The sequence below is a fragment of the Molothrus aeneus genome, chromosome 23, assembly GCF_037042795.1.
Source record: "Molothrus aeneus isolate 106 chromosome 23, BPBGC_Maene_1.0, whole genome shotgun sequence".
NCBI lineage: Eukaryota > Metazoa > Chordata > Aves > Passeriformes > Icteridae > Molothrus > Molothrus aeneus.
In genome coordinates this window covers 821,961-941,841 of record NC_089668.1, presented here as the reverse complement: position 1 = coordinate 941,841, position 119,881 = coordinate 821,961, and the positions used below count along the sequence as shown (strand labels likewise).

At 55.0% G+C, this 119,881-nt stretch overlaps 7 protein-coding genes across 22 annotated transcripts; 4 read left to right on the top strand and 3 right to left on the bottom strand.

Annotated features, from left to right (window-relative positions):
- The first annotated feature begins 7,217 nt into the window (after window positions 1-7,217).
- LDLRAP1 (low density lipoprotein receptor adaptor protein 1) lies at window positions 7,218-18,620 on the top strand. Of its 3 annotated transcripts, none has more exons than XM_066564834.1 (9): window positions 7,218-7,315; window positions 8,868-9,010; window positions 10,379-10,491; window positions 11,052-11,166; window positions 13,367-13,439; window positions 14,039-14,122; window positions 15,784-15,911; window positions 16,330-16,364; window positions 16,870-18,620. In XM_066564834.1, the coding sequence occupies exons 1-9, from the start codon at window positions 7,231-7,233 to the stop codon at window positions 17,006-17,008; spliced, it is 915 nt and encodes a 304-aa protein (XP_066420931.1). In that variant the 5' UTR covers window positions 7,218-7,230; the 3' UTR covers window positions 17,009-18,620. The 3 variants fall into 3 exon arrangements, with proteins under 3 accessions (XP_066420931.1, XP_066420930.1, XP_066420932.1); XM_066564833.1 differs by having other exon boundaries at window positions 15,781-15,911; XM_066564835.1 differs by having other exon boundaries at window positions 15,781-15,907; window positions 16,330-16,984.
- An 11,113-nt stretch (window positions 18,621-29,733) lies between these two features.
- Window positions 29,734-86,044, top strand: MAN1C1 (mannosidase alpha class 1C member 1). Of its 10 annotated transcripts, none has more exons than XR_010784968.1 (15): window positions 29,734-30,026; window positions 30,751-31,673; window positions 50,374-50,470; window positions 68,063-68,178; window positions 69,719-69,799; window positions 71,978-72,072; window positions 76,745-76,868; window positions 78,741-78,834; window positions 81,645-81,760; window positions 81,936-82,155; window positions 82,612-82,784; window positions 83,779-83,894; window positions 84,283-85,357; window positions 85,574-85,616; window positions 85,723-86,044. XR_010784968.1 is itself a non-coding variant. In XM_066565000.1 (13 exons), exons 2-13 carry the CDS (start codon window positions 31,107-31,109, stop codon window positions 84,401-84,403), a joined length of 1,920 nt encoding a protein of 639 aa, XP_066421097.1. In that variant the 5' UTR covers window positions 29,734-30,026; window positions 30,751-31,106; the 3' UTR covers window positions 84,404-86,044. The 10 variants fall into 10 exon arrangements, 1 of the variants encoding a protein (XP_066421097.1); XR_010784967.1 differs by having other exon boundaries at window positions 84,283-85,487; XR_010784965.1 differs by having other exon boundaries at window positions 85,574-86,044.
- Window positions 86,045-88,706: 2,662 nt separating this feature from the next.
- Window positions 88,707-101,412, top strand: SELENON (selenoprotein N). Its single transcript, XM_066565002.1, has 12 exons — window positions 88,707-88,820; window positions 90,668-90,785; window positions 91,744-91,874; window positions 92,318-92,530; window positions 93,163-93,287; window positions 94,065-94,202; window positions 95,121-95,202; window positions 96,078-96,266; window positions 97,288-97,393; window positions 98,166-98,278; window positions 98,901-99,002; window positions 99,355-101,412. Exons 1-12 carry the CDS (start codon window positions 88,707-88,709, stop codon window positions 99,523-99,525), a joined length of 1,602 nt encoding a protein of 533 aa, XP_066421099.1. The 3' UTR covers window positions 99,526-101,412.
- A 632-nt stretch (window positions 101,413-102,044) lies between these two features.
- Window positions 102,045-106,965, top strand: MTFR1L (mitochondrial fission regulator 1 like). 2 transcript variants are annotated; one of them, XM_066564718.1, is made up of 7 exons: window positions 102,045-102,125; window positions 102,196-102,258; window positions 103,099-103,203; window positions 103,811-103,920; window positions 104,382-104,593; window positions 105,147-105,426; window positions 106,066-106,965. In XM_066564718.1, the coding sequence occupies exons 2-7, from the start codon at window positions 102,244-102,246 to the stop codon at window positions 106,169-106,171; spliced, it is 828 nt and encodes a 275-aa protein (XP_066420815.1). In that variant the 5' UTR covers window positions 102,045-102,125; window positions 102,196-102,243; the 3' UTR covers window positions 106,172-106,965. The 2 variants fall into 2 exon arrangements, with proteins under 2 accessions (XP_066420815.1, XP_066420814.1); XM_066564717.1 differs by having other exon boundaries at window positions 105,111-105,426.
- A 342-nt stretch (window positions 106,966-107,307) lies between these two features.
- On the bottom strand, window positions 107,308-109,353 carry LOC136566040 (aurora kinase A- and ninein-interacting protein-like). The gene is made up of 3 exons (XM_066564986.1): window positions 109,247-109,353; window positions 108,636-108,768; window positions 107,308-108,142 (listed from the first exon to the last, which is right to left on the bottom strand). The coding sequence occupies exons 1-3, from the start codon at window positions 109,334-109,336 to the stop codon at window positions 107,430-107,432; spliced, it is 936 nt and encodes a 311-aa protein (XP_066421083.1). The 5' UTR covers window positions 109,337-109,353; the 3' UTR covers window positions 107,308-107,429.
- An 873-nt stretch (window positions 109,354-110,226) lies between these two features.
- On the bottom strand, window positions 110,227-113,782 carry PAQR7 (progestin and adipoQ receptor family member 7). Of its 4 annotated transcripts, XM_066564824.1 has the most exons (3): window positions 113,682-113,782; window positions 113,501-113,604; window positions 110,227-111,475 (listed from the first exon to the last, which is right to left on the bottom strand). In XM_066564824.1, exon 3 carries the CDS (start codon window positions 111,444-111,446, stop codon window positions 110,415-110,417), a length of 1,032 nt encoding a protein of 343 aa, XP_066420921.1. In that variant the 5' UTR covers window positions 111,447-111,475; window positions 113,501-113,604; window positions 113,682-113,782; the 3' UTR covers window positions 110,227-110,414. The 4 variants fall into 4 exon arrangements, with proteins under 4 accessions (XP_066420921.1, XP_066420919.1, XP_066420918.1 ...); XM_066564822.1 differs by lacking the exon at window positions 113,501-113,604 and having other exon boundaries at window positions 113,682-113,754; XM_066564821.1 differs by lacking the exons at window positions 113,501-113,604; window positions 113,682-113,782 and adding an exon at window positions 112,998-113,426.
- A 1,691-nt stretch (window positions 113,783-115,473) lies between these two features.
- STMN1 (stathmin 1) lies at window positions 115,474-119,606 on the bottom strand. The gene is made up of 5 exons (XM_066564836.1): window positions 119,544-119,606; window positions 118,024-118,094; window positions 117,167-117,339; window positions 116,320-116,511; window positions 115,474-115,986 (listed from the first exon to the last, which is right to left on the bottom strand). The coding sequence occupies exons 2-5, from the start codon at window positions 118,034-118,036 to the stop codon at window positions 115,918-115,920; spliced, it is 447 nt and encodes a 148-aa protein (XP_066420933.1). The 5' UTR covers window positions 118,037-118,094; window positions 119,544-119,606; the 3' UTR covers window positions 115,474-115,917.
- Window positions 119,607-119,881: the final 275 nt, after the last annotated feature.

Sequence of the window (119,881 nt, the reverse complement as noted above, 5' to 3'; positions counted from 1 at the left end):
AATTTTTTCCCCTTTTTGAACTGCCCTGATGTGGAAGCACGAAGGATGAGTTTGGTTTGTTATTCCAGGTAAGGTTTTCCTTTTGCAGCAGTGAAGCAGAGGAAGAGCAGCTGGATTTGGGTTCCTGTGTTAAATCAGCAGCTTCCCCTGCCTGGGGGCTCTAAACCCAGGTAAATTTAAATTTACTGAGACTTGCAGGAGTCTGGAAATTTGGCCTTTGTCCTTTTTCAGCCACACAGGAGGAGCAGCTTCTCCCTGCTTTCTCTTTCTGCCCATTCTGTGTTGTAAAATCTTTTTTTTTTTTGAATCCTGCAGTTGGATTTGGGGTGAATGTCCTGGGTTTTCCCAGGATCCGGCTGGAGGCACTGCCAGGGCTTCCCTGAGCAATTATTTTATTTTATTTTATTTTATTTTATTTTATTTTATTTTATTTTATTTTATTTTATTTTTTTTTTTTTTTATTTTATTATTTATTTTATTTTATTTTATTATTTTTATTTTATTGTATTTTATTTTATTGTTTATTTTATTTTATTTTATTATTTTTATTTTATTGTATTTTATTTTATTGTATTTATTTATTTATTTAATTTTTAAAATTTTTTATCTTTTATTTTTTATTTTTATTTATTTTAGTTTAATTAGTTTTAATTTAATTAATTTTAATTTTATTTTTATTCAAATTTATTTTAATTTTTTTTTACTTTTTATTTATTTTATTTTTATTTTTATTTTATTATTTTTTATTATTCAATATCATTGTTCTTTATCATTATTTTATAATGTCCTGCCACTCCCGTGCCCAGGAGCCGCTCCAGACATTTTATTTTGAGGACATTTATGTGCAACAGATGCATTTTCTGCACTCCAAACCCAGAAATCTCCTTCCAGTAGCACGATCTGGGTGTTCGATAGGAAATTGCAGGAAATTCCTTCGTGTCCTGTCCCCGGCAGCCACGAGAGGGCCCAGGAGCCTCGGAGAACAAATCCTGAGCTTTCCCCAGCCTGGGAAAAATCCATTTTCCCCTAAATATGAGATCTGAACGTGACTCCGTCATCTTCGGATTCCTGGGGCTCTCAGCACCAGGCCCCCCTGATATTGGGGTTTTATTTATTTTGTGTTATTATTATTTTATTATTTTATTATTATATTCTTTTAATTATTTTCATTATTGTTGGATTCTCAGCACCAGCCCCCCCTGATATTGGGGATTTTATTTATTTTATGTTATTATTATGTTATTATTTTTTATTATTATATTATTTTAATTATTTTATTTTCATTATTTTTGGATTCTCAGCACCAGCCCCCCCCCCCCGATATTGAGGATTTTTAATTATTTTTGGGTTCCTGGGGCTCTCAGCAAATCCCCATTGAAACGCGAGGTTTGGGGATTTTTGTGGTTGGAAATATGAAGAGCACGAGTTCAAAAATGCACACGGCCAGCGGAGAAATGGGACTTTTTAAAATTGGGTTTTTTTGGTTTTTATAAATCTCTGGATCCGGGGGAGGAGCTGACTCTGGGGTTTGGAGCTTTTCATAGAAAAACTGGAATCTGCTCCCGAGGTGGAATCTGCTGCTGCTGGCCTGGGGACAGGGGGACAGGGGGACACGGGGACAGGGGGACACGGGGGGACACAGGGACAGAGGGACAGGGGGACACAGGGACAGGGGGACACGGGGACAGAGGGACGGGGGACAGGGGGACACAGGGACAGGGTGACAGGGGGACACAGGGAGAGAGGGACAGGGGGACACGGGGACAGGGGGACACAGGGACAGGGGGACACGGGGACAGAGGGACACAGGGACAGGGGGACACAGGGACAGGGGGACACAGGGACAGGGACAGGGGGACACAGGGACAGAGGGACAGGGGGACAGGAGGACACAGGGACAGAGGGACAGGGGGACACAGGGACAGGGGGACACAGGGACAGGGACAGGGGGACACAGGGACAGAGGGACAGGAGGACAGGAGGACACAGGGACAGGGACACGGGGACAGGGGGGACAGGGGGACACAGGGACAGGGGGACAGGAGGACACAGGGGGGACAGGGGGGAGAGGGGGACACAGGGACAGGGGGACAGGGGGACACAGGGACAGGGGGACGGGGGACACAGGGACAGGAGGACACAGAGGGGACAGGGGGACACAGGGACAGGGGGACACAGGGGGACACAGGGACAGGAGGACACAGGGGGGACAGGGGGACACAGGGACAGGGGGACACAGAGGGACAGGGGGACAGGGGGACACAGGGACAGAGGGACACGGGGGGACACAGGGACAGGGGGACAGGAGGACACAGGGGGGACAGGGGGACACAGGGACAGGGGGACACAGAGGGACAGGGGGACACAGGGGGGACAGGGGGACACAGGGACAGGGGGACACAGGGACACAGGGACAGGAGGACACAGGGACAGGGGGACACAGGGCCGGGCTCCTCAGCAGCTGCTGGGCAGGGGGGGTGCAGCTGGAAGGGGTCAAAACCAAACACAAAGACCCCCAGGTGGCCCTGCCTGTCCCAGAGACCCGACCTGGCCAGAAATTCCTTTTTTTTTTTCCCTTTTTTTTTTTTTTTTCTGTTCTTTGCTCTCTCCACGTGCCCCGAGGGAGCGGGGGCAGCAGCCGGGGCAGGGCCCACGTGCAGGGGAGGATTTTTATTAATTAGTTATTAATTGTGATGGAGCAGCGCCCAGAAACAAAGGCAGGTTGCCATGGCAGCGGTGGCAGTGTCACCCCGGTGGGAGAGGCTCCCAACAATTCCTGTTCCCTTTGGAATAAATGATGGAAAAACACCCCAGGGAGGGAGGGGGGACGGAACAGACCTGGGGGACCCCAAATCTGTGCCTGGAGGGGACAGGGGGGGTGCAGGTGATGCCAGCCCAGGACTGGGACTGGGGAGGGAATGGGAATGGGGGATTGGGAATGGGGATGGGATTGGGGATGGGATTGGGGATGGGGATAGGACGGGGATGGGATTACGGGTGGGGAGGGGATTGGGAATGGAATTAGGGATGGGATATGGGATTTGGGATTGGGAATGGGACTGGGGTTTGGAATTGGGGATGGGAATGGGCTGAGACTGGGGATAGGATTGGGATTTGAGATTGGGGGTAGGGATCGGGATGGGAATGAGGATGAGGATGGGATTGGAAATGGGGATGGGATTGGGATGGGAAGGGGAATGGAATTAGGGATGGGAATGGGAATTGGGATGGGATTGGGATTTGGGAATGGGGATGAGAATGGGATTGGGGATGGGGATGGGGATGGAATTAGGGATGGGCTTTGGGGATGTTCCTTCCCCCATGCCCAGGGCAGCCCCTCTGTGCCCTGGGGGTGCCAGCAGGAGAGTTCAACATCCAAGAGGAGCTCAGGAAGCTGCCTCAGAGGGTTTGTCTGGAATTAACAAATTTATTTGTCTGGAATAAATTGAGATCCTGGCCGGGACAGGGAACGGGAGAGCAGGAAGGCTGGGAATTGGAAATGCTGCTTTAATGAATGCAAAAATGTAAATCAGCAGAGAGCTGCGGTAATAAATTCCTGGAGCTGAGCTCTCCCTGCCCCTTCCAGCCCCCTGTGCCAGGCAGGAGCTGACATTTGAACCTTTTCATTTTAATGCATTTTGGGGCCTGCCTTGCCCTGGGAATTGTGGTTTTAGGGATGTGGCCACGCTGGTGAATCCAAAGGAAAAATCAGCTGTGGCCCCAAGCAAAAAGGGAGCTGTGGCACCCAAACCTGGAGAGGGCAACTCCAACATTCCTGATTGGCCTTAAAACCTCCCCTGGGCTTCCAAGGGGAGCTGCAGCCCTCGGTGTGCTTGGAAAATGGGCACTCAGATGGAGTTAGTGATGGAAAAAAGCATTTTAATCAGGAAAATGAAGGTGAAACTGAGCCTTGGTTCTGCTTCTGGGCAAGGTGGGAACTCTGGTGCTCCCCAGCAGAAAAAAACCTCACATTTCCCACCATGTTTCTGAGGGAACTTTAAACAATAATGAGCTGAGGTTTGGGTTTGATTTGGGGGTTTTTATTTTGCCATTAAAAAAATCTTTTATTTATATGAGTTCAAAAAGGATTTTTGTGGTTTTGACCCCTTCCAGCTGCACCCCCCCTGCCCAGCAGCTGCTGAGGAGCCCAGCCCTGTGTCCCCCTGTCCCCCTGTCCCTGTGTCCCCCTGTCCCTGTGTCCCCCTGTCCCCCTGTGTCCCCCTGTCCCTCTGTCCCCGTGTCCCCCTGTCCCTCTGTGTCCCCCTGTCCCTGTGTCCCCCTGTCCCTGTGTCCCCCTGTCCCTGTGTCCCCCCGTGTCCCCCTGTCCCCCTGTCCCTCTGTCCCCAGGCCAGCAGCAGCAGATTCCACCACGCGAGCAGATTCCAGTTTTTCTATGAAAAGCTCCAAACCCCAGAGTCAGCTCCTCCCCTGGATTCAGAGATTAAAAAAATAAATAAATTAATTAAAAAGTCACATTTCTCTGCTGGCTGTGTGCATTTTTGAACTCGTGCTCTTCATATTTCCAACCACAAAAATCCCCAAACCTCGCGTTTCAGTGGAGATTTGTGAGTTGAAAACATCACTGGGGGCTGTGTGAGACTCCAGGGCTGCTGAGCCCAGGCTGGAAGCACATCCAGGGCTGAAATGGGAGCTGGGCTCAGAGTGGCACCTTTATTTCCTTTATTTCCTTTATTTCCTTTATTTCCTTTATTTTCACTTGGCTGGCGCCCCTGGCACTGCAGGAATCCCAGCTGGGGCCGGGGACACTCAGGTGTCACAGACACATTTTAGGAAAAATCCTTTCCTGTGGATTGTTCCTCCTGAGAAGCTGAGAGGCCTCAGGAACAAAATGTACCCAATGGTTATCTGCTGCTGTGGGATGCAACAGGTGCATCTGGGATTGGGCTCATGTGGTTGTTTCTAATCAATGGCCAATCACAGCCCAGCTGGCTCGGACACTGTCTGGTCACTCACAAGATTTTATTCTCATTCTTTTCTATTCTGTGCAAGCCTTCTGATGAAATCCTTTCTTCTATTCTTCAGTATAGTTTTAATACAGCATTTTCTTTTGATACAATATAGGTCATAAAACAATGAATCAGCCTTCTGAGACACGGAGTCAACATTCTCATCTCTTCCCTCGTCCTGGGACCCTCAAACGCCACCACACTCAGGGATGTCCCAGCACACAAAACTCCCACAAATCCCAGGCTGGGCTCAGGGGATGATCAGGATTAACCAGGTTGCACTGAGATGTTTACAATTATTATTAGCTCCCAAATCTGCCCTGGCAGAGCAGCCCGGGCGCTGCCCATCTGCTGCTTTACAGCTGCTTTTGCTCCTGCCTGCACCTCAGACTCCGTGTTCTGGCACAGCCTGGCTGGGAGTGACACCAGCAGCAGCAAATCTGCCCCTGGGGATGCAGGGCTGGGGGAGAGAATGGGAAAAGGGACAAAAATTCGGCTTGAAGGGAGGGAAATGCCATCACAGCTGCGGGAGGGCAGCGCTGCTGGGTGCCCTCAGGGTTTTCTGGCTGGCGTTGAGGGCTGGTGGCAGCTCAGGGCACCTCAGGGCTCTCTCAGGGGCCAGGGGAGCTCCCCTGGCACCCCCAAAAATCCCCTGTGCCCCAGCCTGGCAGGGAAACCTGCCCAGGGCTGCCCCAGCAGCACAGGAGGGGTGGGGAAAGTGGAGAGTGAAACCTTTTCCTCAGGAAATCCACAAAAACCAAGAGATGGGGTTTGCAGGGTCTCCCCAGGAAAACTCAGCTCTTCATTTTTAATATTTTAGCATTTCCCTGCCTGCTGGTGCTCCCCAGGCTCCTGCCCTGGCTGTGAGCAGAGTGTGACAAGGCTGAAATAAATCAGGATTTGTGCAGAGCTTGGACAGGAGCTGTGACAGGAGATGTCCTGAGCCCTCCAGCACGGGGGTTTCTCCCCCCATTTTCCAGGATGCATTAAAAGTGGGGGTGCTCCAGTCATTTCCTCTCCCAGCTGATGTTTTACCCTGCTGTATTTTTATCTTTGCTGCGTTATATAACGAGATGTGCTGGTGTCAGTCTGGGAGCTCCAGCACTGTCGGTAAAACTAATCCAGTTTAACACAGGCCTGGATTCCTCGTGACAAAGAGCAGAATTAACCCGAATAAGTGACTGAACTCCTGGTCCCTCTCTTCTGACCCCGGGAGAGGAAATCCCAGCCAGCACAGAACCGTTCCAGCCAAGTTTCCCTCAGCAGTTTGAGCCCGTGCTGGGAGGAGCTGCAGGAGGAACGAGCCCCTCTCAGGGCTCAGCTCCCCTTTCCCAAACTGCTCCTGTTTCCTCTGGGGTTTCACCTCCTCTTTTTTATCCTTTAATTTCGGAAAGCCTGCGAGGGCTTTGATCTCCCATTCCATGGCGTGCACAGCAGTTGGTGACACGTTGGTGACACCAGGGTGGCTGCTCAGACAGGACATCCCGATATCCCACCCAGCCCGGGCCACCAAACCCCTCCTGGGGCCAACACAACTTTGTTGGGGTCATCTGGGCATGGAGTGAGCAGAGGGGGGTCCTGGCCCTGAATTTGAGTGGGGAAGGGGGGGATCCCTGCGGAGCTGCACCCACAGGTGTGTGGAGGAGGGATTTGGGGCGAGATCTGTGCAGAGAAGCAACTCCTGATTTCGGGGGGCACCCACAGGCCCTGGGTGTGGCCGGGTCACGGTGTCCCCACAGCGCTGTCAGACCTGGGGACCTCGAGGAGCTTTAGGGTCCCCGAGGAGCTTTGGGAACTCTGCGGAGTTTTGGGGACCCTGCTCAGCTTTTAGGTCCCCTGAGGAGCTTTGGGGACCTCGCACAGTTTTTGGGACCCCGCAGAACTTTTGGGTCTCTGTGGAGTTTTGGGGACCCCGCAGTGCTTTAGGGACCCTGCACGGCTTTAGGGACCCCGAGGAGCTTTGGTTCCCTTCGGAGTTTTTGGGACCCTGCACAACTTCAGGGACCTTGCACAACTTTAGGAACCCCGCACAGTTTTTGGGACCCTGCACAGTTTTTGGGACCTTGCACAACTTTAGGAACCCCGCACAGTTTTTAGGACCCCGCAGAGTTTTTGGGGTCCCGCAGCGCTCCGGGTCCCGGGGCGGGAATGGGCGTGGCACAGGGCGTGGTGCGCTGACGCCAGCGCTCATTTGCATAGCCCCGCCCCCGGACGCGGTCAGCGCTGGCGCCGCAGGAAAAGTTTGCGGCGGGGCCGGGCCGGGATGGACGCGCTCAAGTCCGCGGGCCGGGCCCTGCTGAGGAGCCCCAGCGTGCACAAACCGTCCTGGGCCGGCGGGCGGCACAAGAGTGAGAGCCGAGCCCCGCTCCCTGCCCCGGGCCCCGCTCCCTGCCCGGATCCCTGCCCCGGGCCCCGCTCCCCGCATCCCGCCCGGCTCCCGCTCCCTGCCCCGCACCCCGCATTCTGTCCCGGGCCCCGCATCCCGCTCCGGGTCCCGCTCCCTGCCCCGAGCCCTGCTCCGGGTCCCGCATCCCGCACCCCGCACCCTACCCCGGGCCCCGCTCCCTGCTCCGCATCTCGCCCGGGCCCCGCATCCCGCACCCCGCTCCGGGCCCCGCTCCCTGCCCCGGGTCCCGCCCGGGCCCCGCTCCGCTGCTCCGGTCCCTGCCCCTTCCCCTCTCTCCGCTCTGTCCCTGTCCCCTCTCTTCCCCCAGCCCCCTGCTCTCTCTCTGCCTCCTCTTTCGCTTTCTCGTCGCTCTTTTCTCACTTTCAGCCCCACTTTCCGCCGCGCTGTTCGCTCCGCCCCGCGCTCCTTGCGCCCCTTCCCCGGCGGCGGCGGCGCGGCTGGCTGGGGGTCCCTGTGTCCCCCTGTCCCTGTATCCCTGTGTCCCCCTGTCCCCGTGTCCCCCTGTCCCCGTGTCCCCCTGTCCCCGTGTCCCCATGTTCCCGTATCCCTGTGTCCCCGTGTCCCCCTGTCCCCGTGTCCCCCGTATTCCCCCTGTCCCCGTGTCCCCCTGTCCCCGTGTCCCCCTGTCCCCGTGTCCCCATGTTCCCGTATCCCTGTGTCCCCCTGTCCCCGTGTCCCCATGTTCCTGTAGTCCCCCTGTCCCCGTGTCCCCGTGTCCCCGTGTCTCCCAGCGCGGGCCAAGGGCCGGAGCCCGGCGGGCGCGCTGTGACCTCGTCCCGCTCACCGATCGATGGCCCCGTGGAGCGGCCACCGGGCCCTGCCGGGGGGGCCACCGGGCCCGGAGGGGCCACCCCGCACCCCCCCGGCGACACCGAACCCGCGGCTGTCGCTGATCCCGTGGGACCGACCCGGCCCGGGTTACAGCGGGACCGGGGATGGGGAGCGGGGGGACACGAACGGGCTGGCCTGGGGACACCGGGGGGGCAAAGCCCTCGAGCTGCCCGTCCCAGCTGGCTCCTGGCTGGAATTTCAGGTTCAGGAACCCCCACCTGATTTTCACCTTGGCCCCACACCTGTCCCTGTATTTCGAACCCTCCTTTCCCCCCCAGCACTTTGGGGAACCGTTCAGTGCTGGTTTCCAAGGGGAGAGCAGAGCCCTCTGCTCCTGGGGGGCTCCTCAGGGCTGGGGGGGATCATTCCCCTCACCTGGCTCCCAGCAGCTGCCCGGGATTAGCAGCAAATCCCATTTTAGCCTCCTTGTGCAGGTGAAGCTTTGCAGGGTCAGGGCACGAGGTGGCTCCCAGGTAAACTGGGGGCTCCTGAAGGGTCTGGTGTGGAAAACGTTTTGGGGTTTGTTGTGGCTCGTGGGGAAACGTTTTGGGGTTTGTTTTGGTGCCTTGGAGAGCTGCAGGGGAGGCTCCCAGGTGAGCACCTGGTGGCTGAAGTGCTGCTGCCGTGAGTTTGTGACTCCAGAGCCTCCCGTGTGTCCCCAGAGCTGCCTGAGAACTGGACAGACACGAGGGAGACGCTGCTGGAGGGGATGCTCTTCAGCCTCAAGTACCTGGGCATGACCCTGGTGGAGCAGCCCAAGGGAGAGGAGCTCTCTGCAGCCGCTGTCAAAAGGATCGTGGCCACCGTGAGTGTCCCCAGGTGTCCCCAAGGGTCACCCGGTGGCCCAGCTGGCCCTTGGGGGGCCCCACGGGGAGGAGTTTCAGAGCTGCAGCTGGGGGAAATTGGGATTTGCAGCTCCAGGAGTTTGGGATTTGCAGCTCCATGGGGCTGGGATTGCAACTCCTGAGGGGTCAGGATTTCAGCTCCAGGGAAATTGGGATTGCAGCTCATGGGAAGTTGGGGTTTGCAGCTCCAGGAGGATTGGGATTTGCTGCTCATGGGGTCAGAATTGCAGCTCCAGGGAAATTGGGATTTGCAGCTCCAGGAGTTTGGGATTTGCAGCTCGTGGGGTTGGGGTTGCAGCTGCAGCCCCTCCAGGGGTGTGGGGGGCACTGCAGACAGTTCCAGGCTCTGGGAGCCCCTGGGACCAGCCCAGGCTGTGGGATGGGGCTCTCTGGGCCAGGCTGGAGCGTGCTGAGCTCTGGCTGCTGTGATAAGCTGGGGTGTGTGAGGAGGCTCTGACCTGCTGCAGGCAGCCTGCCCTGGGGCTGGGGCAGGGTTTGGAGTGTGGCCAGGGCTGCTCTGGGCTTTCCTTCCAGGATTTGGAGGGCAGAGAGGGGAAGGGAGCAGGACAGGTCCCAGCCAACACGGCCTCTGTCCCACTGGGATCTCAGAGGGGTGGAATTCCTGAATCCCCCAATTCCCAGCCCTCTCCAGCTCGGAGCCTCCCAGCTCACCAGGCTCTGGGTGAAATTAAGGCTTCTTTAAACCCCTATAAAAGTGACTGAGGCAGAGCCCTGGCTGTGCCATAAAGCTCAGTGGGGTGGGCAGTGCTGGATCCTCTCCTGAGCTGGACCAGGGCAGGAGGGAATTGCAGAGCCCTTCACTGATGGATGGGGGGAGAGGAGCCCTTAAATAAAGGCCAGGGCTGGGGCAGGACTGCTCTGGGCAGGGCTTTGAGGTGCCCAAGGGACTCAGAATCCCCCAGGGAATGGGGCTGAGGATTCCAGCCTGGCTCCAGCTGGGTGTGAGCTGCAGGCTGAGAGCTCCAGGCCAGTAAAGGAGGGAAAGTGGCTGCTAAAGTCTGCTTTGAAGCTGATGTTGTGTCCATTTGCCACTGGAGCGGGGTTTGGCAGCACCTGGGAGCCCAGGCGTGCCAGGCCTGTCCTGCTGCCAGCTCCTGTGGCCGTGCTGGTGGCCCTGGGGACATGTAACATGTTAATAATGGCTGGCAGTGCCTGTGCTGCCTGGTGAGGTGTGTTCCTGCCCCCTGAGAGGGAAGGGAAGGGTTGAGCAGTGCTGTGAGAGCAGAGCGCATCCCCGGCTGCTCCCATGCCTTCGGAGGTGCCGGGGTTCAAGCTTGGGCCTTCCCCTCCCTCTGTCCCTCCCCAAGGCCAAGGCAAGTGGGAAGAAGCTGCAGAAGGTGACCCTGAAGGTGTCACCGCGGGGGATTGTGCTCAGGGACAGCAGGACCAGCGAGCTCATCGAGAACATCTCCATTTACAGGTGGGTGCTGGGGCTCTGCTGGGCCCCAGGGCTGCTGCTCAGCACCCCTGCCTGGGGCACAGCTGTGAGGAGGCTCAGGGAGGAGGCTGAGCCTTCCTCCCACATCCCCTGAGCTCGGGAAGCATCCTGAGCACCTGCAAGCCCCAGCCCTGGATCCCAGCCTGGGATGATCTGGGCACCCCTGCATCACCTCCTGCCCCTGCCTGAGGGTGAAACCCCAGGCTGAGCTCAGCTCCTTTCTCCTTCCTCACCCTCCAGGGAAAACCTTCTGAGGCAGAGCACTGTGAGGTGCTGCTCTGCTGGAAGCTTCCCCTTCTCTAGCCTGTCCTGTCCCACAGTGTGGAAAAGACATTTCCTCTTCTTTTCTTTTCTGTCTTTCCTCCCTTCTGTTCCCTTCTCTTTCCTCCCTTCTGTTCCCTTCTCTTCTCCCTTCTCCCCCCTCTCCCTGTGGAGCCCGTGGGTCTCCCCCTGCCCACCCCGTGCTGGGCAGCTCCTGTGGCAGCCCCAGGGGGCTCTGGAGGCTGCCCCAGCGCCCATCCCGGGCTGTTGGTGTGTTCCAGGATCTCCTACTGCACAGCAGACAAGGCCCACGACAAAGTGTTTGCCTACATCGCCCAGAGCCAGCAGAGCGAGAGCCTGGAGTGCCACGCCTTCCTGTGCCCCAAGAGGAAGATGGTCAGTGAGGGCAGGGACAGGAGGAGGAGGAGGAGGGCTGGGAGGAAGGCTCAGCACTGCCCAGAGCTCATCCCAGCTGGGACGGGCTGGGGCTGTGAGGAGCTGCCCCTGCCCCAGGGGCGCCTCCCTGTGCTGCTGCAGCCCCTGAGGCCCTGGGCAGGGGAACTGGGGCAGGGGGAGCCCGGGGGACCCTGCTGGGGCTCCCTGCACACATTCAGGGACATCTTTGCAGCTGGGGCCGTGTCCTGCCCTCAGGATGTGACCGTGTTCATGGGGCCTGAGGCTGAGGGAAGAGACGAGGATCTGACTCCATGTTTCACAAGGCTTGATTTATTATTTTATGATATATATTAAAACTATACTGAAAGAATAGAAGGAAGGATTTCATCAGAAGGCTTGCACAGAATAGAAAAAGAATGGAATGATAACAAAGGCTTGTGACTGACCAGACAGTCTGAGCCAGCTGGGCTGTGATTGGCCATTAATTAGAAACAACCACATGAGCCCAATCCCAGATGCACCTGTTGCATCCCACAGCAGCAGATAACCATTGGTTACATTTTGTTCCCGAGGCCTCTCAGCTTCTCAGGAGGAGCAATCCCAAGGAAAGGGTTTTCCATAAATGTGTCTGTGACATCAGGAGAGCCTGACCTGGGCTGGGGAGGGGCTCAGAGCCCAGGCCTGGCTCTGGGAAGGACTCAGGGGTGGGCTCAGAGCCCATCCCAGACTCTCCCAGAGCCAGGTCTGCTCTCGGAGCCCTCCTGGACCTTTCCCTGCTGTTCCAGTGCTCCAGGAGGGGAAGGGACCTGGTGACCCGAGAGGGGCAAGGGGAGCCCTGGGGTGTCTGGTGGAGCCCTGAGCCCCCTCCCCTAAACCCGAGGGCCTTTAGGGCAGGGCAAGGGCAGCTCAGAGCCCTCTGCCCCCAGCCATCCCTCCCTGGTGCCTCTGCACGGGGACAGGGTGTCCCAGGTCCCCTCTGGTGCCGTTCCCAGCCGTTCCTGGCCATCCTCAGCAGCCTCCCTGTGCCTGGAGCTCTGTTCACATTCCCTGCCTCTCCCAGCTCCTTTCTTTCCCCTGGGGGCACTAATGGCAGCTGCAAGTTGTCCCTCCTGTGCTCCCATCCTGGCACGGCCAAGATAAGCCTCGCTCTGCAAATTAAAATTTAAATCTTCCTGCTGCTAAAAGAATTATCTCAGTGCTGCATCAGCTCAGTGCATCCCCCCCCAAATAAAGTTCTCCAGAGCCTTTTGTGGCGAAAAAACCTGGGAATAATTTCCTTTTTCCTGCTCTGTAAGGTGCAGGAACATCCTGCTGCTGAGGTGATCCCTGCTCCCAGCCTGGAGCCAGGGCAGGGGCTCTGGCTGCACCACAGCCCCCAGGCACAGCCATGTAATTAGCCCATATTTTTAGTTCCTGGGTAATTCTCAACAGTAGCTGGGCCTATTAAACTTGATTCAGATGTGACAGCTTAAATTGTAAACAGCTGTGAGGAGTTTCATACTTAATTACCATATTTAAGGGGTTTTTTTTTTTGCCATAAAGCATTTGCACTCCCATCAAGGATGTAAATAACTCCAACGTCCCAATGGGCCCTCCTGGTGCCAGCCTTAACTGGCACTGCTGCCTTTGGGGGTCCCCTTGTCCCCCTGCCTGGTTTTGGGGGTGCTGTGCCCTGTTTGTGTCCCCCCCATGTCCCTGGGGGCTGCCAGTGGTTTCAATGATTTCAGAGATCTCAGGGATTGATCTCAGTGATGTCATTGATCTCAGTAATTTCAGTGATTTTAGAGGTTTCAGTGATTGATCTCAGTGATGTCATTGATCTCAGTAATTTCATTTATTTCAGGGGTTTCAGTGATTGATCTCAGTTATTTCAGTGATTTCTGGGATCTCATTGATCTCAGAGGTTTCAGTGATTGATCTCAGTGATTTCATTGATCTCATTGATTTCAGTAATTTCTGAGATCTCAGTGATTGATCTCAGTGATCTCATTGATCTCAATGATTTCAGTGGTTTCAGTGATTGATCTCAGTGCTTTCATTGATCTCAGTAATTTCCGAGATCTCAGTAATTTCAGTAATTGCAGTGATTGATCTCAGTGATGCCATTGATTGATCTCAGTGATGCCATTGATCTCAGTAATTGCAGTGATTGATCTCAGTGCTCTCAGAGGTCTCAGCCTGTCCTGCTGTCTGTCCCCAGGCCCAGGCTGTCACCCTGACCGTGGCCCAGGCTTTCAGGCTGGCCTTTGAGTTCTGGCAGGCAGCAAAGGAAGGTGAGTTGGAGTTTGTGTCCCTGCCCTGCGCACCCCAGGCTGTTCCCTCCCCTGCCTCCCACATTTCCAGCTTTCCTTGCTGTAAACCCAGGCAGGTCTGGGCTGTGCTCCTGGGTGGAACTTGCAGGCAACCCCAGCAAGGGAAGAGATGAGAATTTGACTCCATGTTTCAGAAGGCTGATTTATCATTTTGTGATATATATTATATTAAAAGAAAATGCTGTGTTAAAACTATACTAAAGAAAGAGAAAGGAGACATCAGAAGGCTGGAAAAGAATGATGATAAAATGCCATGACAGACACCCAGCTGTCTGGGGTTGGCCATTAATTAAGAACAATTCCCATGCTGGGTGAACAGTTCTCCAGATCACATTCCAGAGGAGCAAAACGTGGAGCAGCTGAGGCTTCCCAGGAGAAGAAATCCTGGCAGGAATGTGAAAATATCCCAGTGACACTCCTGCCCTGCAGGGCCTGGGTGCCTCAGAGCCCCTGGGGTTGGTGCTGTCCCCTTCCCTGGGCTGGCAGGAGCAGCAGGGTGGCCCTGGCCCCGCTGTCCCTGCTCCCTGCAGGCAGTGATGGCCTCTCCTCCTGTTGTGCAGAGAAGGAGAAGAGGGAAAGGTCCATCCTGGCAGCAGAAGGGACGAGCAGCCCTGGCTCAGGAGCTCCTGCCCACCCTGGCACAGGTGAGCGAGGCACAGAGCAGAGCCTGGGGTGGGGAGTGTCCCCAAGGGGTGGGGAATTGTACCTGAACAGGGAATGGGATTGTCCCCAAGGGATGAAGACTGTCCCTGAACAGAGCAGGGATGTCCCTGAGGGATGGGGGATTGTCACTGAACAGAGAATGGATTGTCCCTGAGGGATGGGGATTGTCCCTGAGGGATGGGGACTGTCCCTGAACAGAGCAGGGATGTCCCTGAGGGATGGGAACTGTCCCTGAACAGCACAGGGTGGTCCCCAAGAGGTGGGAAATTATCCCCAGGGGTGGGGAATTGTACCTGAGGGATGGGGACTGTCCCTGAACAGGGAATGGGACTGTCCCTGAGGGATGGGGACTGTCCCTGAACAGGGAATGGGATTGTCCCTGAGGGGTGGGAACTGTCCCTGAACAGAGCAGGGATGTCCCTGAGGGATGGGGGATTGTCACTGAACAGAGAATGGATTGTCCCTGAGGGATGGGAACTGTCCCTGAGCAGCACAGGGGTGTCCCTGAGGGATGGGGCATGGCCTGTGGGCCATGGGGATTGTCCCCAAGGGATGGGAATGTCCCCTCCCGGTCCAGTGCAGGGCAGGCAGAAGTGGGACAGGAGGCTCATCCCTCCCCATGCTGGCCATGAGATAAGAGGATTTGGCACAGAGAAAAAAACAGCCTTAAACTGGGCTGGGCTTAAACTCCCTGCCAGGCTGGCACCTCCTGCCCGTGCCTGGGAGGGCTGCAGGTTTCAGGGATTGATCTCAGTGATGTCATTGAGCTCAGTAATTTCATTTATTTTGGGGGTTTCAATGGTTGATCTCAGGGGTCTCAGTGGCTGCAGGGATTCCAGGGCTGCAGGAATCTCCTCTGCCAAGGGTGGCACCTGGGGCTGCCAGGGCTGTGGGGATGAGCTCAGCACCTCCCTGGGTGCTCCTGCCCAGGGCAGGCTCTGAGCTGCACCCAGGGCAGGGCTCAGCCCATAAAACCCTGGAGCAGCTCTGTGGGATGGCCTGGGCTGAGCTGAGGATGCTGCCCAGGGGCTGCTCTGGCCTGGGGCTCACCCTGAGCATCACTGGGCACCCAGGAGCCTTCCCAAAGCTCCTCAGGAGCTGAACCACAGCCCCCAGTGTGACAGTGTTCACAGGGTCTGAGGATGAGGGAAGAGAGGAGGATCTGACTCCATGTTTCAGAAGGCTGATTTATTATTTTATGATATATATTATATTAAAACTATACTAAAAGAATAGAAGAAAGGATTTCATCAGAAGGCTGGCTAAGAATAGAAAAAGAATGAAATGAATAACAAAGGTTTGTGCCTGACTGAGACAGTCTGAGCCAGCTGATTGTGATTGGCCATTGATTAGAAACAACCACATGAGCCCAATCCCAGATGCACCTGTTGCATTCCACAGCAGCAGATAACCATTGGGTACATTTGTTCCCGAGGCCTCTCAGGAGGAACAATCCTGAGGAAAGGATTTTCCATAAACGATGCCTGTGCCCCCCGGTGGGGTGGGTGCAGCCCCTCAGCGCTCAGACCTGGGTCCATCCTGCCGGGGTTTGACGCAGGGAGGTGACTCCTGCAGGGAGGTTCGGCTGTGCCTCTGTTGCTCTGCTCCTCTCCCCTCATTGCCCCTGCTCTGCCCTCAGCAGCAGCCCTGGGGAACCTGCTGGACCTGGAGGAGCCGGGCAGGTCCCCCCTGGGCGGCAGCACCGAGCCCCCAGCGCTGGACAACAGCAGCTTTGGGCCCAGCCCCTCGGTCAACAACAACCTGGAGTGGGTAAGGGACAGCCAGGGGGGCCCAGGGCCAAACTGGGCCAAACTGGGAGCTCTGGGGGGCCTGGGCTGCTCCGGGAGGGGCCACAGCTCAGAGTGTCAGGTCCCTCCTGGCAGCAGGACCTGCAGGGCTGGGAGGGCCAGGGGAGGGATTTGGGGGTGATTTGGGGGTGATTTCCATCCCTGCTGCTCTCCTGGGTGGAGCTGGGGCAGGCTCAGCCCCTTTGGGGTGCAGGAAGGGCCAAACCCCGGGGTTCCCCTTTGCCCTGCAGAGGAGGCAGATTGCAGAGGAGGTGGCTGAGGCACTCAGGATCCAACAGACAGAGATATTTCTTTGTCTGAGTGCAGAGCCAGGTCTCTAAATGCACTTCTGTGCAGTTCTCTTAGCAACTACTTGTCTCTCTTTTGATCCCTTCACAAAGGAGATGGATGATGGCCTGGACGAGGCGTTCTCAAGGTAATTCTCAAACTCTCATCCCTCCCTCGAGGTAAATCTCAAACTCTCAGCCCTCCCTGGAGTTCAGCAGGGGAGCAGCCCCAGGGCCATGGCTGTTTGTTAATAATGGCTGTTTGTTAATAATGGCTGTTTGTTAATAATGGCTGTTTGTTAATAATGTTAATGCTGCTCCTGAATCTCACCAGGCTCTGATCTGACCTGCCCCCGGTGCCTCAGCTGGTGATAGAAGGGGAGGCTTTAGGGCTGCATGAGAAGCCAAATATTTTGACAACCTTTTCAGGATGGAGGGAGTGAGGCTGTGTGTGATGGGGAATTTCATTCCCCAAGCAGTTCCTGGGTCTGCTCCCCCTTGCTGAGGCTTTTCCAGGCTGTATTTATTTTACTCTCTGCATTACTCTGTATTTATTTTCCTCTGCACATCACTCTGTGTTTATTTTGCTCTGTGCATCTCTCTGTGTGCACTTTTCTCAGTGTTTCTCTGTTTCCCTGTGTGTCTGTGCCCCAGGCTGGCGCAGTCCAGGACCAATCCCCAGGAGCTGGACACGGGGCTGTCGGCTCAGGAGGCTGCAGAGGCTCTGTCCCCCCTGCACTGGAGCCAGCTGGAGCCCAGCCCAGCTGAGCAGGACGATCTCTTCATGTTCTGAGGGCACAGAAACCCTCTCTGAGCCCCTCCTGGGTCCTGCTGTGGGCAGGGAACCCTCCCAGGGTGCCGCAGCCCAGCTCAGACCAAAGCTTCGGAAGCCTGACGTGGATTTTTGTACCTTGCTTTTTTACCCAAACCACAGGATGCTCTTGGACAGATTTGTTCACAGTTTACAAACGCTCCTGGGAGGTGTGGAGAGCATCTGCAGGGGCTGCTCCTCCTGCAGGCAGCACCACAGCCCCTCTGTGGGTGCAGACACAGCTCTGGGTGTCACCGATCCAGCCTGGGACAGCACAGCACTGCCTGGCCAGGGAGGATTTGCAGCAGCTGCTGACAGCGTGGAACCACAGAGGGAGCAGAGCTGCTGCTTTGTGCCAGTGTCTGGGGCGTCGCCCCAGCGGGTCCCAGCTCCTTTTTAACCCAAAGACTTTTTTAACTCAAAGAAGTTTTGCACTTTAACGCTTGGACTGAAAGCAGTGCTGCGGATTGCCAGGGTGAGCAGTGCCTGGAGCTCTCCTCAGAAGCTTTTCACCCAAAAAGAGCCACCCTGGCAGTGCTGCAGCTCTGCTCTAGGCTGACCCTCATCACCTCTGGTGGGACTCCAGGTCCCAAAGTTGGCTTTAAAAGCAAAACCAGCAGGGAGGAAAGGTTTGTTCTGCTGAATTCTGCTGGGAAGGGCAGCTTGGGAGGAGCAGCAGGAGCTCAGATCCACGTTCCTGCAGGTTTGCCTGGCCAGGACTGGCTCCTGCCCCACAGCCCAGTGGATGGGATGGGGCCAGGCAGCAGCAATACCTGGTGCCCAGTGGTGCTCCCACCCCTCTCCCTGACAGCTCCCAGGGGGCTCAGGAAGCTCCATCTACCCCTGGGACTGAAATCAGCCATGGAGGTACAACTTGTGCTCACTAAAGATTGGGTTTAACCATCCTCAGTAGCCTCACTGACACCTCACAGTGTTTGTGGCCTTATGTGAAGTGTACTAATCTGTTTTATAGATTTGTAACTTGGGTTTGAAGCACTAATTCATTCCCCCGATAGCTCCTTAGAACTCCCTCAGAACCGCTCACAGAAAGGAAGCAAAACCCTCTCAGTCAGCTGGAAGAGTTCATCAGGAAGCAGCTGAGTGACTCTGCCTTAGATTGGAGATGTTTTTCCCCCCAGGTGTGAGTGTGAGAAGGTGTTGGGGGTCTCTCTGGTGGAACCTGTGCTCTGTGGGCTCTGCAGGGTGCAGCTCAGAGCAGTTCCACGTCCTGGCAGGGCTGTGCCCATGAGTGCCTCAGTCCTGGGGGCAGCAGCAGCAGCTCCTGGGCTGGGGGAATCAGCAGAGCTGCTCCAGGCTCAGGGCTCAGCCAGGGAGAGCTGGCCAGGAGCCCAGCAGGGGCTGTGGCCAGCCCTGGCCCCAGGGAGAGCTGCTGTCCCCAGGAACCTGGGATGGAGGGTGAGGAGCACATCCTGCTCTCCTGGCATGTGTGAGGAGCACATCCTGCTCTCCTCTGGAGCCTGGGATGTGTGAGGAACTCATCCTGCTCTCCCAGGAACCCGGGATGGAGGGTGAGGATTGCCCTGTCCTTTCCCAGAGCAGCAGATCCTGACGTTCACAACACTATCTATGTGTGTCCAGAGTGTTTTGTTTGTTTTTGGTTGTTTTTTTTTTTTTCAAGAAAACCTGATGCTGTAAAGAATATTCTGCACTGAGGGGAATAAAAACTGCCATTTTTTGGAGGCTCTGTGCTGGGTCACTTTATTTATCTCCCCTGTGGTTCCTGTGGCAGCTTTTGTGTCTCTGGGTTCTGCCTGGCCCTGGTGCGTGGCAGGATGGGATCAGAAAGGTCCTGGGGGTGATTCCAGGGGGGCTCAGCTGGACTCTGCTCCCAGGGGCTGGAGGTGACACATGGGGACACAGAGCCTGTCCCTGTGTGGCTGCTTTGGCCTCCAGGTGAGGCTGTGAGGAAGGGGAAAAAGAGGGAGGTGGAAGCCTCAGGCTCACCTGCGCACGAGGAGCAACATCAAACCCCAAATCTCCTCCGTGGCAGTCCCTGAGTCACAAAGTGCTTTTCTCTTTTCCTTCAGCTGAGTTTGTGCAGTTGATTGTGGCTAAAGAGAGCCCAGCAGAGCCCTGTGTGCTCCACCCTGGGGGGAAGCACCTGGAGAGTGAAATAAATCCCATCAATCCCTCTGGGCTGCTGACACACTGACCTGCTCCCCCTGGGGTTCTGCAGAGCCACCTCAGGAAGCGAACAGAGTTTTAATTTCTGGTGCTAACAGAAATAAACAGAATGACCAGAAATAACCAGAAGTTGATTTTGCAGCTGGATCTGCCTGTTCCAGGCTGAGCTGTCCCAGTGCTGAGCCCTCATGCAGAACTGATGGCCCTGCTGAGGAACACACTGAGCCCTCAGCTCTGATGTCACCTTTTCACAGCCGCCACTTCGGGAGCTTCCAGCATCCATTCCCTGCTTTCAGCTGCCAGTTAAGGAACCTGCAGCATCCTTTCCCTTCTCCTGCAAGGGAGGGCAGGAGGAATTCACTGCTGAATTCACTGCTGAGAGGTGGCACATCCCGGGGTGACATCCCAGTGTGACAGCCCTGCTCCCAGGGTCACATCCCAGCGTCACATCTCCAATTCCAGTGTCAATCCCAGTTCCCAGTGTCAATCCCAGTGTCCCATCCCAGTTCCCAGTGTCCCATCCCAGTGTCCCACCCTCACTCCCAGTGTCCCATGCCCTGCCTCGATCACAGCCACCAAGCCCAGGTGTAATTAATGCAGTAAATGAGTAAAGACTGAAATCTGCTCCCAAGTGCCAATTTTCTCACTTCTCCAGGGCTGTCACAGCACCAGGAAAACTGACAGCAAGGAATAAAACAGTTGCGTCTCTGGCATTTTTTATTACTTTTAATGTGCTTTTTTTTTTTTTTGGTGAGTTACTGGAAATTTAAATTATAATGGTATGCTTCACTTAAAGAAAGTATCCATAGCAACAGGAACATCTAAATTATTGCAGGCTGATCACTTCCCTGCTGGAGTCACATCTCACTCCTTTCACAGGCGCTCCCAGAGGTGCAGCATTTTAATAGAGGTTTTTTTTAAACCTTTCCTTTTTTGCAAATAAACAAGAGAATACACAGCACCTTCTCCATCAGTGCAATACCTACAGAGAGATCCAAAGGGATCAGTGTCAGCTCACTTTGCTGCCCAGACAGCAGGGGCTCCAGGCTTGCTCTTGAGTCAGAAATTTCTCCTCGGAGTCAGGGAAAACTGGGGGATTTCTGTCCCCTTCAGCTGCTGGAAATTCTCCTGGAGCAGGAGAAAGCAGCAAGGGGAGATTGTCACACTCATATTTTCTGGAAAAATCCCTTTGCCCAGGATTTTTCTCCTGGGAAGCTGAGAAGCCTCAGAGAAAAAGGAAAACAATAATTATCTGATTTGCTTCTCCTCTGTCTTGCTCCTTTGGAATGTGTTTTAAAAGGGAAACAATAATTATCTGATTTGCTTCTCCTGTGTCTTGCTCCTTTGGAATGTGTTTAAAAAGGAAAACAATAATTATCTGATTTGCTTCTCCTGTGTTTTGCTCCTTTGGAATGTGTTTGGAGATTGTTTACGCACAGGTGATTGTTCCATTGGTTTCATGTGAGTTGTTTTCACTCTTTGGCCAATCGGGGCCAAGCTGTGTCAGGGCTCTGGAAAGAGTCACAAGTTTTCATTATTATCTTTTTAGCCTTCTGTAATTATCCTTTCTGTATTCTTTAGTATAGTTTAGTTTAGTGTTCTTTAATATAATATAGTATCTTAAAATAATAAATCAGCCTTCTGAGAGCCTGGAGTCAGATTCACCATTCCTGCCTTCATTGGGGCACCCTGCAAATACAATAAAGATCAGGAACATTCTTGTTTGATTCTCAGCTGGACAGGGGTTTATTTCTATTTTATTCTTTCCAAATTCCTGCCTGACAGGACAAAGGGGAATGAGTGAAAGCTCAAAGACAGTGGGATTAGATGAAATCTTAGGGAGAAATCCCTCTGCCCCTGGATCCCTGGCAGTGCCCCAGGCCAGGCTGGAGTACCCTGGGGCGGTGGGAGGTGTCCCTGCCCACCCAGGGCTGGGAATGGGATGGTTTTTAAGGTCCCTTCCCACCCAAACCATTCCATGACACCCAGAAAACAGCTCCAGCAGCTGCTTGACATTTGAAAGGTGATGGAGGAGAGAACACCCAGGTATTTTGCTCCCACCATCACTGAATTTTGGGCTGGAGCAGTCACAGATTTCCACTTTTAAAAGATTCCTTCACTTTAATCACAGCAAAACTCGAGTGCTGCACGCTCTGAGCTGTCACACGTGAGAAACAAACTCGCTGGGAGGAACAGAAATGTGTTTTTTTCCATTCCAATCTCAATTATAGGAATCAAATGCGTCATGTGGATCAATAGTAGGTTGAGATTGCTCAGCCAGAAAGAGTTCAGATATAAAAAGCTGCAGCTGAGAGGCTTCCTGTAAGCTCATGTATTATTGCAAGGGAGATGGTGACAGGGAGCAGTGCCTGCAGTGTCCCCTGGACAGCTCAGGGGAGAGCAGGGCTCTAATCAGGGTCCTGTGTGCAGGAGCAGGGTCCTGAGCCCAGGCAGATCCCATCCTGCCCAGGAGCTGCAGGGATTTGCCTTTGCTGTCCCCTGGTTCCCTGTGGAGCACTGCCAGCCCATCGTGTCCTGCATGTCTGCAATTCCTGCAGCTCTGTCTGCAGAGAACCTGCAAACTGCAGGGCAGTGAGGCAGCCTGGAGATCCATTAAATATTTTAAATCGTTTAACCTGTCTAGAACAAGAGCTGGTGTGCAGAGAAGTGGCTGTGGCTCAGCCAGCCCAAAGGAAAATGTTAAAAAAGCAGGAAAAGGTGTCAGAATTCTTTGGGTAATCGGGTTTGTTTGTAAGGGAGGCTGGAGGAGGCTCCACGTCCATGGAAAGGAGGGGCTGCAGCTTTTGGGGTGATCAGGGTGACAGCAGGGAGCAGTGGCAGGAGCCAGGTGCATCTCCTGTCAGCACCTCTCAGACCAACTTGGCTTCAGGTGTGAGTTAAAAACAGAGCACAGAAGGTGGGTGGTGGAAGAGGGATGAGAATGATGCAAAAAATCTGCTGGACCTGCAGATCCAGCTCAGCTTTGGGAGTCTCAGCTCCTGTGAAATCACCTGCTCATCCAGGGCCTGGAACAGGAACCTGTAATTTCGTGGTTGCTGCATGAGCCAGAGGATGATCCAGCTGACTCTGGCAGGGCTTTATTGGAGCTCAGGTCCAGCTGGAGTCAGGGATTTTTGCTGAGCAGGGATCACTCCCAGCCCTGCCCTACAGAGCTGGGGCTGGCACTGGCTCAGCTCCCTCCCAGCTGCTCCACATCAGCTCAGGTCTCCCTGCCCACAGCGTCCCCAAATCCACCCAAATCCCACCCCTCAGAGGCACCAAATAAACCCCAAAGCCGGGGCTGCAGGTTCTGGAGAGGATTTGTGTCCCATGGTGTGGCTGTGGGATGGGGCTGTGCTGCTCTGCTGGGGATTTGCTTCTTGAGTGGGGCCAGATTTGATCATTGATGTTTATGTTTGAGGTTCTGATGGGTCCTGAGATCCATCAAATGAGTTCTAATGAGAGTTTAGGGGTCAGTGGCTTGGCCAAATGTGATTTTGTGTGGCAAGAGCCAGTGCTGGGCGGGCAGGAGCTTTGCTTTCAGGGGATGTCAGAGGCTGGACTTGGTTTTTTCACGCTGCTTAAACACGGTGACCCAGCCGGCAGCTGGGGGTGTATATCAAGATTAAATTGGGGAAGGTCTGGCAGAATCTGGGTCACCTGCTCCTCTGTGGTCCCGGTGATATTTCGAGCTGGGCTGACTCACGGCTGCGGAATGTGATGGGAGAGGTGGGAGCGCTCCTGGTGCGGTAATTCACGGGCAGGAGCCCGGAGCCATTCCCAGCCCCGACAGGAGAGGCTCGGCTGTGCATCACCGCCGCTCCCCTGCCCTCGGAGCGCTGCTTTTCATCTGCCGGGAGCGGAGCGAGGCCTCTGAGCCCGAGCAGAGCCCGAGCAGGGCCGGAGCGGCTCCCTGGGGCTCCCTGCTCGGTACCCATCGCACAGGGGGCGCGGGAGTGCCCAAACCCAGCCCTTCCTCTGCCCCCTGGCACAGAACAGAGACACCACAGCAGCCTGGCTTCCTCAGAGGCAGCTTGGGCAGGGGAGCGCTCTGTGCCCCGGGCAGGGGAGAGCTCTGTGCCCCGGCTGAGAGCATCGGGCAGGGGAGCGCTCCGTGCCCCGGCTGAGCCGCTCGGAGCCGGGCGATGCCAGCCCGGGCGGCCCTGGGCACGCTCCGAGCGCTGATGGATGCTCTGGGCAGAGGCTGTGCCCTGTGCCAGGGTGGGGAGCGGCCTCACCATCGCCAGGGTGCCGTGTGTGTGTCCCCAGTCACCTCGGCCGTGCCACCACCCTTGCCGCGGTGCCCTCGCCGGGGCCCGCAGCGATGCAGGTGAGTCCCTGCCCTCGGACTGGCACCGCTGCTGCCGCGCTGGCAGTGCCAGCCGCAGTGCAATGGCACCGAATGTGTCTCTTCCGAGTGATTGACCCCGCTCGGAGCCCGGCGTGGAGCTGGGAAATGCCCGGGCTGAGCATCCCGACCTGCCCGTGCCTCCTGCCCGATAAATGCTCCTTTAAATGCTGGTTTAAAGCTGCCTGCCCCGATGAGCTCGAGCTTTATCAGGGAGGTGCAGGAGTGATAACACAGCGAAATATCTGGAGAGGAGCTCCTGGCTGTGGTGAGAATCAGAACCAGGGGGAGCCGCTCTCAGCATCTGCTCTGCCTGTCCCCGCACGGCTCGGGCGTCACCGCAGCCACCAGGGCCCTTCGAGGCCACTCTCAGCTCTCAAACGTGCTCAGGGCTCACTAACACGGGCTGGGCACAGGGCACTGCCCTGGGCAGGGTCTGCTCAGCCTGGCTGAGGCTCCAAGGAAGATATTTTTGGGTTTTTTTGTGTGGATTAGGCATAGCCCTGTGGAGAAGATATTTTTGGGGTTTTTTGTGTGGATTAGGCATAGCCCTATGTGCAGTTTTCAAGGAGGAAAAGGAAAGATGAAATCTGAGTGGGTCTGTGGGAGATTTGTCATTCCAAAGGATCTCAGGGAATGAGGAGACTGAGCTGGGGCCACACAGAGACACCAGGAAGGGAAAACATTTCATTGACACCAATGAAATGAAAATTATTTCATTTCCTCCTGACCCAGGAAAAATTGAAAGGACATTTCTGAAGGGACCTAGAGGATCAAAGCCCCCTCTCCCAGCAGCAGCAGGGGCTGTGCTGGCATAGTGCCACCAGTTCAGGGCCATCACCAGCTACTGGGAACACTGGAAATGTGCAGGGTGAGCTCTCAGAGCCGTGCTGAGGCCCCTCCAGGCTCTGGCTGTGTCACAGGACGTGTTTTGCCTGAGGATGCCACCAGGAGCACCAGACTGGCACAATGACAGCAGCTCGCTGGTGGCCTCCCCGGGCTGGGTTTAAATATAGAGCAGACAGTGATTCATCCCAGGCAGCTTGGGGTGACCTGTTCCTCAGGTTGGGACACACGGACTTCACCCTCAAGGTGACTGCAAAGTTCTTTTGGGCTGCAGAGAACCCTCTCCTTGTCTCAGGGCTGGCCAGGGAGCTGCTGCAGCTCAGCAGAAGCAGCTGAAGGGGGTTTGGGCACCCAGGGAAAAGCTGGGCCTGTTTTGCTTTCGCCAAGTTCCCCCCTGATTTATCTTCGGGTCTGGTTTGCCTGAGCTGCATTTTCTGCCAGGTGAAGTCTTTGGCTGAGAATTATTCTTAGACCTTTCCCACTTGGGATCTTCTTTCTGAAGCCGTCTAAAACGGGCTGGTGCTCCACATTCACAGCACTCCTCTGGCCCTCTCCTTATTCCAGCAGGGCAAAATGGAGCACAGGAGTTCTGATGATGCAGATTTTGATGGAAAAACAGGGGAAAAAAAGCTGCAGCCTGCTCCATCAGTCACCTGGTGTTACAGGGAAGTAATAAACCGGGAATGTTCCTGCTCTCTCCTCCATGCACCTTATGTTGTGTTTCTGCTTTTGTGCTGTTTTTCAGCGTCTTTGATATTTTCCCTGGCACACAGGAGGGAAGATTGCTGAGATGTAGACCTTTACCATAATTAAGCAAGATTCCTCCTCTTGTGAGAGCTTGTTCCTACACAATTCTGTGGCGAGGGACTCAGATTGGGTTCTTATCTCAGATATGAATGGGTTTTTTTCCCCTCCTCTGGGATGGAACACGAGTCTGGCTGAGGTGCTGGGGTTTACATCGTGCAAATGTCTCTCTCCTGCCTGCAGAGAGCTGTTGGAATTCTCAGCGAGGCTCCTGTGCATCCCTAAGTGTGACTCTTAATTCAGATAATTAATATCTTGTATCTAGGAATGTGGAGTGAAAAGCAAAGCAGGCAGATGATGACCCTGGCCCCCAGTGCCACATCCAGTCCTTTTATAAACCCAGCCAGGGATGGTGACTCCACCACCTCCTGGGCAGGCCATTCCAGTTCTTTACCACCCTTTCTATAAAAACCTTTTTCCCAATGCCCAGCCTGTATTTCCCTTGGTGCAGCTTGGCTCCCTTAGGGAGGGAGGGAGGGATGGGGCTGCTCCTCCTTGCCAGGTTGGCAGATGCTGCCCAGGCTCCTCTCAGCCCCTGGCAGCAGCTCCAAAGGAAGGTTTGGCCCTGCTCAGGACAGGGACAGCCCTGCGAGCCAGCTGCCGCTTCCATTCCTCTGAGCACAGATGGATTTTGGCATTTTGTACCTCAGGCAGCCCCCAGGGACCGGCACCAGCCAGAGAGCATCGCTCCATGGGCTCCGCACACCTCAGCTCAGAAATAATCCTTCACCTTCCCTAAATCTCCTCTCCCTGGGGAAGCCTCACCCAGCAGAGAGGCTGCATTTTGTCTCATCATTATTGAAAACAACAACCCCAAACCAACCCCTCAAACCAAAGCTCCTCTGTTCCCGTGGTGGTCCCTTGATCTTCTTAGGGAAGGCCCCAGGATGGGAAAGGTTGGGTGGCTCTGCTTCCTAAGAGGATTTGGGGGCATCAAGGAGGATAATAAATAAAAATCAACAGCAGAGAGCAAAGCAGAGGGAGGATAAAGCAGCCAGTTGTGAGCAAAGCAAAGGGCTACGCTCGCTCCTCATTCCAGGCAGCAGCTCTGGAAAAGTTGGAGGCTTATCTTTTAATTAGGTTAAATTAGGAAATCTTTTTGTTTTGCTTTTTTGTGTTTGGCATAACATTGTCTTCAAGGTAAAAGCTTGGAATTGGAAGGTTCTCCAGATTAGGTTAAATTAAGATATTATGCTTCTTAAAGAAGACAAAGCATTGTCTTCAAGGTAAATGTTTAATTACATTTTAAAAACAATTTTGTCTGTGCAATAATAAGACAGAGCCCAGCTCTGCCCGTGACTGCAATTCCAGACAGAAGCCAAATAAATTGAGAAATTGCTGCTGAAGGAGTTAGGAGGCAGAGTGTAATTACTGGGGAAATGGGGGTCCTGCTGCATTATGATTCTTGGTTTTTTAGCAGCTCTGGAAGAAATAATTTAAAGAAAATTACTTTCTTTTTTTTTTTTTATGGGCATAAGAAAAATAGAATTTAATATCCACCTTTCTGTGAGGAAGCAAACTACAGAGTGATAGATAACACCCAGGGCAAAGGAGTTTGGCCCAATTATTGCCCTCGAGCCTCCAGACTATGTTTTAGAGATCCTTGGTGTTTATTCCTCTCTCAGAGCAGAAAACATTTCTGGTTCTGGCTGTGGGGTGAATCCCAGGGCTGGAACGTGGATCCAGAAAGCCTCTCTGGCTCCCAGCTGGGGATCTTTGGGCATCACAGCCCTGAAAGGATGGAGCAGGCAGAGGGAGAGAGGCTCAGGGGCAGAGCCAGGAAGGGGGGAAAAAGGAAGGAAGGAGGGAGGGGAAAAGGAAAACAACCCAACAGCCAGGGATGGGGAGGGACAAATGTGGGGAGGGGAAAGGAGAAGGCAGAGGAAGGAAGGGAATGAAAGGAAGGAAACGGGGGGAAAAAGGAAACCAACCCAACAAGCCAGCCTTGCTCCCCTGTGGTGCAAAGGGATCTGAACACGTCCCCAGAACAGGGCAGCCCCAGCGTGTAGAGCAGACACAGAAACTCTGCTGATAGCTACTACAAAGTGCAGGCAGTGACAACAAACCCTGCTGGGGCTGCCAGCCGTGACAGGAAGGGATCCCCTCCCTCCCTCCCTCCCTCCCTGCCGGGGAACAAGCTCGGCTGACAGAACAAGGAGCCATCTCCCTGGAGCGGCTCTGACATCCACAGCCCCATTTGTGCCTCAGCTCTGCAGCTGCTGGGAACAGAGCTCCTGCTGCTGGGCTGGGGCCCGGACGCTCCCACCTGGCTCTGCCTCACCTGGGGGCCAGCAGGGAGGATGGCTGGCTCTGGGCCGTGGTGGCCGTGGTGCCCTGTGGGCTGTGGTGACCATGGGCTATGGTGGCCATGGTGCCCTGTGGGTTGTGGTGGCCGTGGTGCCCTGTGGGCCGTGGTGCCCTATGGGCCATGGTGACCATGGTGGCCGTGGTGCCCTGTGGGCCATGGTGCCCTGTGGGCTGTGGTGACCATGGTGGCCATGGTGCCCTGTGGGCCATGGTGGCCGTGGTGGCCATGGTGCCCTGTGGGCCGTGGTGCCCTATGGGCTGTGGTGACCATGGTTAGGGTTAGGGTTAGCCCTGTGGGCCATGGTGGCCATGGTGCCCTGTGGGCCGTGGTGCCCTATGGGCCATGGTGGCCATGGTGCCCTGTGGGCTGTGGTGACCATGGTGGCCGTGGGTCGTGGTGCCCTGTGGGCTGTGGTGATCATGGTGGCTGTGGTGGCCATGGGCTGTGGTGGCCATGGTGCCCTGTGGGCTGTGGTGACCATGGGCTGTGGTGGCCATGGTGGCCTGTGGTGACCATGGTGGCCATGGTGCCCTGTGGGCCGTGCTGCCCTGTGGGCTGTGGTGACCATGGTGGCCGTGGTGCCCTGTGGGCCGTGGTGCCCTATGGGCCATGGTGGCCATGGTGCCCTGTGGGCTGTGGTGACCATGGTGGCCATGGTGCCCTGTGGGCCGTGGTGCCCTGTGGGCTGTGGTGACCATGGTGGCCATGGTGCCCTGTGGGCCGTGCTGCCCTGTGGGCTGTGGTGACCATGGTGGCCGTGGTGGCCATGGTGCCCTGTGGGCCGTGGTGCCCTGTGGGCTGTGGTGACCATGGTGGCCGCGGGTCGTGGTGCCCACAGCTGCTTCATGCCTCAGCAGGCCCTGCCTCCAACCGAAGGGGGGAAAAACATCGATTTGAAACCCAAACCATCAAGATGCAAATCCTTTTCAGAGGGTGGCCACCTTCAAGGTGCGCCGGGCAGCCACCGGAGCTGAAAGCATCACGATTGTTTGGGTTTATTTGGACTGAATCTGCGGCAGCTGTGGAGCTGTCGGGAAGGTGAAGTGGGAGGATGGCTGGCCTGAGGTCAAGGGCAGCTCCACAATCCAGTTGTGCCGCCTGCTTTATGCCCCTTAAAGCGGTTTTCATGGGAAAATGACAATATTAGTGTGGCTCTGACTCTCAGAGATGTGGGCCCTGCAGCAATCAGCTCAGGTATCTGTCCCCCACGGTGCTGGTTATTGTGCAGGAGGCACACACTGCACACACAAACAGCAGATGATTTCTTTCCTTTCCTCACAGCTCCAGCTCCTTTCCAGCCTACAAAATGTTCCCTTTTAGCTCTTCCAAGTTTAGTCACAGCCGTTCTCTGGTGGCTGCATTTATCCTTTCCTGGGAGCCTCATCCTGCCCCCTTCCCCCATCCAGTTATTCCTGAGGGGTTCCAGATGCCTCTGGCTGCAGATGATGCCCTTTTCTCCCTTTCATTGCTAATTCTGCAGGTTTGAGGGTGGTTTTTGTAACATTTATGAGCTGAAACTCTGATTTACCATCTTCCCCTCTGGTACAGTATTTGCTCACAAGGTCACTCAATTTACCTGGTGAGAAATTGAAGGTTAAGGTGCAGATTTAACAATTTGGGATTAAGAAGTGTTTCATGGCACTTGAACATGGGCTCATATAAACCAGAAAAGGGGTTCCCAAGGCACCTCCAGCCCCTCTCCAAAACTCCTGCTCCTCTCCTCGTGCCAGGCAGCGAGGCAGTGCCCCCAGGGCCGTGGCATCCGCAGGGTAGGGAGCCCTTCGTGGGGGATCTGTGGGTAAATCGGTCTCTCAGAGCCCTTACGGTGCGTGAGGATCGGAATTGGTGACAGCAGCGTCACCCAAGGCAGCCGAACCCTCACAGCCTCTGGAGCTGCCGCGTGCCCGCAGCCCCTTTTTAAAGTAGCGGCGCCCCCCCTCCGCCAATCGCAGCGCGGACGGGGCGTTCCTCGCAGCCAATGGGAGGCGGCGGCTGGAGGAAAGGGGCGCGGCCAACCCTCGCCGAGCTCGAGCCGGGCGACTGTGGTAAACAAGGGGGCGGGGCCCACGGCTTCCCTGTCGCGGGCAGCAGCCAATGGGCGATGGCAGGAGTGGACAACCAGCCAATAGCGCGCGAGGGCGGGCAGACCCTTGCTCGCTGATTGGCTGGCGCGGCGGCGGAGTGACCGTTGGCGGGAGGGGGCGCGGCGGGGGCGGGGCCGGGCGCTGTCGCAGTGAGCGGCGGCGCGGGCGGGGCTCCGGGCGGGCACCGGGCAGCGCTGCCCCGCCGGTCCCCGCGCCCGGCACGGGAGCGGCCAAAACCCCAGCCTGGCCAGGGGCTCGGTGCAGTGAGGCGCTTCCCTCGTGCGCGCTCGCATGGGCAGGGAGAGGAGCTGTCCCCTGGAGAGCGCAGCATCTTCCCTCTCCTACTTGAGCGGACACCCGTGAGCGCTGGCAGCAGCGAGGGGCTGTCGCTTTTGGGATGAGCGGGCAGGACTGAGAAGATTTTGCTTGCTGTATGAGCCAGAGAGGCTTGGATTTGTCCGAGGGGTGAGTAAACAGCGCTGGGGATGCGAGAGCGTCCGCCCCAGCGGGTGTGACGGTGCTCGGGGGCAGCGCTGTCCCTGCCCGCAGGAGAAGGGGCGATTTGGGCATCGCACGTAGGGGTTTAAGCCGTGTCCTGCCGGCTTGCGGGGTCTGAAAGTTGAGCTCTGGCTCTTCGGCAAGGAAAGGATTTGTGGGGGGATATGGATAACTAGCAGGCAGAGATTTGGGAGAAATTTACCGGGATCTATTAGGCAAAACAAAACCCTTAGATTTAATTTTCTTTATTACTATTTTTTGCCTGGAGAAGCTCAGCCCGAGCCGAGCTTTCCGCATGGCTGATTTGCAGCCCCATCGTCCCCCCCAGCCCGGCGCGGGCGAAGGCAGCTCCTGGCAGAGGAGCGGAGCAGCCCCGTCCCTGTCTGTGTGCGCTGTCCCAGGGCACCCTGCCCCTCCTGGGGTGTCCCAGAGCACCTCGTTCCCCCCAGGGTTCTCACCCTTTTCCCCCGGGCTGCCCCGCCAGCACAGCCCGGCATCCCGGCGCTGGATGGGAGATGGTGCAGAGCTCAGAGCTGCTCGCAGACCGGAGAGTTGATGCCAAGTCCGGAGAGAGGGAACCGAACTAGTGCCGCTGGAGGGTGGGGGACCGGCCGGGGACAAAGGCTCGTCTCGCCGGCCGCATCCTCGGCGGTGCTGAGTGACTGCGCTCTTGTCTCCCCCCGCCCCGCAGAAATGCTGCAGCATGAACCCACCGCCGCCTAGAGAGACGGGCTCGCACCGCCCCGGCGCCGCTGCCTGAGCCAGCCCCGGAGCACCGTCCGGCCGGGAGCCCGCACCGGGAGCAGCGCAGCGCAGCCCAGCCCCGCACCGCCCGGCCCCGGCGGGATGCGCTCGCCGCCGCCTTCATGCCGGCAGGGGGGACGCTGAACCGCCGCTCCGCCCGGCCCGGAGCCACCCACGTGCGGTCCCCGGTGAAGGCGGCCGGTGGTGCCCAGGGCGGGCCCCGCTGAGCGTTTGGCCGCAGGAGCCAGCGGCAGCCCCCGGCGTGGCGGCGGGTCCCGCCCGGCGGCCGCGATCCGGTGCCCCATGGTGGTGCTGCGGAAGCTGCCGGGCATGCCGGGCTGGCCGGCGGCGCTGGGGCTGCGGCTGCCGCAGAAGTTCCTGTTCCTGCTCTTCCTCTCGGGCCTGCTCACGCTCTGCTTCGGGGCCCTGTTCCTCCTGCCCGATTCCTCCCGCTTCAAGCGTCTCTTCCTACCCCGCCGGGCCACCGCCTCCGCCTCCTCGTCATCCTCCGCCTCCTCGTCCTCAGCCTCCTCCTCCTCCACCCGCGACACCGACCTGCCCCGCAGCCCCCCCGCCGCCGCCGAGCCCCGCCACGCCAGCCCCGCGGCCCCGCGCCGCCTGCGGGAGAAGCTCCGCACGGCCGCCCGCATGGCCGGGCCGCCGGCCCGCACCGCGCCCGGCTCCCGGCAGCAGGTGCAGGGCGGCGAGAGCCGAGCCCAGCCCGCCAGCGCCTCGCCCCCGGCCCGGGAGACGCGGGCCCCGTTCCGCTTCGACTACGAGCGGTTCCGCCGGAGCCTCCGGCACCCGGTGCGGGGCGGGCGGAGCGGAGAGGACCCCGAGACCCGCGCCCGCAGGATGAAGATCAAAGAGGTGGGTGAGGAGCGCAGGCAGCGCTCCCGGCCGAGTCCCTGCTCGGGGCTGCCTCAGTCCCTCCATAGCCCCCTCAGGCAGCCTCACCTCAGTGCTCACAGCCCCCTCAGGCAGCCTTCACCTTGCTTCACCTCCTCACAGCATCGGCTGCCCCCAGGTGTGCGTCCCCTCAGAGCTCACCTCCCCTCAGGTGTGTGTCCCTCAGCCATGTCCCCTCAGATCCCAGCTCCCCTCAGGTGTGTCTGCTCAGCCATGTCCCCATCAGACATCCCCTCCCCTCAGGTGTGTGTGTCCCTCAGCCATGTCCCCTCAGATCCCAGCTCCCCTCAGGTGTGTGTCCCTCAGCCATGTCCCCATCAGACATCCCCTCCCCTCAGGTGTGTGTCCCCTCAGTCCTCACCTGCCATCAGCGGCCGCATCTCCCCCTCATTCAGTCCTTGCCCCCCTCACAGCCACGTTGCCCTCAGCAACCCTTGTCCCCTCTCACAGCCATGACCACCCTCAGTTTTCGGGGCCATGTCCACCTCAGCCCTCATGTTTGGGTCCCCCCTCAGTCAGCTGTCACCTCCCCTCACAGCCGTGTCCCCCCTCAATTGTCTGTCACCTCCCCTCACAGCCATGTCCCCCCTCAATTGTCTGTCACCTCCCCTCACAGCCATGTCTCCCCTCCTTGCTCCCACCCCTCACCTTCCCGGCCTCACCCCCATTTCACACACGAGGTCCTTTGCTCCCTCCTTTTCCCAAGCAGGGTGGCAGAAATTGGGGTGTCCCTTTCTGGGGGAGTGTCCCTGTCGCTGACTGTGTGTCCCACACACCCTCCATTCAGCCGGTGTCACTGAAATGAACGAAATGTACATTTCAGTTTGGTTATTCAGGGAAAGAAGGGTTATGGGGGGAAGACGCTTGGTGGGAGATGTCTTTGCTTGTGCAGGAGTCTCCATGCCTGGGGGTCAGATTTGCACAAAAACCAGGAGATGACAGAACTTGGCTGGTGCAGGGGGATGGAGGGACGGGATGCAGGACCCGGGGAGGAGCAGGAGGCTCTGTCCCTGCAGGTCCCTGTGGGGCTGGCGCTGGAATTGTCACCCCTGTGAGCTGGGGGGGCTGCCAGGGCGAGGGGAGGCTTTGGCCCCGTGCCTCCAGCCTGGCACACATACGTGGAGCAAGCTGTGACCCAGTTAAGCGGGTTTGTGTGGGATTCCATCGTGGCTGTCGGATCCCTGGCCCTGATGGATAACCGACTTGGAGGGAATTCTGCTCTGGGAAGAGGTGCCAATAACTAAAAAGCACAGGTTTAATTAAGCAGAGTGTAAATTTCCTGGGTCTCTGCTCTCGCAGAGGTGCAGGCGTCCAGCGACGATGCTGGATTGAAGAGAGAATCAAGTCAGGGAATAACAAACCGAGGGCTTTTATCCTCTCCAACCTGCATCTGGAAAACAGTTTTTAAAGCTGCCCTCCAACTGTCTTTGTCAGGCACTAAAACAAAGGCTGCACCGCTGGTGGAATTCCAATTCCTCTGCCAGGCACAGCACACCCAGGGGTGCTGGGTTCCTTGATGGTCCCAGGAGGGATGCAGCCATCCTTTCCTGCTGCAGGGTGTTTGGAATGTTCCAGTGCCTGGCTCTCTGCAGATTCCCACCTCCAAGGTGTGCCAGGGAGCGCAACACACCCGGGAACAACCCAGCTTCCACTCCCTGCAAACAAATCAAATTGAAAAATCAAATTTAGGGGAAGCGAGTGGCATTCAGCCCTTCATTTGGAGTTAATTATTTTTTAAATATAGCATTATTTCAAGCTGTATGGATTCAGCCCCATCTGTTTCTAACAGCCATAATCAGTGCTGGGTAGCAGAGTTAGAGTTTTCAAGGATGAGAATCCATAAATATTAGTTTTATGCTGACAGCTAATTACTCTTCAAACAGAGCCCTTATTTCTTAAAAGTGCCTACGCTTCTATTTATTCAGAGAGTGAGAAACAAATATGGTGCTGAGATATGAGGCTGAACATGCAAAACAAGGGAGGGTGGTGCAGCCTGGGGAAGAGATAAGGTGTGTCTCTTTTTGTTAATCAAAAAGACAAGAGGAGAACAAACCAGGAAGGTTAGAAGACAAATGCTGCATAAAAAGAAACAGATGGAGCAAAAAAAGAATTGCAAGGAAGAAGTGGTGATACAGCCTTTGGATTAGCAAATATTGCTCACATGATGTGAGATGCCAGCAGGGCAGGTGGTGGCTGTGCTGGCTGCTCTGAGTTGCTTTTCCCTCCTTCCTCCAGGACTTTCAGTCCTGTAACTTGCTAGAAAGAGTCCCCAGCTGTCCTTGCACTGGGAGTTCTGTTCTTTTCTCTGCCTTCCCTCAGGCCGTCCTCCCAGGTCAGCACCCCTGTAACAGGGAGGGTGGGTGTGGATGGGATTTGTGGATGTTTTTCCCCCTCCTGCCTGCCAGATGAAAGCCAGGAGGAAAAACTGGTGCATGACCACAGATGCCCAGAGGTGATGCCCAGCCTAGAGCCTGGAACTTTCTGTTTTCCCCAGGACCCTCCAGTGTGAGGAATTCCAGCCAGGAATCCTGAGCTGGTGTCCATTCCTTCCCACCACCTCTGAGCAGCTAAAGCAGAGGCAGTGCCACGGCTTTCCTGTAGCCCTGCAAGACCTTCCCTGCTTAAAAACCGGAGTTTAGAGTGCAAAGCCCCATGGCCTCTCCCATTTCATTGCTGTTTGGGAAAGCCTTTGGGGCGTGAGGAGCACTGGGGCTGTTTGCAGAGTGAGGAAAGAGTGTGAGGCTGGGCTGGATCTGCTGGGCTGACGTGTGTGTGCAGGTACCTTCACCTCTACAAACAAGCCCAGGGTCAGTTAACAGTTGTTTTCTTGGAAATGAAAAAAGAGAGCAGCTGTATTGCACAGCTTTTGCTGCTAAAGGTCGTTGGTCACCTGGAGAACAGTCTGGGACTCACTGCTGTGTGTTCCTGTGGGCAGCCCAGCGCTGGGGCACTCTGACCTTTCCAGGAAAGCTGCAGGAAGCCAAATAACAAATGTCCCCATGCTGCAGGTTGGGAAATTTTGGAAGGGATTATTCATCTCTTAAGATGACCTCTGGAAAAGGTATTAGTTGTGTAATTGATCAGTCAGGCATGGCTTTGGGGATTAGCTGATTTTTTACATGTGCCAAATACAAATCACTGATGCTCAGGGAAAAAAAAAAAAGAGAAGTGGTTGTAGCTGGAGAGTGACTGCAGAAATTCCACGGTGGGATTCCATATTTATTTGCTCTCAACAATTTCCAGATCAAATTGGCTCAGGGAAAAGTCAAAATTATTTCCCCTCTAACTGCTGCCTCTGCAAACTCAGCCTCAGATCTGAGGAAATCAGACCGTGTGGTTCCTGCCTTCTGCATCATAACCAGTAATAAAGATTTTGCTGGTGGAGCTGAGCTGACAGTTTTGCTGATGATGGATGGAGCCAAACAGGCTGCTCCTTGCTGCACTCCTGGGTCTCACAGGTGGGGGAGCAGGGGGGAGACAGGGAGGAGCATTCCTTTAAAGTATTTTTATACCAACCAGTGCTTAAAGACAACCGCTGGAGCCAGGCAGAGCAGAAAGTTCAGCATGAAATACTTCCAGCTCAGTCATGGGATGTGAGAAAAATGTGAACAGAGGGAGAGGTTTATTCATTTTTCTTCTCTTTTTTTTTTGGGTGCAAAAGGCACATTTCCATGCCTGAGGTGTGGGAATGCATCGTGCCTGAACCTGGCAGTGCCTTTTGTCCCTTTCAAATGAGGGAATGTGTCACATCCAGGCAGGGATTGTCCCCTTGGGTCTGACACCTGCGTTCATTTCCTCTGGATTAATGATACCAAAGCCTGTTTGTTTCACTGTGCAGTTCTCTTCATCCTGGCTTTTCCTTCCATCTCCACCTCTCCCTGCCTCACCTGGCTCTCCCCTGTCCTCTTCCAACACAGCTCTAAAGATGTATTTGCTCTCAAAAATCATCCCCTGGGGGAAGGAGGCACCAACTCACACAGTTATCCTGCATCGCTCTGCACATCAGCAGGTGGATCAGTCTTTGGAACACAGATATCTTGACAGTTTATCACTAAAAGGTAATTAGCAAGAGACAGGAATGTTATCAGGAGCTCAGCCTCTGCTGAAAGCCCCTTGGTGGTGGTTGCTGAGTTCCCTTTGTGTGGTTTTGACTCTTATGACTGCAGTGAGAAAACTGCCCATATTTGGGGCAGGGCTGGGGAAATGCTGCAGGTTCTCCTGAATTTTTTTTTTGCCACAGCCCTGACCCCTTCCAGAAGAGCTCTCAACCCTGGTGCTGGTTGCCTCTGGTACATCTGTGTGGGTGTGGGTGCTCTCCTGGAGCTCACAGGTGCCCTGGGTTGGGCTGTGATCACCAGTTTGCTAAAAGCAGAGCTCAGAGCAGCTCTCATGCTGAGCTGGGCTGTGAATCCCATCACTGGTCATTTCTGACCATCTCCTTTCCACAGCCAGCAGGAAAAAGATGTCAGCCCTGTCCCTTTGCCTGCACTGTGCAACTTTCTGTCTGTCCATTTGGAGCAAATGGCTTTCAGTGCTGTGATCGGGGCTGAGCAGGCTCCAGGCCAGCCGTGAGATCCGCCCGTGGTTCTGTACGTGAGGAGCACCACGCTCAGTCCAGCTGGAAATGCTCCTCCCGTGCCCGTCTCCTCTCTGGGGCACGTGGAGAGCGTCTGATCCTGTGTGCTGGGCAGATGGAAACCCAGGGACTTCCAACAGACTTGCTCTGGCTGCTGGGGGTAAGGAAACCAGTTCTCTGTAAAATATTTACTGTGGTGCAGTGGAATTATGATCTCAAACCAGTCAGTTGTGCTGTGATTGTAATTCTTTCTCTGGGGTAGAAATACCTCTGCAAGAGAGAATTTCTCTACAGCTTGAAGCACTGGCTGGCTCCAGCCTTGCTGGAATTTTCCTTTGCTCCACACTCCTCATGCATTTATTTACTGAACCTGTGAAAGGGGTACTGTAGTGTAAATCCCACAAATGGTGCATGCAGTGGGTTTTTTGCTTCAGTAGCCTCCGGTGGATTCACGCAAACAGAATTTAGACCTGACCTGGAGCCTGTTTTAGCTGTAGGGGATACAGTTAATTGACTAAAAATGTATTTGTTCTGCTGGTAGAGTGCAGAGCACAGGAGTCTGAGCTGTGATCAGTGCTGCAGAGCTGCTTGCCTCAGTGCTACCTCAGAGCTCGCTCTGACCCGGCTCTCCCGAGCTCAGGGCACGCCGGAATTCGGGAGTGCTCTGCAATTTGCAGTCATTTGCTCTTCTCTCCCCAAGTCTAGCAGCGAAAGCACTTGTTCCACAACAACTAAATTTGATGCTAGACTGGTTTCTGAACTGCCACTTACAGCCAGCACACGGCTCCAGCACTGCAGAGCTGCTGGCGGGCGGGTGATGAGTGACTGCGAGGGCTGGGCGGGGGAAATGGCTCTGGGGTGCCCACGGATCTGTGCTGCTGGAGGACCTGCACGCCCCTGAATCGCTTCAGGAAATGCACATCAGCTCCTGGAAATTGTTGGGATGGGAAGATGGGGTTAGGGCAGCGGGATGGAGCCTGGCTGGGAGCTGTCAGTAACATCCTGCTGTAACCTCCCTGCTCCTCCATCAGGCTGGGGCCTGAGCACATCCAGGCCTTCAAATAGTTACTGAAAAGCAGTCACCTGCATTAAGATTCCATCTTCCCAGCCAAAATTTTTATGGACTCATGATTAACTTTTAATCAATGATTAAATCTGCCCCTTAATGGGAGAAAGATTTTGGTGCTAAGTGTTCTTTCCTTTGCTTCTGTATGCAAGGCTTTGCCAGATGAGGCTAATCCATCATGTTTAGTTTACTCTGTGACTCTGTTATTGTACAGATTGTTTGTCATTTTGATGTTTTTGAATACGTTCTCCAGTATTGAAAACAATTCAGATTTTAGATGGGGCAGCTGAGAGGGAGGAAGGGAAATGTACCTTAGTACTAAATGAGAGACTGACCTGAATATAAAATTGACATGGAGCTGTCAGAAGGAGAAGGCAGGAACAAAAATTCACTCCAGTGGTGGCAAGAGGAGATCTTGGTGCTGGGAGCATTCTGATTTTTAAACTTAAGGGAGAGACTACATTTACATTCCCCAGAAAAATACTTTTCAGTGGATGCTGTGAGTGTATTTGGCATGAGGTGCACACGCTGCCATGATTGCTGTCTTTACTCTGGGTCCCCTGGCACTTGAGTTCATCATCTGACACCGCGTTTTGGAAGGGCTCCAGAGGAGCTGTCGTGGGCAGTGGTGTCTGTGAGCTGCACATAATGTGAGGGCTTTGTGCACGATGCACCCAGAGCATGGCAGGAGGCACAGCACGCTGGGAGCCGTGCTGCACGACTGGATAATGAACATCCCCTCTTTCTTCGTGGGCCAGGAGGGCACTCGTTTGTCCCCTGGCTAACGGGGCAGAGCACCCTCTGGGAATTAAACAGGACACGCTGTGCTCTGTTCCTGAGGGCAGATCCGTGGTGGCACCTCTGTGAAACGGGCACACGCTGCTCAGGCCCCGATCCAGCAGGAAAATGCGCAGCAGAGCTGCTCCTCCCGGGCACTCCAGCACTCCCCAGGAGGACACTGGAGCGTGAGTAAAGCACGAGGCTGCACTAAGCTGAAGTGACTGCTGTGCTTCCCTCCTGCATCTCCTGCTGCTGACAGCAGAGCTGCCCAGTGCCCTGTGGGAGTGAGCGTGGGGTCCAAGGAGGGATCTCCAGCGGGTTTGGAGAGGGGAATGGTGTTCCTGAGGCTTCTTCCCTGGCCTGGAAGGTAACAGGGTGCAGCTTTCTAGGAATGTGTGCTGGAACCTCCTTAGAGCCATCAGGCAGCTCGGGGCTCCCCATCCTCGTGTCCCTCTGTGTCTCCTGTGTGAGCCACAGGCCCCATCCTGATCCTGTGCCTGTTCCTCAGTGCAGCCACAGGAACCCTGAACTGACCCCCCCCTCTCTTGGGGCACCCTGGGGGTCTCCCCTGCTGGCAGCTTGCACTGAACTCTGGTTTCTCTGTGGCCTCTCCCCTCTGTCAAAGCCAATTGAAGTTTTCCAGCTCAGGAGGTACCGGGGAGGACGGGCGGGCGACAGCAGAGCAGAAAACGGTTCCTGGGTTTATTTGAGCTAATTGTTCTAAAGGCTGGGATTGAGTGGGAGCCAGGAGCTCATTAGTTCTAATCCAGCCTCCAATACTTGCCTTGTGTGGCCCTAGAGCTGTTGTTAGATTTCCTCTCTGAGATATTGCAAGAATAAGGCTGCAAGGAATACGAAATGCAAGAGATGGAGAAATCTCGCAGCATCTCGTGCCAGCAGCACTAGCACAGGAGGATGATCTACAGTGAGTGTTCCTCCTAGAGAGTGTCCCTTCCCTTCAGAGGCACTCGGTGACAGAGCTGCTGCTGATTTATGGAGCAGGATGGCCCTGCACACTGTCTGTGCTGAGAATTGGAGCCGTGTTAGCGGCGTCCGAGCAGCCGTGTTTAAAGCAGGGCTCTTGCTCTAATTGTGTTAACATGATTTCCCTGGGCAGGGAGGGAAGTGCAGAACCGTGTACTTTGAGAAGTAACAAAGGATAATTGTAAAATAATCGCGTTTCATCCATCCTGAAACCCTCCTGCTGCCTGGGTTAGCCAGCAGGATCAAATACAAATAAAATGCTTCCAGTGGAATAGGGATGTTTCTGGCTCTCCTTCCACATGAGCCTCGTTTTTCTCTGGAGTTTTCTAGGAAGGACACGTCTTTATGTTGGAATGCAGTACTGATGAACCCAAACAAACCCTTGGCTGATTTCTGGTGCTGTTTTGGCTTTCCTGAAGGCCTTTCTCCAGCACCAAGACCATGTCAGGATTGCTGAACCACCATGGCTGTGTTAGATGATCTTATCTCCCAGAGGTTTGTGCTGCTGAGCCCAAACAACCAGAACACCACTGCTGCTGGCTGTGGCTCTGCCCACCCTCACTGGTGGCTACACAGCAAAATCATTCAAAAGGTTGATTTCAGCCCTGGCTGGCATAGGACAAAGCCATAGGCAGCTCTCCTCTCTTGGTTCTTTCATTTCTGGCTTTCACAAGCTTAAATCAAGTTTTGAGCTGAGTGTTAGGGTGGGATTTGATGAGTGGAGGCTCATTCCTTAGGCCTGAGCGTTCTGTGGGTGCCACTTGTGCACTGACGTGGAGTCTGGGAGCAAGGAGCTGCCTCTACTTGTGATGAACCTTTATGGCTGTTTTCTGTAGTTTATTACCCAGATGCCCGGAGCTGCCGTTCCCTGCTTTATTCTGTCAGCAGCCCATTAGTCGGTGCAGTGGGATGGCAGGGCTGGAGCAGTGCCAGGGCCCAGCCTTGATCCCCCTGGGGGTGGGAGGTCAGGCCCAGGAGGGCCAGGCCCCTCCATCCTGCCAGCTGAATCCTAACATTGTTCTCACATCCACCCCACCGACCTCACTCTCATCAGGGATCCCGTGTTTGTAACCTGCTTTGTGATGATTTATTGGGGGCCCTGGGGCTCCTGGAAGGGTTTATCAGCCTCTGGCTAATAAATTTGCTGCTGTGGTCCAAGAATTTCTTGCACCACTTTTGTAAGGTGACAGCTCTGACACGTGGCTCTAGGAAGGCTCTGAGTGAGTTTCTCGTGTCTGTTATTAGCTATTACCTCTGATAAATTATTGGACTAATCTCAGCTGACTACTTAATACTTGAGAATTGCTCTGTTCCTCTCTTCAGAAGTTCCAATCACGAGGAACTCTGGAAAAGGGAGAGGACAGCAGTGCTCCAATCTGTCCCTCTGAGCAAGGACTACAAAGACAGATGGGGAGCAGGTGAACCAGCAAGAAATCATTAAACTAAACTCATCCTCCCAGATCTCTCCTGCTAAGCCATCCAAGTGTGAGATGAAGCACAAGGTGTGCTGGCAGTCCTCAGCCTCCCTCTTTCTCCTGTTCCAGCATTTGGACTGAGACAAAGGCAGTTTCCAAACAGATGTTCCTCCTGCTCCCTGAATCCGTTCTCACAGCGCAGAACAGGAGCGATGCAGGACGACTCTTGGCCTGTATTTACATTTTTTTCCTTCCCTTCTCCCTTCCCTTCAGCTCTCCCATCTGCTTCTGCTGTGTTCCGGGCCCCTGAGCCATCCATGTGTCAGCAGCAATTCACACCTTGTGGGTGCTGGGGGAGAGGCAGCTCAGCTGCTGGGGGATTGAGGCTGGGATGGGGAGAGGGAGAGAGCTGGGCCCTGGGGAGCCTGGCCCGGGGCTGTTCCTTTTGTCTCTCTCTGGCACCTGTGCTGGGTGTGGGGCTGATCCTCCCTTTCTGTCTCTGGGGTTGCTTTGGATCCCTTCCCTTGGCTGCTGGGCTGGGAGCCCCCCAGAAGCTCTGGTGCACCCACCCTGGTCCCCATCCCACCCAGCACAGGCAGGGAGCTCACAGATCCCCTGCTGCCCTGCCTGGTCCCCATCCCACCCAGCACAGGCAGGGAGCTCACAGATCCCCTGCTGCCCACCCTGGTCCCATCCCACCCAGCACAGGCAGGGAGCTCACAGATCCCCTGCTGCCCACCCTGGTCCCATCCCACCCAGCACAGGCAGGGAGCTCACAGATCCCCTGCTGCCCACCCTGGTCCCATCCCACCCAGCACAGGCAGGGAGCTCACAGATCCCCTGCTGCCCTGCCTGATCCCCATCCCACCCAGCACAGGCAGGGAGCTCACAGATCCCCTGCTGCCCTGCCTGGTCCCATCCCACCCAGCACAGGCAGGGAGCTCACAGATCCCCTGCTGCCCACCCTGGTCCCCATCCCACCCAGCACAGGCAGGGAGCTCACAGATCCCCTGCTGCCCTGCCTGATCCCCATCCCACCCAGCACAGGCTGGGAGCTCACAGATCCCCTGCTGCCCTGCCTGGTCCCCATCCCACCCTGCACAGGCAGGGAGCTCACAGATCCCCTGCTGCCCTGCCTGGGGTCCATCCCACCCAGCACAGGCAGGGAGCTCACAGATCCCCTGCTGCCCTGCCTGGGGTCCATCCCACCCAGCACAGGCAGGGAGCTCACAGATCCCCTGCTGCCCTGCCTGGTCCCCATCCCACCCTGCACAGGCAGGGAGCTCACAGATCCCCTGCTGCCCTGCCTGGGGATGGCTCCCTGGCACATCTGCACACAGAAGCTCCTGAGCCTGTTTACTCTTCCCAGCCCACTGAGGATTCCTGCCATCCTCCTCCCCCAGCCAAGGCTCAGGAGTACAAAGCCTCCTCTCCTCTCTGTTTTGTTTCTTTTCATTATTGATCTGTTTGACATTTGTCCTACAGGCTGTCAAACAGACAGGCCCAATATGTTCTAGAGACTTGGTTTTTCTTTTTTTTTATTTTCCTTGAAAAAGAAAAGCAAAATATTTCCACACCTTTTCCTCTCCTTCCTTCTCCTTGCTTGTGTTTTGAGTTACTTATGGCTACAGCTCCCTTTGAGCATCCCCTTGGGCTGTGGCTCTCCAGAAATGAGAATTCTGTGCAGATGGTATCTGTAGGGAAAAGGAAAAAAACCTTCCCTTGCCATAATGCAGGTCTGTAAAAACAACCCTGTGTTTGTGTTTCCATCCACCTTCCCATCCAGCGTGGGGGGATCCTGGGGAGGAGCTGATGGATTCTGCCTGCCTGCTCTGCTCTTGCTCATGCTCACCTGGAATGCTGGGCACTTGCAAGGAGAATTTGCAGTCTGTGTGTAATTAGGGATTTACAAAGCCCCGTGCTGTACATGCTTGAAGGGAAGTAGCTGAAATGGAAGAGCCCTCAAGGCAGCCTGCAGGGATGAGGCAGTGCCCAAAATCTTAAGAGCTCAGGGAATTTCCTGTGTGGTTTGTGCTGCAGGCTCAGCACCCAGGAGGGGACTCGGAGGTGACATTTGTGAAGGAGCATCATTACTAGGGAAGTAATTTTTCCCCACTTATTTTTCCTTAAAGTGTGCTGGAATGCCATAGTAGTCACTAAGAAAAGCCAGACTGTCCAGCCTGGAGTGAAATGGAGTTGAAAAAAATGCAAACAGCAGTGTCACACAATGGGTGCTGGTGGCTCTCTGGTCCTCCTGCTGTCCTGTGTGCCTGCAGCCCTGGCAGCAGCTCAGGAATTGCGTTTGCCCCTCAGGTTTAACAGGGTCAGCTCCCTGGGGCAGGTGCAGCCTGGAGCTCAGGGATTGCCTTTTGCTGCCATCTCCCTGCACCAGGGACAGCAGGGCCTGCGTGGTGACAAGCTTAGCACAGGAGGAGTATTTATTGTGCTTACTGCTGGTGAGGCTGTGCCGTGCCAGCCTGGCTGCGCTCTGCCACATCCCGAGTCTGATCAGCCCTAGGGGCTCGCAGGGAACATGAAACTGAGGTGTCAGGGTGGCCAGGAACACAAATTCCTTTTATTCCCATCAGAATTTTCCCCAGGCTTTGATTCTGGGAAGCAAAGGAAGAGGAGGCTGCAGTTTCCCTGATCTCTCCACTAAATCACCCCGTGCTTTGGTCTAGACTTGCAAATTTGTTCTCAGAACCATTGTCAGCCTCTTCCAGGCCAGCATCTCATTACAGAGCTAACTGCAAAATCAACTGCTCTTGCTGACATGTTTCCTGATTTAGATGCAGCTGGATCCAGCTGGGGTTTAGTGCCTCAGATAGCCCGAGAAGGGTTTTATTTTTTTCCCCCTCTTGACACGGTTAAATCTAGTTGCATTAGGAATTTAATTAGGTGTTAGTTTAATTGTGGTTTGAGCTGTTTTCTCCCATTCAGCTTTCCTAGCAGGGACTGACTCTTGAGTTCTATTTCTGTCCTTGCCACTAACACTGACAACCTTGGGCTGCTCTGTGCTGGGCATTTTTCTGTCCTCCCAGTGCTTTTTTCTGTCCTCCCAGTGCTTCTTGTCCTGCTTTTCCCTGATTGTGCTGGGCAGGGAATGCTTGGCTCTGCAGGTCTGTGTTGGAGAGCTCACCTTGACCTGGCTGCCTGGGAACAGCAAGGAGAGCTTAAAACTTATTTTTTTTTTATATTGTGACTCGCTGGAAGGTGATTTATTCAATTCCTAAAGAATTCCCCCGTTGTTCCAGTGATGGAGATCAGTTTTCTGAGCAATGTCTTTGGCTGTTGTGCAAGAGAGGGTGAGCTGTGGTAGCAGCTGATGGCAGAAAAATCCACCCATGCAGCTTTGAGAAGGAGTTTGCCAGAAAGAAATCAAAGCAAAGCCCCACTCACCTGTTGCTGGAATTGCTCTGTTACATTTTTTTCCAGATAAAGCTGCCTGTAGCAAGCAATTCCTCTATCTGCCATCTCCCCCTGAACTCTCAGCTGGTGTGTTTGCAGGCAGGAGCTGACAGGGATGGAAATTTTGGGTGAGAATCCTCCTGGAAGAGTGGAGCCCCAGGGAGGAGTTCTGTGCCCAGGCTGCTGCTTTGGGTGTGGAAAATGAACCTTGATCTTGTGTTTAAGGAGAACCTGATGGACCAAGGGAGCTCAGGCTCAGTGCCCAGTTCCCTCTGGGTGTTTCTGTGCCCAGTTCCCTCTGGGTGGACATTGCTGTGCCCAGTTCCCTCTGGGTGTTTCTGTGCCCAGTTCCCTCTGGGTGTTTCTGTGCCCAGTTCCCTCTGGGCGTTTCTGTGCCCAGCTCCCTCTGGGTGTTGCTGTGCCCAGTTCCCTCTGGACATTGCTGTCCCCAGCTCCCTCTGGGTGTTTCTGTGCCCAGTTCCCTCTGGGCATTTCTGTGCCCAGCTCCCTCTGGGCGTTTCTGTGCCCAGCTCCCTCTGGGCATTTCTGTGCCCAGCTCCCTCTGGGTGTTTCTGTGCCCAGTTCCCTCTGGGTGTTTCTGTGCCCAGTTCCCTCTGGGTGTTTCTGTGCCCAGTTCCCTCTGGGTGTTTCTGTGCCCAGTTCCCTCTGGGTGTTTCTGTGCCCAGTTCCCTCTGGGTGTTTCTGTGCCCAGTTCCCTCTGGGTGTTTCTGTGCCCAGTTCCCTCTGGACATTGCTGTGCCCAGTTCCCTCTGGGCGTTTCTGTGCCCAGTTCCCTCTGGGTGTTTCTGTGCCCAGCTCCCTCTGGGTGTTTCTGTGCCCAGCTCCCTCTGGGTGTTTCTGTGCCCAGTTCCCTCTGGGTGTTTCTGTGCCCAGTTCCCTCTGGGTGTTTCTGTGCCCAGTTCCCTCTGGGTGTTTCTGTGCCCAGTTCCCTCTGGGTGTTTCTGTGCCCAGCTCCCTCTGGGTGTTTCTGTGCCCAGCTCCCTCTGGGTGTTTCTGTGCCCAGTTCCCTCTGGGTGTTTCTGTGCCCAGCTCCCTCTGGGTGTTTCTGTGCCCAGCTCCCTCTGGGTGTTTCTGTGCCCAGCTCCCTCTGGGTGTTTCTGTGCCCAGTTCCCTCTGGGTGTTTCTGTGCCCAGTTCCCTCTGGGTGTTTCTGTGCCCAGTTCCCTCTGGACATTGCTGTGCCCAGTTCCCTCTGGGCGTTTCTGTGCCCAGTTCCCTCTGGGCGTTTCTGTGCCCAGTTCCCTCTGGGTGTTTCTGTGCCCAGCTCCCTCTGGGTGTTTCTGTGCCCAGCTCCCTCTGGGTGTTTTTGTGCCCAGCTCCCTCTGGGTGTTTTTGTGCCCAGTTCCCTCTGGGTGTTTCTGTGCCCAGCTCCCTCTGGGTGTTTCTGTGCCCAGCTCCCTCTGGGTGTTTTTGTGCCCAGTTCCCTCTGGGTGTTTCTGTGCCCAGCTCCCTCTGGGTGGACATTGCTGTGCCCAGTTCCCTCTGGGTGTTTCTGTGCCCAGCTCCCTCTGGGTGTTTCCACCCTGCCCAGTCTCTGGGAGGAAAGGGCTGAGTGTGTTTTAGCTGGAGGAGCTGAGGAGCAGTGGAAGGTGCCCAGAGGATGTGTCAGTCACCAGTGGAGAGGAAAGAGCTGGAGCTGGGCTTGTGCTCTCCTGGCTTTCCTTTGGAGTGACAGGCTCAGGTTTTAGCCCTTGGCCATCAGTCCAAGGGATGAGATTGATTTGAAGTGGGAGGAGAGAGGGGATGTTGGATTACCACATCCCAAGGTGCTGGCAGCATTTGAGGGCCCATTAAATGGAAATCTCTGCAGTTCCTGAGTGCTCCATCCCAGCAGGAGAGAACATGGCTGCTGGAAAACAGGCAGGTTAGCCAGGGTGCCTTTAAACTGCTGGAGTTCCTGTTGGGATCTATTGGCTTTCCTGTAATCTTTAATTATAAAGTGTAATTACTTTAGGATGGATTATCAATGTTGGTGTCCATCTGAGGGGGTTGCTTGGTAACGTCCCTGGAGCTGCAGCTCCTCCTGCTCTGCACTCCCAGGCTTTTAGAGGCAGCCAGAGGGAGGCTCTGGCTATCAGTGTCTGCCTAAATGGAGCATCTCCATGCTCTGGAGATGCACACAGCCTTTTTGTTATCATTTTGCTGTTACATAAAAGCATTACCAGGGACACGGGCCCAGAGAAGTAACCTGAGAAGTTGCTCAGCTTTCTATTAAAGGTTTTCAAATGAATTCCAGCCTTTTTATAGCATTCTGCCCTGCTGTTTGCCTGGGTATTTATATCTCCATGTGCAGCAACACAAAATAAACATGATGCTGTTTCATTACCTTTTCTGCAGATCCTGAATTATACAGGTTTATGCAAGTCTGATAAGGGAAAAATGCATCCATTATTCCAAACAGAAATGAGTTATTCCAATGTGTTCAGGCAGACTTCTTCCTACAAGACTGACAGTTCCTTTTTTTCTTTCTTTCTTTTCATCTGGCACATTATGTTTTATACAGGAGGGGAAAATAGATGGCATTATTGCAGCTTAAAGACCCAAAGTGGCACAGAGCTGCTGTGGGGCAAGGAGGTTAAAGGTGGGAAAGAACTGGTCCTGCTTTGGAAACTGTCAGCACAAATAATCTGCTTCCAGCTGCAGGAAAAGGAAGAGAGATGGGGAAAAAACAAGTTAGGAATACAATGGAGAAAGAAATATTGAAATTACACTCACCCCCCTGCCCTTTTTTTTTTTTTTAACCCAAACTGGAAATTTCTTTGATATTTTATAGGGGAATGTTTGAAGGGAAGTTGAAGGAAGGAGGCTGAAGAGCCAGGGAAGTGGTTATCTTGTGTAGATAATGGCTTTGTGTCATGTTCCTTGGAAGTGCTTGAAAGGGGCTGATTGGTTGGTATATTTAGGTTTCATCTTTTAAGCATTTACTAATTATCCCAGTCTAGATGGATAAAACTAATCAAATAGCTGTTTGGGAATGCTCTGCCTTTGGAAATCTTCCCTGTTTACAAAAGGAGGGCAAGTGATGGTGGGGGAAGCTTTTTCTTCTTTTCTTCCCCTCTCATCTCTCTGCTTTTTGCAAGTGCATAAACCCAGAGGTTTGGAGTGGTTTAGATATTAAATGTGCTAAAGATTTGCACATCTCTTCAAAGTGAAAACACTTTCTTGGTCAAGTTTTTATCCTGAGACCCATTTCCTCGTTACCTGGATCACAGCATCCTCTAAATGCTTTTTGTTCTGCTGCTGCCTCTGTGAAACACAGGTGGGCTTGAAAGCCAGGTCCCTTTTGGGTTTGGATGGAGCAAAGCACAGGAAAAGATAGGGATCTAAGTGGTGAAAATGATAGTGCAGGTTTTCAGAGGTCAGTTTTGTCATTTCTAATTGATTTTAACACAGGCTTGTTGCCTGGCTGGGCAGCTGAAACTCTCCAAAGTAACAAGTGACTTACAGGTGAAAGGAAAAAGAGCAATCTGACAAATTAACTTATAAATTTGGAAGTCTCTGCTATAAATCAGTTGAGACCCAGAGTGCTTAGAATACCAGGCCCAAATAGATAATTGTCTGTTAGGTGGCAGATGGCTCGCTGCTGAGAACAAAATCTGAAATTATGGATCTATTTCCATAATTTTTGTGGTTCCAGTGCCATTTTTCAAATGCAAAATGGCACAATGTTAACACTGATGTATTGTAACGTGTCAGGACCAGAATTCATAAAATATTCACTTCTCATCCTGGTGGCTCATCAGAAATGAGCCTGGAACACCTCACCACACACATTCCCCTCCCTCCTGCATCCATCCCTTCCCTTCCAGCCTGGAGTTTGGGTTCTCTGCTCAGAGGAAGCTGCTGTGAATGTGGAGCCCCCCTTTTCAGGACCTTGCTGCATCCCTCCAGTGCTTTGGAAGCTGAGGTGCTAAATTTGGGCTGGAGAGGCAGCTGCAGGCAGCCAGAACGGGCAGAGTGGTGCAGATGCTTTTTTGGCTCTTCACCTTTTCCAGTTGCTGCTTTTCGGAGCTGTCAGTGGAGAGAGGCAAGCTCGGGGATGCTGGGAGATGAAAAGCTGCCACGTTCTGCATCCTGCCTCCCAAATCTGCAGGGTGGGTTCCAAGGCAGCCAGCACCGTGTGTGCTCCACCTGAAGGGAGCCTGGCAGCTCCATGAGGCAGCACTGCCATCCCCAGAGCATCAGCTCAGGGCTGAGCAGAGCCAGAGCCTGGGACAGAAATTTGTGCTGGGGAGCTTCTCACAGCAGTGTGGCCAAGGCAGCTGAAATGGTTGGAGAGGCAGATGAGGGGTGCACGTGTTGGCTCCATCCTGGGGGACGTGGGGCACTTTGGGGAGCCTCAGGCTGTCCCTCCTTGGTGAGGAGACAGGAGAAGAGGGGATTTTCCCTGTAGATGTGGCTCTTGGAGGCTGAAGGGAAGCCTGGGTGGTTTCCATGCCTGTGGGCACCCTCAGGGAGCTGTGCCAGCACACCTGGGTGGGTTCACCCTGGACCTTCTGCACTGGAGAGGTTAAAGAAGTTGAGGGAAGGAAATAACTTCAAATTTCATACTCAGCTTAAAGCGAGGCTGACTCAGGATTAGGAGTTTTAGGGAACGTTTAGAATCGTTTCCACGTCCTGTGCATGCCCAGGCTCCCTGTGTGCCAGGAGGGTGGGTCCCCATGGCCAGCCCTGGCTGAGAGCAGTGCCTGGCTGGTTCCTTGTGCTGCCCTGACAAACACCATCCTTCCTGCTGCCAGCTCCAGCAGCAAGCTCTGACACTCAACATTGCTCTGCATTGCCCAGAGAGAGCCAGAGCTCCTCACAGATTCACCCTGGTGTGTGTTCATGGAGAATGAGAGCTTCCCATTTAGAACCTGCTGCCACTGGGGAAAAAAAAAACAAAAACAAAAAGAGATTTGGCAAAAATAAAGTGAGCACCCCGAGGCATATGCCTGGGACATGCTTGAGTGCATTTTGTGGAGGGGTTCTTCCCCCTCCCTGGGTCATTATTTAGTTCTCCACTCACTGATTCGTCCCACACTGAGTTTTTAACCCCCAAATTGGCTTTATTAGTTTGTCCAGCATTCCATCTCCTGGTGGTGTTGGAGCCTGAGTGTTAACAATCAGTTCAGCAAATGTTTATCCTGCTCCATCTGAACAGCTCCAGGAAACTTTGCTTTGGAAGCTTGATGTTTAAAAAGGAGGGGGGAAGCTGGGGATGTGGCTTTGTGCTAATTAAGGAGGATACTGCCAGGGGCTTGTGATGTTGGGTTTGTGAAACACACAGCTGGAGGGGAGAGTAAGAGCTGAGATGACAGGAGGAATTTCAGGAGGAATTTCAGACCAAGGGAGCCTGTGATTCTGATCCTGAAACAGAGCAGCCAGCACTGCTGCAGCCATGGGCCAGGAGCGCTCTGTGCAGGAAGGATTTTGTTAAACTGCCGTGTTCCCTCAAAAGCCTGGTCTGAGGGAAGCGTTTCAGACCTCTCTTATCTTGGTTGGAGAACATGGCTGGTTCTCTGAAGCCCCCTCTTGCCCTTTGTTATCTTTTTTTTTGCCAGGAATTGAATCAAAGGGTGTTCAGGTCAGTGCAGCGCTGGGGCTGGAGCTGCTCAGAGTCAGGCTGGGGGTCAGAGAAGGCAGCTTGATTTCAGGCACTCCTGGGAAGCTGACAAGCCCCAGTCTCTCCCAGGTGAAGAAAGGACACTTGCATGTTTAATTTGGCCTCCCAGAGGGACAGGAGGACAGAAGAGGCTGCTCTGGGATGTGTGTGTGTGTTGGAACTTGCACAAGCACTGCCCTGCAGCCCTCAGGGGAAGGTCAGGGTGCTGGGCCCGGGCAGGACAGCTCAAACATCCCAAAAGGAATTGTTTGAGTTGGAAGGGGTTGCTCAGAAGTCACCCAGCCCCTGTGCAGAGCTCTCTGAAGAGAGCACTGTGGAGTTCTGATAGAAGATAACAAAATGTCATGGCTTTGGTCTTTGTGAATGTATTCTGTCAATTAACAGAATGAAAACCTCTGTGCAGTCCCTAAGATCAGTTCCTCCCTGTACCTGGGCACAGATCAGCTTTGGCCTTGCATTCTTAGCCCATTTTAACAAAGTTTCTGAAATGCTGCTACTCTCTGAAAAAGGTTGGACATTCAGAGGTGGAGACAGCTTTTTACAAATCCCACGTGGTTTGCAGGGCCAAGGTGAATTGTGGGGTTTTGGTGAGAGGTGTGCCAGGTTCTTCCCCAGAAATGATGAGCTGGAGACTTCCCAACCCTAACCCTAACCCTAACCCACTCCTGGTGCTCAGTGGGAATTAAGATTTTATCATCAATGGGCCATGGCTTTAGCAGTGAGTGGGAACCTGCCATGGATTCCCAGAGCTCAGGTGTGGAAATTCTCCCTCGTGCTGACTGTTCTCACTGCCTTTTGCCCTCGCAGATGATGAAGTTTGCCTGGGATAACTACAAGCAGTATGCCCTGGGGAAGAACGAGCTGCGCCCGCTGACCAAGAACGGCCACATCGGGAACATGTTTGGTGAGTGCAATTCCACTTCTCCTGAGCTCTGGAAGCCACGTGCGCAGGGCAGGGAGGTGCCTGTCACAGCTCTGACCCTGTCTCTCTTGCTGTTGGTGAGCAGCAAGGCTGTGAGTCTGTGTGCTGTGCCTGTCCCAGGGCTGGGATCTCATCCCTGCAGGCAGCTCCCAGTCCCAGCCTGCGGCTCCTCTCTGTGCACAGCCAGCACCAAATGTGCTAAAATGAAAGTGTCTTTATTAAAACATGAAGCCAGCCCAGAGCTGACAATGCTGCTATTTGTCTGGGCTTGTAGGCTTCAGGACCTGACCAAATTGAGCATTTTCTCTCTCTCATTTCTTCACTGTTGAGCAAGATGTGAATTCCATGAAATATTGAGTGAATCAATATTAAAAGCTCTTTATACTCTGTGCTAACTGGCTTGTATAATTTTACTCTTCAGCAGATTACCTTTTTTTATGGGAGCCACTTCCAGTGCTGTTCCCCTGCTCATTCTGGTGGGATACTTGTTGTGGCTTTGGGGTATTTGTTGGCTTTTGGGGATATAAATTGTCTTTCTGCTGCTCTGCACTCAGAGCATTTCCCTGCTCTGCTCCCTGAGCCCTTCCTTTCCTTTCCCTTCCCATCCCTGGGGAATTCCTGCTGTGCAGAGGGCTCTGGGCTCCTTTCCAGGGGATGTGTGTGCAGGGATTATCTCCTGGAGTCCCTCCGTGGGCAGGTCACCCGTGCGCTGATTGCAGAGGGTGGCACTGGGGCTTTGGAGAACACTCCCATCCTGTTTTGCACTCTGTAGGTCCCCGGCTCCTTCTCCACATCAGCTCCAGGACCTGGGGGGAGCTTTCAGCCTGTGGAGTTCTGCTTTGTGTGGAGCCCAGCCCTCATCCTGCTCAGCTTTGGGGGCTGAGGTGTGGGGAAGGGAAGTGTGAAGGTGGAAATGGCCCCAGGTGTCTCTGACACCATCAGGGAAGCGAAGAGAAGGCTTGGGGTGACCTGGTTATGGCCTTCCAGGACCTGAGGGAGGACAAGAAAGATGGAGAGGTCATTTATGAGGGACAGGAGTGGCTTGAAAGGGACAGAGGGCAGGCTTAGATGGGACATTAGGGACAGGTCCTTTGCTGAGGGGTGGGGAGGCACATCTGGCTCACAGCTGGGCTGGGCTGCAGGGAAGCCCATTAACCCTTGTGGAGGTTCAGGGGAGGAGGTCTGGGATTGTCTCAGGCTGGGTGTGAGCAGCCCCTGCCCCTGGCCAGCCCCTCTGTGCCTGGAGCACTGATTTGGGTGGGTTTGGCCTTTGCTTTGCTCTTTCAGCCCCTCCAGCAACAGCCAGGTTCTTTAATGGAGAATTTGCATGGAGTTCAGGGCAAGCTGAAGCATTTTGCAGCTCTTCCACTCTGGCAAGCTTGTCAAAATTCCTCAAGGAGTGTGCCAGTAAACAGACAAAAATATTGAAAGCTTTAAAATGCATTTATCATGCTAAAACAATTGACAGTACTTATGCTTGTTTGCAGTGTGCCTGTGAGCACTCTCAAGAAAAATGCTTTGGAGCACGAGGATTTGCAGACAATTGCAGAAAAGCAGCTACATGGTACATTTCAGCCTTTCAATAGGCTTTTCCTGCTCCTGGCTGTGCCTCTAAAGGAGGGCAGCATCAGGGAATCCCTTGGTGCAGCCCCTGTCCCTCTGCCCTTCAGAGACTCTGAGGAGGCAGCACAGGGCACTGTGGCCCTGCATTGCTGCCCATTCCCCCTCCTCTCACTCCCAGTGGCTTTTTATCCCAAGCTCCAGCTGGGAAGGAGGCAGACTGGGTGCTCTCCAGGCTGGAAATGTCAATATTAAGCTGAGATTTCTCTGCAGCTGCTGCCATGTGGGAGGGGAGGAACCTTTTTGGGGCTATTTTGGAGCGTGTTTGCGTGCATGGGAAGCAATCAAGTTCCTGAAGGGTGATTTTGCTGTTGTGGATGTGCTGCTGCTCACTTGGAGCCTCCAGTTTGGCAGCCTCAGCCTGGGGGGAGCTGCTCTGGATCAAATATTCCCTCTAGTCCAAGTAGAGATAAAAATGAACTCTGAATTCTGCTCCTGCAGAGTGTCCTGCTGCTCCTGGCAGCCAGGACAGAGCCTCCCTCCCCATTTTTCCTGCCCAGGTAGGAAAACTTGGGTCCCCAGCCCTGTTAATCTCTCCAGAGACCCAACTTTGCCGTTTCCCAGGTGTTCTCAGCATCCCCCCTCTCCTGGACTGTGATCTGGGGACCTGGTCTCACGTTCCTGCTGGTGCTTGGTGTTCTGCAGCTCCTGTTTCTCTCATCAAGCCTCTCCCACGTTTCTGGACTGAGTTTATTTGCACAGAACTCCTGTGATTGCTGTCATTTACAATCACTGCAGCTCGAGAGCCCTTTCCTTAAACCCACAAGCTGTGCTCCTTTCATCAGCATTAATTATTCATCAGTGGTGCTTGTGATAAGAAGTGCCACGCTGAGCAGCCCAGCCCATGCCCTCCAGTGGGGTAAACACGGTTTAGGCTTTCAGCTGTGGGATGATTGCCCTGGAAATGGTGCCATGGGAGTGGGCACAGTGCCCCACAGAGGGTGAGGGGCGATCTCTGCTGGAGCAAACCCCACATCACGAGGTTCCAGATGCTCCTAAAGGCTGCACAGCTTGGGGAGGTTAATTATTAATTAATGTTATTGTTATATTTGTTATTTATATTTATTATTATAATTATTATTCATTAATTTTAGGTTCAGGGTTGTCTGCAGAATGCCAGGCACTGATCAAACCAGACCCCAAACGAGCTGGTTTAGGAACATTTAAGCAAAATGGCACAGCTGAGCTTGAGGCTGAGGGTGAGGCTGGAGGTCTGCAGGTACAAATTCTGCTCCCAGTGCTGATGCAGTTATTTTAACCCTTCTCAGCCACCTCAGCCCTGCTGCCCTGGGTGCTGGAGGGATTAAATTCAGTGGTGTTTGCAGGGGTTGGCTCCCTGGGAGCAGGGCTGCAGCTCTGTGTGCCACAGCCCCTGAAATGCACCTGTCACCCTGAGCTCCAGAGCACTGCATTATTATTCTGCCCACTCCCCAGCTCTGTCAGAGCCACTTATTTTTCTGACAAAATGTTTTTAAAATCCTGATAGCTTTACAGAGCTTCTGTAGCTATGGGAGAGTGAGCTGGCACCTCGTTCTGCTCGTGCATCAGCTGAATTGTCAGTTACATTTTGATTGCACAGTCTTTTAACAATGATAAGGTGAGAAGCCTGATTTTCAGATATCTCTTGAAGTGTGCAGTGCTGGCAACAGAAGAATCTTTCTTTGACTTATACCCTGAGCCAATTTGCTCTGAAATCAGTGACAGCAAGTAAATATGGAACCCTGCTGTGCTGTTAGGCGTTTCTCACCACCTAAATGCATGTTGGTTTATTAATTTTAGTTTAAAAATAGCAAACCTTAACCAGGTTTCCCCCCTTTTTTCCCCTCTTTCCCCACTCGATATCATGCCTGAGATCATGAATTGCCTCGTTGCAGCCATGGCTCCTCTCAGCATATGCTGGGTTTCTGCAGCACAGTGAGGCAGGCGCTCCAAGTGCCAAGTGTCACAGCCAGGGCACTGCCAGGCCAGCAGCAGGGGTGGCACAGCTCTGCCAGCAGCTGCACTGAATTTCTGCAGGTGTTTGCACCTCACCCTGCAGCAGGGCTCTCTCATGTTTGATTGCCTGGTGGCAGGGCCCAGGCTGGAGGAATTCCTGGAAAATCCATGGCTGTGTTTGCGTGCTGGGCTCTGACTTCGGCTGAGCTGTTTGCTTTGAGGACAGGAGGTCACTGGCCTCAGCTGCCTGGAAATGGGGCTGGTTTGGCTCTAAGGACAAAGAAAGGGGAAGAAAAGCAGTGACCACAGGAATATATCCAGAGAAGCCTCTGGAAAGGACCCAGCTGATTGTCCTGAGGTCCAGAACCTTCAGATTTGTTCTGCCTGGCAGATCCCACCAGACTTTGTCTCTGCCCTGTGGCACTGTGACCTGCCAGGCTCAGATCTGGATGGAGATTCCAGGAATCCACTGGAAATCCCAGGAATCCCCAGTGGATTTAACACCCCCAAGAAGCTCCTGTGACAGCAGCTTTTACCAGCACCTGCTCTGGGGCTGCCAGCTCAGGTGTTGGACCCCAAAATCTCCACGTGCCCCCAGTCTGGCCAGCTGAGCCAAACATTTCCCAGAGAGCTGCTTCCTTCTCCAGCATTTAGCAGGCAGCAAACACACCCAGCCCGGTTAGAAGCAACAGGAGTTGGTCTGTGAATATGTAACAGAGATAATTGAATGAAAATATTAATTCAGCAATATCCCGGCCACCAGAAGAGAAATGGGAACCTCCAATTGTGCAATCACTTACTGCACCTTTTCTCTTCTGTCTCTGGGTCTCTTTCCCTGTGATCACAAAATTGCAAAACCCTGGAGAGTCCTTTTATGTGATTAAAATAATAATAATAATAATGGCTCTCCTAATTTCTATGCTGAATTATGCCTGCTGCCTATTGCACATGACATTGGATTCTTGACTCCATGGGCTCTTTAAAGAGAAAAATACCTTGTAATGAAGATGTTGCTGGAACTCTGTTGCTCCCTGGCATCATCATCTTTTTTGTCTTTTTCATGTGTAATGTTCCCCAGATGAATAATTTTCATTTTTGAAATGCAGGAGGGCATTTTGAGTTGACTTTGGCTTTTGATGTCAGTGAAATCTGCAGCAACAAACTTATTTCCTGGCAGCAGGAAGCAGGGAATCAGGATGTCCTCCAAATCCCAAGCTCACTGGAGTCTGGCTGCGTGTTGGAGCTGACATCAATCCCTGTTTGGGCTTTTTTCCCCTGTTTTGAGATCACTCCCAAGCTAATTAATCCTTCAGGAGATCTGTCCCCACTCCACTCTCACCTTGGGTCCTGCTGGCAGTGGTGGCTCAAACCTCAGGGCTCTGCTGAGCCCTAAACCCCTCCCTAAACAGGGGTTTAAGCTGATTACAGTGGCTCAGCTGACTTCTCAGCTTGAACTATTCATTTAAAAAGTTTAACCAGAAAAAAATCCCCAATGTCTCAAGAGCGGCCTCCAAATGAGGCCACCTTGGCTCTGGGGCTGGGCAGGGCAGTGGCTGTTGAGCAAATGTCATTTGAACAGAGTGGGTTCATCTTAGGTTTGCATCTTAGCAGGGAAATAAAGTCAGGAAGGGGAAGGGAAGGGGGTGGAGAGGCTGGGGTGGGAGAGCCCAGACTGGGGCACTCTGGACACCCAAGCTGCCCTAGCAGCAAACTGGGCGAGTTCCATCCATCAGCCCAGCTTCCTCAGCAGCTTCCTGAACTTTCCACTGACCCCGAGCTGAGGCTGGAGCTTAATGAGGCCTGGGAGGAGCAGAGGGTGCCGTGGGATTTGTCAGGAGTGCTTCGCACAGCAAAACGGGGCAGGAGGAAACAAAACAAGGAACAGAAAAACAGCCATTAGAGCAGCAAATGGGAGCAGGAAAAGGGAGAAAATTGCTTTGAGCTGGGAGTGGGGAGGGTTCCGTGGGGCCTCTGTGGGCAGCTGAGAGAGGAGCAGGCAGAGATGAGGAGGAAGCCACACGTGAGCAGCCCCGTGGCACAGCACGCAGGGAACAATCAGGCTGGAGCTATTTTTTAATCCTTTTTTCAGGCTCTGAGTGTATTTTAAAACACAGTGAGCTCGTCTTTAAGATTTTTTCCTCCTTTCCTTTTAATATTTTCTTTAAGCACCCCATTATGGATGTTGCCTGTGCCTCATTCTGGACACTAATTATGCGGAAATAATTGTCTAATCTTCAGAGATATTGAGCGTGTGATTAAAAGGCAGCCAGCTGAGGGTGGGTGGAGTTGGACTGCTCACAGATCCAGCTCTGGATTAGGAGGCTTTGGTGGCAGCTCCACAGCAAAAGCTGAGTTGGAGGCTTGGCACTTCCAGCTGGTTTGAACAAACATCCAGCACCCGCTCCAGGGAGCTGGGGATCACTGGGAACCTGGGATGGGATCCATGGGCTGGGATGGGATCCATGGGATGGGGATGGGATCCATGGGATGGGATGGGATCCATGGGATGGGATGGGATGGGATCCATGGGATGGGATGGGATGGGGATGGGCTGGGCTTTGAGGGCCCTTCCCAGCCAGACCAGTCTGGGATTCCTTAGGGAGGTAAATGCCCCACCTGGGGCTCCTGACTGCCCTGCCTGGGCTGAAGGTGGATTTTGGGATGCTCAGGGCCAGGTGTCTCTGGTCACTGCTTGCAGTCAGATTCTTGATGAGGTTCTTGCCAGAATCATAGAATTAAGGTTGGAAAGGGCATTTAAATCCAAGCAGTGACCCAGCAGCAGCCCTGTGCTCACCACTAACCCACATCCAGACACTCCTGAGCATTTCCAGGGCTGTGATAACCCATTCAGGGAAGAAATTTTCCCTCTATCCAACCTAAACCTCCCCTGGCACAACCTGAGGCTGTTTCTTGCCCTATCCCTGTTCCCTGGGAGCAGAGCCTGACCCCTCTCTGGCTCCAGCTCTATTCCAGGAGGAGTTTGCAGCCACAGCCCCTCCTGCACTACCAGGAGCTACATAAAATCCAGAGAAGGTTAAGAATATTTTAAAAATGCGCTTTTAGCTATGCCTTTTAATGTTGGAAATACCTCGAGACTCGTGGGTTTCTACCTTTATCCCTCTGTGTTTTAGCTTTCCCTTGTTTATTCAGAAGAGATGGAAATTGTACAGGGAAAAAAACCCACTTTGGTTTTAATTCACTTGGTTTCTACTGCTGAAACTTCTGAAGAGATTAAGCAGGTTCCAAACTGGCTTTGCTGTGTTGGATTTCACATTTAGAACTTAATGCTTTATCACATCATTTTGTGCTGCTGCTGAGGTTTCTTTCCACCCTCATTATGTATCTCATTGGATATTCATCTGGATTAGTGTTAGATTTTGACATTTTTCCATTCACCTCCAGGAGATCATATATCAAATGGGTCCTGCTACTGAATTTCTTCCTCTGTAATTTCTCCAGGTGCTTGTTTCTGATTTTTTTTTCCATCTCTGCTGCCATTTTTGGGGGAGAGGAGTCCCTTATCTCACTTAATCAGTGGGTTTAACTCCCTCCCTCAGGACATCAGCTTTCAGATTTGTCCCTGCTGGGGCTGGCTCTGTGTGCTCAGAATGCTGTGGCAGGCATTTATCACTGCAAGACCTTTATGCTTTCACGAAGTGCTTCCTTTTAGCCTCCCAGGATTGTTCCTGTCTCTGGAGAAGATTTTTTTGGAGGTTCAAGGAAATCCCTCAGCCTTTGCTTGAGGCATCAGTGTGAAACGCGGCGAGGATTTTTTTTTCTGGACTGACTAAAATTGTTCATCCTCCTTGTGATGTTTTATTCCCAACACCACTTCTGCACCCTACCACACTTTATATGCAGCTCCAAAAGGGAAGGAAAAAAAGGGAAGAAAAAGTTCAGTGCAGGAAATGAAAGCATTTCAAGGGAAAGTTCTAAAGGCAGAGGTTGTTTCCTACTAATTTCAATAAACCCAGAATTTACCTCTCAGGTACAAACACAGGGTTAAGAACACCCAATTCATTCCTGTTTTTCTCCACGGTGCTTTCCTCTGAACACAGGATTGCTCTGGGGTGGTTTCCTCGCAGAGCTGGGGGTGGGAAAACACAAACCCTGAGTTCTGAAGTGGGGGATCCCAGCATTCAGGGCTGGGTTTGAACAGCTCTGGTTCATCTCCATTTCCAAGCCCCAGGCTGTGCTGTGTGTGCCAGGAGGAGAGGGAATCCAGGAACAAAGGACCTGAGCATCAAGGTCTGCCTGTGCAGGAGTGCAGAGCTTTCATGGACTTCTCCTTCAGACAGCTGGAAGTGGAAGTCACCTCCAGGCATTAAAACTGACACCTTTTGCCTAGGCTAGAACATTCCCTCTCTCTTGGCAGGCTCCATCCTGGTTGCTGTGGGAACCAGCATTTTTAATTTCCTGACTTTTGTGTGTACATCCCAAATTGTAGCTGTGATGTTCCCTGTCACTAAGGGAGCTCTGGGAAAGGTTTGCAGGGGATGGAGCCAGCAGGAAACATTTCATGGAGCTTTTCCTTCCCTCAGCATCACTCTGCTGCCTCTCCAGAGCATCTTTTCGGAGTCCTGCAGTTCCCACTCATCCCAGGGAGCAGCAGAACACAGAGAAGCAGCCAGGGGCCTTTCAGTGCTTCCCTAAAAGCTGGGACAGTTCTGCCTCAATGCTCTAAGGCTGCTCCTGGTGGCTGACCCCTCTCTCTGCAGGACTCAGCTGGGACTCCTTGGCCTCTCCCTGGGGATGTGCTGGGTGCTCTTACCCTCAGCATCTCCAGCCTCCTCCAGCCTTCAGCCTCAGACCTCCCCAGCTTTAACTGCAGCTCACATTCCTCCTGCTGGGCCCTCTGCAATCTCCAAATGCTGCTGGAGGGAGGCTCTGTGCCCTTTCTTGGATGAGGCATTATTGTTCTTCTTGGGGTGGGCTTTGCTCCTTTTCCCAGCATTCCAACGTCTTGGTTTGAGCTGGAAGTCATTGGTTTGAGCTGGAAATTGTTGATTTGAGCTGGAAATTGGTGATTTGAGCTGGAAATTGTTGATTTGAGCTGGAAATTGGTGATTTCAGCTGGAAATCGGTGATTTGAGTTGGAAATTGGTGATTTGAGTTGGAAATCGGTGATTGGAGCTGGAGATTGTTGATTTGAGTTGGAAATCGGTGATTGGAGCTGGAGATTGTTGATTTGAGTTGGAAATTGCTGGTTTGAGCTGGAAATTGCTGATCTGAGCTGGAAATCCTTGATTTGAGCTGGAAATCCTCGATTTGAGCTGGAAATGGTAGGTCTGAGCTGGAAGTGGTTGGTCTGAGCTGCATTTCCTGGGCTGCAGCCTGGGAATGGTTTCCTCACCATTTCTCCCTTCTGCTTCGCACTGTGCTGGCCCCGGGGCAGGACGCGCCGTGCGGCCTCACTGAACCGCATCCTGCTTGCTCCTGACTATTTCCCCAATTTGCTGGGATTATTTTGATATCTAATCCTGTCAAGCAGCATACTGGAGAGCATTTGGAGGCTTTCAGCTGGGGTCTCGTTGGTGTGACTTTAACAATATGGGAGAGAAAGGGAAGAACGGGGACAGATGGTCCCAAGTGATGGAGTTCTGTGCCTTAATGTGTTTGTGCTGGTGGTAATGGAGCATTTGCATTCTCCTGGCCCACTGCATTCACAGAGAAAATGTGCTCAGATTCTCCCATGGATGGTTATGAGGGTTCCCAGCCCAGCTCATGGGTTCTCAGCAGGTGGCCAGGCCCCACACTGAACAGCACAATTAATCTGTTTATTCATTTTGAGGCAAAGGCTGGTTTGGTTTCTTCATCTCTGAATTCTCTCCCACCTGGGCTGGTGTTAAGGGCCAGGTAATTTCTGGAAGGTGATGTTTGCTGGGCTGGGCTGGGCTGGGGATAAAGCCACCACAGGGATGAGTGGTTTTACAGCCCCAGCTCCAACGTGGTGCTGGTTCTGCAGAGCCCATCCAGATCAGATCTGAGGGAAAATCACTGTCAGGAGCTCCAGGCTGTGCTGTCATAACACATCTGCCACTTTTGGGAAGTGTGTTTGAGAGGCAGAAGGGCACCTTCTTCTGATTGTTGTAATGAAGCATCTCCCCTTTGAATTGTGAGGTGAATTAGCAGCTCTGCTCATTAACTGCTACCTGTGGCTCTGGCAGAGCAGGATAATAGTTGCAGGTAGGACGTGTGTGTTTGCTCTAATGGGCCTGTTGGGACCCCTCACATTAAATGCTGCAGGTCCTCCAGGAGGTCTGTGGGGGAGCAATAAATTGACTATAATCAGATTACCTTTAACCACTCCAAAATTAATTTCAAACACCCAGAACAGGGAGGCACCAGCAGTGCTTTGCCCCAGCTGTTGTCTTGTGCTTAACCTCCCTGAACTGCTCCTCCCAGCCGTGCTCCTGCCTTGTCAAATGACCCATCTTTGTCAGAAGCAATTACCCCTGCTGGCCAGCATCTGAGCCCCACTGCCCGAGAGCAGGAGGGAAGCTCCTTCCCAGCGGAGCATTTGAACGATTATCGCCTCCAATTTCCTGCTGAGCTCTCCCCGGCCCACAGAGCTGCCCGTGTGTCACGGGAGACAGATGGGAGGCACGTGGAGGGTGGATTTGCAGTGTCTCTGCTGCACCAGGGGCTGTGCTGGCAGCCTCGGGCAAGCCTCCCCTCCTCCCTGGCTCTTTGGAACAGGAACGGTTTGATTTGAGCTCCAGGAGGTGCTGGAGCCGTGCAGGGATGAAGCGGAGCTGCTTGTTGGAGGATCGCTAAATGTTGAAAGATGGTTGGAGGAACTGGGGGAAAGAGGATTAAACTGGGGAGTGCTGCCAAGTATTAAATATTTAAGAATCAGTTGGCAATAGGTGCTTATCACACGTCTGCTCTCCCATCCCTCTGAAGGCAGTAACTTATCTGAGGGGCTGGTGCTGTGACAAGTGATTCACTTCTGAGCTGAACACCTTTCTTCTCCTCTTTCCCCAGTGCTTAATAAGGATATTGCTAACCTGTACCCCCCAGCCTCTCACATCCCTGAACGAGCCCAAGCTCTCTTTTGTGTCTCCCACCCATCACTGGATCAGGGCAGAGCTGCCACTGCTGCTCCAGCTTGAACGATAGCCTTAATTCTCCAGGGGAAATTGATATTTGAAAAACATGAGTGGATTGTAATCCAAAAAAGCCATTTCTTCCCCAGCTGGAACACACTCTCTATTAAATTTGATCATAGCAGCCTAAAAGGCGGCACTTGAAGCTGCCTGTCTGCTGCCAGCTTTACCTGGGCAGCCCATATGCCGAGGCTGCTCCGTGCTGCAGGTGGAGCTGGCACTCATTAGCACTTCCCAGGAGCCTGGGAGAGCTCTCCTGCTGACAGCAAAGAGCAGGCTGAGCTGTGTGTGAGCCAGGTGTTTGGGTGATTTCCCTCATGCCAGCCTTCAGAGTTCCTGTGCTGTGGGTGGGAGGCTCAGCCTGGGTTGGCAGTGGAGCTTTGGGGGCTCTGCTGCCTCCCAGCCTGGTGCAGGATTGATTGTTCTGCTGCTCCCGAGCATCTTTCCAGGCACTGATCAGCCCCTGACCTTTCCTTGGCTGGGGGAAATGTGGCTTTAGCACCCTGCAAGCACGGGATGGGGGCTGGAGCTGGTTTGGGTGTGAAGCTCAGAGGGTGACATGGTGTGAGTGACGTCCTGTGGCTCATAAATGCATGGGATTCCAGTGGATCCCTATTTCCTCTGGAGCTGTGTGGAAATCCACGTCTCAGGGCCAGGATTGAGAGCTGAAGACTTGGTAACTGCAAAGCAGGGCCAGCAACCTGGGAATGCTGAATGTACCAGGGTGGGGAAGGGGAGGAGACAGAACTGAGACTGAAATCATGGGGAAATTGTGTTTTGGGCTGATGGGGGCTGGTTTGGGGGAAATTGTGTTTTGGGCTGATGGGGGCTGGTTTGTTGGGGTGTGAGGTGGGGCACAGAGAGTCACCCTGAGACCCCCATGGATGGCAGCTCCCAGCTGAGGGACAGGGACAGAGCTGCCTGTGACCCTGCCTGGTGGCCTTTGCTGCCCATCAGGGCATGGAGAGCACTCAGGGGTGACCCTTTGACCAGTACCTGCAGAGGAGAGTGAGGAAGATTAATGAGAGGAAGATGGGAAAATAACCTTGGCCACGGAGTGGTTTTTGATGAGGTCCCTGAAGTGTAGGTGCAGTGGTTTATTTGGAAAGCAGAGAAAAATGAGGTTGCTCAGAAGCTAATGGACTTTTTTTTTCCCTAACTCTGCAAGAGAATGTGCTGATACAAAAAGAAATAGATCTTTTCTAATTCTTGGACTGCTTCTTTGTCCCCTCTATCTCTGGCTTCTGCTACCTTGTTGCTCAGATGTAATTTGTTTAGTTTCCCTTAAATAAAGGGAATGTAGTTACTCTGTGTTACAGCTATCAGGCTCCCAGACAAAAAACTCAATAAATAAGGCACTGGCAGGGCTGGAGCTCAGGTCTGATGTTTCTGCTTTCATCTGCAGTAGGTACCACTCACAGGCAGCTGAAGGACTGTAATGAGGTGATTGTGGATTTAACTGAGCAGTTTTCTTTCCTCCTGCAAAGCAAACCCATTTCCCAATTCCATTTGGATTTTCTGTTTAATTTCTGTCAGCTGGAACCTGTGGTTCCAGCCCTGTCCTGGGGATCCCTGACATCTGATCCTTGCAATGGGAGCAGAGTGATCTTCCCCTGGAGAACACCTCCTGGAGCTGGAGTTCATCTCCAGTGCCCAGCCCTGGTGGGAGTGCTGGAGGAAATGTCAAGAAATCAACAGGTGGGGAGGGTTCCTGCACCATTCCAGAGGGGAGGTGGACGGATGGATGGATGGATGGATGCATGGATGGATGCATGGACGCATGGATGCATGGATGCATGGATGGCTGCTGCAAAGTGCTTGGGAAGAGCAGAGACACCGGGTCATGGTGGATAAATTCATTCTCATTTTTCTAACCATCACATTCTCTTGCTTTAAACCCTCTTTCTTTTCATGCTTTGAGGAAAATTCCTCCTGCTTTTTTGGCTGGCAAGAGAAGCTAAAGGCCAGACAGGGAGCTCTGGCCTAAGCCCAGATCCCAGCTCAGGAGCTCCCAGCCTCTGCTTGTGCCTGGCCTGGAGCGCTCTGCACAGGGACTGGCAAATCTTGGCTGCAGGGCAGATTTTTCAAGGAGCTGCAGTGATTTTCACAGTTTACTTGGTTGCCAAGATAATCCTGAGCTGTGTAAAACGTCTCTGTGTGGATTTCTCCCAGAATTGGACAGTTTGCCACCAGCCAGGAGCTGTGTGGTGGCGCGGTCCCAGACAGCTCCCAGGCTTCTCACACACATTGGGGATAAATGTCAGGAGTTCAGGCTGCTCTCCAGGCCCTGTCATGGAGAAAAAGGACCAAAAAGAACAGGAAAAGCAGAACTTGGAGATGGGAATTTTTCAGACTCCAGCTGTACCAGGGCACTGATTTTAATTGAAGCCTTCAGCCCAGCAGAAGCAGGGAAGGGATCTCGTGTTTTCCCCCCTGTACCCCAGGAGGTGAAGGTAAACAACCAGAGCCCCTTGTGCCTTGGCAGTTAACAAGTTCATCATGTTTCATAGAAACTGCATCCTAATTTTTATTCCAAACAAGGTTTCAGCACTAATTTCTGTTTTGACAAACACGATCTGACATAAGAACAGTGGGAGTCAAGACCTTTCATTTTTGATCTGGGTTTACATTGTGCTGATCTAAATTCCTCCCCCTTCTGCTCTTGCTTTTCAGTTGTAAACTCTGTTATTAAAGTTAGCAAAGAGCTGTTTAAACCCCCTGTTCTGTGGCATTTAAAGAGTCCTGCTGCATGCAAGATTAAGTCTGATATCTTCCTAATGGCTCGTGCTGTTCATCTGAGGCGTTGGCACAAAGCGTCACTGTACGGGTTGGAAATGGCTTTGTTGGAAATGAAGGATTTGGTTTCTGCTAGCTGAGTCACTTCATCAAGGGCTCCTTGCCAAATGGCAGCACCAGCCCCCCTGGGGCCCAGGGCATTAGAGATGACATTCCCCAAGCTCTCTGCTGCTGCAGGGCTGCCTGGGCTCAGGGTAAAGGCAATCACAGGGGAACGTGGCTCTAAACAGGGGGGACACAGCACAAGGAATTTTCTTGTGGAAGGTTGGAAGGGGATGATCTTTAAGGCCCCTTCCAACCCCAGCCAGCCTGTGGAAGGATAATTTTATTTGAGCTGAACCCTGACATCAGGGAGTGCTGGAGATCCTGGCGAGGATGCTCCCATCTCCTGCTGCTTGGGCATCCTGGTGTTCACCTCCCCAAAAGCCCTGAGCTCCTCCTTGGACCCCAGATCAAGGCTGGTGGGACAGGAGAGTCCAGCCTGTGCTTTGGGTGCCTTTGCAGGGTCCTTGTTCTCCATGCCCAGGCACAGAGGGTGTGCTGGATCCAGGAGAGCCTTTGGAAGGAGCTCTCCTTCCTGAGGCAAGGCTATTTCAGAGCCCACTCAGAGCTACTTGGCTGCTGAAGCATCACTTTGGTGGCTTTTTTTGAGGCTCTCAAGGGACAGACTTGCAGCTGGGAGACCTTCAAGTCTGTCTGGCCTGTGATATTCCATGGTGGCTATTTTGGGAAGAGAGGGCTGAGGGAAGGCAGTGCTCTCCATGCCTCCCATCACAGCTGCTCCCCTCTGGAAAATCAGACTTTTGCTAAGCTCTGGGGGCTGGGTGAGTGCTGGGGTTAGGCCACTGGTTCAGGTGTTGGGAGAGGCAGGTGCAGGTGAGTCTGGGCTTGGACATGTAGATCCCCAGCCTGCAAACACCTGGCCCCAAGGTTTTTCATTTGGGGCAGAGTTTCTTCCTAGAGCCTGAGTCACCTCCCACAAAAAAAAAAAAAAAAAATTAAGAAAAGAAGAAACAAAAGAAGGCAAAAGCACCAATGGCAGCTCCTCTCCACCCAGCACCTTTCCCAGCCTTGTGTTAATGAAGTCAATGTTGGTTGGTGCTCTCTGGGGTGGGTGGCAGCAGGAACAGAGCAGCCTTGTTGCCCACACTCCTCTCTCCATTCTTCTGCTGCACAAAAGAGCAAATCCAGGGTGGCACAGCTCCTTCAGCTCAGGGAGAGATGAACCTTTGTCTGCTCCCCTCAGCTGCTGCTTCTCCTCCCCAGTCACCACTCAGGGACAGCTCTGGGCAGAGGCCCTGCCACCAGAGCTGCTGTGACACTCGGAAATGTCCCCAGACGCCCTGGATTCCTCCTGAGGTCCCTGTTCTGGTCCCTGGTGAAGGTGTCCCCACCCCAGCCAGCCTGGGGCAGGATCAGGAGGGGATTTCATTGCACACTTGGGTTTGTGGGGTCCTGCTCCAAAGCCGCTGCTCCCAGCCCTGGGGATTTCCAGCAGGGTTTCTGTCAGGGGTTTCTTGTGAGGCTTTCTTGGTTTAACACTCCCTCAGAGCAAGAACAGTCAGGCTGAAACCAGCAATTTCGAGCTGAGGGTGTCAGCAAGAGTCAGAAGTGACAGAGAGGGGTTTGATTTGGTTTCGAGCTGCCTCCCCTTTGATTGCAGCCCTCCCACCCTAATGTGCAGGTGCAGAGAGGTGCTGGTGCTGTGACAGAGCTGGCAGGAGCTGGCAGGAGGTGTCACCACCCTGCCAGGTGGGTGTGTTGGTGCTGCACTCATTGCTGGGGTGTGCACACACCAAATTCTGGAATTCTGGCAGCTGCCCCTGCGGCTCCTGCCTGCTCTGAGGAAGCCGAGGCTGAGCAGGCAGGAGGGCAGGTGCTGCCCTGGCACAGGAGTCACAGGCTGGGGCTCAGGGGCTCTCTGGGTGCCCTCTGTCCTGGCCAGGGACAGGCACAGCCAGGCCCTGGTTTGATCTGTGCTCAGGAGGGGCAGGAGCTGCCTTTTCACCCTGTCCTGGGGCTGGAGCCGACCCAGCCCCTCCTGGCCGGGGCAGGGCGCTGGGGCTGCAGGAGAGGAGTCACTGAGCATCTGCAGCTGCTTCAAAGCTGGTGCAGAAAAAAGGGAGCACGGCCCAGCCCCTGGTACAGAACACACAGCCCCAGGTTCTTCTGATGCAGAGGGCGAGGGAATATTTAAAACAAATGTTTAATGTGACACAAAGGCAAAGCAGCAGGGAGTGAGGTTTGCCCTCCACTCTGTCAAACACAGGCAGCAGAGCTGAGCCACTCCAAGCAGAGCTCCCAGTCCCCAGAGCCATTCCCAGAGTTAAAGGCCTGACTTGCTGAAAAGATAAAAGGCTCTGTCAATCCCAGCAATATTCCTCACTTCAATTAATCATCCCAGAAAATGGTGAGTTTGTTGTCTCTTTGTCTCCATTTAGCTTGAGCAAATCCAACTTTCCTCATTGTCTCTCTGCAGATTATGAAAAGCTTTTGTTGATTATATCATCAAACTCAGGCGAGCCCAGCAGTGTGATTCTGCTCTCAGAATATCACAGCAGCAGCTGTGCCTCAGGTGCCACTGCCCTTCCTTCCCTGTTCAGATGCTCTCCCTGCCTCCCTGGCACGTCTCTCCTTGCTAACAGGAAAGTGTATAAAAATCACCTAATCATTAATATTGAAGAATCATTAGGGCTGATGAAAGCAGCCCTGCCTGCCATGGTGTTGTTTTCCATGCTCAGTGCTTTTGGCAAGCACGCCAGGCCCACTTGAGCCCAGCTGATTTTTAGAGCGCACCAGTTGATCCAGTGACCGACTCCATCCACCCACTGCTCCTGGAGGTGGCTGCAGTGACATGGTCATTTCCCAGGCCTGCAGGAATAAATGGATGTCTGGAGGCTGTTTCTGCCTCCCTGCTCTCCCCCAGCCCCTGCTTTTGATGCAGACAGCATCCAAAAGGCAGCAATCCGTGGTGGAGCAGCAAAGTCCTGCTTGGGTTTTTATTGAAGCAATGATGTGCTGGCTGGCTGAGAAGTGTCAAAACTGCAATCTTGGAGCATCAACAAAATAAGGCAGGATCCATCCCTAGGGGAGAGGAGGGCTGAGAGGAGGAAGGAGCCCGGGATGGGTGGATCTGAGCCCTTCTCTGGGCTGCACACCAGAGTCAGACCCAGTCCCTTGTCCCTTGGTGAGAGCACAAACATTGCTGAGCCACTCTGGCCAAGGCAGGGCTGGGAACAAGGCCAGGGCTTGCACTTGTGGCTGGGGGCTTCAGCTGCGGACCCTGAGCTGTTCCTTGGGGCAGCTCTTGTAGCCATGATAATTTCTGAAAAATCCTTTCCTTGGGATTGTTCCTCCTGAGAAGCTGAGAGGCCTCAGGAACAACATGCAAACAATGGTTATCTGCTGCTGTGGAATGCAACAGGTGCATCTGGGATTGGGCTCATGTGGTTGTTTCTAATTAATGGCCAATCACAGCCCAGCTGGCTCAGACTGTCTGGTCGGCCACAAGCCTTTGTTATCATTCTTTTCTATTCTGTGCAAGCCTTCTGATGAAATCCTTTCTTCTATTCTTTTGGTATAGTTTTAATATAATATATATCATAAAAATAATATTTTATATATCATAAAATAATATATCTCATATAACAAAATAATATATCTCATAAAAATATATATCATAAAATAATATGATCTATATCATAAAATGCATCATAAAATAATATAATCTATATCATAAGAATAAGTATATTATATATTTTATTATATATATTGATATAATATATCATAAAATAGATCATATAATAATATATCATAAAATATTATTTAATATAATATATATCACAAAATATATATCATAAAAATATATATCATAATGAATCAAGCCTTCTGAAACATGGAATCAACATTCTCATCTCTTCCCTCATCCTAAGACCCCTGCAAACAGCCCCACAAGTTCTTGCAGAACTCAGCATTCTTCCAGGCCAGTGGAAATGGTGGGTGCAGAGCTGAAATGCCCCCAGCCCGGGGCCTGGGAGCTGCTGCTGCCTGTGCCAGCCCCCCAGGCTGACTCAGAGCTGTGCTTTCAGCTCTCTGCTGTGTTTCTGCCACACAGGAGGCCTTCGAGGAGCAACTGTGATCGACGCCTTAGATACCCTGTACATCATGGAGCTCGAGGAGGAATTCCAGGAAGCCAAGCAGTGGGTGGAGAAGAGCTTTGACTTGAACGTGGTGAGTCAGCTGCTGGGAATGCCTGCCTGTGCCACCTCAGCTGCCAGCCCTGATCACAATCTTCCCCAGAGCTCGCTGGGGGAAGGAACCACTCAGCTGATTTTCTTTGTAAGGCCAAGGGGAGCAGCGCAGGGATTCAGCCCAGGGGTTTTCTGCTGGGTGCAGAGGGGCCAGCAGATCAGCCTCACCTGGCTGACAAGTTCAGTGTTTAATGGTTCTTGTGTTCTGCTCTGGGTGATAGAAACAGACTCTCACTGCTACACACTCCAAGGAAACGTTGCTCACCAAAGAACAAGTTCTGATTCATCTCAGGTAAATGTCTGCCTGTGATAAAACAAGATTTCCTTATTAAATTTCCTTATTAAATTCGATTAAGGTTGTAAACCCAGCTCCCCTTGTCTGGGCCCTTTGTTGGTGTCACTGCTGGGACCTGTGTGACACCTCAGCAGCAGAGGGGGAGCACAGGGGAGCCAGGGTTTGGGCATCACCTCTGCAAACAGCCAGGGCTGCTTCTCCCTGGGCCCTTGGGGCTGTGCTGGGGCTCTGGTGCAGCACAGCAGGGCTGGCAGCTGAAGGGTGCTGTCCCTCCTCTGCCCCTGCATCCCTCACCCCCAGCTGACGGCATCTCATCAGTGGCAGCCACAGAGAATGTTCAAACCAAAGTGCAGCTTAAACTTGTATTTGTTTAATGCCAGTCTCATTGTTGTGAGGAACGGTTCTCCCACGGGAACAATGCCTGCAGCTGCCTTTTTAGAGAAGCATCATTTGGGAGGGCACCACTGGCATTCATGGATTCATAAGAGACAGCCCACATCTGATAAATCTGGTGAATGGTCTCAGTCTGTTACTGAATCGATAAACAAGGGACAAAATCAACTGGGAGATAATTTATCTGGATTTCATAAAAGCTTTTAATCTTGGCCTGCAGAATAGATTGATCTGTAAAGACAAGAGTGAATGCAATGGATTGATCAGTGGAGTCGGGGAGCACAGCAAGGGAGGCAGGGGGAATTAATTCAATATTGCCTCTCTACAAGGAGCTCTCACAGTCCAGAAAGGCAGGACAGGGACTGCAGGACCCACAAGCTCTGCTGAAAACTGGGTGCTGTGATCTGTCTGAAGTTGTGTTGGGGAAGGTTTAGGCTGGATTTTGGGCAAAGGATTTTGGATTGCTGGCACTGCCCAGGCTCCCCAGGGAACGGGCACAGCTCCGAGGCTGCCAGAGCTCCAGGAGCTCTTGGACAGTGCCCAGGGATGCCCAGGGTGGGGTTGTTGGGGGGTCTGGGCAGGGCCAGGGGTTGGGCTGGGTGATCCAGGGGTCCCTTCCAGCTCAGGAGGTTCTGTGATTGTGTGATCTGCCCTGCCTGCCCCAGGTGCTGCCTCAGGTGGTAAATGGGGCAGTTTGGGTGTTTCTCTTCCCTGCAGGCTCCCCCTGTCCCTGCAGAGCAAACAAAGAGCTGAGAGATGGGCACACGGTGCTGGGAGATGGGCACAGGGCTGAGGGCTGTGCTGCACTCAGGGCTCTCCTTTGTCTTTGCAGAATGGAGAAGCTTCCCTGTTCGAGGTGAACATCCGCTACATCGGGGGGCTCCTGGCCACCTACTACCTGACTGGAGAGGAGGTTTGTCCCCACAGAGTGTCCCCCCAGCTCCTGGAGTGTCCCCCCAGCTCCTGGAGTGTCCCCACAGCTCCTGGAGTGTCCCCACAGCTCCTGGAGTGTCCCCTCAACACCCGGAGTGTCCCCACAGCGCCTGGAGTGTCCCCCCAGCTCCTGGAGTGTCCCCCCAGCTCCTGGAGTGTTCCCACAGCTCCTGGAGTGTCCCCACAGCTCCTGGAGTGTCCCCCCAGCTCCTGGAGTGTCCCCCCAGCTCCTGGAGTGTCCCCCCAGCTCCTGGAGTGTCCCCACAGCTCCTGGAGTGTCCCCACAGATGCTGGAGTGTCCCCTCAACACCTGGAGTGTCCCCCCAGCTCCTGGAGTGTCCCCACAGTGTCCCCCCAGCCCCGGGCACCAGCTGAGAGCCCTGCCCTGAGCATCAGATAATCCCCCCTTAACAACAGGCTAAACCCATCCTTTTTGTGAATATGGAAATGCCACTAATGTTCCTTTAATTAAGCCTCGAATAATTACCTTGCACACACCGTGCATGGCTCATTTGCCAGAGATCTTCCCTCCTGTGGGCAATTCTAGCCAGACACGTTTGCAGTTGGACACATTGCTCCCCGGGGAAATGCCATTTGCAGAGCATCTTTGTCTCTGTACTTGTTCCTCTCTCTTGCAAGTCGGATGAGATTTCATCCGACATCGTCCCAGATCCTGCCTGGGGCTAAGGAGGGCAGCTGGGGGGGCAGGGGCTCCCCACATCCCTGTGGAGCAGGAATTCCTGAGCTGGGGTGCCCTGGGCTGGTGTCACAGCCCCTGAGGTGGACGCTGCAGCCCTGGGTGAAGCAGGAGCTCTCATCTCCACTGCCCTCCCTCCTGCCCAGCCTGGAGATGCCATCGTCTGTTTGCTGCTGTGCCTGGGCTGGAGTTCTACATCTGTAGGGAGATGAGGAGATTTTGAATTGTTCCTCTGCCCTTTGGTGAGCTGAAGCTCCGGTTCAGGGGGAGTTGGGTGAGGAGCGGCCCTAAATGAGAGCTCAGCCCTGGGGTGGCTCCTGCACAGTGACACCATTGATCAGGAGCAGCTCTCTTACCTCAGCTGCATTTCAAATGTGTTCCAGGAATGACTTCCCTCTGGGATTTCCCTCCAGGGAAAACTCTCAAAGGCTCGGTGAGACTCAGAGTCTGCCTCAGTGACAGCTTCAACAGGTTTCAGATCAACAGAGCAAAGAGAAGCCACATTAAGCCATAAAACTCCAGCAGTGACCCCTTGAAGTCCCATCAGCAGCTGGGGCAGTGCCTGTCACTTACCCAGTGTCACTGAAAGGCAGAACCCAGTCCCTGCTCTTGCTTTCCCCTCTGAACCAACCCCCTGTTTCCCTGTGAGAGTATCAAAGGTCTGGGAGCCCACAGGAGAGCTCAGGTTTCCTCAGTGCTGTATTTTTAGAGCAATGAATTCCTGCTTTCTGAGAGCCACCACCACAGGGCTAGAGGTAAAAGGCTTGTGCTTTATCTCCTAAGTCACTTAGAGGCTTCTCTTGATCAGGACTAATCTCTGCAGTGAAGATTAGTGCTGGTATCAGTCTGTCCCAAAATCATTGTGTGTGCTTGCTTTGTGCTGCAAGGCACCATAAGCTGCAATTTGAGTGGAAAGCCCAAAACTGAGGCATTACCAGTGCAAAAGGAGCAGCTTAGCCATGAAACCACCAATCCTTCTTGGCCAAGAGCTGCAAGGAGAGGATGGTTGGTTGCAAATCATGTTTTTTACAACAGGAGATGAAAACAAAATCTGGGCAAGCCCACGTTGTAAATCCAGCAGTGCTTCAGCCCAGAAGGATTTCTTCTGATTTCAGCTCAGCCATTGCAGCTCCTTCTGTTCTCTGCCATGCTGGGAATGGGAAGGATTTGGGGAGCACTCTGGATCAGCTCAGATCACAGGGTGCTGGTGTGAGCTGCTCTGCTGCAGGCTGAGGCTTTGGCTGCTGGTTGAGTGCAGATTTGAGAGGAAATTTAGAGATGCCCAAGCCCTGTGAGATTTTTGGTTCCGATTTTTTTTTGTGCAGGGGAGCCAGGGCACAGCACACCTGGAGCTGGGGTTCTGCAGCACCTCCAGTGTTTTATAACTGTGTGTTTGGAAAAGGGGATGTGGGGGATCCTCTGTGACTCCTTCCATCAAATATTTATCCTCCCTTTTAACAGGTGTTCAAGAGCAAAGCCCTGGAACTTGGAGAGAAACTTCTGCCAGCCTTCAACACCCCCACTGGAATCCCACGTGGAGTCATCAACCTGGGCAGGCAAGGCACATCCTCAGCAGCATTTCCTTTATTCTGGGAGCTGGGGAGGACCAGGGCCAGCAGCAGCTCCTCAGAGCTGTCCCCTCTAGGGCAGATTCCTCCAGGTCCCTTCCTTTGCCAGCTCAGACCCTGGCACAGATTGCAGGTGACTCAGGTCACACCCAGCTGTGCTTTATTAATTAATTTGGTGCTGGCCACAGTTTCTTCCTCTGCCTCCTGCCAGGGCTCCCTGCTGCAAGAGCATTTTCCTCACTCATGTTCTGTGAAAGGTGATTTTCTACTCTGCTCGTAGCAGGGATTTTTGCAGTGTGCCCAGCTAGATGCATGTGAATTCATCCAGGAAAAAATGGATTTAAAAACTGGAAAAACTGGGCAAGGGAGTGGATGGGACTGGCTGAGAGTTTTGGTGCTGGAAAACAGAGTAGAGCACACAGCCCTCAGCCAGGCTCTGTCCTTCCTCAGCCCAGAGTTCAGGTTGGTGATGTTCTCAGGGCCAGGGACGCACCTGAGCTCAGTCAATCCCTGCCTGCAGAAGGTCTGGCAGCAAACAGAGCAGAGCTGGGGCTGCCCTGCTGCTCCTGCCTCTCCTGGCAGACAATTCCCTGCCAGCCAGGCAGGATTTGGATTTGCTGCTTCTGATGCATCCAAACAAATCCACGGGTGAGAGCTGCAGGAAATGCGGGTTAACAAAGCCTTTCATCCTCACCTCTTGCGAAACCCTCAGAGTCATTTTCCAGCCCTTAGCCCAAATCTCCTCCTTGGCTCTGCAAGCAAAAGACTTCCAAACATTTGGCTCACGCTGCTGCGTTGCTCAAATATCACTGTCAGCCCTCAGCTGTCTGATGTGCTCCTGATCCCGGGAAAATTGGAGCCACCAGCAGCTCTGTAATTGTCCTTTTTTACAGCACAGACATCCTGCTTCCTCTGTGCCTGATAAAGGCTCTGCATAGACTAACCTTTCACAGAAATGCCAAACCCTCCCCTGCCCTTTGTGAAGACAATTGGAGCAGCCTCTGTCTGCCCAGACATTCCCAAAATGTTTTGCTGATGACCTTGAGTGAGAGCAGAGAAAATCGACAGAACACGCGGGCCACAGGCAGAGCCCCCGCTGCTGCTGCCTGGAGCTCTGGGGCTGGAGTGCCAGGTGATTGAGGAGCAGGGATGGAGGGAGCTGCATCCACTGCCTGAGCAGCCAAAGGCTGCAAACCCCCAGGGAATGGGAATTACTCAGAGTGCAAGGGGAGGGCGAGGTGAGGCTGTGAGACCACGCTGACCCAAACATCAGGGCCACAACAAAGCCCACGAGAGTTTTGCAACGAGGAATTTTCTCTCCAATTCTGCTTTTGCAAGGATGTGCTAATTCCAGAGAGACCTCAGCATCCCAGGAGGAGGAGGAGGAGGAGGAGGAGGGTCCTGCAGTGTGTGTGGGCCTCTGCTGGTGGGGGGGTGAGTTAAAAGGGACGTTCAGAAATTTGAGACCAAAAAACCCCCCGGCATTGAGTCAGTTCTGCACATTCATTCTTGAGGGCCCAGCACAGCCTCCCCCCAGCTCTGCCATAACCAGCTGCCTTTATCTCTTGCTGTCACCTTTTCCTCTGGGGTCCCCTCTCTGCTGAAGAGTTTCCTGTGGCTCCCTGCTGTCCCCTGGCTCCGTGTCCCATCTCACCCTCCTGCTTTGCTCTGTGTCCCATCCCTCACTCCTGCTTTGCTCTGTGTCCCATCCCTCACTCCTGCTTTGCTCTGTGTCCCATCCCTCACTCCTGCTTTGCTCTGTGTCCCATCTCTCACTCCTGCTTTGCTCTGTGTCCCATCCCTCACTCCTGCTTTGCTCTGTGTCCCATCTCTCACTCCTGCTTTGCTCTGTGTCCCATCCCTCACTCCTGCTTTGCTCTGTGTCCCATCTCACATTGCCTGCTTTGCTCTGTGTCCCATCCCTCACTCCTGCTTTGTTCTGTGTCCCATCCCTCACTCCTGCTTTGCTCTGTGTCCCATCCCTCACTCCTGCTTTGCTCTGTGTCCCATCCCTCACTCCTGCTTTGTTCTGTGTCCCATCCCTCACTCCTGCTTTGCTCTGTGTCCCATCTCTCACTCCTGCTTTGCTCTGTGTCCCATCCCACACTCCTGCTTTGCTCTGTGTCCCATCTCACATTGCCTGCTTTGCTCTGTGTCCCATCCCTCACTCCTGCTTTGCTCTGTGTCCCATCCCTCACTCCTGCTTTGTTCTGTGTCCCATCCCTCACTCCTGCTTTGCTCTGTGTCCCATCCCTCACTCCTGCTTTGCTCTGTGTCCCATCCCTCACTCCTGCTTTGCTCTGTGTCCCATCCCACCCTCCTGCTTTGCTCTGTGTCCCATCCCACACTCCTGCTTTCCATCCTGCTGCTCCAGCTGCCACGCTGGCCCTGGAGTGCTCTGTGTGCTCCAGCTGCTGCTCTGTGAGCTCTCCCTGTGCTGCAGCCCTTTCCTTCACACGTCCCTAAATCCCCTCTGTATTCCAGATTTTCCCTCAGCATCCTCTCCTGGCCTCTCTCCTGACCTGCCACTGGTTTTGCTGCTTTGGATCCCCACGGGGGAAGGCAACAATTCGACATTTCAGACCCACTTATCTGGGAGATAAAGGAGGTTCTGGGCACGTTCCTTTCCCTTTGGAGGCCAAGGTCCTTTAAGCAGTGGCTTCCTCTGAGCTGCTGGAGAGCAGAGCAGCTCTGGAGGCCCAGTTTGTGAGGCTGACAAAGCGTTTCCTGCAGGGGGTCACTGCAGGCTGCTCTCCGAGCCAGGGCTGGCTGCAGATGGGCTCTGTGTCCTCCCTCCCTGCCCTCCCCAGCAGCTCTGCCGTGCTGTGGGACCCCAGCTCAGCTCCAGCAGCACATCCCGTGCTGTGCTTCTGGGGAGGGCATCTCTGGGACCCCACAGAGCTGCTGGGACAGCAAACACGGCCCCACGTGGCAGCTGCAGCCCTGCTGGGCTGATCTGAGCCGAGCTGGACTGAGCTGAGCTGAGCCGAGCTGAGCTGAGCTGAGCTGAGTTGAGTTGAGTTGTGCTGAGCCAAGCTGAGCCGAGCTGAGGTGAGCTGAGCTGAGCTGAGCCAAGCTGAGATGAGCCAAGCTGAGCTGAGCTGAGCTGAGCTGAGTTGTGCTGAGCCAAGCTGAGCCGAGCTGTTTGTGAGGCTGTGTGTGGTGCAGCCTCCCTCCAGGGCAGTAAATCAAGGGCAGCAATGGACTCCTGGCAGGTGTCCCCATGTCCCCAGAGCAGGGCAGGGCAGGGCAGGGGTGCTGCTGGGGCTGTGACCCTGCAGGGCAGGGACTGAGCACTGTGACCACACCGCCTCTCTTGACCAAACAGCCAGCTCGGGACCTGCCACGTTTTCCTCTCCATCACAGCAAGGGAAACTTCTTTTATTTCCTCAGAAGGATCATTAGTTTTAACCTCCTGTAAACAACAAACCCGTCCCTCTCCCAGCCAAGCTTCCCGGCGCCATCTAGTGTCACCCCCAGCCTTCCCCGTCACTGGAGCTGCCAGGAGGGGCCCAACGGGAGCCACCACACCTCTGGGGAGCGCCCACAGGGGCTGCCTTGGTTACATCCAACCCTGCATCCTCCAGGACGTTCTCCTCTCTGGGGGTTCCAGGGACACCCAGAGCTGGGGGTACCACGGGGATGTTTTATCCCAAGTATCTGTGTAGGGCAGGGGGCAGTGCTCCTCCAAAGCTGTTTGTCAGCTGAGCTGTGCAGGAGGGATTCCTCTCCCACCAAAAAAAAAAATGCAGTTTGTGCAGTCTGTGTGTGTTAGCCCAGTCCTAAAGAATCTCTGGAAAATCACAGCTCAGTGCCACTGGAACTGCTGCTGAAAATCTCTGGGTGTATCCTAAAATCTGTGTGTGTGTGTCCTAAATCTGTGTGTGTGTCCTAAATCTGTGTGTGTGTCCTAAATCTGCGTGTGTGTGTGTGTCCTAAATCTGTGTGTGTGTTCTAAAATCTGTGTGTGTGTATCCTAAAATCTGTGTGTGTGTCCTAAATCTGTGTGTGTATCCTAAAATCTGTGTGTGTCCTAAAATCTGTGTGTCTGTCCCAAATCTGTGTGTATGTCCTAAATCTGTGTGTGTCCTAAATCTGTGTGTGTGTGTCCTAAATCTGTGTGTCTGTCCCAAATCTGTGTGTGGGTTCTAAATCTGTGTGTCTGTCCCAAATCTGTGTGTGTCCTAAACCTGTGTGTGTGTCCTAAAATCTGTGTGTCTGTCCCAAATCTGTGTGTGGGTTCTAAATCTGTGTGTGTATCCTAAAATCTGTGTGTGTGTGTCCTAAATCTGTGTGTCTGTCCCAAATCTGTGTGTGTGTCCTAAATCTGTGTGTGTATCCTAAAATCTGTGTGTGTGTGTCCTAAAATCTGTGCATCTGTCCCAAATCTGTGTGTGTGTGTCCTAAATCTGTGTCTTTCCTAAATCTGTGTGTGTGTCCCAAACCTCTGTGTGTGTGTGTGTGTGTGAGTCCTAAACCTGTGTGTGTGTGTGTGTGTGTGTGTGTGTGAGTCCTAAACCTGTGTGTGTGTCCTAAATCAGTGTGTGAGTCCTTTCCATGCCCCAATGACACCTGGCAAAGGCAGGGCTGCCCCGGGGCAGGGCCACCCCAGGCTCTGGCTGTTTGCTGGCAGTGAGAGCTCCCTTTTCTCTCCTTGCAGTGGCATGAGCTGGAGCTGGGGCTGGGCATCTGCTGGCAGCAGCATCCTGGCAGAGTTTGGGACCCTGCACCTGGAGTTCCTGCACCTCTCCGAGCTCTCTGGCAACCCAGTGTTTGCAGAAAAGGCAAGTGAGCCCAGCCTGGCTTCTGTGGGGTGGCCTCTTCATCCTCCTGGGGGGCTTTTCCCAGTGTGGATTTTACCCAGAGAAGGGCACAGCCATCAGGAGCCTGCTTTGAGGGACACAGATTGTTCCAGGCAGAACCCAAAGGGAAATGGGGCTGGTCCAGAGTGCCACAGTGGGGTACAAACTGACAGGATTGCCAAAAAAACACCCAAAAATTCCGCATTTCCAGCATGTGTCCAGTGTAGGTCTGTCAGCTGTGAAACAAGGAGGGGATTTGAAGGAGAGACAGGAAAAAGAAGAGGAGGAAGAAGCTGGGAGAGGAAAGTGGAGCTGGGATGGAGGGGATGGAAAGCAGTGAGGGTGGGGTGAGCAATGAGTGTCACAGAGGAGGGAAAAGCAGAGGGTGAAGGGAAACAGGAAAGCCAGGAAAATCTGTGGGAAGATGAAGAGAGGCTGGTGATGTGAAACAGAGACAAGGCTGAGGTTCCTGAGGACAGGGATAATGACAAATTGCTGCCAGGGAGGGGGAGCTGAGGAGAGGCCAGGGAGAGGAGCACTGTGAGGAAATGAAGGGAGGGGAGAGATAAGGAAACGCTGGGGATGCACTGCTAAAAACCAGAATTGCATCCTCAGTCTGGGTTCAAACTCTGTCCCCAGCCTAAGAGATTTTCCTCTTCTCCTCCTAAGCCTGTGGAGGGAAAAGGGCAAAACCTTTCTGAGGGACTCTCCCGGGCTGATGTGTGCACAGAAAATGGAGCACAGCCACCCTGAGAGGGAAAATGTGGGATGGTGTGGGCTCCACCAGCCCAGCCTGTGGGAATTCCTGCAGGGGAGCAGATCAACCCATGAGCTCCCAGCCTGGGACTGGGGTGATTTTAGCAGGAATTAAAGCCCATCTGTGTCTTTTATTCAAACCTGTCATGAATATGCCAAGCTCCCAAACTCCAGTAAATATTATGGAGCCTGACAACTTCCTTGGAAGCACTGGCTGAAGGCTGTAGCCAGCTTTCGGCGTGCAAATTGTCTGATTTTGTAAAAGGTTTAGGGCAAATTAGCTGCTCTGTAGGTTATAATAGAATATTTATGCTGCATGGAATTTAACTGGGTCCCTTAAGGGAAAGGCCTGTTGGATTTAATAGGGGTGAAACCAAGGGGGGCTTTAGAGAGTTAAGTGCTGGCTGTTCTGGGGCATTAAAGGAACTGTCTCTTGTTGAAGTTAAAGGCCTCAATTCATCACGTTAAGTGACCACATGGTGAATTTAAGTGCTGTGTGAGTCACTCATCCCTGCCACTCCTTTCCCTTTGGATCATGGAAAAAATCACCCCTGGCATGGCTCACATCTCCCATTTCCACCCAGATCCCCAAGCATAGAATCAGATTTGGGTTTGGAAGGGACCTCAGAGCCCACCCAGTGCCAGCCCTGCCATGGCAGGGACACCTCCCACTGTCCCAGGTGCTGCCAGCCCCAGTGCCCAGCCTGGCCTTGGGCACTGCCAGGGCTCCAGGGGCAGCTCCAGCTGCTCTGGGCACAGGGAGGAATTTGGGAAGAATATCCCATCTAACCCTGGTCCCCTTTACCTTGGGGCCGTTCCCCCTTGTCCTGTCACTCCACACCCTTGGGGAAAGTCTCTCTCCAATTCCCTGTAACCCCTTCAGGTGCTGGAAGGACAGAATCCCCCAGGATCCCTTCTGGACCATGGCAGTGAGCTGACCTGGGGCTCTGCAGCGTTTCCAGAGCCATTTCTGAGATTGGGGTTGGGCTGAGCCCCAGAGCCTCTCCCTCCCTGAGCTGTGTCCAGGCTGGGAGGGATGGAGGGAGGGCTGGAGGGAGGGCAGAGCATTAACCCCAGGCTGTCTGTGCTCTCTCACAGGTCAGGAACATCCGCAGGGTGCTCAGCAGAGTGGAGAAGCCCCAGGGCCTGTACCCCAACTTCCTGAGCCCGGTGACGGGGAGCTGGGTGCAGCGTAGGTATCCCTGCCTGCAGCAGGCCAGCCTCTCCTCCCCTCCTCCCTTCCCTCCTTCCCCAGGGGCTCCTGGCACAGCAGCCAGCCAGCCAGGCTGTGGGACAGGAGATAAGCCAGGCTTGGCAGGGAGCAGGGCAGGAAGTGTGCCCTTACCCCCAGATGTGTGTCCAGCTGTGTGTGCCAGCTGCAGAGAGAGAATCAGAGCCTTGCTGAGTGTCCCAGCTGCAGAGAGCGTCCCTGTGAGTGTTCTCAGAGAGAGAATCAGGGCCTTCCCTGCACAGGGGCTCATCCCACAGGTGTTGGGAGCCAGCCCAGGCTGGGATCCTGCAGCCAGCACAGGGAGCTGCATGGGGAGCACATGAGGTTCCCCTCCAAAGTTCAGGAGCCACCTGGAGAAGCAGAGGGCTTGGAGGAGCCCTGGATTCCCCTCGGATCCGCCTCAGATCCAGGGAGGAATTCTCCTGTGCATTCCTGTTGCTGTTACCATGGCAGCTCTGCAGAGCCATTTGGGAAGGAAGGATGAGATAAGGATGTTTGCTTCTCTCCTGTTGGGAGCCCAGCACTGGAGCAATAATCAGGGAAGGTCTTGGAGAGGGCAGGGGAATTGTGGTGGCACACAGGGAGGAGGCTGTGCCCCTCCTCAGGAGTTTGCCCTGTGGCAGGAGCCACTTGTGCAGCTGGGCCCTGATCTGTGACCTCCACTCTCTGCTCTGTTATTGATCTGCTTGTTCTGGCTGCTGGATTTGATGTTGCCAAAGAAAAGTCTCTTTCAGAGACTGGTTTGAACCTGTCAGAGGGCGACATTTGTCATCCAGGCAGGTTGCTCTGAGTCCTGCAGCTCCTGGTGTCCCCATGCTCTGTTGCACCTTTTGCTAGGCTGGATCACTGCAGAGCTCTCCCAGCGCTGCTTTTGGGGCTCTGGTGGCAACAGGCAGGGACAGAGCCCTGGCTGTGAGCAATCCCTGACCTGTAACTGGCAGGGCTGGTCCCAGCAGAGTGCCTGGGATGGTCACAGCATTGAACCAGAGCTGCCCTTGGGTGCTGGGAGGAAGCCCTCATCTCTTCTGCCACGAATTTAATTCTATTTTCTGTCTCTTCTGCCACGAATTTAATTTCTGTTTTCAGAGAGGGGCCTGGTGGTGCTTTCCTAAGCACAGTAAAAGCAGTTTCTGATTGCTTGGGACAGGAGGTGCCTGGAGATTTCCTGGTTCCAGACAGACCTTCACAGGCTGTTTGTGACCTTGGGATCTGCCCCCATATTCCAGGGAGGGAGAAGAGTGATCAGCCCCTTCTGCACCCCCAGTGCTGCTGGGGACAAACAGATGAGGGCCAGAGCAGGGAGGCATCTGCAGCCTGCTCCCCAGAGAGGCCGGGCTCTCATTTCCTCTCCTGCCATTAAAGCTCTTTGCAGGAAGCTGTTTTCCTTGAAATTGCTGTGATTTTCTTAAAAGCTGTATCTTTGACCTGGCTGAATGAGCAGATCTCGTCAGTGGAGAGGCTGGGCTGAGGCTGGGCTGAGGCTGTGGGAGGGCAGCTGTTACCTGTGGGCAGTGGATTTATTGATGCAGGGTGCCTATGGAGAGCAGCTCTGCAGCAGGGCTGCAGCTTTGGGGAGTTTCTGAACGACACACTCAGGATCACAGAGCTGCTCTTTAAAGGCAGCCTGTGCTTGCAAATCCCCTGCCCTCCCTGCTGGCACGGTGTTTAATCTCATTGTTTTGCTAGGGATTATTCCCTGGATCACTGGACACACTGTGTCAGGGATGTTTGCTCTTCAGGTCAGGAAAATGATGCGTGGCTCTTGGTTTGTGCTGCTGGGAGGATTCAGCATTTGGAATAAGCCTCGGGACTTTATCTGTGTACAAGGAGAGGGGAAACAAAAATCTGAGCAGCTCTGACACCCGCTGCATGGGCTCAGCTGGGAAATGAGGGTGGGGCAGAGCCAGGGGGGGACGCTGTTAATTTGTTAATTAACAGGATGGCTCAGTCCAGGGAGGGCCGTTTGTCTTGCTCTCTTAAAAATGGGAGTGCTTGAGTGCTGTAAAGAGCTGCCGTTCCCCCTGTGGCAGAGTTTGGAGCTGTGAATGCATCCAGCAGCTCCCCCCAGGCACAAACCTGCAGCTGCCAGGCCCATTTCACTCTGCAGTCCCTCAGCACCTCCTGCGAGGTCAGAGCAGGGGGGGCTCTGAGCAGACAGCCTGGGAAATTTCATTTCTGCAGAGGAAAACATGCACTGCACATCCCTGTGCCTGACTTTATCACTTTAATGTGCCAGCAAGCCCCAGCCTCGCCCAGGGCCCAGAGTCCCTCCGTGGGGCAGGAATACAAATGGCAAAACCCAGGAGTGTGTCCACAGCCCCTTGCTGGGACATTAAAATGTGGGATCTGTGGGATCCCAACACCTCTCCTTCCTTTCCTGAGGCAGGGAGACAGCTCCCAGGGGCTCCATCCAGATGGAAATCCCTCAGTACCCACCACTGCTTTGGTTTATGAGGCTGGATTTATGATGATGGCTCCATAAACAGGAAGCATCTTCACGTGGCAGGATAAATAACTTGTACGATAAGGCCTCTGAATGGTTCTGCTAAGGGATACTGATGCTCTGGAAAATGACAGAACATTTTTCTCCTGATTGCACTTTCCACCTTTCTTCCTCTCTGAAAAGCAATGCTGCCAGCTCTCCCCAGGAAGCTGGGCAGAGGAAGGAGAGAACAAGGGCATTAAATAGGACGAGATTGTTTCCCCTTTGTAAGGCAGCTGCTCACTGTCTGCCATGAGGCTGAAGCTCTTTCCTGGCTTTCCCACCACAGACCACGTCTCCATCGGGGGGCTCGGGGACAGCTTTTATGAATATCTCATCAAATCCTGGCTGATGTCAGACAAGAAGGACTCTGAAGCTAAGAAGATGTACGACGATGCCTTGGAGGTGAGGAGCCAGCTGCTGCTCCCTGCTTTTTGGGGGGGCCATGGTTCATGAGAAGGGTTCAGACCTTCAGAATGAGCCTCTGGGTTTCCTTGGTTCTCACTCCTGGCACTCACTAACACTGAGTAAGTTTTACTCACTGTCCACTCTCTTGAGATCCTGATTTTCATCCCTCTAGGCAATAGAAAAGCATTTGGTGAAAAAGTCTGCAGGAGGCTTGACCTACATTGCTGAGTGGAGGGGTGGCATCCTGGATCACAAGATGGGCCACCTGGCCTGCTTCTCTGGGGGCATGATTGCCCTGGGGGCCCAGCACAGCACGGGGGACAGGAGGCAGAGGCACATGGAGCTGGCAGCAGAGATCACCAGCACCTGCCACGAGTCCTACACACGCTCAGGTACCTGCACTGCAGGGAGGGCATTGCCTGCCCTGCCAGGGGGGGTCTGTGCCCCAGTGCTTTGGGCTGCAAGGGACCTTAAATTCCATCCCATGGCAGGGACACCTCTCACTGTGCCAGGTGCTCCCAGCCCCAGTGTCCAGCCTGGCCTGGGGCACTGCCAGGGATCCAGGGGCAGCCACAGCTGCTCTGGGCACCCTCATGAACCAATTTTTTCCAGTGCTTGCAAGAGACTGGGATTCCTCAGCACGGACCAACATACCCCTGCTTTTCTGTTTATCAAACCAGTGCAGTTGGTTTTGTCACCATCCTGATCCCTTCTCTCCAAGACACTGCAGAAAAAAAGGCTCAACAAAGCCTTGGGCAAACCCTGGCGTGCTGAGCAGCCCGAAGGCAGCTGGCTGGTGTCCTGCTGGTGCTGGCCTGGCAGTGACAGTGCCGTGTCCTTGTCCCCAGACACCAAGCTGGGCCCCGAGGCGTTCCGCTTCGACGCGGGCAGCGAGGCCACGGCCACGCGGCTCAGCGAGCGCTACTACATCCTGCGGCCCGAGGTGGTGGAGAGCTACATGTACCTCTGGAGGCTCACCCACCAGCCCAAGTACAGGCACTGGGGCTGGGAGGTGGTCCAGGTAAGGCTGCAGAGGGCACCGGGCTCGGGGGGTCCCTGCATTCCTATGGAAATCTTCGCTTCGGTCGGAGGAAGGAGCGGAAATTGTGTTAAACGCTGAGATGGGTCAGGAACGCTCCAGGCTGGGTTGGATGGGGATCTGGGCTTGGTCTAGATGGAGGTGACCCTGTCCGTGGCAGGGGGGTGCAACTGGGTAATTTTGAAGGTTCCTTTCAACCCAGATTGTTCTCAAACCCGTGAGCAATGGGGCAGGGTCTCAAACCTGTGAGCAATGGGGCAGGGTCTCAAACCTGTGAGCAATGGGGCAGGGTCAAACCCATGAGCAATGGGGCAGGATCAAACCTGTGAGCAATGGGGCAGGGTCTCAAACCCGTGAGCAATGGGGCAGGGTCAAACCCATGAGCAATGGGGCAGGATCAAACCTGTGAGCAATGGGGCAGGGTCTCAAACCCGTGAGCAATGGGGCAGGGTCTCAAACCCATGAGCAATGGGGCAGGATCAAACCTGTGAGCAATGGGGCAGGGTCTCAAACCCGTGAGCAATGGGGCAGGGTCTCAAACCTGTGAGCAATGGGGCAGGATCAAACCTGTGAGCAATGGGGCAGGGTCTCAAACCCGTGAGCAATGGGGCAGGGTCAAACCCGTGAGCAATGGGGCAGGGTCTCAAACCCGTGAGCAATGGGGCAGGGTCTCAAACCTGTGAGCAATGGGGCAGGATCAAACCGGTGAGCAATGGGGCAGGATCAAACCTGTGAGCAATGGGGCAGGGTCTCAAACCTGTGAGCAATGGGGCAGGGTCTCAAACCCGTGAGCAATGGGGCAGGGTCAAACCCATGAGCAATGGGGCAGGATCAAACCTGTGAGCAATGGGGCAGGGTCTCAAACCCGTGAGCAATGGGGCAGGGATACACAAAGTGCCTCCGTTCAGGGTTATCTCCACTGTGGCTGTTTGTTCTCCCCACACTGCGGGGGTGGCTGAGGGTTCTGTTCCCCCAGGCCCTGGAGAAGCACTGCAGGGTGGAAGCTGGCTTCTCTGGCATCCGGGACGTGTACAGCACCACGCCCAGCCACGACAACATGCAGCAGAGCTTCTTCCTCGCAGAGACCCTGAAGTAAGTCTGGGCTCCCAGAGCAGCACAGCTCCTGCAGCAGCTGCTCAAGGAGCCTCAGATGATGAGGGGGAAGTCTTCTCCTCCCAGGGGAGGTGTCCCTGCCCAGGGCAGGGGGCTGGAACCAGAGGAGCTTTCAGGATCTTTCCAAGCCAACCCATTCTGGGGGAAACTGGGCAAGGCTGGAAATCTTTGTGAGTTCCCTGCAGCAGAATCTCTGCTGCCCCTGGCTCCCTGGATGCTCCTGCCCAGGGGCTGGGGCTGAAGGGCTCTGCTGGGTTACCAGAGAAGGGTGGGGATGTCCAGGGAGGTGGGAATGTGTCCCAGCTGCTGCCTGTGCCTGCCTGGAGCCCTGCTGAGCTCCTCCAGGCCGTGTGTCCCTGTCCTGCAGGTACCTCTATCTTCTGTTCTGTGAAGATGACGTGCTGTCCCTGGAGGATTGGGTGTTCAACACCGAGGCTCACCCCCTGCCCATCAACCACACGGACTCGAAAGCAGCAGGGCAGCCCTGAGGCCCTGCCCAGCTCCTGCTCCCCCAGCCTGGGCAGACTCTGCTTTTCCTTTCCATTGAAGGAATTCCTGTTGTTCCTGAAATGGTGTTTGGGGGCACTCGTCCAATTGCGGACAGGATTTTCTTGGGAAGATGAACCATGACTAAGCACCTTCTTTTCCTCTGTGAGGAGCTCTATTAGGCTGATGATGAGATGTTTATTCTGGGCCATACTGTACACAGTTCATAGACATTCCTTTATACAGAGAATTTATATGAAATCCACGGATTTTGCTTTATAGTGGCCAAAGGACTGGAAGTTTGCCATAAAATAGACTTTACACACACACGAACACACACACATCCTCCTTTCCTTTCTCTGGTTCATTTCTGCCTTTCATCTGCTCTTGGATTTATCACCTTTCCAGTGGACAGCTCTCAGTGCTCTGGCATTTCTGGTGCTGGGCTCTGGGGGCTCTGCAGGAGAACGAGGAAGGGGAGTTGTCCTTGGGGATGGCTGAGGAGCCAGCTGAGAGCTCAGGAGTGAAGGGAGGACAGGGAGAGGTGATGTTCTACTGGGAAATGAGAGGATCAGACCCTGCAGACAGGAGCAGCCTCAGGCTGGAATTTGCAGATTTCAGGGGGGGACTTGAACCACCCTGATCCCTGCTGGAGGGGTAACTCAGGAGCAGTCCTGGAGGCTCCTGGAGTGATAAATTCCTCCTGCAAGGGACACAGGAGCCAACAGAGGGGCTCTGCTGAGCCCAGAACAAGATCTAAGGCTGCAGAGGCTGTGGATGGTGAGTTCAGGATCCTGAGGGCAGCAGGGAGGGGGGAAAGCTCCAGCCTGGGCTGCAGCAGAACCCACCTGGACCTCTCCAGAGGGACAGGTGACACAGCCCTGGGGTTCAGTGACACAGCCCTGGGGTTCAGGTGACACAGCCCTGAGGGACAGGTGACACAGCCCTGGGGTTCAGTGACACAGCCTTGGGGTTCAGGTGACACAGCCCTGGGGTTCAGGTGACACAGCCCTGGGGTTCAGTGACACAGCCTTGGGGTTCAGGTGACACAGCCCTGGGGTTCAGGTGACACAGCCCTGGGGTTCAGTGACACAGCCTTGGGGTTCAGGTCACAGCCCTGGGGGACAGGTGACACAGCCTTGGGGGACAGGTGACACAGCCTTGGGGTTCAGGTGACACAGCCCTGGGGTTCAGTGACACAGCCCTGGGGTTCAGGTGACAGCCCTGGGGTTCAGGTGACACAGCCCTGGGGTTCAGTGACACAGCCCTGGGGTTCAGTGACACAGCCCTGGGGTTCAGGTGACACAGCCCTGGGGTTCAGGTGACCCTGCCTGAGCAGGGACTGGGACAGGGCCACCCCAAAGGTCCCCTTCAGCCTCAGCCATTCTGTGACTCTGTGGTGTCACAACTGTAACTAAACCAAAATCCTTGCTCCTGATGTATTTTTATATACTTTTTTTTCCCCTGTGCTCTTAAAGTACATTTACCACCCATCACATCTCATTTAACTTTCCTTTTATTGTTTTTTTTTTTGGTGTTTTTCTACTTTTATTTGGAACTAAATGTTACGAGTCACTTGTAATAATTTTACTGCTGTAATAGTCAGGTCTGTGAAACAGAATAAAAGTCTTGTAAAATAAAAAGCTTGTTGGGGTTGATCCTGTAAAAGACCAGCGACTCCATGCTTGGAATGAGACAATACTGGATTTAAAGAGCGGATTTAAAGAGTTTTGTGCAGTAGAAGTTGGTTTCTAGGGGAATCCAGGCAGTGGTTGACAGCAATCCCCAGCTCTGTTCGAGTGCTGGGTCTGGGATCAGCATTCCCTCTGATCACTGCACAGCTCTGTGGCCCTGGGGGATGGAACATTTTTGTTCATTCTTGTGACAGCCTCGTGACAATTGGTTCATTCAGCAACTTGGGGGAAAATAAAGTTGCTTTGAGCAAGTTGTGAAAACAGAAAATGTTGTTTCTAAATTCCTGCCTTTGTAATTCCCCGAGAGAAATAAGATTGTCAGATGGGGACTTAGCATTATCCCAGGGATAAAGCTGCAGCCTGCTAAGCCTGGCCTAGAGGAATGGGTGTTGGTAAATAAACATCTTGGGAGTGAGCTGTGTTATCCGGGAGATTTGGGGATGGGGAGCTCTTGGAGCTCAAAGGATTCTGATAATGGATTAAGGGAATTTCTTAAATAAGAATGACCTGCTCTTGGAGTAACATGGAGCAGAACTTAAACCCTCAAAATAAACAGTGTGGTTCTGGCTTCCTTCAGGAACAGATCCATGGCTGGTTTCCATTTCACACGGGTGAGTGGGACCATCCCACACCCTCCCAAGGAACTTTCCTGCAGCTCGGTGGCCACTCCACAAACCAGGAGCTGTTCTGGCCAAGGGGAAATCTGGGATGGTTTCTCCTGCTGGGTGGAAATCTTCCCTGTTGTTATTTTTAGGATTCCCTTTGATCCAGGTGTGCCTGGGTGGGCCCCACAGCAGATGTGTGGATATTTAACATTCTTCCTGAGTGCTGTAATCCCAGCACCCAGAACAAACCCAGAGAGGTTTGTTCTCTTTCAAGGAGCTGCAGCCACCCTGAATTATTTCACATTTCTCTTTCATTCTCTTTCCCATCAAATAATCCCCCCGTTTCTCATCTTTTGTGGTGACTGGAAATGGTTTGGGTGTAAAACGAACCCAAAGAGAACCAGCTCAGCTCTGCCACCACCCTGCCAGGTCCCCTCCTGCTCATTTCCCTGACAAAGCAGGGCCTTTATCCTGCTCCAAACCCATCCCATCCCGTTACACTCTGTGGCCCGTGCTGGGTTATTATATATATGGTTAAATATATATATATATATAGGGAAGCAGCAGCAGGTTTTAGAGCACATCTGCTGCAGGTGCTGAGCTCATCCCCTGCTCCCAGACCCATCCCTGCTCCCAGACATCATTTCCATGCTCTGCTAATTCCACAGCCACAATCGGGTTCTTTATGGAGCAGAGTTCCAGGGAAGTTTTCTGCTGTGCTGCAGAAGGAATTTTCACTGCATGAACCACAAATTTCCCCCCTGGTTCCACTGCCGGGCTCCTCTGCTTGCTCCCATCCTCATCCTCCCTCCTCCTCCCTTAATGGCTTGGTCATGCTCTCGCTCATCTCCATCTCCAGAGTTCTTTAGACCTAAAACAAAAACGATTAGGCAGGCTTAGGATACAGCAGAGCTTCAAAGGATTAAAGGCTGACGCTTCCTGCTACCCTCGGAGAGATCAAACGCTCGGTGCTGGCCCTGCAGCAGAAATCTGCCCTGGCAGTGGGGGATTGGAGCAGGATTGGAAGCACGGAGGAGCGGGAGGATGAGGTGTAGGGAGTTCAAATAATAAATTTGTGTGTCTAAATAATAATTTTGTGTGTCTTGGCCCAGCCACCGCTAAGGGACAATGTGACAGCAATGCCACTGCCGTGGGAGGGACACTGAAAATATGGGAGGTTGAAAAGCTTGGGGTGGAAATGACCCAAAATGTGACCCATGGTGGTAAAAATGACCCAAAATGTGGGGATGATGCTGGAGAAAGGAGGCTGAGCACCATCACCCCAGGGCTGCCAAGTCATTCCCATGCCCTAATTCCCATCCCCAGGGCTCAAACCTCAGCAGAATCACTGCAAGTGAGCCCACTGATACCTGTTTTATTAAAAAATACCCATTTTGGTCAGCTAGAACCAAGCAGAAGTGCAGGATATGGGTTTGGGAAGTTCAGGGTTTGGTTCCTTCTGGGAAAAGCTGAATTAAGGACAAAATGGGAATGTGGGGATAGACACACACCCCTGTCTCCCATGGATAATAAAGAAAAAGCCCTTGGAGACAAAGGAGGAGGGGGTTCATCCCCCCAGAGCCCTCACAGCAGAGACATTTCAGCCTAAAAAGTGCTTTTTCCTGAACAAGTGCAGCTCATTTACCATTAAAACGTGGTTTTATCCTGACAAGTGCCGCTCATTTAACACTAAAAGGAACTTTTCCCTAGCCGGGCGACGGGGCTTTAACCCTAAAACACAATTTTTCCTTAGCGGGTGCCGGTCATTTAACACTAACACGATCTTTTCCCAGACGCACCGACGCTCATTTAACACTAAAACACACTTCTCCCTGACCGGGTGCCGCTGATTTAACACCACAAAGCCCCTTCCCGTGACGGAGCGGAGGTGATTTAACACCAAAAAGCGTTTTTGTTTCCCCGCGGGGCCCGCGGCCCCTCCTCGGCCGCCTGACGCCTCCCCCGGCCGGGCGGCCATGGCGGCTCCGCGGCGCGGGCCCGGCGCGATGGCGGGGCCGGGGCCCGGGCCGGCCCCTCCGCGCCTGGCGCTGGCCCTGGCGCTGCTGGCCGCGCTGCTGGCCGCCAAGTACTACCGGGACGCGGAGGCGGCGCGGCAGCAGGTACCGAGCACCGGGTACCGGCTACAGGGGCGGGGACGGGCCGGGCGGAGCGAGGGGGAATGGCGGGCGCGGCCGGGCCGGGCTGCGTGAGGGGAGGCGGCGGCGCCGGGCGGGCAGCGGGGCTGAGGGGGCCGAAGCCGGGCTGAGGGAGCTGTAGCGGGGCTGAGGGGGCACCAGGAGCCGGTGGGCACCGGGGATGAGGGGGTCGTAGCCGGGCTGAGGGGGCACCAGGAGCAGGTGGGCACCGGGGATGAGGGAGCCGTAGCGGGGCTGAGGGGGCACCGGGCATCGGTGGCGTCTGAGGTGGCCGTGCCCAGGCTAAAGTGACTTCCAGGAATCGGTGAGGGCTGAGGTGGCCACGGCCAGGCTGAGGGGGCACCAGGAATCAGTGGGGGGTTAAGGTGGCCATGGCTGGAGTGACCACCAGGCACTTGGTGAGGTCTGAAGTGGCCATTGCCAGGCTGAGGGGGCACCAGAACCGCTGGGCACCGGGGCTGAGGTGGCTGTGGCCAGGCTGGGCTGACCACCAGGCATTGGGGGGTTAAGGTGGACACTGGGTTGAGGGAGATGTGTCAGCACCTGCAGCCAGGTGCTCAGCAGAGCTGTTACCTATGTCCAGAGCTCAGGATGCTCATCCCCATTCATTCGGGGAATAAAAGCAGGTTAACTGTTGACAGTCCACAGTGCATTGTCCCTGTGCACAAAAAACCATCTCCCTTCATTTTTTAATGTTCTTGGCCATGTCCTCATCCAGATCTTTGTTTTGAGTTCCAGTTTATTTCAATCTCGGCCCTGGAAGTGCCCTGGAAGGCTCTTAAGTGCTTTTGTAGCTGCAGTTGATGGGAGCAAAGCCTTCCAGGCTGCATTAGTGCTGCTTCAGGCTGGCAGGCAACAGATGGAAAATAAACTGGCTCAGGAGCTCTGGGGATGGTGCTGCAGGCAATGGAGAGCAGCAGGATGCAGAGTGTTTGTGCTCCCATCTCCAGGCTTCTCCAGGGTGGCAGGGCAAGCTGCTGGATCCTGGGGCACGTGCCAAGGGCTGGCTGGCACTGAGGGCTCTGTCCTGCCTGCTCTGTGTCTCTCCCTCCTCTCACACCAGCCTGCTGCTCTTGCTCTGCCTCCAGATTGTCCCTTTCCCTTCAGACTGTGGAGTGGAAATGTCTGGAAGCATCCAGAGCCCTTCTGGGGCTGCTCTGAGGGAGACACCACCTTGGCGAGCCCTGTGGGGGCTTGTCAGAGGGAGAAACTGAGGCACGGAGAAGCTGGGATCCCGTGGAAGTTTCTAGAGAAGGCTGTGGGTTCTGTGACTCCCTGATGGGTGGCTGAGGGAGCAGGGAGCCAGAATATTCCATGCAGTTCCAAGGCTGGAGATCTGGAGGGGCAATGACCACAGCAGGGCAGTGATGCTGGAGTGGATCCCACCACGAGTGGGACTTTCTAATTCCAAGGGCTCAGCTCAGTCCCTCTGTGCTTTTGGAATGTGGTAGTCACATATGTGAGTGCCTTTGTTTGACTGCACATCAGCTTATCCCAGCAACCACCACCTCCAGGTGCTGCCAGTAGCTGCAGGTTTTGGACTAACTAGCTGGAAAAAGTGAGGAATTTTTCTGGCAAAAGACTCTGAACGTGAGCAAATGGTTCAGCTGGAATTACTCAGGCAGATGCAGGTTCAATATCCTCCTGCCAGCAGTGCCTGGACACGTTGCAAATAGCACCAAATCCTGCCAAGGGGCGTTCATCTTCCCCCTGGATGTGCTGGGAAGAATGGGATTAACTCCAGAGGGGCCAGAGTGCACTCCTGCAGGAGGTTCCAATGAAATCTCTCTTGCCTCTTCTTCCCAAACCAGGAGCTGGCTCTGAAGTCCCTGGGGAATGAGGGGCTGTTCCTCTTCTCCTCCCTGGACACCAACAAGGACCTGTACCTGAGCCCAGAGGAGTTCAAGCCCATCGCTGAGAAGCTCACAGGTGAGTTCCTGTCTGCGTCCCTGCGCGGAGCCAAACGTCACGGACCCCACAGCTTGAACTCACTGAATATTTTATTCACTTCATTGTTTTCTGGGTGCTGCTTTGGGTCTTATTTACGTGAAGAGAGGCTGTGAAGCTTTCCATGTTGTTGGAAAGGCTTAAGCAGCAGACATCACTGTGACAAAGTGCAGTTTTTACAAGGTGGAGGATCCCACTGCTGGACTAGCAAAGTACATAAGTTACTTTGTGTGGAGCTTAAAGGGGATTTGGGATGGGTGAGTGCAACAAATGCAGCTCAGGCCGGGCCAAAGGCATCAGTGAGGGCTCCATTCAGCTGGGGCAGCTCTCCTGGGTGGCAGCTGTGGGAGATCATCTCTGGAGGCTGTGTCAGCACAGAGCAAGTGGCTCTGCTGGTGCCAGCCAGGGAGGAGTGTGGGGATGACAAAGGACAGTGGGGACACAGACAGGCTTGGCTGTGCTCTCCTGGACTGGCTCCAGTACGGGCTGGGATGGGGCTGGGAGTCTGCCTGGGCTTTGCAGCCAGGGAAACAGGGAATCATGGAATGGTTTGGGCTGGGAGGGACCTTAAAGCCCATCCAGTGCCACCCCTGCCGTGGCAGGGACACCTCCCACTGTCCCAGGCTGCTCCAAGCTCCATCCAGCCTGGCCCTGGACACTTGCAGAGGGATCCAGGGGCAGCCACAGCTGCTCTGGGCACCCTGTGCCAGGGACAATTCCTTCCACTGTCCAACCTAAACCCACCCCTCCCACTTTAAAGCCATTAAGTCCATCCCCTTCCCCTTCAGTTTGTGCAGCCAGAGCTGGTCTGGGGATGGGTCTGAGTTCTGCTGTGTGGGATCAGCTGGGAGACCCCCAGTGCCCCTGGATTTTCATTTCACAACTGCTTTAAAGGGGAGGGAGGGGAAGCAGCTGCTTGAATCCCTGTCCTTTTGCCCAGGGGTTGCTCCAGTCTCAGAGTCTGAAGAGGAGGAGACGCCAGATCCAGATGGGGAGACTTTGTCCATCGTGGCCAAGTTCCAGCCCTTGCTCATGGAAACAATGACGAAGAGCAAGGATGGCTTCTTGGGAGTAGGTGTCCTGCAGGCCCAGACTGTGGGACAAACACGTCTGGGGGCTGGGAGCAGCACCAGGAATACTGGGAGGGGACAGGGTCCTGCTGAATCCCGTGGGATTTGCTGGGACAGGGACCCCCTCAGCATTGCAGGGTTGCAGCACACTGGGCAGTGCCCTGGCCCAGCTGGAGCAGCACACACTCCTTCCCTCCTTCCTGGGGAGCTGGGAGCAGGAGTAGAGCTGCCTCTGCTCAGCTGGGTGCAGCAGCACTGCTGGTACAGGCCATGTTCCCTCTGCTCTGTTACTCACATTCTTGAAGGCTGACAGAACTGTTTGGTGGGGTAAGAAGAATTTGGGATGTGATTCTTTCCCCCCTTTTCCAAAGCCTCCCTGCATCCATGACATCACTGCACACTGGGGACTCCAGGGTGGGCTCTGACAGCATCTTCTGTTCCCAGATTTCTCACGTGGCTCTGTCTGGGCTCAGGAACTGGACGGCCCCAGCAGCCCCCATGAGTGTCCTGCTTGCCAGGCAGTTCAAAGCCTTCCTCCCTCCTAAGGACAACCTGGATCTTGGGGATCCCTGGTGGATAATTCCCAGTGAGCTGAACATCTTCACTGGGTATCTCTCCAACAACAGGTTCTACCCTCCACCTCCCAAGGGCAAAGAGGTGAGATATGACACTCAGATTTTATGTGTGAATCCCTATTTTCTAGGGAAGCAGGCATTCTGCAGTTTATAACCAGGAGCACCTAAACTGGAGGCAAAACTGAGAGCAGGCAAAAGCTCTGTGTGTGTCTGTGACAGGCAGATGAGGCTGACTTGAGTAACTTCATCCTCTTTGTTAAGTGTGTGGGATTGGAGGATAGCTTTTCCCAGAGAGGGTTATTCAGAAAGGACCTGGGATCATTCCTGGTGGAACCCTTAGGTGCCAGCTGGGACCCTGTGTGTGCTCAGCAGGTAAAGCCTGGCTGTGTATCCCCTCCCCTGGGTGCATCCCACCCCTTCAAAGGCTGAAGCATTGGTGGAGGCAGCCTTGCACATCAGTTTGCTGTTGTGCCTGGGCTGCTGGGAAGCTGCAGCCCATGGGAATGGCACAGGAGCTGTGCAAGATGCATTTATTTGTGACAGCAGTGCCTTGCTTTGTCTCCTTGCTGTGAGATTAGGTCGGTGTCTGAGCTGGCTGTTAAACCACAGCCGTTCTCAGGTGGGGTTGCTTTGGAGGAAGTTCCTGCTCAGGTGGGGGTTGCTTGGGAGCTGTTTGAGGAGCAGTTCTGATGCTGCTGCTGCCCTTCCCTGCAGGTGCTCATCCACAGGCTGCTGAGCATGTTCCACCCGCGCCCCTTCGTCAGGACGCGCTTCGCCCCGCAGGGAGCCGTGGCCTGCCTCCAGGCCAGCAGCAGCTTCTACTACACCGTAGCATTCCGGTGAGCCCTGGGGGCTGGGGACACCCCCGGGGGCTGGGGACACCCCCAGGAGCTGGGGACACCCCCAGCCTGTCCCCGGCCCAGGCAGGGCACTGGGAGCCCTGGCCGAGGGCACAGCAGTCCTGGCACTGCAGCGCGTTCCCGAGGGACACCGGGTGGTGTGGCTGGGAGGGAGGTGCAAGCCAGGGTCACCTGTGCTGCCAGTGTCACCGTGTCCTCATGCAAGCCAGGGTCACCTGTGCTGCCAGTGTCACCGTGTCCTCATGCAAGCCAAAGGTCACCTGTGCTGCCAGTGTCACCGTGTCCTCATGCAGGGCATCACCCTTGGCTGAAAGAGGAGAATCTGGCTAGCAAGAATTCTGTTAGATTTGGGTTTATCAGTGTCTTTCCAAGGGGGAGAGTCCACACAATTGTTTTAGTGGCAGTGTTACACACTTTACACAGCTGTTACACACTTTACACTTCACAGTGTTACACGCAGCTTTGATGTGTCTGAGCAAGCTAAAGGGGCCTTGTTTTGTTCTTGTGTTTCAAGGAATGATAAAGTGTTTCATCCTTCCTGGCTGCCCAGTTCCAGAAGGCATGGATACTGGAGATGCTCCTGCCCCAGGGCATCTGTTCCAGTCTTTCACCTTCTTCACTGTGTGACATGAAAAGCTTTTTAAGCTCCACCTCTCCTGCCCAGTTTAGGTCCATAGTTTCAGGTGCCTGGAGGCAGCTTTTCCCTGCTGTCACTGCAGTGCAGGATCCCAGCTGATGGCTCCTCTCTCCTTTCAGGATCCACGCTGAATTCCAGCTGAACGAGCCACCAAACTTCCCCTTCTGGTTTTCCCCGGGGCAGTTCACAGGTTACATTGTCCTGTCCAAGGACTCTTCCCATGTCAGGGACTTCAGGCTCTTTGTTCCTAACAACAGGTACGGCTGTTTCCCTCTCATTTCTTGGAAAATCTGAGAGATTGGAGTTCTGCAGTTGCCTTAAATGCATTTCTACATCAGTGAGGATCCCTGAGCCATGCAGGGCCTGATTCATGCCCAGTAACTGTCCCTTGGTGCTGGAAGGATGGGAGGGACAGGCAGGGTGTGGCAGGACTGGCAGTCCCAGTGCAGGACAGCAAGGCCTGCTGCTCCTCCTCCTCCAACACATTTTTTGCTTGGAGTCTCACAGGTTAAGGTTTTGTGTGCAGAGCTTTGCACCAGCTCGTTCCTGCTCTCTGGCAAGGAGCTGGAAGCGTTTCAGGGGGAAGAAGCTTCAAATCTCTTTGCCCATGACAAGAGTGAAAATTCTATTACAACGTTACCCTGGCGACTCAACCCCAGTGGCTCTGTCAGCACATTTCTTACAGCCAGCAGCCACTTTGGGCTCTGCCAGCAGCCTTTTGCTTCCAAAAAAACACTTTTAAAAGTTCAGCAGGATCAGAATGTGCAAGTGGAGTGCTGGGAAGGAAGAGGGAGCAAAGACATCTCTCTTTCCTGTCATTTGACAGAGCTCAGAGGTGTTGAGTGTGATTTCCAGAGTGCTGAGTGGGTGCCTGGGCCCTGCTCCAGCAGGATTGGTGTTCCTGGGCTGCTGCAGGGAGCACAGAGATCTCCAGAGGCTCTGGGCCCAGTGCTGGCCCTGCAGGAGGATGTTCCCATCAGTTTGGGGTTCCCTTGCCCAGCTTTAGCCCTGGGTCACTCCTGGGTTCCAGTTTGGGGTTCCCTTGCCCAGCTTTAGCCCTGGGTCACTCCTGGGTTCCAGTTTGGGGTTCCCTTGCCCAGCTTTAGCCCTGGGTCACTCCTGGGTTCCAGTTTGGGGTTCCCTTGCCCAGCTTTAGCCCTGGGTGTTCCCTGCAGGTCCCTGAACGTGGACATGGAGTGGCTGTACGGGGCAAGCGAGAGCAGCAACATGGAGGTGGACATTGGATACCTGCCTCAGGTCTGTGCCCTCTCCTGTGCTCCACACCTGGGCAGCTTCTCCTCAGGGGTTTGTGCTGCCAGGGCCCTGAGCTGTGGAACCTCTGTACCCCATTCCTTGGAGCTTTCCCTGGATCATTTCAGTACAGCAGTAGAATTTCCATTTGTCTCTGTCTGCCCTCTGCAGCCCTGTTGGCAGCTCTTCTGATATTTTCCTTTTTCCCTCAGTGTGGGTTGAATCCTAAGCTTTTGGAGACTTTTTCCTTTTTTAAAACATTGCCTGACAGGCAGGAGGGAAGATGAGGAGCTGAACCCAGGCCCTGAGCCCAGAGCAGGGTATGAATAACTGTGGGTCTGGATTTAGAAAGTGCACGAGGTTGTTCCCCTTTTTAGTGGTAATCCCAGCTCTTGGGACAGGAAACATAAGGCAGAATTGTGAATACCTGAATTCACCAAGCCCGTGTTCTCCTAAACTAGAGTCATGATTATTTTTAATTGGCAGAAGTCAGGAAGGCAGATTTAGCAGAATCATTTCAGCTGTACCAGAACCACAGGGAAGCTCCTGGGCAGCTTTTCCTGCTGCTCCCCCTCGTGGCTTCCTAGGGCTGAGCTGGTGACAGAGCAAGATCCTCCAGTGAGCCCCTAATGACTGAAAGGATCTGGTGTCCACAGTCAGTAATCTGCCCTGGGAAGGTGGGAACATGGACTCTGTGCATTCCCAATCCGGAGAGTGCAGCCACACTGGGGGAAATGAAGTTCCTCTCCTGGTATTTCGTTGGAAAAGTGCAGCTCCAGGCCATGGGAGATGTTCCTGAGGAGCTGCACGGGGTTATTTGGGATCTGTGTCCTGTCCCAGGAGGGGCTGGGTGCAGGTCCAAGGCAGGCTGTTCCCCGCAGATGGAGCTGGAATCCACAGGGCCCTCGGTGCCCTCCGTGATCCACGATGAGGATGGGAAGGTCCTGGCCAGCAAGGACCCCTCGGGGGAGCCCATCCAGTTTGTGTTTGAGGAGATCACCTGGCAGCAGCAGATCCCCTGGCAAGAGGCAGCCCACAGGCTGGAAGTGGCCATGTATCCATTTAAGAAGGTGAGGAAGGGGCTGGGCTCTCCTTGGCACGTTGATTTGGGGCAGATTGTCCTCACTCAGCCACCCAGTGAGTGTCCTGGAGGGCCAGCAGGGTCCAGAGAACACAGCCTGAGCAGCATCCAGGGCACTGGGAGGGTGTCCCAGCGTGTTTGGGGTCACACAGCAGCACAGGCAGGAGCAAATTCTCCCTGTCAGGTGTCCCCAGGTGTCCCCAGGATTGTGCTGTGGGTGTAGGCTCATCCTGCCTGCCTCTTATCACTGGCTGCTGCTGTGATTCTGGAGCAGGCAGGTAATTGTGCTGCTTACAAATGCTTTTTCCTCTGGCTTCACTTGCACAGCAGCCAGGTGCCTCTGGACCAGGCTTTCCTTATCAGCAGAGAACACACGATCTGCCTGTGCCTCTGCAGCCTGCAGCCAGACACAAATTTACAGCTCTGGGTGACCCAAACTCTTTAAGATGCCAGCAGGCTGTGGAGCAGATGGCCACTGCCTGTCACTGCTGCCTTGGCTGGAGGGACACGTTTTGGTGGCTGCCTCCTTGAGTCTGAGCTTACAAATGTCCCTTCAGGCTGCCAAGATGTTCATATCAGTTCCTTCCATTTGAGTGATGGGAGCAGCTCTGTGCAGGCTCCTCTGCCGGTTCTCAGGCTGCTTCAGGAGGTTTGTAAGGAATGCCTCAAGGGCAGATTTCCCAGCAGCTGAGGTGGGGCTGCAGACAGCCTGGCCACCCTGCTGCAGGTGTTCTCTGCAGTGTGAGGGTGCCAGGGACAGGGGGACCACAGCCTGCCCAGGAGGTGTCACCCCACGGGGACACCACCACAGTGATCACTTTATCACAGTTACCACTTTATCACAGTTACCACTTTATCACAGTGATCACTTTATCACAGTTATCACTTTAAACCTGCAGGTCCTGCTGCAGACTGAGCTCTGTGTGTGTCCCTGGCTCTGGTTCCTTCCTCCTGCTCCTGCTGGAGCTGGGCTGTTGTGCCTGTCCCTCACACTGTCCCTCTGCCCCCAGGTCTCCTACCTGCCCTTCACAGAAGCCTTTGAGAGAGCACAAGCAGAGAAGAAGCTGGTGCACTCCATCCTGCTCTGGGGTGCCCTGGATGACCAGTCCTGCTGAGGTGAGGGCATTCCCAGCCTGGCTGCAGGGACAGGGGCCAGGGGGCTGCCCAGGGGCCAGCAGGAAACCTTGAGCCACTTGTGTGGGCTCTGGAGATGCTGAACAGACAAAGGCTGGGAGTGGGGATCCCTGGTGGGAGTGGGGATCCCTGGTGGGAGTGGGGATCCCTGGTGGGATCCCAGCTGCCCAGTGGCAGCACCAGCTCTGTCTGAGACAAGCTGTGAGTCAGGTGCCTTTGTCAAGGTGGAGACATGGCTCTGGTCTTTCCCCTTCCTCTCTGCTGCTGGGGAAGAGGCAGCATTGGCAGGGAAAAAGGGGCACTGCTCTGTGTGCCTTGTCCCTGGCACCTGCACAGGACAGGCCAGAGCCAGGCCTGGCCTTGGGGGCTGTCCTGATGTGCAGCTTTTCCCCCTCAGTGCCTCAGAGCTCCTGTGCCACCTTGGCAGGAGGGATGGGTGGGAGGGGAAGGGTCCCTTCAGTCCTGTCTGCCCTGAAAAACCCTCAGCACTGAGCTGTGCTTGGCATGAGCAGCAGGTGGCACTCGGGGTGGCTGCCATGGCTCTCCTGGGCCTTCTGTGCCTGGCTTGGGCTCTGCTCTGCTGAGCAGCACCTGTGGGGAACAAAAGCCATGGAAAACTGCCAAAAATGGAGCAAAAAACAGTGGGGAGGGCTGGGGGCACCAGAGCCAGCTGGCACTCAGCAGGTGGCATCGAGCATGGTGACAGTGACCTGAGGAACCACAGCAAAGCCTCCTGTGCCTCTTCCTGTGCCAGGTTCGGGGCGAACTCTCCGGGAAACCGTCCTGGAAAGTTCGCCCATCCTCACCCTGCTCAACGAGAGCTTCATCAGCAGCTGGTCCCTGGTCAAGGAGCTGGAGGAGCTGCAGGTGAGGCTCACACTCTGCTGGGGTGCCAGGGGGGATCTTTGTTGTGAGCCCTCCCTGTCCTCGGGCGCTGCAGGGGCCAGGCAGACAGCAGATGGAGGCAGGCTGAGAGGTGGCACTGTGACCCCTTGGCTCTGTCCTGGTGCCAGGTTTAAAGCTAAAACAGATGATTCTCTGTGAGACAGCCCTGCCCAAGGCCTCTGGTGCCATCAGCCAACTGACTCCCCTGCAGCCCAGGGGACAAGCAAATAACCAAATAACCCAATAACTGTCTGAGCCCTGGGGCTCCTGGCTGAGCCTTTCCCCACTTGTGAGCCTGTGCTGTCAGCTGGGATCAGTCACAGAGCTGGGGACTCTGGGAAGGGCTGGCATTGGACTCTGGTGTGCCTGTGATGGGGAGATTTTCTTGTCTGGGGAGAAAATCTGCAGCTGAAATGAGAGAGGGAGCCTGAAAGGGAATGGGAAAGGGAAAGCAGCCTGTGAGAATGGTACCAGTCACCCTTGCACTGCAAAGCAGCTCTGTGCTCCCTCCCTCCCTCTCTCCTGGGGGCTCCCCTGTGTCATTCTGGTGTCATTCTGCCACGTCTGGGCTGTGCCAAAGTGTGGTTTTGGTGTCTCCCTGCAGAGCAACAGAGAGAATGAGTTCCACAGCAAACTGGCCAAGCTGCACCTGGAGAAATACAACTTCCCTGTGGAGATGATCATCTGCCTCCCCAACGGCACGGTGGTAAGGCTGGGCTCCTCCCATGGCATCTGTTCTCTGCAGGGTCTCCCAGACCTGGAACTGCCCCTGAGCCTTGGGCCCTCCACCTGGAAATCTGCAACAAATGTGTTTTAGTTCTTCATCTTCTTCTTAACCTAAGCAAAGGGTCAGCACCCTTGGGGGAAGATGGCACATTCTCCTCTGACTGTGAAATTCAGACCTGAATTCTGGTTCCTGAATTAGCACTTGGAAGGAATCGGATATTCTGTGGGAGCTGTTAGAGCCTTGTCTGCTCTGTGCTGGCTGCAGGCCAGGGCAGGGGATGGGGAATTGCTCTGACCCTTACAAGTCTCCTCTCATCTGTTTTCTTTGCCAGATTCACCACATCAATGCCAACTATTTCCTGGACATTACTTCTATGAAGCCTGAAGATGTTGAAAGCAGCATCTTTAGTTTCTCAACCAATTTTGAAGACCCTTCAACTGCAACTTACCTCCAGTTCCTGAAGGAAGGGCTGCACAGAGCAAAACCATACCTGCAGCCCTAAAACCAGGCACTGAATGCCCCCCTGAGATGGCCAAAGACTTCAGAGATCTATTTTGGTTACAGCAAATCCTCCTGATGCCCGTGGCAGCCGTTGGTGTTGAGCTGCAGGCAGTCCCAGCTGGGGCTGTGCTCTGGATCCTGGTGTGAGCTGAGCTCCAGTTTCACAGCCTGCCCCTCTCACTTCAGGCACGTTTCTGCAGGAGTGCAAATACTTGAACACGCTCCCAGTGCCCCTGCCTGGGTGTGCACCCACCCTCATTCCTTTGCAGCTCCTGCTGGAGCTGCTGCAAGCCCAGAACTGACCTGCAGGACGTGCTGGGTGCAGGGACAGCACTGCCATCGTGACCAAACACTCGTGCTGAGGACAGAGCCAGCAGCCCTGGGCACTCCCTGTCGCCTCAGGGCCAGCCTGGTGTCCTGGGCAGCTCTGGACACTGACAGTGACAATCTGTGTGACAGGACCCTGAGCAGGGCCCTGTGTCACCTGGTGGCCTCGCTCAGGCAGGGTCTGTGCCCCGAGGGTGGCACGGGGACACCAGGAGTGGGCATCAGAGGGGTCAGGTGAGGATCAGGCTGAGCTCCCGCAGTGACCCCAGGCTGAAGGACACAGCAGTGAGCAGTGTCCCTCCCACCCATCCCTCCCATCCCTCCATCCCTCCCAGGGCTCCCTCCCCAGCAGCTCTGGGACCTTCTCCCCGTGCTCCTTGGAGCTGCTGCTCTGTCCCTGTCTGCTTTGAGCTTCTGGGGGAGGAACCATGAAGTTCCCTCTGAGAACTTCCCTCCTGGCTGAGGACTGGGCAGTTCTAGAAGCCAGAAGTACAAAAAGGTATTTTCAGGAATTATTTTTCCAAAGAGATTGTTCAGACCTGAAGCCATTATCCCTTACCTGAAGCCACCCTGAGCAGTTGCTCCTACTCTGTGCCAATGCCTGCATACAGAATGAGCATCATTTTGTAATTTGGGGAAGGAAAGGTTAAATGAAGTGGGATTTAAGGAATATTCCTACAGACATGTGAGGGGACAAAGCATCCTCAGTAGCTGCCTGCAGCCAGCCCTGGCTGGTGATGCTTTTTCTGCTCTCTGAAGCACAATTTTGTTGGACCAAATTAAGGGAAAAGCTTTTTTTTTTTTTTTATTTTCAGTCCTGGGAGGAGCCTGGTGGTGGCAATTCCCCTGTCCCCATCCTGCCCCAGCCCTCCCGTCCGTACCTAAGCCTGGAGACTGAGCTTAGCTGCACCTCTGGGCTGAACCAGTGTCACTTCACTAATTGCTCTAGTGAGATTAATTAATGACCCCGGGATGGTTGGCTTTGTAACTATGCATTAGCTCTGCACTTTCTCACTCCCCGGTGGGACAGGCGGGGGTCAGGGCAGCACTGTCCAGCCCTTGGGGCCCTTCCATCCCCGCAGGGCTCAGCCTTTGGGATCCCACTGAGTTTATTTCATTCTCCTGAGCTCCCCCAGCCACCTGCAAGCGCTCTCGGGATGAGCCTGGACAGTGGCAGGGGGAGCCCAAAAGCCACCCCCGAGCCGGAGCAGCCTGGGGGATCCCGAGGGGTCACAGCCCGTGTCCCTTTCCCCTTTTCCCGTGCCAGGCTGCGGGGCTCCAGCAGTCCGTGCCAAGTTCCCCCCGTTCCGTCTCTGTATTCCCCCGTTCTCTCTCTGTATTCTCCCCGTTCCCTCGGTGCGTTCCTCCCGTTCCGTCTCTGTATTCCCCCCGTTCTCTCGGTGCGTTCTCCCCGTTCCCTCGGTGCGTTCTCTCTGTATCGGCTCCGCTGCCGCCCCTCCCGTGCCTGGTGACGCCCTGGCCCGAAAGCGCGGCGGGCCCGGGCCGATGTCGGCCGGGAGGGGCGGCGGAGCGGCCCCGGTAAAACCATCCGTGCATCCTCCGCTGGGCTCGGCTCTGCTCTGCTTCCTGCGCCGGGGCTGCGGGGCGAGACGGGGCGTGCCCGGGGTGTGCCCAGTGTCCCCTTTGCACCGGGGTGTGCCCAGTGTCCCCTTTGCACCGGGGTGTCCCCAGTGTCCCCTTTACACCGGGGTGTCCCCAGGGTTCCCTTCCACTGGGGTGTCTCCAGTGTCCCTTTGCATCGGGGTGTTCCCAATATCCCTTTACATCGGGGTGTCCCCTTCCACTGGGGTGTCCCCAGTGTCCCTTTACATCGGGGTGTCCCCTTGACACCGGCGTGTGCCCAATGTGCCCCCTGCACCAGGGTGTCCCCACTGTCCCCTTCCACCGCGGTGTCCCCAACGTCCCTTTACACTGGGGTGTCTCCAGTCCCCTCTACACCGGGGTGTCCCCAGTGTCCCCCTGCACCGGGGTGTCCCTTGCAGCACGGTGTTCCCAGTGTCCCTTGGCACCGGCGTGTTCCCAGTGTCCCCCCCGCACGGCGGTGTCCCCAATGTTCCCCTGTCCCCATGTATTCCCGGCCTGTCCCCTTATCCCCTGGCTGTCCCCATGCCGTCCCGTTGTCCCCTCGCTGTCCCCCGTTCCCGGCGCAGGCGCCGCGGCCCCGGAAGGCGCGGGGCGGGTCCGGTTCTGGTTCCGGGGATGGCGGCGGAGCGGGCGCTGGCAGCGGGCCCGAGCTGCGCCGCCGGCCCGCAGGTACCGGGGCCGGGCCGGGCTGGGGAGCCGGGCCGGGCCGGGCCGTGCTGAGCCCCCGTTGTTGTTGCAGTGAGCGGCGGAGCGGGTGCGATGAGCGGCCGGCGCTGAGCCTGCGGACATGGACGCGGAGGCCGTGAGTGACACGGGCGGGACAGCGGGCACTGCCCCCGGCACTGCCCTGGGATACTGCCCCGAAACTGCCCCGGGATACTGCCCTGAAACTGCCCTGAAACTGCCCCGGGATACTGCCCCGGCACTACCCTGGGATACTGCCCCGAAACTGCCCCGGGATACTGCCCTCGGACACTGCTCCGGCACTGCCCTGGGATACTGCCCCGGGATACTGCCCCGACACCTCCTCCGAGCCCCGGCACTGCCCCGGGGGCTGCCCCAGAACCTTCCCCCGGCGGCGTTTCCCAACAGCAGCTCCCGGGCACTGCCCCCGCCCCTGTCCCCAGGCAGAGATGGCAGAGATCTGTCCCCAGGCACAGATCTGTCCCCTCCCTGCCCCTGTCCCCAGGCACAGATCTGTCCCCTCCCTGCCCCTGTCCCCAGCACAGATCTGTCCCCTCCCTGCCCCAGCCCAGAGGCTCTGTCTGAAGGGCTCATCGGGAGTTTCAGGTGTGTCAGCATGAAGCAGTGCTCAGGCACAGAGCACAGAATGAGCTCCGGCAATGAATCGATTGTTGGGTGTGCTCTGGGCTCTTTGTGCTGTTCCCTGTGCAGGGAGGGCCTTGAGCTGTTCCTGCCACAGGAGCTCTCATGGGCAGAGCACTTCACCCTTTGGCTGCAGCTCAGAAGTGTCCTGAGAGCTCCAAACCAGCTGATAACCTCAGTTATCACCAGGTTCTCAGTTACAAGTGAAGACATAACAAGCCAGGGATCAGCCCCTGACAGCTGAGGAGAATTCCCAGCGTAATGAATTGCAGGGAGGGCCCTGGGTGCAGATGCTGACTGTGCTGTGTCCCTGCAGACCATCCCCATCTGGCAGAACAAGCCCCATGGCTCAGCTCGCAGCGTGGTCAGGATGATCGGCTCCAACCTGCCCCTGAAGCCCTGTCCCAGGGCCACCTTCGAGGTGAGTGTCCCCTGCCTGGGGGGCTGGGGGAGCTGGGGCAGGACAGGGCACTGCCAGCAGCTGCTGCTTTGCCCCTGCACATCTGCAGAGCTGTAGCCACAAAACCTGCACCAGTACAGTGAAGTTTAAGAGATTTTTTTTTGTAATTTATTTTTTCTTGAATTCTGTTCTTGCAAAGTGATCCCTGGCAGCTTGAGGAAATCCCTGCTCGGGCAGTGCCTGAGCTGAGGGAGATGGAGACGTGGAGCTGCTGCCCCAGGGTTTTGCTGTGTGACCTTCAAGGGGCCTGGTGCCCTCTGGGGCTGTTCCAGGACCGGGGAGTCCCTGATGTCACCCTTGGAGTGGCAGAGGGTGGCACGTGGCCTTGGCAGCTCCTGGCCTGGATCAGGTGTCCCCTCCTGCCTCACTCACACAGCAGGGAGGAGCTGCAGCTGGCCCAGGGAAGCACAGAGGATTTATGTCCCAGCTCCAAAACCTCAAACAATTGTACAAATTAAAGGAAACTGCTGGAATTGCTGCTGTGTGCCTGACAGAGCTGCCCACAGCACACCTGGGGCAGCTCCAGGAGAACAAGCACCCTCTCCTCAGCAGCATCTCCCCCTGCCAGGTGCTGCCAAGCGTGTCAGATCTGTACCTGGGGGATGTGCCCCCCGTGCCCACCCTGGCTGACATCGTGTGGATCGCAGCGGACGATGAGGAGACCTACGCCAGGGTCAGGTGGGTTTTCCTCTGCCGCTCCCTGGCACAGAGCTCAGGCCACGCTCTGCTCACATGAGCACAACTTCCAGTCCCCTCAGGGTCTCGTGTGGTGCCTCTTGAAAGACATTTTCCCCAGAGAGGGGAAAAAAAATTACAAAGCACCTGGAGAGGAATTCCTGTGGGAAGTGCCAGGAGCCTGGGCCATGTCCTGCTCTGTGCACAGTAACCCCTCTCCAGGGCGTTTTCTGGCCAGGAAGTGGAAGGGTTGAGCTCTCCAAGGGCTGAAATGCCCTGGGCACTTGCAGGGATCCGGGGGCAGCCGCAGTTTCCTGTGTTCCTGGTGCTGCAGAGGTGCTCTCTGCTCTCTGAGGGGACACAGAGGCTTCACTGTTTCCTTGGAGGCTCTGCTGCCCTCGGGGGAGGCCAGGCTTTGTCCTGGACAGGTTTGGCCTCAGGGACTGACAGTTCTGTGTCCCCAGAAGTGACACTCGCCCGCTGAAGCACAAGTGGAAGCCGAGCCCCTTCACGGTGATCCAGAGGAACGCCTCAGTGCCCAACCTGAGGAAGCAGGAGGAGAAGCTGCTGGCCCTGAAGAAGCCTGGTTTGCCAGCCCTGAGCAGGACCACGGAGCTGCAGGATGAGCTGAGCCACCTGCGGAGCCAGATCGCCAAAATTGTGGCTGCACAGTCAGGTAGGGCCAGGTTCCTGCTGGGGCTGAGCCCTGCCTCCCTCCAGGCCCCCTCTGGGCTGGTCCCCAGAGCTCCCTGGGTTCCTCCAGGCCCCCTCTGGGCTGGTTTCCCAACATTTACCCTGCCTTTTACATTCTTTCCTCACTCCTCCATTGCTGCTGACCAGCAGGCCTGGATCAGTATATACAGAACCAGATATATCCTAAACTGCATTCAAGGTGCCAGAGTCTCAGTCACACTACAAAACTCAAATATACAAACAGGACCCAATTGTGGGGTTTTTTTTAAAGTATCACAGGTATTTTGTTTAATGGTTCATCTGATTTACTGTTGGGGGCTGAGCCCTGGGTTCCTCCAGGCTCACTCTGGGCTGGTTCCCTGCAGTTCCCTGGTGGGGTGCTGGCTCTGGGGGCAGCTCAGGAGCTCTGCTCAGTTTTACATTCTGTTGTGCTGGTGAGAAGCTGTCCCAACCCCTGGATTGCTGTGAGTTCATCCATCACCTCCTGGTTTCTGTTCCAGCCTCGGCCCAGCTGACCCCAGATCTGTTATCTCCAGGGAGCTCGAACGCCTCCTCTCCCGTTCATTGCTTTGGGCCCTCTTTCCAGTCCACCACGTCCTTTGTGATCAGCGACATCACGGAGGAGGAGGCGGAGCTGGAGAGCCCCGAGGCGCCCTCGGTGGCCGAGCTGCCGCCGCTCTGCTCCGCCCCCGAGGGCCGGCCCGAGCCCCGCGACCCCGACGAGGAGGACTCGGTGTCCCTCTCCAAGGCCAGCAGCTTTGCTGACATGATGGGAATCCTCAAAGACATCCATAGGATGAAGCAGAGCAAAGACTTGTAAGTGCTTCCTGAAATTCTTCTGGAATTCTGAGTGAAATCCGCGCAGAGCCTGGGCAGGCACTGGGCTGGAGCTGCTCCCTGTCCTTCACTCCTGGGGGAAATGAGATACTGGTAACTCATTTCGGGGGTTTTTGCCCTTCTGGGACAGGAAATAATGGAGAATTTTCGTGGGGGAAATACCTCCTTGGAGCAGAGCTTGGTAACTCATTCCTGGGTTTTGTTGTTCAGGGCTGACTGCAGTGAGTTCTGTGCTCTGTCCCTCAAGAGCCAGGCTGAGCTGTCAGGCAGGAATTTGGGCAGTCTGCAGTGAGGTTTGGGCTGACTGCAGTGAGGTTTGGGCACTCTGCAGTCAGTTTTGGGCACTCTGCAGTCAGTTTTGTGCACTCTGCAGTGAGGTTTGGGCACTCTGCAGTCAGTTTTGGGCACTCTGCAGTCAGTTTTGTGCACTCTGCAGTGAGGTTTGGGCACTCTGCAGTCAGTTTTGGGCACTCTGCAGTCAGTTTTGGGCACTCTGCAGTCAGTTTTGGGCACTCTGCAGTCAGTTTTGGGCACTCTGCAGTCAGTTTGGTCCCCTCAGGAGCCTGGCAGAGCTGTCAGTGAGGTTTGGGCTCACTGCACCGAGTTGTGTCCCCTCAGGAGCCGCCCTTCCCTGAAGCAGGAGGACCCGGCCGTGCTCATTGCAGAGGTGCTCAGGAGGAAGTTTGCCCTCAAGGATGAAGACCTGGCCCTGAAGGAGAAGTGATGCTGCTGCCCTCGGCTCTGCCAGCAGAGTTCTGCTCCCAAAAGCTCCTCCACAGTAGCTGCCTTCTCCTAAGGATTGAGCCTTTGCCTCTTTTATTAATCATGGTTTGTGCACGGACACTTGGTCAGGAAATTGGATTTGATGTGTTTGCCATGTGTTGTTCTATTTAAGAAAATCCTTTTTAAGAAGATGGAAGCTCTTTCCCAGCTGTGTTTTGGTGTTGGTGAGGATCTCCTGGAGTGCTGCTGGATGAAGTTCTGTGCTCCTGCACTTTTCCTTGGGTTCCAGTTCAGCCCTGAGCTGCAAGGACAGAACCAGTTCCCCTGCCCAGTTTGAACAGGACAAAGCCCAGTTTTTATCCTGAGTGTGGCACAGAGCTGAGAACGAGCTCCTGGGTGCTCCCAGCCTTCCAGGGCTGTTGGATCATGGTGGGAAAAGGGATTTTAATTCCCCAAACCCCCCCAGCTCGGGTCTGAGGGATTTCCTGTGCCCTGGGTGTTCCTTCTCTCACAGATCAGCCACAGTTGCATGACAGAATGGCCTTAATTTCCTGCCAGTAATTTAATGTCCCATTAAAGTCCCTGTGCCCCCAGCCTGTGTTTTATTTCACCTCTCAGGGTCTGTTTATTGACCTGGCACCCCAAGCAGAGCAGGGCAGGAGCTTGGCCTGGCTGTGGCTGCAGCTCCCCCTCACCCAGAGCTCTCCCCCAGCTCCACCTTCCCTGCAGTGCCCCCATGGCTGTATTTAAAATGTGATTTTTTTTTTCTTTCTATAAAATGGAGCCTTAATAAGACACTGATGGTCTGTGGGGTTATTGATGGGCTCGGGGTGGGGCTGGAATCCCAAATATTCAGGGGCCAGGGGCTTTCTTCGTCCTCCTGGATGTCCTTGAAAAATTAAATCATCATCCCCACCTCCAAAACCAGAGAAGAGGATTCTGTGGCAGAGAGATGTGAGAATGTCCATTTTTAGGGAGCTCCTCCCCTGCTGGATGCACCCAGAGCCCCTGGGTGCTGTGGGCACTGTCCCTGTCCCCACAGGGCCCCTCTGCACCAGGATTTGGGGGGTTTTGGTGGAGATGGAGCTCTCAGCACTCCCTGCTCTGGGAATGAGCTCCAGGGACACAGCCAAACCCTCAGAAACAAAACTCCGACTTTTATTTGGATTAAAGCAGCATCTCAGAGAACAAACAGGAGCTGGGGGCTGCACCGAGGGCTTCCCTCCCCACTGTGAGCACCACAGAGCTGGGCTGGGCTCTCACCAGTGCTTGATGACCCTGTTCCCTTCTGAGTCCTGTGTGAACAGGGGCTCAGAGCCCAGCTCGGGGGGGTGCGGGGCCCTGGGGGGGCTGGGGGTGCCCCTGGGGGTGTCCCTGTCCCTGGAGGGGCTGGGGGTGGCCCTGTCCCTGTCCCTGTGGGCAGTGACCCTGCTCGCCTGGCAGAGGAGCTGCCTGGCTGTGGGGATGTCCCTGTCCCTGTCCCTGGAGGGGCTGCGGGTGGCCCTGGAGGGGCTGTCCCTGTCCCTGTCCCTCCCCTGGCACAGGAGCTCCATGCAGGGCCCCGCTGGGGCCTGGCCCCGCTCCCGCAGGGGCTGTGCTGGCCCCGGGCTCTGGGGGGAGCAGCAAACCCCGCTGGGAGCAGCCCCTGGGGCCGGGTTTGTGTGCCCTGGCCCAGCTCTGGGGCCGGGCAATGCTGTCCTGCCCCCTGAGGCCGTTCCTGCAGGAGACACCCAGGGGTTGCTGCTGCCCCAGCCCCAGGAATCCCCCCCAGCCCCAGGGGAGGCTTTGCTGAGCCTCTGAGGCCCCACCTGGGGCTCCAGGGGTGTTTGTCCTGCCCGGGCTGTGCCCTGCAGCCCCTGCCCAGCCCCGGGGGGCTCCTCCTGGGCTCCCTCCAGCCGTGGCAAGGGCAGGATCTTCACCCTGGATTCCTCCCAGGGAGCAGCAGGCCTGAGGTTCTCTTTGTCTCTTTCATCTGCAAACAACAAGGAATTGGTGAAAGCTGAGCCATTAACCACCCCCAGAGCATCCCTGCTGTGCCCTGAGTGTCCCCAGGGACTGTCCCCAGCACTGCCACCACCCCCAGGGGTCCCCAGAGCTGCAGAGGCTGCCCTGGCACAGCCCCAGAGCTGCAGCTGCAGCCCAGAGTCACCAAAAACCCCCAGAACTCCCCAGCTCTACCCTGGCCTCACACTGGCATCGAGCCCCATGTTTGCCTCTGAAACCATCCCATAGAAAATCCAAGTTTTGCCTCGGAAACCATTTCATTAAAAAATCCAAGTTTTACCTCTGAAATAATTCCATAGAAAATCCAAGTTTTACCTTGGAAACCATTCCATATAAAATCCAAGTTCCCAGGACCATCCAGCTCCCCCTTCCTGGGAGTTCCAACCTTTGCCCTGTGCCCCACAAAATGCCCAGCATTTTCTGCCCAGGAGAGGAGAGCTGGGTTGGTGAGGGCTGAGTACCTGGCTGGGGGCTGAAGAAGCTGAGGATGGAGCTCTGCCTGGGGCTGATGCCTTCCCTGCTGCCAGGCTGTGGGAGCAGCACCAGGCTCTGCTTCCTCCCTGCAGCTCGGGTGGGTGCTCTGAGCGTGAGGGGCTGCGGGGAGAAACACATGAAAAATATTAAATTAAATAGAAAACCAACTCTGCCCCTGTCCCAGCACTGTGGAACAGCTCACACCTTCATTATGCGGCATCAGAATGCTGGATAAGTCATTATCATTTGACAATAATTATTAGTTATTAATAATTAGCAAAGCATCAGTCATTTGGGGTGGGCAGCTGTTCCACGGCTCTGCCACCCTCATGGCAAGAAGTTCTTCCCCACGCTGAGGTGGAACTCGTTGTGTTTTATTTTATGGCCATTGCTCCTTGTCCTGTCCCTGAACAGAGCCTGGCACCATTCTCTGACAGCCCTTGGGGATATTTTATGGTTTTTGGGGTCCCCTCTCAGCCTCCCCTCCCCAGGCCCCGAAGGAGCCCCGGGGTTCAATGGCAGCGCCTCAGCCCGGCCCGAGGGTCCCGGGGGGCTCCCGGTGCTGGCCTGACCCCCCCGGTTCCCCTCAGGGCCTCACCGGCGCCCGGCCCCGCTTCAGCTCCGCCGTGTCCAGCCACACCCCGCAGGCCTCGGCCGGGGCCGCGCCGGCCCCGCGCCGCCGCCTCATCCCGGGGCTGCCGGCGGCTCCCCGGAACCGGGCCTGGGCACGGTTCCGGTTCCGGGTTTTCCCCTTCCCCGGTTCCGGTTTTTCCCGGTCCGTTCCCGTTCCCCGGTTCCGGTTCCGGTTTTTCCCGGTTCCCGGTTCGCGTTTTCCCGCTCGCGCCGGCCCCGCCCTCAACACGCACTGCGCACGCGCCGCCCGCAGGAACAGACCAATAGGAGATGAGAGGCGGTGCCATGTGTGCCCCGCCCCTAAGACGCACTGCGCACGCGCTGCCCTAGGGAATGGGCCAATGGGAGATGAGGGGCGGTGCCACGTCTGTCCCGCCCCCTAAGCAGCACTGCGCACGCGCCGCCTGCACTACGGACCAATGGGAGATGAGGGGCGGATCCAGATGTGGGATGAGACCACGCCCACACGGGCCCTGCCCTGTATAAGGGATTGTGGCGGCAGGGCGTCTGCAGAGGATTGGGAGCGGAACTGGGAGCAGGACCGGAGCGGGGCTGGCGGGGGCAGAACGGCCCCAGCTTTGCCCGGATCCACGGCGGGACATCCACACCCGCCTGTTCCCAGCCTGACCCGGTGCTGGGGCTCCCATCGCACCAACCCCTCCTCTCCCCATGCCTTCAGGGCCAGGGCCGTGCCCATGCTGCTCCCAGCGGGTAAAGGATGGGGCCTGGCACTGCATGGAGAGCTCTGAACAACTCCCTCAGCCCTACAGGAGGGGCCTGACGTGATGTTAAATTAATTTGTCACCTCAGTGGTTTAACCAGCCTCGCCTTGGTCCGTTTCCACGGTTTAGAGTCTGACAGGGACCAGATGGCCTCTCCTTATCTCGTGCTGGGAGCCCTGGCAGCCTCCCAGAGCCTTCCCAGCCCATCAGGGCACACGGACACTTTGTTCCAACTGTTTATTCAGAGCTGAACTGAACCCTGTACCATTCTATGAGCAAGCTGGAACTTAGGCTGGATTTAAAAAGCACTAAAAGCATTTCTCATTCTTATAGAAAGCACTTGCTGAGTAACAGTTCCTGAAGCAGCATCTGGGGGCTTGGGGCTGGGTTTGGGCTGGGCTCATTTTTTGTTTACTCCTCCTTGAGGCCCAGCTTGTTCCTCACCCTGCGGGCCATGTAGGCGGCTGTGAGGACGGAGCAGGTGATGGTGAGCAGGAAGAGGGCAGAGAAGTCATGAGCCAGGCCCTGCTGCAGGGAGGAGTAGATCTCCCTCCTGGACTTGTAGTCCAGCACCACGGCCTCGATCTGCGCCAGCGTGCAGAGCACCAGGAACACGTGGAAGATCTGGTGGCTCTGCCCCACGAAGTGGCACCTCCCGGGGAACCACTTCTCGGGGTAGGGGTGGGAGAAGAAGAAGGCGGCGAGGAGGAAGAAGAGCACCTGGCACTTGTGGTAGAGCAGGGCGGGGTCGGGGCGCGCGGCCGTGCAGATGCGGTGCAGCACGGGGCTGATGTCCAGCAGGTAGGCCAGCCCCGAGGGCAGCTCCTGGCACAGGCGCCCGGGCAGCGGGCAGCGCGGGTGGAAGCGGAACTTGGCGTAGCAGGAGCCGGCACAGGACAGCCAGGCCAGCGCCGCCGCCAGCGGCAGGAAGAACCCGCGGACCTGGCGGTGCCAGCCCGGCTCGATGGCGTAGTAGAAGTGACCCAGGGCGCTGCCATACTGGTACACGGCCACCCCCACGTAGTCCATGAAGAAGAAGCTGTAATGCCAGAACTCAGACTTGGCCTGCAGCAGGTGGGCCAGGCTGCTGAAGGTCAGGTAGGTGATGGAGGCGGCCAGGATGATGAGCAGGGGCCGGGCGTGCGCGTCCTGCCCGAAGTCCACGCGCTGCCAGAGGCACTGCAGGCGCAGCAGCAGCACCAGCGCGGCCGCCAGGTGCGACCACACGTTGACGGCCTCGTTGTGCTGCTGGAAGAGCGTGGAGAAGTAATAGCGCCAGGTCTGGCGCACGGGCCGGTAGCCGCCGTGGATGTAGGGCTTCCAGAACACCGGGGGCACCTCGGCGCTGCTCACCGTGCCCAGGGACAGCGGCGCCAGCAGCCCCGGCAGCTGCCTCACGCTGATGAGGAGCTGGCTCAGCTTCTGCGGCACCACCGTGGCCATGCTCGGGCCAAACTCCACCTCCTTGTTACCTTGGGGAAGGAAAGAAAGTTCTGCTGTGGGGTTTTAATGCAATAATTGTCGCAGACATCTTTTATGGAAAACCCTTTCCTTAGGATTTTCCCTCCTGAGAAGCTGAGAGGCCTCAGGAACAAAATGTACCCAATGGTTATCTGCTGCTGTGGAATGCAACAGGTGCATCTGGGATTGGGCTCATGTGCTTGTTTCTAATTAATGGCCAATCACAGCCCAGCTGGCTCGGACTCTCTGTCTGAGACACAAGCTTTTGTTATTCATTCTTTCTTTTTCTATTCTTAGCCAGCCTTCTGATGAAATCCTTTCTTCTATTCTTTTGGTATAGTTTTAATATAATATATTTCATAAAATAGTAAATCAGCCTTCTGAAACATGGAGTCAGATCCTTCTCTCTTCCCTCATCCTCGGATCCCTGCGAACACGGTCACAAATAATCAACAAGCAGAGGGTGTTTAAATGCTCTGGTTGGGTTTTTCCTCCATAGAATCCCCAACAACAGTGACAAAAAGGAGGCTGGAGGGAGATTTAAGAACCCCTGAGGTGCCTCTGCTGTGGGGGCAGCCCCAAGGACACGAGGCTGGGGTTAAATGACAATAATGAACACACCAGGACACAGCAGTGCCTGGCTCACCCCCCTCCCTGTGGTTTGGGAACTGCTAAACAAACCAAGCATCCCAAACAAAGCTCCCACTGCAGATTCCCCCTCCTGTAAACTGTTTGCAGTGTCTGTCCTTACAAATACCAACAAGTAACAGAGGCTGCAGCTCCTGTGTTTGGAGTTTTACCTCCTTTTTTTAGCTTCTGATTTTCCAAGCAGCTTCCCACATCGTGGCCCTGCTACACCACTGAGGTCCAGCAGAGTAATCTTTATCAGCAGGAATTTCCATATTTACCTTTTGGAAGCTGCTGTCCTTACCCAGTGCAAGGCAGCCCTGCCAGCTTCTTCAGCCTTTTCATAAAAACTTATTGAGATTCTTTACCTGCTCTTGCTCAGACAAGTCCTGAAGAAAACCTGGTTCACGTCCAGCTCCAGTGCTGCTCTGTGCCTCACCCCCAGACAAGTGCCCTCATTTCAGGGACAGGAAAAGCTCTTCAAAGTTTGGGAACAGGAGGAGGTGGGGATGGGACTGTTTGCTTTAAAAAACTCTGTAATTTCCTCATCAAAGTTAGGCTGTAACTCATTCCTGCCTGAATCCAAGGGGCACAGATGCAGAAAGAAAAACAAACCAGGCTCTTTGCTGCTCCATTTCCCTCCCAAGTGCCCTTTGCCCACCTGGCCGGGTTAGAGAGGCCCGGCTGGGGCAGGACCTCACCCCGGCCACCCCAGCCCTCCCCAGCCCTGCACCCTCCCCAAAAGCCGCCACCTTCTGGGGCTGCCAGGGGAAATTCACCCCCTGAACTTCCTCCGGCTCTGAACCGCAGCAGCCCCGAGAGGGCAAAAGCAGAACCTGCCCAGTTCGGCGGTTGTGCCCCAAATTCCGCGGGCAGCTGGGAGCAAACGCTGCCCGGAGAACTTGCCTGGGTGCCGGGGCTGCCTCCGGGAGCAGGGCAGGGGGCTCAGCTCTCACTCAGCTCTCTCAGCTCTCAGCTCGACCCCTCCGCAGCTCCCAGAAGGGAAATTCCTGCGGGAAAGGCGGCCCTGGGAGATGCCGTGGCAAGAGCAGCCCGGCCAAGGGAGTGGTGTTTACTTCAGCTCCTCCAAAGCTCGTCGGAGCAGGATTTCATCCGCCGAGCTCTTCCCAACTACCGAGCCTTGAGCAACGCTCCGTTATGACGGGAGCGCATCCTGGAAATCCTTCGTGTGCCTCGTACTCCAAATAACAGCCTGCGCCTCCGCAGAGCCGGGCTAACGCTGCCTCAGCCGCCTGGCGTTTCCTCCGCAGCGTTTCCTTTGCCCGGCAGCATCCACCCCACCCGCTGGATTTTTCTGCGATGATAAAGACTCGCCCCCGGCTGTTTACATCGCTGTTTGCTCCCGCCACGCAGCGGCACAGCCTCCCAAAGCCTCCCAAAGCACTCACGGCTCTCATTTTCCAACCACCTCGGGTTTTCTCCGGCTCCGATCAGCCCCCGATCCACCTGAGCCCCCGCAGACCCTGGGCAGCCCGGGATGGTTCTCCCTCCCCTGGGATGGGGATGAGCCGGGTTTTGGTTCCCGTCCCATCGTGGAGCCCCCTGGGACCCCCGGCCCCGCCCCGGCACCTGCAGAACGGCCCCGTCCGGTCCGAACGGCCCCGGCCCGGCCCCGCCGCCTCCTCCCGGCCGGGGGTCCCGGGGGTCGCGGCCCCTTGGAGCTGCTCCGAGCCGCTGCTCCTCCCTTTGCAGCCCCGACGCGGCTCCGCATCCCTCCCTCCCTCCCGACGCGGCTGGAATAAGTTGTTGTTGTTGTTATTATTATTATTATTATTATTAATTTTTTAAGGAACTGTTTCCAGCCCAGCTCTCCCCAGAGGGACCCCGAGTTCTGTTTTCCTGCCCTGCTCATTCCCTTCCCTTACCCCCCCTCAGGTCACTGCTGTCCTCTCCCTCCTCCCACCCCCCCAAATCCCCCCGGAGCCCTCGGGGACCCCCGAGCGGTCCCTGCAGCCCCGCTGAGCCCAGGCTCGGCAGGCACGGGCAGCAGAAGGAAGAGGAGGGAACAGAAGGCCCCGCGCGAGCTCTGACAGCTCTGGCAAGCCTAAACCTCACATTTAGCATCCATTTGGGCTCCAGCACCATTTGGGGTTTGGCAGAGCTGCCATTCTCCTCCCCCACGTTCGGGAGAGAGGAGAAAAAACCCCACATGGCATCGGGGACACTCTTTCCTCAGCAGGTAACTACATTAAAATGAAGATCTGGGGGGTTTTGATTGCTGATTGTGCCTCATTTTGTACTCCGGAGCTGCTCCAGGGCTCCCTCCAGCCTCCATTACGCAGTGCCTGGGGCTCAGCCGCTCTCCTGGCTGCACTCGCAAGCCTTGAGACAAAGTTCAGCCCTGTTTTCCTGCCCTCAGCCTGTGGGGCAGACCCTGACCCCATCTCTGGGCAGATTCTGACCCCATTCCCAGGCAAACCCTGACCCTATTCCTGGGCAGGTTCTGACCCCATCCCCAAGCAGACCCTGGCCCCTTTCCCGGGCAGGCCCTGGCCCCACACCGGTGTCCTCAGGTTCCTCCCTCACTGCCGGGCCATGCCGAGGAGCCCCGAGCCCAGCAGGGAGCAGCAGCGCCTCTCCCGTCCCTCCAACCCTGCCGCAAATCGCTCAGGGCAGGGCCAGGACCCACCGTGGCACTGCAGGGCTCTGTCCCGCTGCTCCTCTGGGGTAAGAACGCGGCAGAGCCCAGGGGGACACGGGCAAAGTGTCCCGAGCCGAGGCTCCTTCTCCACCACACCCCAGAGCAGAGTCCAGCGGGCCAGGACTCCCCGAGTCCCTTAGAAAAAACCAATTCTCTACGGATATTCCACCTTCAGGTGCTCTGGGTGTGGAGTTAAACTGAAAACAAACGCGGGAGCCAAGGACAGAGGAGGGATTGAGGCCAGTGCCAGCAGTGCCACCTCCAAGGAGCTGTGGCAGCCCCAGGGTGTTTTGGGGAGGGTGGTGGTGCCTGCTCACACCCCCAGGGCAGCCCACGTACCTGTGGGTATCCTCAGGGCAGGGTTTGGGGTACAACACAGCGATTTTGTTCCAAATCCACCTAAAAATCATCTTTGCTCAGAGCCCCTCCCCTTTCTTGCAGGCAGAAGGAACAAACAGAGCAGGCTGGGGGCAGGTGCTGCTGCACCCCAGCACAGAAATTGTTCTTCTGCCCTGAGCCCTTGGGGCAGCCACGCAGGTCCTGCTGGCCCCTGTGCCACACACGTCCCCCCGGAGCCCTGGGCAACAAGGGCCGTTTGTTGGATGGCCCAGCAGCACAAACAGCCCCAGCTGAGGTGTCACACAAAGCCCCCATTGTCACAGCCCCAGGACAATGCCCTGGCCCTGCACCCAGCCCTGGCTCCTGAGGAAGGCAGGCAGATAACAGCACTGTGCAGCTTTATTGAGTCACTTGTTACAGCAGGATTTTAGCAGACTGGACAGTCAGAGATTTTTGTTTGAAGTGTAACAGATATTCAGCATGGAACAGTTACCAGAGATTCCTTGCACAAAGGTCTTACAGAGCTGATACAGTACTCGCCATCAACCCAGGAGCGAGTGCACTGGCGTAGAAAAGGATGCAACAAGAAGAAAAAGCTACACTGGAAAGACAACACTTTAGAAAAGTGACACATGGAAGGTCTCCCCTCTAGCCCCCAAAGCAAGTGTACAGTTTGGATCTAATTTTACAGTTCTACATCAGTTTCTAAGAAACGTAAAAAAAAAGAAATATATATATAACCGAACCAAAACCAAAGTTAAAACCACTGGCCAGTACAGTCTTTGGATATTTGGAGGAGGGGGAGAGTCAGTTGCCAGAGCGGAGTCAGTCGGTCTCGGCCTCGCCAGGGTCTTTGCCTTCTTTGTTCTTTCGGACCTCTTCCACATGCTTGTCCTGAAAAACAGCACAGAACTGAAAACAGCAGCACGGGAGCTGGAAAACAGCAGCACGGGAGCTGGAAAACAGCAGCACGGGAGCTGGAAAACAGCAGCACGGGAGCTGTGAGCTCTGGGGACAGGAGGTTCTGGGGACAGGGGGCTCCACACCACTGAGGGGCACAGAGGCTGCCCAGCTCCATCCCTCCTGCACAGAGCTGGAATGCTGCAGATTCCACGAGCTCCCCACCTGCTCAGGGCAGCCTCTTCCTCGGGAGGATTTTTTGGGGTTTTTTACCGACTTTTCCCAGCAGGGAGCAGGGGCAGCTCCCTGGCAGGGCTCCACACCCACCTTCTCCCGCAAGCGCTCCAGCTTGGCAGCCATTTGTGCCTCACGGTTCTCTTTGTTGGCTTCCATTTTGTGGGTCAGCTTCTCCTCTGCCATTTTGCTGAAGTTGTTGTTCTCCTCGATGGCTTTCTGCAGCACCTCCTTCTCGTGCTCCCGCTTCTCGGCCAGCTGCTTCAGCACTTCTGCCTCGTGGGACTGGGGAGGCACGGCCAGGAGTGAGGGAGCCCCAGGGCTCCTCGGGCACTCGCTCAGCTCCTGGGGCTGCCACCCTCCCTCAGAACCTGCACCTCTCACCACATCTACCTGCAAAGCTCACTTTCTGGCATTGCACACCTTGTTAAATGGGGTTTTTCTGGAGAGGGAACATGGATTTGGTTTTTTTGATGTTAATATCGAAGGAACTTTCCTTGAAGATCCTCCCTTCTCACTGAGATTCAGGTCAGGCTCACCTCAATCAAAGCCTCGCCACCCTCGAGGGCTCCAGGCTGCACCCCCAGCCACATCTTTCATCACTCAGACAATTTATTCCCCAACTTCTCATTACACATTCACTGCTGCATTTTCTGGGAGAAAATTCATCTGTTCTGGTGTTAAAAGACAAGAAAAACAGCTTCTTCCTGAAAGAGCTGCCCCTCTCAGCTACGTTCCCTCCCAGTTTTTCTTCACAATCTCTTTGGAACCAAAACCATGACCACAGAGCTTCATGAGAGCCCCAGGGATTTCATTAATAAATTCCAGTAATATTCAATTTGGCATTTAAAAAACAAAACACTTATCCCAAGAATGAAAAGAGAGCCCCAAACTCTGAGAACTGGTGGAGCAGAGCTCACTTCAGCTGCTCCAGCTTTACCTTGCGTCTCTCCTCAGCTGCTTCCAGCTTCTTCTGGATCTCCTCCAGGGACACATCCTTCTTCTTGGGGGGAGACAGAGGGAACTCTGCCACGGCCTCTTTGGAGCGGGGGCTGAGGATCAGCTCAAAGGCCTGCCCAGAGGCTCGCTTCTCCAGCTCCTTCACCTGGATGTCTGGGAGAACAGGGAACAAAGCCACAAAAACGAGTATTGAGTGCAGGAACTGGCTCAGGTGACGTTAAAAACAGCCTTCCAAAATTCAGCACCCCCAAGTCCCCCGAGGAAGGGCAGCCAGGACAGGAGTTTTGTTTTCAGCACAGCAATACTGTTAAAAATGTGGAAATCTCCTTTGCAACCCTTCCTCGATCCTGCATCGCCCAAGCACCTGCTGCTTTAATTTAGCCATCAACATCCCAAGCGGTGAGAACAAGTCCATTGGCTCAAACCAAAAATCATTCTCCACCCAGTGACAAACCTGAGGATGAATTTCCAGGCGCTTGCCTGCAACCTGAGAGAGCCAAGAAGGGAAAAAAGGGTTTTTGGAGAAATGTGCAGGCAGGGCTGTCTCCCCCAGCCCTGCAGGGTGTCAGCTGCACCCGCGTGGTCCCCACGATGTCTCTGTGACAGCCAGCTCTGCCGAGGGAGCAGATGGCTGCAGGGAGCCCATCTGCTGCCAGACTCCTCTTTTGGGGTGTTTTCACAACCACCCAGCTCCAGCAGCCTCGCCCAAGATGGGAGAAAAGCCTGCTGACAGCGGCTTATTTCACTAGATTTGGGTTCTAAGTTATTCCTGAAGAAATTAGGAGGCAACAACAAAAAAAAAAGACACAAGAGCATTTAGCACAGGATTCTACCTACCAGAAGTAGCCATGGCCAAGAAAATCAGAGTCCAGAAGCCAAGCCTGGGAGAAGGTCAGTCAGGTGGGTTCCTAGGTAACAAAGAGATGTGCCTTTCAACAGCCAGCACAGGGATCCTGCTCCTTCTAATAGAAACTGCTGAACAGAATTAGAGCTGCTGAACAAAAGGCAGACAAGGTAGGTCACTGCAGTCAGTGATTCCAGGCATTTTGTGCAGCTGATGGACGGTGCTGCGAATACTGGAGATGCTATGGAATTACTGGCGTTGCAGGAGCTGGGTGATATTCGAGCATCTTCAATCTGTTTTATTCCACCTTAAGGTACTCGAACAAAGACCCCCGTTTTAGCATGGGGCTGTGGGGATTTCACCGCTCTCACACATATAAAAGAGCTCGCAGAATACAAAAATGACGCACCACAGGACAGCACGGCTAGGATTCCTGCCACTCCCGAAGGATCTGAAATGTGCGCAATCGAGCTCATTTAAAATTCGGTTTTAATTGCGCAGATCAAGTCAGATGCTTCACACCGCGGCAGACAGCGAGGGCGTACACCGCCCAGCACACCTCGTGAAAACGGGGCACCGTAAAAAAATGCCAGAAAAAGGTCTAGGAGCCGTTTAAATTAAAATCAACAAAAAAGGGGTTTTTTGGGGGGGGTGGAAGGGGCTCGGATCGGGGGCCGGGCGGGGCCGGGGCGCGGAGCGGGGACCGCGCGGCCCTGGCCCCGCCCCCTCGCGGCAGCAGCCAATCACCACCGAGGCGCCAGCGGAGGCCCCGCCCCCGGCCCGCCCCCGCCCCTCCAACCGCACCGAATTCAAACGGCTGGGGAGAGCGCGCGCGCGCCCGCGCGAGGGGGCTCGAGGGAGGGGGCGGGGCCAGCGCCAACATCCGGGCACCTGCCGCCCCCCGCCTCAGGTGCGGGGCCGCCCCCCCGCCCCCCGCCTCAGCCCCTCAGGGGCGAAGGGGACGGGGAGCGCTGGGCAGCGACACCGGGACAGGGCGCTCCGACAGGGTCCCCCACAGCTCGATGGCGTCGGGGCGCGGCCGCCCGGATACCGCCCCTTCCCCACTAACAATGGCGGGGAGGGGAGGGGGCGCCGCTGCCGCGGGTAGGGCGTCGCCCCTCGCTAAGGGACAATAGCCACCCCCTTCCCCTCCGCGATCGGGGCACGGGGGGAACACGGACGCATACGAGGAATCCCCCCCATTGTCTCCCTTCCCTTTGTCACCGCAACGCTCCAAAACCGGGCGGCGACGCGATGCCCGCGAGCGGGGACAAAAGCGACCCCCGCCCCGAGCGCCCGAGAAGCGCCCCGCAGCCCCCCCTCACCTTGACACCCACCCTGGGGACCCCTCCGCCGCCCGTATCAACGGGGCGCCGCACCCCCGTGAAGCACCGACACTTCCCCCTGTCCTTCCTCCAGCCCCCTCGAGACGCGGAGGGTGCGGCGGGGGGGGCCCCCGCGGCCGCGGCCCGCCCGTGCCCGCTCCCCCGTGGCGGCCCCGCCGCGCACCCACCTGCCCGCGCCGCCGCTCCGGCCACACTCCGCTCGCGCCCGCCCCGCCGTGCACAAAAGCGCCAAACAAAGGCACGTGACCCGCCCCGCCCCGCCCCGATTGGCCGAGCCCGCCGGCACGTGCCGCCCGCCGGGGAGGGGGGGGGGGCTGTGGGGGGCTCGTGCCCACCCCCCACGAACGCGCCCCCCCGCCCCCGGCCGCGCGGGGCATGCCGGGAGTTGTAGTTCGCCCCTGGCAGGGGGCGGCGGCCCCCGCGCTCGGCCCGGGCCGCACCGGGGCTGCGGGGCCGGACCGCGACTCCCCCCGGCCGTCAGGGACCCCCAGAGCCCCGCGCTGGG

Excerpts from the sequence above, each read along its gene's own strand:
- MAN1C1 (XM_066565000.1), top strand. The coding sequence starts at position 31,107 with ATGGTGGTGCTGCGGAAGCTGCCGGGCATGCCGGGCTGGCCGGCGGCG. Across the intron at positions 69,800-71,977 it reads ACTACCTGACTGGAGAGGAG|GTGTTCAAGAGCAAAGCCCT; the intron begins GTTTGTCCCCAC and ends CCCTTTTAACAG. Across the intron at positions 78,835-81,644 it reads GACGGGGAGCTGGGTGCAGC|ACCACGTCTCCATCGGGGGG; the intron begins GTAGGTATCCCT and ends TTCCCACCACAG.
- PAQR7 (XM_066564824.1), bottom strand. The coding sequence starts at position 111,446 with ATGGCCACGGTGGTGCCGCAGAAGCTGAGCCAGCTCCTCATCAGCGTG.
- STMN1 (XM_066564836.1), bottom strand. Across the intron at positions 116,512-117,166 it reads CAGCTGAGGAGAGACGCAAG|TCCCACGAGGCAGAAGTGCT; the intron begins GTAAAGCTGGAG and ends GTGCCTCCCCAG. Across the intron at positions 115,987-116,319 it reads TGGAGCGCTTGCGGGAGAAG|GACAAGCATGTGGAAGAGGT; the intron begins GTGGGTGTGGAG and ends GCTGTTTTTCAG.
- LDLRAP1 (XM_066564833.1), top strand. The coding sequence starts at position 7,231 with ATGGACGCGCTCAAGTCCGCGGGCCGGGCCCTGCTGAGGAGCCCCAGC. Across the intron at positions 7,316-8,867 it reads GGCCGGCGGGCGGCACAAGA|AGCTGCCTGAGAACTGGACA; the intron begins GTGAGAGCCGAG and ends GTGTGTCCCCAG. Across the intron at positions 9,011-10,378 it reads TCAAAAGGATCGTGGCCACC|GCCAAGGCAAGTGGGAAGAA; the intron begins GTGAGTGTCCCC and ends TCCCTCCCCAAG.
- LOC136566040 (XM_066564986.1), bottom strand. The coding sequence starts at position 109,336 with ATGAGGCGGCGGCGCGGGGCCGGCGCGGCCCCGGCCGAGGCCTGCGGG. Across the intron at positions 108,769-109,246 it reads TGAAGCGGGGCCGGGCGCCG|CCCCTCACGCTCAGAGCACC; the intron begins GTGAGGCCCTGA and ends TTCTCCCCGCAG. Across the intron at positions 108,143-108,635 it reads CTTCTTCAGCCCCCAGCCAG|ATGAAAGAGACAAAGAGAAC; the intron begins GTACTCAGCCCT and ends TGTTGTTTGCAG.
- MTFR1L (XM_066564717.1), top strand. Across the intron at positions 103,204-103,810 it reads GTCCCAGGGCCACCTTCGAG|GTGCTGCCAAGCGTGTCAGA; the intron begins GTGAGTGTCCCC and ends TCCCCCTGCCAG. Across the intron at positions 105,427-106,065 it reads ATGAAGCAGAGCAAAGACTT|GAGCCGCCCTTCCCTGAAGC; the intron begins GTAAGTGCTTCC and ends GTGTCCCCTCAG.